Raw genomic sequence first — 144,179 nt, forward strand, 5'->3', positions numbered from 1 at the left:
GAACTCAATGGAAACCACACACACATTCATAAACACATGCAGAGGGGCCCCAGGAGGCCACATTACTTTGTCTCTGGCTGGAATTACATCAGCTTATTGTAGTAACCCTGCTTAGCATACTGAATAAGGGGTCTAGTTAGTTATATAATCATCTTTATAAACGGGAAACTATTTTTTACCAATTTGGTAGATAAGCTCTTTCATAGTATGGGGTCAATATGAGTGAAGTAGAAAATATAAGGATCTTTATGCTTGAAACAGCAAGGAAGAGACTGCATGAGAACTTGTACTGGAAGGTTCTCAAAATACTTGGCAATTCTGTTTGTCCAAGCCACATACAATCTGGGATGGAAATCTCTGACAAAATGAATAGTCCTTCACGCCAAGATAAGTATAATGGAGAGAAGATCAAGCTTCAAGTGTGTAAGTTGTGAGGTAGGCATTTATTTTTTCATCTATGAGATGAGGAGGCTGCGTGTGATTCTACAGGCATGACACCATACAAGACAGATGCTCCTTACTGCCTTACCCAATATCTATACAGCCCTTCTTTCTTGAAACAAATTCCATTTATTTTGGAGGAGGCGAGCAGCACTGTGCCCAGCAGCACTGTGCCAAAAGTAGATCATAATTGGTCTCAGAAAGTCACAATAATCTTGTTCTCAACTTTCCCAGCCTCCCTTGCAGCTGTAGAGGGAGAAATGCTTTTCCTCTACCCTCTTAAGTTATGCACCCAGGGCCTGCAAATCCAACCAACTAAAGACAGATTAACAGGAGAAAAGGCATACAGTTTTTATTGATGTTAATACTTTTATATGTATGGGGCCTTCACAGAAGAGAAGTAAAAAAACTAAACAAGCAGTTAGACTCAGGGACTTACATACCATCTTAACAAAGGGCAATTAATTGTGGAGAAGTGACCAGACAAAGGGAAGGAGGTTTGGGCTTCTTGGGCTAATAAATTATGGAAAGCAGGCTAGGAAATATATGGGGGAAACTAATGGTAGATAAGGAGGTTTGTTTGTGCAGACTCACGTTGGTGCCATCTCCAGTGGTTATGGTTGTTCTCCTCCTCTGTTCCAAGAGAGGGAGATGCTCGCACAAGGGATATTTACGCTGTGTGTAGGTAGATGGGGAGAGGATAGAGCTCTTCCTGTGTCTGCTTTTTCTCAATTGTCTTCAGCTCACAATAATCCTTATACCAAAGTGACATATTTTGGTGTGGCATATTCCAACCCTTTTCACAGCTAAGAGTGGCCATGTGACCCAGCTATGGCCAGTGGAACCCAAAAGTCCAGTTGGATCTAGGTGTTCTGATAAAAGAGGATAGGTGTACCTGAATCGACCCTTCTTCCTCATTCTTCTTGTCTTGGATGCAGATGTGGTGCCAGGAATTACAGCAGCCACCCTGTGACCAATGAAGTATCAAGCAAGAGCCAACATTCTCAGATAGAGGAGTAGAAAGCCATGAAGAGTTTGGGTTCCTAGTCACATTGTTGAGGAGCTAAACCAACACAAGCAATCACCTACTTCTCAACTTCTCCGTGAGACCAAAAGCGTCCACATTCCCTTAAGCCACTGTAGTTGGGGTTTCTGTGACTTGCGGTCAGAAGCATTTCCACGTGACTTCTTTGGCCGCCACACACGTTTGCTGTTCTACCACTCAAGCATCTAGTCTTCAGGCCCCACCCAGTCCCTCTCCCTGCTGCCTATATTAGCACCGCTCTGAACTGCCCAAAACATTCAACTTCCCGCACTCCTGACCCAACTGTGGCAGCCTCCTGCTCTCCCTGACGCCTCTCCCAAATGCTGCCCCCGTGGGTAACTCACTCTTCACGGCCGGATCCATGTCGCTTCACAAAGCAGCCTTCCCTGACTGCCCCAGAAACTCGTGGGTGTGCTGTTCGTGCTGCCATGGTGTGTGTAATTCCTGAGTTCTCGTCTGTCCTCCTGGGAGCATGAAGGGTGGTGTGGATAGGACCCATCTCTGTATCTCCAGGGCCTGGCGCCCAGTAGGGCCTTATACACGTTTATCATATAAACAAGAGTGAGCCATGCCCAGCTGGCCCCCAGAACTGACACTGAGTGGGCCCTTTGGCTCCAGCTCTCCCGGGCCACCCCACTCTCTGGAATGGGCTCCACACAGTGGATCCTGCCTCCCTTGCTCTAGGAAACTCTTCAGGGCCCCTTGGGTCACTTCCAACGGGATCCAGGCTGCTCCCCACCTTGTAGGCCAGCTGCTGGTCTGAGGGGTCACCAGCAGCCCAGGCCTGCTGACCACAGCGGTGGCCCCGACACTGGTGTTGCCGTTTGGGGCTCCTTCCCTTTCACGCTATCTACCATTGACAAGTCCCCTGGGTGAGAGCTGATCCCACCGCCTGCTGGCTTGTGCTCACGTTCTATTTCCCACTGCTCTGAGGACCCTGCCCATCCTCTTGTGTACCTGCTGTCTCAGCCCCAAAGTGAGGTAAAGTGATTAAAAAAAGGGGGATTCTCCTGGAAACACACGTTTTCTGAGTCTGAGACCTGCTTGGGTTTGGGGAAACTCTTTCGTGAGTGTTCAAGCGTCACCAGCATCCGTCACTGGTGCTTACAGATGACATTTCCTGCTGCACGAATGCCGTCCGGCAGGAGTGCTCTGTGAACACTTCAGATCACAGACTCACACGCCAGGTACACTTACGCTCAACCGATTGAAACTCCGCTAAGAAAAAGAACATGTCAGAGAGAAGGTTGTCACATCTGCCTTTTATTTTTGGTGGCTGCTTATTTCTTTAATAGTCAAAATTAATTACGCAGACATGAGACTTCCTTTTTATTTATTTATTTATTTACTTTTTCCCCCCAAAGCCCCAGTAGATAGTTGTGTGTCATAGCTGCACATCCTTCTAGTTGCTGTATGTGGGATGCAGCCTCAGCATGGCCGGAGAAGTGGTACATCGGTGCGCGCCCGGGATCCGAAGCCGGGCTGCCAGCAGTGGAGCGCGCACACTTAACCGCTAAGCCACGGGTCCGGCCCGAGACATCCTTTTTAAATTAAGCCCTGCTTCACAGCCAAGCACAGCGATGCTGATGAAGCTGGATTTCTCTTTCTCTCCAGCACGGCATCAGGTCCCGAAGGCCCTCTCTGCACACCCACCTCCAGCTCTGGCTCATCACGGGCTCACTGAGGACTGTGCAGGGGCTCCTGCAGAGACGTGTGGAGCCCTCCTCCCCAACATGCTGGCACGGACAGTGCTGGGGCTCAGGGACGTGGAGGAAATGACTGTCCTCTCAGGAAGCTCCCATCTGTTGTGGGGACAGGTAAGTAAGAACGTGGTTGTGCAGCGCGATGCAGGCATCCAAACGCATGTGCGAGGAGCAGAGTTGCTGTGAGAGCTGGTATCGGCAGGTGCTGTAAGAAAGCTCCTTCCGTGAGTCAGAACTGCCCTCACCAGGAAGCAGAGTGGATGGTCATTCATTCAGTTTGATTTGCAAATGTCATGATTTCAGGTCCCTCAGAATCCGCTGTGAAGGGTCTACTCCTGGTGGGCAGTGTTGTCGGCAAACAGCTGTACTAGAATTTCTAGCGCCCGTCCCTTCTAGAAACATCCACTTGAACAACTGTCCATGGATGGAAATAACTTAGTGAGAGCTAAGATTCCTGGGGAGGGACCCAGCACCACGGGAAGCACAGAAACAGGAAAGGACGCATCGAGGAGGGTGGAGGATAGATTCACACTGCCCTGTCGAGCCTCCCCAGCAAAGAGAGAGGCCCCCTCCTCATGAAGAAGGACGTAAAGTATGTACCTGATTTCACTGCAGACCCTAGCCCAGCCCAGCCTAGCACCCGGCCCTCTCCTGTGGTCCCAGGTGGTTCTTGGTGGGTTCCAGCTCACCTTGGTGCCAGCCGGCCCCCACAGCTGGCCGGCCCCCACAGCCCAAGGTGTCTCCTACCACACCAGGCACCCAGTGGACTCCAGTGACCCTAGGCTCCTGGCTCACCCTAGCACTGGCCAGCTCCCATGGCCCCAGGTGGCTCCTGTAGCCCCAGGCTCCAGGAGGGCACCATGAACCCAGGCTCCTGTGTTTAAACAAGGTCTGAGCATCCTGAGAAAGACTGAAATTATAGAAACAAGAGGAAGACAAGAAACACCACAGCCGAGGACGGCGCCGCCCCGGGCTTGGGACTGAACATCACAGGAAAGCACTCTCTCCCTGAGCAGAAGGTGCCCGCTGTCCTTGGCGTGGCATCCCCACGGCCAGACTAACCCACGAGTCACCGGAGGCACACCTCGAGTTTCAGGACGTCCTGAACAAAAGGCCGCTGTGCTGACTTGTTTTGCTTCGATCCGCCAGCTTTCTCCCCAGATCCACCCCTGGAGCCCTGTTCCTCAGAGTGTAGGTGACATGAGAATCCCTGGCTTATTAAAAGTGAGACTCCTGCACATCTGTTGGAGCAGAACCCCCAGGCATCCTTGTTCATGGATCAGGAGAATTAATATTGTTAAAATGTTCACACTACTCAAAAGCATCTACAGAGTCAATGCAATCCTTATCAAAATTCCAGTGGCATTTTCCACAGAGATAGAAAAAACAATCCTAAAATTTGTATGGAACCACAAAAGACCCCAAATAGCCAAAGCAATCCTGAGAAAGAACAAGGCTGGAGGCGTCACATTCTCTGATTTCAAACTGTACTACAAAGCTACTATAGTATCTTTGATTTCATAATCAAAAAAGTATGTTATTGGCATAAAAACAGACACACAGATCAATGGAACAGAAAACTCCTAGAAGAAAACATAGGGAAAATCTCCTTGACATCAGTCTTGGCAACAATTTTTTAAATGTGACACCAAAAGCATAAGAAACAAAAGAAAAAAATAAACAAGTAGGACTACATCAAATTAAAAAGCTTCTTCATAGCAAAATAAATGATCAACAAAATGTAAAGGCAACCTACTAATTGGGAGAAAATATTTGTAAATCATATATCCGATAAGCAGTTAATATCTAAAATATTAAAAGAACTCATACAACTCAATAGCAAAACAAAAACAAAAACAAAAAACACCTGATTAAAAAATGGGCAGAGGATCTGAATAGACACTCTCCACAGAAGACATCCAGACGGGCGACAGGCACAGGAAAAGGTGCTCAGCATCACTAACCACCAGGGAAATGCCAATCTAAACCACAGTGAGCTATCACCTCACACCTGCTAGAATGGCTATCATCAAAAAGACAAGCCATAACAAGTGTTGGTGAGGATGTGAAAAAAAGAGGACACTTTTGCACTGTTGGTGGGAATGTAAGTTGGTGCAGCCATTATGAAAAACAGTATGGAGTTTCCTCCAAAAATTAAAAATAGAACTACCAAGTGATCTATTGATTCCACTTCTGAGTATTTATCCAAAGGAAATAAAATCATTATCTAGAAGAGGTGTCTGCACCCCATATTCATTGCAGCATTATTTCCAATAGCCACGATATGCAAACAACCTAAGTGTCCATCGATGGATGAATGGATAAAGAAAATGTGGTATATATACATATATATATGTACACACACAATGGAATATTATTCAGCCATAACCAAGAAAGAAATCTTGCCATTTGCAACAACGTGGATAGATCTTGATGGCAGTGAAATAAGCCAAACAGAGAAAGACAAATATTGTATGTTTTCACTTTTATGTAGAATCTAAAAAAAGTTGAACTCATAGAAACAGAGAGTACAATTGTTGTTGCCAGGGGCTGGGGGTGGCGGAAATGGGCAGATGTTAATCAAAGGGCACAAAGTTCCCGTTATAAGATGAGTAAGTTCTGGAGATCTCATGCACAGCATGGTGACTATAGTTAACAATATGGAGTTGTTTACTGGAAAGTTGCTAAGCGAGTAGATCTTAACTGTTCTCAACACACACAAAAATGGTAATTACGTGAGGGGATGGATGTGTTAACTAACTCTATTGTGGTTATCATTTCGCAGGATATGCATGTGTCAAATCATCGTGTTGTACACCTTAAATGGACATGCTATATCTTAATAAAGCTGGAAGGACCCCCCACCCCTTGGCCAAAAAAAAGATGCACTTCATGGGGTCCTGTAATTGCATCTTCCAGCAGTTGCAGGAAATCTGAGATCTGGGCGGGGTAGGGGGGAAAATGCAGGAGGAGGAAGCGTCTATGGTACTCGTGTGTCCCCACTGTCCCTTCATTGAGATGAAAATGTCACTCTGTCCCCGAGAAGGTCGCTATTAGTGCCTGCCTGCGAATTACGCCGGCGTTCACTGGCACGCAGCACAAGGAGCCGGCCCCATGGGGAGAGCAGACGGCCGACCCCGTCAGTAGGAGGCCAGGGGAGGGCCGGGGTCTGGTGCGCAGGCTGGAGGGCCCCCCGGAAGGGCCTGGTCTCTGAGGCGGCAGGTGACAGAAGGGACGAGGTGATGGAAAGGCCAGAGGAGCAGCCCGTCTGCTGAGGAGGAAGGAGCTGTGGAAACGCTGGGAGGCCGTCAGGCCGCGTCTTCGTCAGCGGGGCGGCTCTGACAAACTGGACCCAACCCGGCAGCTCACAGACAACAGATGTCTGTTCTCACACTCTGGAGGCTGGAGTCCAAGGTCAGGGGCCTGCGTGGCCAGGCTCTTCCGGCTCACAGACTTCTCGTGCTCACGTGGCAGAGAGAGCAAGCTCCCGCGTGTCCTTTCCCTAAGGACACTGATCCCATCTCAGGGGCTCCTCCCTCTCCACCTAATCACCCCACAGACCCGCCTCCGGACACCATCACCAGGGCATCAGGAGTCCAGCACCGGGTCTGGGGGACACAGACATTCGCACCACACAGGCTGTTGCGTCCAAGGACGCTGGCCTGGTTCACAGGTTCACCTCCAGTTGTGGAGAGGTGCCTGCAGAAAGATTCCTTCTATTCTGATTTACTCCCACCACACGGACAGTTTATCTGGACACAAGAAGGCACGCTGAGCGACATGCACTCGGACCAAGCTGTGCATGACTCCACACGCCACCGCACGGTCCCCAAGTCACCCCTGCCCTCCAGTCCCAATAACAGTAACTATAACAATAGTCATGCAACGCTCACCACGTGCCCGCCTGCTGAGGGCGTCAGCTGCATTTGCTCCTCTAATCTGCCCAGCCGCCTTGCCTTGCACGTGGTAAACCTGACCTTCAGTGGCGGGCCCAGGATTCAGGGCCAATGGGTGATGGGGCCTCAATTCAGACAGCTGCGGCTGCAGAGCGCACTCCCAACGCTGCCCCTGGCTCCTCACGGGGCTGGCGGCTCACCCGTCTCCATTTCCTCATGCACTGCCTGCCCTGGCAGAGCTCCTGCCTTACGGGCCCGCCTGGACCGGGCGCTACAGGACGGCTCCGCATGGCTCCGGGCGCTTCCTAAGTGGGGGCCCTGATGCCTCCAGAAACGGGGCCCCACGAGAAGGAGCCTCCACTTCTTGGGTTACTGCCTGGAGGGGTCAACAGTCATGTGGAGCATGCAGCGTTCGTGTGTGCATGCAACGTGTCAGTGTGCCGGTGTGCTGTGTGCGCAGAGGGCAGTGTACGCGTGTACAGTACAGTGTGTGCAATATACTATGTATGTGTGTGCACAGTATGTGCGTGTACAGTGTGTGTGTACAGTACAGGATGTGTTGTGTGTGCAATACATTGTGTATGTACAGTAAAGTGTGTGGGTGTGTATAGGACATTGTGTATGTACAGTACGGCTAGGGATGGCTTTGTAAAACAACCTGTTCTATAAACTATCTCACTTCTAGTCAGTAGACACCCCGAGCCACTAAGGCTGGCACACGAGAGAGAGAAACTCACCTGACCATCTTGACGTGAAGGGTCAACCAGGGCATTGTGGCCATGAAGCCACTTTTCATAAACATCACAGAACAGATAAAACAAGGACTGTGTTTACACTTTGAAAACCCAATGTGTGCAACACACCCCACTCACACAGGTCAGTAGCACATGCGATTCTTAAAAGGTGATTTTTCAAACTAACAAAGCCTGTGCCCAAATAACATGAGGTTTCTCTGAGAATCATTTCTGAATATTAATCATGTTGACTTGACCTTAAAATGCCAGCGCCTGGCACCCAGGGTCGGCTTTGTCTTCAGACCAAATTGTGATGTTGCCAGTATTTTCCAAGTTAGAATAATAAACCGCAGTCTCGCAGATGTTGGGACTGGAGAGGGACCGAAGAGACCCTCTCGGACACAGCCTTCAGTTTACTTGAAAGAAGCTCCAGGCTGGGGGCCACAGTCGGGGGGATGGCTTTGACTCCAGGCTGCAGCCCTGCGCCCGAGCCTTGGTGTCATTGTGCCCAAATCGACGTCCACAACAGGAGGGCAGTCAGGACCGACAGCCCAGCAATGCTCTGAAACGAGGCACAGCAGACGATGGCCTGGCAGTGAGAACAGAACAGCTCCGTGTTCTCTCCCACTGCTTCCCAAACCAAGGTCTCCAGACCCCAGGGGCAAGGATTATTTTTCTTACTGTTATGGGTTGAATTGTGTCCCTTCCAAAAACAACATGCTGGCGTCCTCACCCCAAGTATCTCAGAATGTGACCTCATTTGGAGATGGGGTCTTTACACAAGTAATCAAGTTAAAATGGGGTCATTAGGGTGGGCCCTAGTCCAATGTGATGGAGGGAATTTGACACAGACACACAGAGGGAAGACGGCCGTCCACCAGCTGAGGAGAGACGCTGCACAGGCCCTCCCCAGCCCCAGGAGGAACCGACTCTGCCGACACCTTGATCTCAGACTTCCAGCCTCCGGACTGAGAGGCAGTAAATGTCTGTTGTTTAAGCCCCCGGTTTGCAGTTCCTTGTTACGGCAGCCCCAGCAAACCAACACACTCACTGAACCCCAAGACGCAAAGCTACCGACCTACGAGGAGTGAATCACAGCCAGGACGGCTGAGCACAGCTACTCTGCTCCTACCTTACAGTTCCTGAACACGTGGAGAACCTTCCTCCCACGTGGAGAACACACCGAGGCTGTCCCCAGAGAGGCACCAAGGTTCCTGCCAACACGGCACTGAAGTCAGAACTCAGGACACCCACACACCGCCTGCCCTCCCACCACGCCCGGGAGTATTTCTTCCCCGTCCAAGGCCTGCAATCCGAACAGTCATTAGCTCACCCTCAGCCCCATCCCGTCAAGTATTAAATGGGGAGGGGGGGATATTTGCAATAAGAACTCCTGGTCTAGATGGAGGGGCCGCGATCTGCAGTGACTCAGAGTCCACCAGCTTCCAGGGCTGAGGAGACCCCGCCTCCAAGCGGGGCTCCTGGACCAGCCAGGACCTGCCCCCTGGGAGGGGCCCTCACCCAGCTCTCCTCGGCTGTGCCCTGGTCCACATCCCCCACGACTTCTGAACTGAACACAGGGAAAACGCCCTCCTCCACATTTCTGCAGCTTCCATATCCACTTTCTGCTGGTGCTGAGGGTTGCTGAGGGTGGTAAGCTGGACTCCAAGCATCGAGCTCCCTTCTCGGGGGCGTTCCTTCACACCAGAGCTCTTTATTTTATTTTTTTTTTTTTTGTGAGGAGATCAGCCCTGAGCTAACATCCGCCAATCCTCCTCTTTTTTTGCTGAGGAAGACGGCCCTGGGCTAACATCGGTGCCCATCTTCCTCCACTTTATATGGGACGCCGCCACAGCATGGCTTACCAAGCAGTACTTCGGTGCGCGCCCGGGATCCGAACCAGCGAACCCCGGGCCGCCGCAGCGGAGCGCGCGCACTTAACCGCTTGCGCCACCGGGCCGGCCCCACACCAGAGCTCTTTATTATAAGGGCTTCACAGGCTGGCTCATTTCTCCGCCCCTTGCTCTCAGGCCTCCCGCCTCTTTCTGTCTGTGCAAGAACTTGGCTTCAGCTGAAAGTTTACAGTTTTACTGAACTGGGCATTCTTTCCAGCCCAATCTGCCGGCTCGCCTCGTGCTGCCTGCGGCTGTCAATGCTGGCAGTATTTCAGGATTTATTAGGGAAGCTCACCAGCTCCCGTACCGTTTCTGCATTCCTCAGGGCAGCTAAGTGCTCCAGCAGACAGAGTCCCAAATGCACATTAGCTGAACCGCCCCTGGACGACTATTTGACTCACAGGGTGGTGGAGGAGGGTGTCCTGCTCCTGCAGATCCATCGGCCAGATGACTCAGGGCCCAGGCCTCCTCAGTCTCACCTGCAGACATCCAATTCCAGGGGAGAGGGTAGGAGGCCTGTGTGCAGGGTCTGATGGGCAGCTGGACGGGCAGCAGCCGTTCTGCTCACATTCCACCGGTCAGCGCTTCAGCGCGTGGTCACACAAAGCTGCACAGGAGGCCGGGAACGTGTTCCTGCTCAGGAAGGAGTTTGGTGAGAATCCAGCAGTCTGCACAGAAGCATGCTAGGGGCTGCTCAGCTAGAGCGGTGTAGCCGGGATTCAGGCCTGTATTTGTCTGATATCCAGAGCCCAGGCCCTCGGTCGCTAGGCTCTGCTGGGCAGGGCGAACGGAGAGGGCGCGGGGAGCAGGGGCTCTCCACACGTCTGTGCTGGGTCATCGGGCGGTTATGCCACATGATGGGGGGTTCTGCTCCAACAGATGTGCAGGAGTCTCACTTTTAATAAGCCAGGGATTCTCACGTCACCTACACTCTGAGGAACAGGGCTCCAGGGGTGGATCTGGGGAGAAAGCTGGCGGATCGAAGCAAAACAAGTCAGCACAGCGGCCTTTTCTTCAGGACGTCCTGAAACTTGAGGTGTGCCTCCGGTGACTCGTGGGTTAGTCTGGCCGTGGGGATGCCACGCTGAGGACAGCGGGCACCTTCTGCTCAGGAGAGAGTGCTTTCCTGTGACGTTCAGTCCCAAGCCCGGGGCGGCGCCGTCCTCGGCTGTGGTGTTTCTTGTCTTCCTCTTGTTTCTATAATTTCAGTCTTTCTCAGGATGCTCAGACCTTGTTTAAACACAGTGAACTTGTCTTATGATGGAAATTTCCAAAAATAGCTCTTCGCAAACAGTTAATTATGTTGATTGTGTATAATTTAAATTCTAGTCAAATCTGCGGCTCATTCTGGCTAATTGCTTTCCCTCCTGTAGGAAGCACTGAGAACTTGCTTACACCCAAGGCAATGTCACCTTATCAATATGTCGGCATTAACCCAAGATTTCCGCTGTGACACAGACTTGGTGTCACCACAGAGGAAGGTCACAGTCGCCAAAGGTCGTGCCTTGTGCTCAGCTCACTGCCCACAGGCTCCTCTAGACAGCGGCCCGGATGCGTCCCATGTGGCTTTGTCCTGCCCACACCAGTCCTCGCCGGACGAGACAGTTTGAACCGACAACACTCCTGTCTCTTCCAGGTGTGGTTCCTACCAGGACAGTCCACGCCACCTGCCGGCCGTCCTGCCGTGGACGTCTCATCGTCAGCGGTTCTAAAGGAAGGACTCGGCTCTCTGCCCTCTAGAGGAGCTGACACATCCACAGTGGGGTTCCTGTGGTGGGCTTGCCCCTCACCTTCCTGTGGCCCTGTCTGAGCCCCTGCACAGTGGAGACATCCCCACGGCCTGTCCCTGGTTCTTCTGCGTCTCCCACCCTGACAAAGAGTGAGGGCAGACTGCTCAGTCACACACTTCAGGCTGTTGATGCTGAAGGAAAGCAGAATGTGTCACCCCAGAGTGGTCCTCTTTGACACGAAATTTATTTTGAGCTGAAGGCAATTAAGGAGAAGCAGACGCAGGGAGAGCTCTCTGCACCCGCCTCTTTCTGCCTCGAGGCAGGATACGAGTCCTCTGCTGGAGAGGACGTTGGCCCAGAGCCACACCAGAGGGATCGACATAACCCTCCCTCCACAGGTTTCTGCATATATTCACCTGCCATGGTTTGCCCCCTCGGACACGCAGACCGCATCCCTCGTGCTCTCTCTTCTCCGCACACTTGGTTCTTTGTTAAAACCAGACACAAGCCCCAGCTTCAGTGCCTCTCCCCGCAACTCACCTCTGGGCCCCGCGGTCACACGCACAGCACACCGGGAAGCAACTTCCGCTTGATCCTCTCTTGTTCTCCTGCCTTCTGTTTCAGGGGCCCCAGCGAGAGCCGAGAAGGGTGGAAGGACGGGGTCTTTCCTCCCTGCGTGCAGACAGAAACCCGGGCTTATTTCCATCACGGTGTCTTTGTGGACTCGTCATGTTGCTTACTCTTTCCAGGTTGAGAATTTCCATCTATAACATTGGGACAAGAGAGCATCCTAGAAGAATCGAAACAGATGAATGAAGCGATGACATGGAAAGCACTTTGCACTAAGAACTTCTCGCAGAGCTCTGGGCACCACGAAATGCCCAATGACCCCATCACTGGGGAGGGCGATATCTCAGCAGCTAGGTGTGGTCCAGCAAGTGACGAGGGGCTGGATTCAGAAATAACTTGTTTTTGAATTCCCAACCCTATTGTTTACTGGCCGTCTGACCTTCGTTAAATTTCTTATTTCTTGACCTTGTATTTCCTGACGTTCTCAAGAGGCTTAGAAGACGATGACAACCAGCAGCGATGAGCATTTCCTCCGTGCCTGACCTGACTGCAGGGTGTGCTAAGCACTCGACAGGCAGTGATTCATCTTACACAACAGAGCTGTGACCACCACGCCCACTTCACAGAGGAACAAACAGAGGTCAAACAGCTGCCCTAGACACACAGGTAAGTGGCAGAACAGCGGGGTGACCTGCAGATTCTTAAATAATACGCCACTTAAATGAAAAACCTATATAGGGTGAGTGCTCACAAAATGGCGGAGGATACTTGTTTGTGTGTGTCAGGAAGACCAGACTTGAGCTAATATCCTTTGCCAATCCTCCTCTTTTTGCTGAGGAAGACTGGCCCTGGGCTAACATCCGTGCCCATCTTCCTCTACTTTGTATGGGACACCGCCACAGCATGGCTTAAGTGGTGTGTTGGTGCATGCCCGGGATCCGAACCTGCAAACTCTGGGCCAACGACGTGGAGCTCGTGAAGTTAACCACTACACCACCAGGCGAACTCCTATTTTTTAATACCAAAAATATGAATTCTTGGTATCTTGGCTGGACTTTTCACTTCCCAGTTCCTCTCTGGAGCCGCTGACACAGAAACCCCAGCCTGCCGTCTGCAGGCCCCTCAGCCGCGGGCTCTGCAGCATCCCAGCTGCCCCTGGGCCGCCCTGAGCCCCTCTCCCAGCCCACGTCTCAGCACCAGGCAGATGGCCTGAAGGCCAGGAGCCCACCAGAGGGCAGGCTGGTGTCTGGTCACGACGACCTCTACCTTCCTCCAGTTTACCTCCTTTGAAGTCACCTAGCAAGTATCCTAGGCATGTGGGTGCAGGTTTTTTTTTCTATTTATAATGTTTTCCTGCTTGTGATCCTGAAAAACAACCAAACCCAAGAAACATGAGTTATGAGATTTTTCCATAGAAGAAGAGATTCACTCTCATCTTGTAAGTGTAAACAAAGCAACTCCTTTCTCAGCTCCAAAACACTGCCACTTTCCAGCTTCAGTTCCATTCTGGCGTACGTCTTGGTGACGCAAATAATCCATAACCAATCTATAAATCAGAATTGGGGTGAGTTCATTATGAGCCAAATCTGAGGACCACATAGCCCAGGGCCTTCCCTCCCCAAGGAAGGAAGGGCGCCAAAGAAGTGGGGTGTACAGAATGGTTATATGCCATCAAAGAGCATGTATCACATATGATTGCAATGTCCCTTTTACAATAGTCATGAGATTGGCCTGTCAGATTGCCCTGTTGGCACAGCGATTGATGGACACAGCAGGTAGCAGGTTTCCTGTCTCGATTTGGGTGGTCACAGGGTGAGTGCAGCAATCAAATCCTAACCTAGGGAGAAATGCTTATCCTTAAGGAAATGCCAATTTGGGGGAAGTTGCATCCTTATCTTCAGGGCATTTGTTCTTGTCTTTGGGACATGTTAATTGCTTAAAGAAGATATACAATGCATGTTCAAAGGCCACAGTCCCTTTTGGAAAAACAAGATCAGGCTGAATTAGTTTTACATCAAATACTTCCCTCATATGCTCCAATACATCCTATTTCTTGCCATTTATTTATCAGTCTTAAGTCTTTCGTTTTCATTTTGTCTATAGTGAGGTGTAATGTGACACATGGCAGGCTGCGGAAGGAGGTAACCCACTGGAGCAGCACAGGGAGCGGCCAGCACCCCACCAAGCTCCCGGACACTGTGGGGATGAGCAGCCGTGCACAAGAACACCATGGATGGAGATGACTTGTAGATTACAGTTCTCGAAGCCACATCCTGGCGATTGTTTCCTTGGGAACAGAACTGGATTTTTTTTCACTTTGGGTGCAGCTGAGACTGAAGCTGTTCCAATTTGATTTTGCCAGAAGCCAGTAAAAGCTTAAAACCATTCACATCTTAAAGTACCAGAAGTTATGTTATTTTTCTTAAAAATCCCCAGTTTTGTTTCAACAAAACCTTCAAAACAAGTGCTTCCAGGGTCAGTGAGCTTTTGAGGGAGACGTGAAATTCGACAAAACACTGCAGAATAGTTCAGGTTACTTTTTCCATGGAGCCTGGGCTTTCCCTGACTTTCTGCCCTTAGAGAACCGACTCCACAGTGTCTCCCTGAGCTTCGATCAGCTTCTTATTCCTGGACGTGCTGATGTTTTCTCGTTTTCCCTTGATGAGTGGGGCAGAGGACTGAACATTTTCTCCATCTATAATTTTACATTTAAATGGATACACTGGTGGAAAATGATGGGCAGTTTGTTGGAACCTGACCAAGAGTTGATTTTTCAAATTTCCTTGAATAAATTCTTGTGAAGGAAAAAGTCTTCATCATGGTATAAATCTGTTTGTAATTAATAATGCCGAAAGGAACAATCTTTATGCATTAAAAAAACCAGCTGTTTAGGATGCCCCTTAGTGGCTAAACATAAACAGTGTTGACAGGGTATCATTTTCAAAATTAAAAATTAAAAAAAAAAAGAGATCCCCAAATCCCGGCAGTAATCTTGGAGGAAATTGATGCAAAGCAGCTCCATTTACATACAATTATAACCTGGGGGCTCTGATTAGCTTGGTAAAGGTTAATTTTAGCTGTCCCCTAAGGCACCTTTTAAAAGGCCCCTGTCGTCTGGGGTCTACAAGACCTTTTTTCAAAGATTATTGAAATTGTAGTTTAATAATATTGTCTGATTAGTTGTACAGAGAGAAGGGTGTCCTATCGGCGCCTGTTAATGTGTCGAGAGGCACCTCACTCCTCCTTGCCGTCACTCACATTCTCTCCACGCCCTTCCAGCCGGAGCTGCTGCTTCCCTGCCAGATGCCGCCCACAGACCCGTCTCAATAGGAGCGAATGGTCACAGTCCCCTCACCAGCGTCTTCTGATCCGGAGACTCATTTCACGTGGTGCTCTCCGTCTGGGTGTGGTCTGAGGCGGGGGCACACCATCCTCCCTCCCTCGGGAGCACCGTGAGGACCCCAGAGCGAGGCTGCGTGGCGTCACAGGTGACAGGGTGTTTTTACCTGCTCCCCCTGTTTCGTCCTCGTAGCCCCGGGAAACTTCAGGAGCGAGTCCCCCGATGTTAAAGAGACTGAGGCACAACGTGTGCCCAAACCTGAGCCCCAGGGGGAGTGGAAGGGTCACAATTGATAGCATTTCCCACGTTGTTTTCAAGGACTCTTGTTACAGACTGTAGGGAGGAGGGAAGAGGCACACACTGCCTTCTGTACCTGTGCATTGTAGGTACAAAACTTAACATTAATATTTTATTATTTAATATTAATTAATTATAATAATTAATTAACGACAATATTTATAACGTGGACTGTAAGTATGTAGCCTGTTTGTATTCACGTGATACATGTATTTGATACGTGTGGTTACACAGTACATTAAACATACTCCATCATATGTCACACGTATTAAACATGATCGTCACCACGTGGTTTGCTTCACAGATCGGAGCAGGAGTGCAGGCCCCTGAGTGAGGGGTTCCAGGGCCCAGAAGTTCCCGAGTGTGGGTCCTTCTGCCTCCACGGAGGTGCTGGGAGGGCGGTTCTGGGAGACCCAGCTGGAGCTGGCAGGGTTGCCTGGACGGGACTCCGGGAAGCAGGACCAGGCTGGAGTGCGGGGCTGAGCTCCAGGCCCGGGCGGGAGTGGAAACCCCTGCGCCAGGCAGAAGGGCAAGCCCCCGGGTCACAGCCCACGTTCTGCTGCCGGGGAGGGAGGGAGGGAAGGCAGACCCAGCGAAGGTGCCAGCTACTGGAGAAGAGGCCGCCCACAGCAGAGGCTCCTTGTCCCCACACTGGGACCCGGGCCACCCCGAGCTGTGACAACAATGGACCCGGCTCCTTGGTTCAGGACGTCCCTACAGGGGAGGGATCCCTCTCGCTGACCCCACAGGCCTCCACTCAAAATGCTTCAACCCTAGGAGCATTTTATCACCCATGGCCCCCCTGTCATCTGGTTCCCAAGCCAGGAACCAGCAGAGGCTGACTCGGTGGCAGGACAGCGGCGGGGGATCTGTGGACATTGGAGCTGGTGCAAGCCTTCAGTCCTGGTGTCTTTCTCTGCAGCCCTGACCCTCACCGTGATCAGATTCCAGCTCGGTTTACCCCGCCGCGGCTGCTGCTTCTTTATGATAGGTAACTCGGTGCTTATCCGAGTCGCCGTGTGCAGAGGTGACTGCATTTCTGCCCCGTCCGCACGCTGGGGAGACACGTTGACCTGATTCCGGGCACCTGCCGCTCTCATTTGTAAATTTCCCCGCTGCCTCCAACACGCAGTCACTTCAACACAGAGTCAAAGGGAGAAATGTTTATCATTTAATGAAAGCAGGAGCTGTTATCATTCTCCCTCCAAATGTTTGGCATTAGCTATTCCAAAATGATAGCCACTATCAAAAATTATCATAACTCATTTACTTTTTAGCAGATGCTTAATTAAGACTTTCATGAACTATTACGAGACTTAACCAGGGGAAGTCTGCGTTCCCTCAAATTAATTTTACAGTATTACAAGCTAGAATGACTTCGAGCAAAATCGATATGGCATTTCAAAAGCTGTAATTAAAAGGAGAAAAAATTAGAATTTTTCTGCCTACCTGTAGCAGCCTGATGTATTCAGAGTGATCCTCCACACATTTAAAAAGAATTATCTTATCAGAGTGACAAGGAAAGTGCCGGAAGAATCTTCACATCTCACAAAGACTAAAATTGAGAAATTTGCCTAAATTGACATTTCATGAAATACAGAATCAAATTTAGTTTCGGAGAGGGCTTCTGTCCCAAGGAAAGAAAAGCAGTCTCAGAGGAACTAATGTAGGACCCCAAACAGCCGCGTCTCCCGATGGCACACGTCCAGCGAGTCTGTGAGGCGAGGCTGACTGACGGCCTCGCGTCGGGCGGGGGCAGCGTCATCCTTGTTTCCACTCCTTTGCTAGGGGCTAACTCCATCAGGAAAGAAATTGGGGCCCTGGGCCCCATCCCAACGTCTACACGTTTATCAAGAAGAAACACAATGACGCTGGGTGTCTGGTGGCGCGTGCTGTTAATAATACAGGCAGTAAACTAACTCAGCACAGTGCCTCCCACGCACCGGCCAGGAGCCTTGACTGTGTCGGGTGCCCGGAGGCGACAGGGGTGCAGCACAGGGCCTGGCTTCCACGCCTTGGAGCCTCGGAGAGAACATTCCACATGAAAGACCAGCCCAGAGCAGCACAGCACTCCAGCGTCAGGGAGCAGGTGCCCGAGCCCTCAGCCTCCCTCACAGCTCGTCTCATTTACCCTCACCAGGGCCCTGGCGGGGCTGTTATTTATCAGCCTGGCTTGTAGGTGGGGACACTGAGGGGCAGCCGCCTCCCAGCCCGTCCACATCTGGTGGGATCCAACCCAGGTCTCTGAGCGTCGCCTGAGTTCACGTGTGCTGAGTCCACAGAGGGTGGGGTTATTACGATTCTGAGTCACAGATTTTCCAAGTCGGGGGACCCTACAGGCAGTGAAGCCGTCATATCGTGCCAGTGATTATTACTCACGACGGTGGTACCGGCGATTATCAAGTGGACGCTGGATTCCCTGTCTTCATGAAATCCAGAACTACCTGCTGAGAGGAGAGGCCGACTGAATTCCCTGACGCTGAACTGAGGCCGGGCCGGACGTCCGAATGCAGCGGAGCCACAAAGGGACACGACACGCCATTCACACCCCTACCTGTGGAATAATAATGCAGACACACACACCTTATAGAGGACGAGGAGGAACTCAGCAAATCGCCATGATCTCATGAATCACGCACTTTCTGTCACCAGAAAACACCATGAATTCTACCGGCAGACTGGAATTTGCTCAAAAACAACTTTCCCATTGTTGAAGAAATCTTCAATCCAAGCTTCCTCCTGAAATAACAACATAAACAAGATTTATTGCAATATTTTTAAGGTGAAAAATGCTTTAATCACTCATCAAACACTGAACACTAATAATTTTCTTGAAAAGTTAAAATACCTTAAATAACGCCCCTGAGAAGTAGTGTCTTCCTGACTGTCTCTCGGGACCCGCAGCTCATCTGCCATCAGAAGAAATTCTACAGATTCACAAGTACCCTTCCGTCAGTTTTTAATATTTTATATGGATTTTTAAAAATTTCTACTGGGCTCTGTTATAAATGCTATCTGGGTTTAAAAAATAATCTACGCTGCCAGTCACATGATGATGTGTTCTCCGTTCTCTGTGGGATTTTGTGATGGAGGCAGAAACGCCTCCTTCCTCCCTCTCGAGGGTAAAGGTGTCACCTCCTGCTGTGGCTCCTGGGCCACAGGCCCTGCAGTGACCACGTGGACCACCCCTCAGGGAAGCACAGAGAGAGCTCCCGGTCACTCACCTTAGATGGAAATGACTTTAGGACAGATCCTAGGGACACGGAGGGGAGACAGGAAGGACACAAGCTTAGAAAGGCTCCTGAGATGCCCATGGGGGGAGCCGGGACGCCTCCCTCCAGTCTGTGCAGACTCGGGTTGTGGAGCTGCCTCACCCACTTCTGCTCCATTAGGACATCTCTGGACTTAGCACGCACCGTGCAGTGCTAAGTCCAGAGATGGATGTCTTTGCAGCATGTCCAGAATGGACCAGCCCACAAAACAACCCTCAGGAATAGGCACCGTTCCTAACATTCTCATTTCATGGTGGAAACCAGGGCCCTGAGAGGTTAAGTTTTCCACAGTCTCATGCTCATCAACAGTATGGCCACGGACTTAGATTTAGGTCCCCCAATTCCAGACTTTGACTGAGGTAACTATTGTACAGCTTCCTGAAGAGCTGCTCCCCTCGTCAATAACAATGTAAGGTACCTGTGGGGGTGTCTGGGTTCGATTTCCCCGGGGCACACAAACGATGTCGCCCTGGTCTTTGCCCCCCCCCACCCCAACAACTACAGCTGTAGAACTATCCTGACCATTCCCCACAAAGGTGAGGTGACCTGTGACCAACCAGTGAACACAACTAACCAGGAGCCAGCATTTCAGGGTGAACTAACAACAAGAGGTCACCCACCCAGGGTCCTGTGTTCCTCAGTGAGATGGCCAGTGACCCTTGCCTCTGAGAGCGTTCAGTTCCTCCTCTCCCTCCTTTGTCCTTCCCCACCTCTCCCCTCCCCCCAATCCTCTCCCTACGTCTCCCCTCCCTACGTCTCCCCTCCCTACGTCTCCCCTCCCTACCTCTCCCCTCCCTACGTCTCCCCTCCCTACCTCTCCCCTCCCTACCTCTCCCCTCCCTACGTCTCCCCTCCCTACCTCTCCCCTCCCTACCTCTCCCCTCCATACCTCTCCCCTCCATACGTCTCCCCTCCATACGTCTCCCCTCCATACCTCTCCCCTCCATACGTCTCCCCTCCATACCTCTCCCCTCCCGACCTCGTCCTTCCCCTCCTCTCCCTTCCACACCTCTCCCTTCCCCTCCTCTCCCCTCCTCACCTCTCCCTTCCCTACATCTCCTCTCCCTTCCCCTCCTCTCCCCTCCCCACCTCCACCCTCCCCTCCTCTTCCCTCCCCTCCTCTCCCTTCCCCACCTCTCCCTTCCCCACCTCTCCCTTCCCTCCTCTTCTCTCCCCTCCCCTCCCTTCCCCCCCTTCCCCCCTTTCCCTTCCCCACCTCTCCCTTCCCCACCTCTCTCTTTCCTACCTCTCCCTTCCCCTCTTCTCCCCTCCCTTAGTCTCCCCTCCCCACCTCTCCCTTCTCTTTCATTTTTTCCTTCCTGCCTATTATCCTTTCTCTGTCTCTGAACTGATAATATTGAGAACATAGTTTTGTGTGCTGTTTGCTATTCTGCTTATTGAATGGAAGCTCATTTCTCTATGATTCTTTGGAAAAGGAGGGTGATGGTTAATTTTATGTGTGAACTGGACTGGGCCATGGTGCCCAGATACTTGGTCAAACATTATTCTGGGTATTTCCGTGAGGGTGTTTTTTGGATGATATTAACACTTAAATGGGTGGACTTTGAGTAAAGCAGATTGCCCTCCTGAATGTGGTGGGCCTCATCCAATCAGCTGAGGGTCTGAACAGAACAAAAGACTGTCTTCCTCCGAACAAGAGAGAATTCTCCAGCAGATGGCCTTCAGACCTAAAATGGAACATTGGCTTTCCTGGGTCTCCAACCAGCCCACTCACCCTGCAGCCTTTGGGCTTGCCAGGCCAATTGTGAGAGCCAATTCCTTATAATAAATCCCTTTATAACTATGTATCTCCTATTGGTTCTATTTCTCAGGAGAACCCTAATGCAGACAGTTAAGTTGAATATACCACACTTTTATTTATAAGGTAAAAACCCAACTCAAGTTATGTCTATTATGTGAACCCTCAACATAGGGCATTATATTTTTCCATAGTTTTTCTTCAGGTTAGTGGTCTCAAGCAGAAAAAAAATTTTCCTGCCCCTAAATGTTCCCCAGCAGCACACTAGATGAGCAGGACTCATGAGATGTCACCAGAAATTACCTTTACTTTTACTTACTGTCCTCTGAAGCTTTTCTGTGGGGACGTTCTTCAGGCAATCCATGATTATCTGCTGTCTCTAATATAATAAAACATCTTAGAGTGGCTTTAGGTCAATGGATCCGTGTAGGTCCTCAGAGAGGCAGATGCAAGAAGGGATCAGAAACACGAGGGCCTGACTGGGGGGAGTGTCTGTGAGAGATGAAGAGTGTGTTCATCTGCCAGGGCTGCTGTAACAAGACACCACAGACTGGGGCTTAAACCCCAGAAACGTATCACCTCAGAGTTCTGGCGGCTGGAAGCCCAAGATCACGGTGTCGGCAGGGTTGGTTCCTTCCGAAGCCGTGAGGAGGAATTTGTTCCGTGTCTCCTCTAGCTTGGTGGCTGCTGGCAATCCTCGGTGCTCCTAGGCTGTGGATGCCTCACCCCACTCTGCCTTCATCTTCACACAGCGTCTCCCCATGTGCATGTCTGTGTCCCCTTTTTATAGGAACATCAGTCATTTTTGGTTAGGGACCCGCCCTGCTCCAGTATGACCTTGTCTCATCTTAAGCAATCACGTCTGAATGACCCTTCTTCCGATGTCACCATCTGAGCACTGGGCATTAGGACTCAACATATGGAATTCTGGGGGACACACTTCACCTAACAAGGGGGAGAAGGAGCAGAGAGAGCTTCAGACACACACAGGGCTAACACTCGTGAGACGAGGGCGAGGACTGGCAGGAAGCACGTCGGACGCACTGCAGGTGAGGACGTGCTGTGGACAGGCCGAGGGACCCAAGCACATGGTGCTCTAGAGGAGGCCTGGGCTGGACGAGTCCTCTGACGTGCTCCATCCTCATGGGAGGAACCGCGGCAGCGTGTCCGAAGTGTGAAGCAGCCATGGCCCAAAGGGGCGGCACCGGGGCTGTGGGTCAGCTGTGCTCCTTCAGCGAGCGCTCGTGGAGGAGATCTGAGTGATGCACCGGCAGAAAGGAAGCGGAGAGGGAGCGTGGGCCATCTCAGTGTGAGTGTAAATGTGAAGATGCCGAGAAATAAACAGAGCTATCCACATCCCAGGTGATGGACAAGAAAACGAACCCCCCCAGGAACACAAGGATCACGGACATGAGAAGATTTGCCAGTGAATCAGCCGCACCTTCCATGACCACTAGTGCAGAACTAGCTGCCCACACTCACCGGCCTGCATGGCTCTGGACTTCATGGGTCAGACATCTGGGAACACTGGGCAGTTCTGCTTGGGTCACCCATGTGGTGCCATCTGGAGGCCTGACGAGGTCCAGCTCCTAAGATGGTTCACTCTCGTTGCTGGTGGCCCTGCTGGTTGGCTGGGGGCTCAACCCATGGGCCTACATTGGTCTCTGGAACGTGGTGGCCTCAAACCTCCAACACAGCAGCCGTTTTCCCCCAGATGAGGAACCCAGGAAATCAGTGGACTCACTGACTTGTCTCGGAAGTCACCCAACATCACTTCCACCACGTTTTTTGGTCAAGGAAATCAGTCTTCTCAGATCCAGGGGAGGGGACAGAGACCACGCCTCTCAAAGGGAAGACTGTCAAACAATTTGTGACCATTCTCCTTAAACTACCACACCACACAGCAGATTAAAGGAGAATAATCAAACTGTGTTCTAAATAGATGCAGAAAATTCCCTAATGACATTTAACCTTTACCTATGAAAAAGTCTCAGAAAATAAAGAATAGAAGGAAATTTGCTATTCTGAGAAAGGCCATATATCAAAACCTATAACAGACATCATATTTGAAGGATAAATTTATATAATTCATACTAAGATCAGGAAAAAGACGAGGATGCCTGGTACCATTGCTACTGTTCAATATAACACACGATGTCCCGGCCAAAAGTGTGACATGAAAATAAAATAATAAGATTAAAGATGGAAAGAAAGTGATAAACTGTTATTATCTGCAGTTAATAAGCTCATCTACATGGAACCCTCCATAGGATCAATACACTTTTAGAACTGATAGGAGATTGAGAATGTTGCCAGATCCAAGATCTGCTTACAAAAATCAGTATCATTCATCTACATCATCAATAATCAACTAGAAAGTATGACAGTAAACAAACAAATGTGTTCCAATGCTCTTAGAGTGAAATGATATGGTAACATTGTAAAAGGTAAAATACGTAGTAAATAAGTAAATAATCACTTACAATAGAACACAACATAAGCACTAGACCATCCCTTTACGTTCTGCCCCTTCCACACTCAGCTACAATCTGCACACAGCCACAGAACATGCCTCATCTTCCACAGGTTCACCCAGAATCTCACCTCTCGGGGCTGGGACCTCCTCTGCTTCCTTCACTACGTGTCCTCAGCGCTCAGAACAGTGGAAGGTGCTCAGTTCGTGTGCATTAAAGGAATGAATGTCTACTCAAGGAGGAGTCAGGAATTGACCTAAGAGAGAAGGCACCAGACTTATGAAGAAGCATTTTTAACTCTACTGAAGGACAAATAAGAAGATATGGACAAATGCGGAGAGACATGTTTTGGGATGTGATAATGTCACATCGTATAGACGCCAACCCTGCTCAAAGACATTCTTGGCAATGCAAACAAAAATCTCAGATGGAATTTTAGGTAAACTGAAAAATATCATTTGAAATCTATACGAAAAACAAAAATACATGAATAGCAAAGTCGATTTTAAAATGTAAAGCAAATGGGGACTCCCCACCTTGTAGTGAGACATACGACAAAGCTGTATTAACAAAACCCATGTGGATGGCTGTAGGACCCAACAGATGGAGCAACACAACAAAGTAGGATTCAGAAATGGGCCTGGAGTCCTACGGGAGACTTGATATCTAATGAAGACGACTTACCACAATCAATAGAGACAGGACAGATTTTTTAAAAGTTGAGATTGAGAAACTTCCTCACTATATGGCGAGAAAAATGAGGATAGATCCTCAACTTTGTCATAACCAATGTGGACTTCACCTGGACTAAACATCAAATGTGAAAGGTAGAATTATAAAGCTATAGAAGAAAGTGAAGATCTTTGAGATCTGGTTATGGGAAAGGAATTTTTACTAAAACTCCAAGTGCACAAATCATCAGGCAAAATATCGGTGGATGTTCACTAAAGATACGATTAGCAGACAGCTGGGATTCTGGGGCAAGACTTTTGCCGTGTCTGAAGTAGACAAGGGATTCCTGCAGGTCAACAAGAGAAGGAAACCCTGCAGAAAAAGAGGAGATGACTGAGTGGGCTCGTCCCAGAGGGAAGCCTCAAGGACACAGACGTGCAGATACTTCCAGAAACTCACTAGGGATTGAGAATGCCAAATAAACCAATAACACTTTACACCCATCCGAATGGCAAAAAGAAAAATAGCAAGGTGGGCGTGCTAAGTGGGGCCAGCGTGTGGGAGGCAGACCGTGCTGTGCCACTGTGGCCGGCATTCTGGAGAGCGACTGGCTGTGCCCGGGGAGGTGGAGCAGCCCACTCTGGGGTGTAAATTCACACGTCTCGGAGTGGTGTTCATGAGATGTCCTCACGGCTGTGGGGAGTCAGGGCGAGCCACCACCACCGGAAGAATTTGTGTGGGAGTTGGTGTGCTTCCTTCTGTCTCAGGTCAGACTGGAGGTGGCCCGGATCCGGGGAAGAGGGGCTGGGCCGGCGGGGTCAGCAGAGGCCTCGTCCTCCACTCCTGCTCTTCTGCTGCCTCCTGACTTGGCCTCGTCTGCAGGTTGAAGTTGGTTTCCACGACCAGGTCACGACGGTCCAGCCACTGGGAAGAGGGATAGACCGTGGCCTGGAAGTCACGCCCTTCGGTTCCCCTAAGAATCTCAGGTCAGATGCAGTTACGTGGCCACCCCCAGCAGGAAGTCACAGCTCGAACCCATTCCTGAAAGGAGGAAGGGGGGATGGGTGCTGTGGACCGTTCCTTGTGCACGGGTGTGGTCGCGTGAGATGCGGTCAACGCAGAGACGGTAGATATCAGAGGAGAGACGTCCGAGGGTGGTCAGGCTCCACAATCACATGAACACACAGCAAAAAGTACATGTCAAAACGGGTTGGCAAAAAACAAGATGAACCGAGAACTGTAGCACACTATTCACGCAGACGCACAACACAGCCACACAAAACAGTGCTGCCCAAGGGTGTGCAGAGTCGCGGGCTCGTGGAGAGGACACGGGAGGGGGGGAGCAGCACAGAGTCAGGGACCCTGCGGCGGCCAGGCGTGTCCTGCCTGAGTGGCCGCACAGTTCCTGCAGCTGGGCCCGAGGAGGAAAGAAAATAGTGGGAAGAGGTGGGAGAGACCGGGAACAAGGGTGTCTCATCAACCCCACACACAGCTTGGACGTGGGCGGTGGAGCTCCCCTCCTCCTGCCCCGGGTAAGGCTGACCCGTCGCCGGGGGACGGTCCCCGGTGACTGCCCGCACCACCCTGACCGTGAGCTGGAACCTCGGAATAGCTGCAAATGACACTTTTCAAAAGTTCCATATTTTGAAAACCCTGGAAAGAAGACGGCTCCTCAAAGGATTGAAAAGAGTTGTTTTATATTTTGACGCTGGGAGAAACCTTCACTTCAGAGATGAAGGTGGGAATGAAGGAGGGAGCCTGACGATCGCGAAACAGAGTAATTCACGCAGAAACCGCGGGGCCTCCCTGCGCGTTCCTACAGAGCATCCCCCACCACCATCTCTGCGTGCGTTTCAGCGGCTTAGCTCCGGTGGGCGTGCTCTGGACGGCTGCACGCAGGTGCCAGAATTCAAAGCTCAGCCAGATGATTTCCACCTTTATTCAAACGCTCCTCCTGAGAAGTCCCACGAGCACACCGCTGTGGAAACGCTGGCCTCAGTCACTGCGTAAACAGACAGTGGATCACTGGCCCAGTGAACTTAGACCTGGGGTCTAAAACTAGCCCACGCTTTACCCCTGTCCACCAAGATCCGGGGAGAGCCGAGGATGGCGTGTCTGCTCTCCTGGAGCTCTGGTTAGAGTAACTCAATATTTAGCTAAAATGACGTGTGTTTCACCCTGAAAATGAGACTGGAGTTTACAGTGGCTTGTGAAAAACGAAAAATGCAGTAATTCAAAATGGCTTTTATATTCAGGGTGTGGAAAGCTGCCTTCTCGGCCAGGAATGAGGCCTCCTTTTACGCTGTGCTGCCCTCAAGGCCAAGATCAGAGAATGTACAAAATAGGCCCCTTTCCTTCTGTGGAACGTTCTCCCACCCACCAGGGAAAGGTGAGTCCCATGGCGTTGACCCAGCTCAGAGGGTCAAGACAGCCCCTCTCTGCCCCTGGGAGCCAGCACCAGGTCATATGAGTCCTCCCATAAGAAGACGGATTCCGATTAGCAAGGCTCCCTCCTGGAAGAGGCGTCAGAGAAGACAGACAGCACCGAGGACAATCCACGCTGGGCGGCTCACCTGGGGCGTGTGGACTGGCCAGCTCCGGGCTGCCAAGATAGCAGGCACCATCTATCAAAGTGTGGGAGATGGACAGCAGGGAGCCTGGAATATATAGGTGGCTGACATACCAGACTTAGATCCACTTCAACAAGCTGGAATCCACGCAGAAGACATTCCCAGGGATCTGTGGGAGAGCGTGGGCGCCCGTGTGCGAACGCGGGGACACCAGCGTGGGAGAGCACAGGGCATGGGAGAGCGTGGACACCAGCATGGGAGAGTGCGGGGCGTGGGAGAGCGTGGACACCAGCGTGGGAGAGTGCGGGGCGTGGGAGAGAGTGGACACCAGCGTGGGAGAGCGTGGACACCAGTGTGAGAGAGCGTGGACACCCAGGTGGCAGAGCGCGGGGCGTGGGAGGCAGGGGACACGTGTCCACCACTCGGTTGGGACATCTTGGGCAGCTGACCCTGGGAGGCCGACGCCTGCCCTCAGCAGTCACCAGGCTTGTCCTGCATGCTTTACAGAAGCACGTGGGGACTCAGCTGTGTCGTAGAAGAATCAAGAAGCTCAGGGCACTCAAGGAGATCGACGAGACAGCAGCCTTCACGTGTTCACTCTTTCTGCTGGGAGCACGTGGAGCTGGACTCTGTAAGTCAAGGGTACACTTGTGCGAGCTGGCGTGTGGTCCTATTTCTCACGGCCCCCTTACGAGGTGGGTATCTCTAGTCTGGCTCTGCAACGAGGTGGAGTAAATTCCCGAGTCGGTATTGAATCCAGGCGGGCCTGACTCTGTGGCACGAGCTCTCCCTACACCTTCCCCCTACCTCTTACTGACACCTTCTAATGAGAGGAAGCATGGAGGAAGCGTTTGTTTTCTCCTGCTTTTGGGGACTGCCAGCTGACTCAGGATGTGACTGTCTGGTGACGAAACAAAGCAGCTCCAGGCACTTTCGGCTCTATCTGTCCATTTCAGTCACTGTCCCCTGCAGGACACTGTCACATCCGAACGTGACTCCTGGAGGCTTGGGGAGCAGATACTCGAGCGAGGCCCCTCAGTGACGGCCCTCAGGCGGCTGGCTCCCTGGGGGTTCCTCCTAGGAGCTGGTCCCAGATCCCTGCTCCGGGCCGGCCCAGCACCAACACAACATCTGCCACGCAGCCCAGCCCAGCCCAGCCAAGGATTTCCAGGGGCAGGAGCTGGGCGTCTCCCACCTCCAGACCCCAAATGGAGTTGGCTCCGTGGTCTCAAGATAACGGGGAGGGGAAGACGGGTAGCGCAGAACGTGAACTCAGATTGCTCTGCCACTTACAGGCTGAACCCTCCAGTCCCCAAGCCTCCTCTGGCTGTGCCATCTGTAAAATGGGCGTCACAGAACAACTGACCCTTTACAAGTGCACTGAGAGGATGAAGCGTTTTCTAAGGGCTGGTTATTGCCGTGGACTGAATTGTGTCCCCTCAAATGCACAGGTTGAAGCCTGAACCCCCCAATGCAACTGTGGACATGGGGCTGGGGGAGGTGATAAAGGTTAAATGAGGTCATGAGGGTGGGCCCTGACCCCGTAGGACTGGTGTACTTATAGGAAGAGGAAGACACCCCAGAGCTCTCTCCGTGTGAGGACACAGCCGGGAAGAGGGTCCCCACAAGGCACCTTGATCTCGGACGTCCGGCCTCCAGAACCACGAGAAACATGTCTGTGGTGTTTGTTACGGCAGCCCTAGCCAACTAACACAGTTATGAACCAATGCACCATCCAACAGACCCTCACGGGGGCTACTGTTTCCTTACTGGTGGCAGAACAAAAGTTCACCCTCCGGGGCCACCTGCAAGGTGACTGCCGTCCTCTGTGACATGTGCTGCTGAGAATGGTCTCCACGCTGCACGGCTCTGTGCCGTCTGCAGAGCACGGGGGCAGCTGGGATCTTATTTGATAAAGCAGGGGGAGGCGGCTGAGATTGCAGAAAGAAACTTTAAATATGCTTATTCGTGATGAAAAGATCCCAAATTAAAACACTGGCGTGTATTATCCAAGGAGACCGTGGAATTTCCTTCAGTATGATTTAGAAATAGACCTAGGATCCCTTCTCTAGGGTGGTTTAAAAACAGTTGAAAGATGGAGTGAAATAATTTTAGCCAAATAAAATACCAGTTTATTTGTGCATCTAAAACCTTGGTGTTCTGGTCTTGCCTGGGTTCAGTGGTTTTAAAAAACATTATTGCTCGGGAGCCGTATCTCCCTGCTTTATTCTTTTCAATGTCTGATTCAGTACAAAATTGATATTTCAAGTAAGTTGAATTAGATGCAGCAAATCAATGTGGGTTATTTTTGGCTTAAATTCATGCTTTGATTCAGCTCAGTTGCTAGTCTAGGCGAAGGAAGGAAAAGACTTTATTTTTTATTGAGTACTTTCTGTGTACCAGGAACTGTGCTGGGTTTTATAGGGGTGAGGGTACCCCAAACCTATCTGATGTTATGAATCACATCATTCATAACATGGGTGGGTGTGGGGATGAGGGGAAGAGGGATTCTGAAAAATACTGGTCAATTCTGAAATCTATATTTTAAAAAAAATTATCCCTGTGCTCCTTGGAGAAATGGCTGACCTCAGCTCTGGGGCCCTGAAAGTATTAGATTTTGGAGACCTGGAGGTTTCAGAGAGCAAGCACGTACTCAAAGGTCACTGGGGGCATGTCGAATGGATGCAAGAGCCAGCTTGAAGGGGCCCCGCTGGACACAGAAAAATCCACGAGTCCATAACGGGAAGAGAGAGACACGGGGGGGAGAGAGACACACAGAAAGACAGAGACACACACAGAGACAGAGAGACACACAGAGATGGAGAGACACACAGAGACGTCGAGACACACAGAGACAGAGAGACACAGAGACGGAGAGAGACACAGAGACGGAGAGACACACAGAGACAGACACATAGAGACGTAGAGACACACAGAGACAGGGAGACACACAGAGACAGAGAGACACACAGACACAGAGAGACACACAGAGATGGAGAGACACACAGAGACAGAGCTGAGAGAACACGTCACCTGCCCCGCCCAGAGGTGACCATCATGTCAACTCTTACTCTGCAATTGGGTGCTACAGCTATCCTGCCTTCTTAAAGAAACAGTGGTTCACCCTCAGCTGATGAGGGCAATGCCTTGTTCACAGAAGAACGCCTGGTAACTAACGCGGAAGGGACGGCAGAACTAGAGCATCAACACTCCTGCAGCCCAAGTGAAACAACTGACGCAGGAAGGGTCGTGAATGGACAGGAAAGCAGTGAGGGGACACTCAGGGACAGGGCACGTGCAGGCCCCCAGATGCACACCCACCCAGGAGGCGACGGCCTTGGACCTGACCTCCAGCGACGGGAGAGTCGGGGGCGGAGGAAGAAGTCATATGACCGGGCGAGGAAACCCGCGGCCTCAGGGAGAACGAGGCCACTCCCAGACCACTGACCAGTCACTTCAGAGTCAGCGCCGAGGGGGAGGCGGGAGGAGCCTGAAGAGACGACCACCGAACGCAGAGCGTAGCCCCACTGGTCCTGGTCTGGAGGACTTTCTGGGGACAACACGGAAGTGAACACGGATGGACAGAGCTGGTGTGAGGCAGCGACCATCCTCGGCTTGTTGGGACAGCCCCGTATGTGCCTGCGGTCCCGGGTAACTATCAACACCAGCGTGTTCACCTTCCACGGGCTCACGGTGGGGGGTGGGGGGAGGTAATTTATATGGTCACTCAACTTAGGGAATTACTGTTAATTTTCTCAGGTGTAAACAATGGTATTGAGTTGATGTAGGATAAAGGCTTTATTCCTAGAAGATGCTGGTTCACAGAAGTTGAGCTGCCTACACAGAGCAGGACCACACAGCTCACGGGACACAGAACTGACTTAAAAAAAGTGTGGTAAACAAAGCTAAACCCAACTTAAGTGGAAACTGGGCAGAGGACTCGAGTAGACATCTCTCCAGAGAGGACGTGCGGATGTGGAGTTTGCTCCAGGAGGGGGACCCGCCTGCGGCTGCCCCTCCCTCCTGCCCTCTCTCCTCCAGAGGAAGGAAGCGTGTTCTTGTTTGTTTTCTAACCAGTTAACGCCGAGAAAACAATCTTGGAGCACAAGGACTCCTGTCTTCCCGAGAAGCTGCCCTTAGTGGTTCTGACTTTCACAGAAGATACAATGTCTTCTACCTTAAGTTTCTGTCTTCTGCCTGAAGTCCTCTGGGCTTCTCAAAAAGGCTGACAGAGAACCCTACACTGGCAGATAGCACTGCTTCCAGCAGCCTGACCCCCACAACATGAGAGCCCCTCACCCCAGCGGCCCCACTGCACCTGCTCCCACGGCCTGGTTCTCACTCAAGCCTCCTCCTCTGAGGCCCTTCCCCTGGAGGTGCACGGCCTCCTGCACACAGCTGCACACCTTCAGAAGGAGCCGGAAGACCCCATCTCCTCTTCATCGCGGGGATCAGAATACGCCACCCCTACGTGCACCCCTTTGCCGTGAGGACTGTTCTCAGCTGAAGACAACTGAGGAACAGCAGGTCTGCCCTTCATCTGCCTAAAGCAGGACGTGAACTTCCATCTGTACCAGCATCTCCTTCTCCTGTGCCGGGAAGAGGAGGACGGCTCCAGACTCGCCTCAGCCCAGATCAGGCACAGGAGCACACGACACACCTGCTGAACAACCCCCATCTCCACGGAAACCCCGTTTCCCATATGCCTCCCCCCACAGCCAGCCGCCCTGGAGCCTGCTCCCCCGTCCCCTGTCCTGTCCCTTCCCCACAAACTCGCTGTTCCTTGTTCAGATGCCATACGAGCCCGAGTTCTGACCACCCTGAGCTACTCATCACAGTCTCTCCCGCGTGTGTGCGTGACACACGTGTGGGCAGACTCGTCTGTCTCCTCCTGTTCATCTTTCCTCATGTAACATGCAGGCCCGAGTGCAGGACCTGCGAGGCCAGAGGGAAGCTTCTGTCCTCCTCTACACCCCTCACAGCGCTTCCTAACCCTCGGGGTGTTCCTGTGGGATCTCGGGAAAGTATGAACTTGTGAGGCTGAGTCTCTGTCCTCCGGAGGCTGCAAATCAGAGCTCAGGTCAGACCGGGACCTGCCACTCTGTCGACGGGTGACTGGGTGACCGGAGGCCTCAGCATGCCCGCTGCTGGGTCCCTCCCTCTCACCTCTGACAGGCCCTTCCCAGGCTCCTGCTTACCCTGGGCTAACACAGCCAGGAGTGGGAGAGGCTCCTGGGCACAGCAAGCTGGGAGAGGGGAAGATGTAAGGACAGCGCTCTGAGAGAAGGCAGGAATGAGCGCCCCCTTCTCCACAGCCACGGCTCAGCGCAGACAGCCTGTGGGGGCCTCGCGAACGTCTTGCCAAGAAGTCTCTGAAAGGTCTCCTTTCTTCTCTCTTGTTCTGCTACTGAAATGTGGCTTCCTCGAATCCCATTTTCAATGTTGATTAATAATTTTATGAATAAATGTTGAATTTTTCCTAATTCAAAATGGTATATGCATAGATAAAATCCATCTTACTACTAAAAAACATATTGAAAACATGAGTGAGCATCTGATGGAACTTATTTTAAAAAGCAGACAATTTGCCAACTGGGCCAACTTGAGTACTTTAATTAAACAAATTCCCTTTAGCCACAGTCACAACAGAAGGCTGCTGAGAACTTTACAATCTTGGAAACCAGATGGCCGTCCTCTCACTGTGTCCTCACAGTTGTCTCTGCAGAGCCTGGGTCCACGCTGGACCGAAGCGTCAGCCCAGGTTCTGGGAAGAGCAGTGGTCTCTGGTTGTGTTTTTCATCTTGGTCCAGCATTTTTTAAGAGATGAGGCCTCTGTCGTCTCTAGACAGGAGACTGTGGCTGTGTGATTCACATTCCTAAGTTCCATTTTATCCTCACGCTCAGACGCCCTGAAGCTACAGGCATGTTGTAAGTGAATCAAACATACAAAGGATAATTAGGCCTGCAGAGACTCGTGTGTGTGTGTGTGTGTGTGTGTGTGTGTGTGTGTGTGTGTGTGTGTGTATTAGTAGATCCAGGACTCGCTTGGAATCCTCTGACATTTAAAAAATCTAATATGAATTTCGTTAGTTCTCTTTTGCCCTTCTCTCATATAGACTTCAAATTTTACAAAAGCACAGGTTTTACATTTCCCAGTGAGTGCTCTGGGAAGCCATACACCGCATCAGGTAGCTCACTCTTTTCTTTCTTGTTGTGGTTTGGTTGTGTAGTTGGTTGGTTGGTTGTGTAGTTGGTTGGTTAGTTGTGTGTGGTTGGTTGTGTGATTGGTTATGTGGGTGGTTGGTTGGGTGGTTGGTTGGTTGTGCAGTTGGTCGTGTGGTTGTGTAGTTGGTTGGTTGGTTGTGTGGTTGGTGGGTTGGGTGGGTGGGTGGTTGCATGGTGGTTAGTTGGTTGTTCCTTTGTTTCTTGGACCCCATTTGCTGAACTAATCACGCTGCTCACTTTTTCCCACAGGACCACTCTTGACCTGCGCACGGCCTTTTCTCTTGCTCATTCTCTCTTGTCCTCATCTATTCATCCATTTTTTCTGTGTCTCCCCATCCCACTCCCCTCTCTGCTGTGGGCAGTCATTCTACCTCGTATCTCTTTATTTGACTGCATTCTTGCAAAATTTCTGCTATGTTTTCTGTGCGTCCATTTTTGATTTATGAAAGTGTTTTACGTGAACATGCCATCACCGTGTTTCTTACTTTCTCCTCCAAGCGTGCTGCTTAGTGCTCCATCTGGGAGGCTGTATGTCCATCCAATTTGTTGCTTCTAACACCTACACCTCATCCTGTCACAATCCCCCTTCCGCTCCCTAGGATGGACACTAGGCAGCCTCCCGCTTCCAGCACCACAAATGATGCTGGAGCGAGTATTTGTGTACATGAACTCAAGACCTGTCTGAAGTTCCCTGGGCTACGCACCAGACGCAGACTGCAGAGCCACAGCAGGGCCCGCACTTAACTTGACCAAGTCGTTCTCAAATCCTCTCCAGATTGGCCACGCTGCCACACTTTCTCCAGCAGTGCAGCCCAGCACCCTCACTGACGACGGCACCCTCACCGATGCCGACACGCTCACCGACGCCAGCACCATCCAGTGTTCCAAACTCTCCTGGCTGCTGTCACTTTTTTTCCCAGCGCCTTAACGAGCTCTGTCTGGCTCAGCCTGCGATTTCAGTTGGCACAAAGGACCCCTGAGTAGTTTGCTCCCTGTGCTTCGGAGGCAGGGTCCTCAGGGGGCTGACTGCCCACCCCGGTCTTGTTATCCTTGGCTCCTGATTCCCGTCTCTCACTCTGGGCCACAGCGTCCTAGACCCCCTGCCCCGTCTCCGCTTGACCTATGTTGAATCCCAGGCCTTCAATTATTCATCCATTCTTTCATTCGACAGGTATTTCTGAGTCTTGCTAGGTGCCAAACCCCGGCCGCAGTACTGAGGACAGGATGTAAAGCACCTCAGACAACTGGGTGGGGGGAGGCCTGTAATCTGCAAGTGGACACAGTGGGCAGCCGTCACGCAGACAAGCACACAGCTAGACGTGGCGAGGGCTGTGAAGGACTAGTTCAGGGCTGTCAGCTGGGGACTAGCTGGGAACCCTGGGGCGTGACGAGGACGTGGCCCGAGGGACGAGCGGCAAGCAGAGAACAGGGGAGCGCTCCTGACACCCGCCGTCAGCATGGAGCCCTGCTCTCAGCTGCGCCTGGTCCCCCCAGAGAACCTCTGCTTCGTCTTCTCTGGAGACGCAGCGCCGTCTCTGCTGGGATCAGACGGGCACGGCCACTGCGCTGCACAGCTGGGGAGGGCCTGGGGGTCAGACAGCTCCCTAACTGTCACAGGAGCCTCCGTGTTTCAGCTGTGCCCTTCAACCTTTCTTCTGCAGAACCTGGTGTTGCCACACCTTGAGCTCCTGGGCTGTCAGCCGGGCTGTGTCTCAGTCCATCCTGGCTGCTCTAACAAAATACCACAGGCTGGGTGGCTTACGAACAACAGAAATTTATTTCTCACAGTTCTGGAGGCTGGAAGTCAAGAACAAGGTGCTGATTCAGATTTTGGTGGGAGCTTGTAGACGGCTGCTTTCTTGCTGTGTCCTCACATGATAAGAGAGAGTGAGCGCTGGTCTCTTCCTCTTTTTCTAAGGGCACTAATCCCATCACAGGGGACCCACCCTCACGACCTCATCTCCCTAATTCTTCCCAAAGACCCCACCTCCTAACACCACCTCATTGGGGGTTAGGGCTTCAACATGTGGATTTTGGGGTGGGTGCAAATGTTCAGTCCATAACACGGGCTATTCTGAGTAAACTGTGTTGGTTCTTGTTGTTTTGTACCAACAGACTAGGATTTGGTTTTCCAGATCTGCTCTGCGCTCTCAGCCTCCCCACATTTGATGCCTTTGCTTCTCTCCTATTCTCCTTGTCACTGTGAGTCATGAGTTTATGCCTTTACAGAAATCTCCCCCGTTCTCTGGTGAGGCTTCAGGAAGGAGACAAGCAGCTGTCATCCACTGTCTGCACCGAAATGTCCGAACACTGTTCACATTTTCTTCCGCGACGTCCACGTCTGTTGGCCTTGGTGTTTCCAGAGGGTGGCTGACCGGCCCACATGTCGCACAAGTGCTTCGACACGCATGTCGTTTCTGGTCACAACTGAACCCCAAACCCCAGGTCCCTGACTCCCTCCCATGGGAGGCATGGACTGGGCCTCCTCGGTGTGACCCCAGAGCAAGGAGAACGGGACATCTGGGCTACGACCAGTATCCGACATGAGGGCCCTTGGTGGCTCCTTCCATGACGACGGCTGCCGCCTCCGCCCAGGTTCCCTTCCCGTCCCCTGTGCACGATGCCACTCCACGCAGGACTGGAGGTGAGCGCCCCGGCTCTGAGGAGAGACTCTCTCCATTCTCTGCACGTCGTGGGCAGGTGGGGACATGATTGTAACCTTTGACTGCGTGCGTCTGTTCCGCCACTGCGAGACCCTCCTCCTCTCCTGGAGCCCTCTGTTAGGGTGGCTGGGGCTGGGGCAGGTGTGATGCTATGATGGAATGTTTGGTTTTCGTCCCAGGTTCCCGACACAAGAGCTTCTAAGTCCCTGGAATCTCCCAGTGAGAAGAGTGTCTTTTTTGTGTGCTAACGAGGTGACTCTTGCTGTCTCCAGAGCTCCAGGATGGGGGCTGGTGGCCAGAGGAACCTCATGTGGTTAGAGGGCTGGAACTTTCATCCCCAGGATCCCACCTCTCTCCAGAGAGGGGAGAGGAAGGGGGCTGGGGACCAACTTCCTCACCAATGGCCAATGAGGCAATCAATCATCCTACGTAACGGAACCTCCATGAAATCCCCGAACAACGGGTTGGGGAGCTTCCAGGTTGGTGAATGCAGCCACATGTGGGGTGGGTGTCCCCCCCAACTCCGAGGGGAGGAAGCTCCTGTGCTTGGGACTCTGGGGGCCTCGCTCTGTGCACCCCTTCATCTGGTGCTCCTCCGCATCCGTCATCTGGTGAACGGAAGTGCTTCCGTGGAGTCAGTGAGCTGTCCTAGCAAATCACTGAGCCGAGGGTCCCCCTCACAGACCAGGAGGCAGAGAGGACCGGTAATTTGAATGAGATCACAGTCAGGCAGTGGCCTGGCAGGTGGTGCTCCCTGGTCTCTCTAACGTGACAGCTCTCCACCCAGCGGGCAGCACTGAGCCGGCTCCTCAGGGCTTCTTCACAGACAGAGTTCCCACAGGACTCCCATTCCCGAAAAGGGCATCATTCGAGGGAAATGATCTGATTTTAGGTCTGTGAAGATGAGGCAGTGTTTTATAACAGAAAAAAAAGATGAGTAGTCAAGATGACCTGTCACGTTGTCTCCAAGAAGAGCACGTTGATTGGACAATCAGCGCCGATTCCTCGAGCTGCGTGGCATCCCCAAGTTACTGTGAAGCTACATCAGAGGACCGATGGGGACCTCTCCTCACCGATACTACTCACCAGCCATCACGTCTGAGATGTAGCCCGAGGCACTTTCCTGTCACTCCGCTGACCCTTTATGCTGTGGTGTCTGGGCGAGCAACCACCCATGCCAGGCACAGCTCGGGTGAGCCCCTGGCCCCACCCGGGAGCTCGGGCGAGTGGCTGGGGGATTTACAACACAGCTGGGGACGTGTCTTAACTGACCACAGGCATCTCCTGGGGACCAAGGAGGAAGGACAGAGCTGCCACTCGGCCACTCGGCCTGGGGCTCAGAGGGGGCCGCCCAGTGGAGGGTCAGGGAGAGATGGCCAGATGTCCAGGAGGAAAGGCCTCGGTCTCTACAGCCCTGCAGGGAGAGAGGGAGGACAGAGAAGAATCAGGAGGAGAAGTGGTTCTGGCAACAAAGGGGAGAGAAAGTCTCTGGAAGCTTCTAGGCTGCTGACGGGGGACCAGGGGGTGGGAGCAGGCGGCTGGAGCAGGGAGAGCTCTGAGTGTCCTGGGTGCTGGTCTCTCCTTCTCTCCCTACTGGGGGCCCCAAACGCCCCCGCCTGCTGCGCCCGCCCCACACCTGCTGGCTCTCCCAACGATGGTGGGTACGGTCCAGGACGGCGGGAATCACTCTGGGGAGTGGACAGCACCACGTGCTCCTCATGGGACGGCCGGACTGCGCCGAAGCTTCCCACCTACACGCCGACCAGCCCTGGCCGTGCCCCAACGCCACAGTGTGCCCAGCGCTGACCTCAGTCTGGCCTCGGCAGGGCTGCCCGTCAGTGAGCGGCAGCCGTGACCTGGACTGGACCTGACGTGGGTGTGCACCCTCCGCACGCTGGGCTCCGTGCACCCTCCTCAGGGATGAAGGAAAAGCTGCTCCGGGGCAGCTTGTTTCAGACAATGAGCCCCGAGGCCAACGCATCAAATGAGGGTAATTTCCACGGACGTTCCTGAAGCAAACCCTTCACCTCCCAACTCCTAGTTTTGAACACGTTCTTACAGAAAAGCTGAAATAACAGCACGCACACGCCCTCCACCCACATTCAGCAACGGCTCGCCTGTCCCACCTTTGCTCATCTTTCTGTGTGTGTAGACGTACACACTTCTTCCTGAATCCTGAGAAAAATCGCAGCCACCGGGAAGCTTCATGCTGCAATCTCAGCGTGTGTCCCTGAGAGCAGGGACACCTCCATGCGTCCTCAGGGACATGCTCGCACCCGGGAAGTTACGTGGAGATAGCGCTGGGCCCAACTCACACGGAGTCCACAGTCCAGTCCCCTGCCCATCCAAAACCATCCTTCCTGGGAGCCTTCCTCCTTTGCGTCCTTCTCTGTGACTGACACCAGGAGGACACGATGGCGGCTGCTCCGCTACTGACGACTTTACACCTGATCCTGGTCAAGGGCAGGGCGGCCACACTGCTCACGGCAAAGGCCTCCCTCCCCACTGTCGTCAGTGAGCAATCTGCGGGCCCCACTTCCCCAAAACACCTCAGCCAGGAGTTCGGCATCCATGGAGGGTCCTTGTCTGAATCAGTTATTCCACAGGGAATTGCCATGGACTTTTCTGTTATTCTCTGACATTTATTAGCTCCCATTTTTTCTGTCTTAACTCTCCCTATGAATATCTTTTCTATTTATCCATATATATCAGCTCATTAAAATCTTTGTTACAATTTTCTTGCATTAATCCCCTGAAAATTCCAGACCGGCAGGAGTATTTTTACATTACATACTTAATATTTATAAATTTGAAATCTGTTCTGCACGTGTCTACCGCTTTACCACTTTTCAAGACAAAAGTCACATATAGAAATACAGATGACTCAAAACATCAAGTTCCAGTTATCAAGAAGGTGCTTTACAATACAGAGCTGGCAGACAAGCTCTTCCTCTATAAAGACACAGAATGAGATAAAAAACAAACTCTCTCTGTGGGAGAAAACTCTGCCCCCACAGCTCCCCTCTCTCGCTTCCCTCCCCTCCTTCCAGTAACACCACACACTACGATTCTTTTTTCTATTTAATATGTTATCATCCATTAGTACCACTGTTTTCTTTGACGCTAGAATTATTGCAAATTTGGCCGGTGGGAGACTTCAGGCTGGCTCCTCAGTCATTTTGATGAGCGTTTTTAAATTCTGAGCACTTACTTGCTTCCCGAACAAGATACTCCAGACTCGCCTTGCACTTTTCTGGCTCCACGTCTGGAATCAGCCGTTTCTGCAAGGAGCCCGGTAATCTTAGACCAGAAGGGTCTGAAGCCTCGGTTCTCACACTTCTGGTCCCAGGATCCCCTCACACTCTGAGAAATCATCAAGAAGCACAGAGCTGTGTCAGTGTGTACGTGCCTATTAGTACTTCCCAGGCTAGAAATTAAAATGGAAACTTAAAAATATGTCTTCATTCATTTAAAAAGAACAAACCACTTACACGTTAACATAAATAATGCATTTTAGTGTAAAATACGTATAATTTTCAAAAACAAACTCCTTAGCAAATTTATTTCAGAATGGGAGGAGAGAGTATGTTAGTATCTTTCCAGATCATTATGGGTGTGTTTACACAACAGCAAAGCTCAGCACATATAGTTTCTTAAAGGTTGGCTGCAACGTGGAATATGAACCACATCAGTAACAGCGAAGGACACGGGTTTTCCAAAATTCAAGTTTTCAAGTGAAAATTTGAATTTTATCACCAGCAACAGTCAGTATGCATTACACAGGCATAGTCCATTACGTACAATGTACGTACTACATGTACATAAAACGCATGTGTGTATATGCGTGTGTATATCTGTGTGGGTGTGTGTATATATTTTATTCTAATTGTTGGAGACGTACATTCAGGATGAACCCCTGGAGGTGGGTTCGAGAAGCGGACTGCCAGGGCAGAGTAAACGGCCGAGTGGGTCCCCAAGTCCTGAGTTACCGCCCGGGTGCTGCACCGCGTCCTGTCCGGCCGTGGGAACATCCCCGTTCCCTCATCAGCAAGGCTGCCAGCTGTCAAGCTTCTGAAGTCCTTCCCAGTCTGATCTGCGAGGAAGGTTCTAGCAAACTTCCGTTCTGTGCATGTTTCCCTCCCCGGGTCAGACAGTCGAGAATCTCACGGTTATGTTTTTCTGAGTTCTGCTTTTCATCTGCATTGAAGACACTAGTGTGAACCTCCACTGAAAAACTGCCCACTTGGGTTAAAAACAGGATTAAACATTTGAAAACAATGACAAGCCCCTCGCAGAGCGTCTGTGCCCCTCGCCCACACTGGCAGTTCTGTGAGCAACAGAGCTGGTTTACAGAACGTGCCGGAGCCCCTCCATCCAGACGTCTCCATCGTCCCCGATGTGCAGACGCTGCACCAAGTTCCATCTTCAGATGGACGTATTTTGGTGCACAGTCAAGTGTTTTCTGTGTTTATCTTCATACCTCACATGTGTCTCCTTCTCAACATTCACTGAGTTTTTCTCTCTCCATTGATGAAAACGTCACAAACAAATAAAACTGTAAACATGTTTAAGTCCTATGGAAAGCATTTCTGCACTTTGATTAATTTGTCCCACCCGACAGTCCTCAAAGGAAGGACAATGTGAGAACCAGGCCGTGCTCGGCCACGCTCAGCCACGGCACGCGGCCACGCCCTCAAGCGTCTCATGTCTCAGGAGCGCCAAGCACACAGTGCGAGCCTCACGGATGCAGCCCAACTTGCTGGGTAGAGACTATGAGTGTGTACAGGACGTGTGTGCCCGTGAGGACTCACGCCCGAGGGTCAGGAGAACCTCCGCTGTCCCCTGCAGTTATGACCACAGGGAGGGGGGAAGCAAAGGCTCGGGGCCGGTCATGGAGGCTCCACTCTCGGGAAGTCACCATGCGCACCTTGCACTGTCAGCATGAGCCAGGGCCCTGGTGCAGGGGCTGCTGCATCACGGCACCCCTCCAGGCCGCCTCTTCTTGTGCCTCCCGTGGCGTCACGGCGACTGAGCTGGGAGCAACCAGAGGGAACTCTGCCTGCTAGTCTCTCTTTCCTCCCAAGAGCACAGCCGTGCCTCATTTGAGGGGGTGTCCTTTTCAAAGTCTGCTGCCAGCAGCTCCCCACTGGTCCTGAGGGGAGCCCACATCTGGGGTGGGTGGCGGGGACTGTGGCCTGCTCCCCTCCCCGAAGTGCTCCCCTACCCCCACTCCTGATCCCCGGTGCCCTCTGCCTGCTTCTGTCGTCACAAGCACCTTCTGTGCCTTCTCCTCTGCTCCTCTTCTGGGATTCTCTGCCCAAGAGCTCTGTGCCTAAGACCCCAGCGTCTACCCTCAGCTTAGACGGCGACAGGGCTCCCAGGCCGCACCCCGTCCTGGACGAGCAGGAAAGGTCCTCGCCCACACCTCCGGGACATCCGTTCTCTCACTGCCGCCACTCCCCAGTCTGCCTCCTCCCAGGGCGCCAGCTCTGCGGGATTCATGGAACGTTAGCCCCACCTCGCAGTCTCCACCTTGCAGTCTCCGCATCACAGGCAGACTGACTCCTCACCCACCTCCTCTCACAGGGGTCGCTCACCGATGGCTCTGGGGGGTCCCGGCCTCGCCCAGGCCACGTGCCAGGGACCCTTCCTCCTCATTTATGCCCCAGGGAACCGGGTGAGGGGGTGACCCTCATCCTATAAGAGGGGGCAGGGCTCTCTTACTTCAGAGACTAGAAATGTGGTTGTCAATGGGGGAAACCGAGGCTGACCTCATCCTGACCTCTCGGGAGGTGAGTAGCTGTGGTCGGTTGTGCCCCTAGGACGTCGGGTGTGGGTTCCCTGGGCGTCACAGCCAAGCCCCAGAAGGATGGGGACTCCAGGTGAGGGGCTGAGCTGAGAAGAGGCCCCTGATTTGCTGAGGGAGACTTGCCCCCTCGGCCTCCTGGAGTGTGGGCACCACCAGCCCCAGACTCCCTCCATCCTCAGCCCTGAGCCCCAGCACTCTCCTGTCTCTTCCTCTGCTAACTGTCCCTCCTCCTGCTAAGGCCTGAACTGTGCCCCAACACTCGCATGCTGGAGCCCTCACCCCGTGGGGACTGGATGTGGAGACGCGACTCTAGGGAGGTGATCACGGCTAATTGAGGTCTCAGGGCTGGTGTACCTGAAGGGGGAGACCGCACGAGGGACAGCCACGTGAGGACATGGGGAGCCAGGAAGAGGCCCTCACAGACACAGCCCTGCCGGGACCTCATCCCAGGCCTCTGGCCTCCAGGACCGTGAGGACTTGGTGTCTGTGTTCCAGCCGCATCTGTGTACCTGACGTGGCTGTGAGCTGTGGACGCCAGTTTCTTTGTGGGCTCATCCTTCCTCCGCCTCTCCTGACTGCTGGCCTTCCCACGGTGCTCTGCTCGTCTCCGCGCACCCCCATCCTGATGGGCCACCTCACGGGGGCTGCACGTCTCGGAAGCAGAGACTGCACTTGCTCTTCTTCACCACGTGCCGTCGCGTCTTCTGCTCGCACTGAAGAAAGTTCAGTAGAATAATCAGAATACGGGCCAAATCTTACTAATGAGCAAGCAGGAAATTCTCATTTTTGTCAGTTTGTCAAAGCATCCTCTAGCCAATAACAAGGCTATTAAAGTCAGCTTTTTTGTGATTAGAGCTGAAGTGGGGTGTTTATTCTAAAGCAGACTTCCAGGGTGGTCCTAGGATTCACACACAAAGTCTCCAGGCCAGTGGACGACCTGGAGAGGCAACATTTACAGACTTTCCTTCCCCAGACGTCTTCGGTGGTTTCTCACGGCGTTCTCTGGTGGCCTCGCTGTGCTGACTGACTCAGACGGGCCGAGCGGCTCTGGGTCTGCCCCGCAGAAGTGCGCTTCGCCCCCGAGTCCCCAGGCTCCTTCACCCGCCAAGTCACCCTCCCACAGGACCAGTGACTTCCACCCTCACACGTGCTGCCTGAGAACAGACTTTCTCTTAAGCCGCAGCACAATCGTCCACCCTCACCCTGCACAAGGTGCCGGGTCTGCGAGCAGCCCCGTGAGGCTGAGAGACATCTCGGAGGGCGGGCACCAGGCAGCTCACCTCACGTGAGGTTTGTGGGGCTCCCCGTGGGACAGGCGACGTCATCTGTCGTGTGGAACCGGGCACACCACTGACCCACTGACCCACATCTCCCCGTGTTTCCCCGCCCCGTCCACTGGTCGGCTGGGACTCAGCACGAGTGTTGATGCCGCTGGTGATGTAATTTCTGGAAAGGTGGACAGTTCGTGTCACAAAAGGGAGTACTGTGATGCCCCACACACAACAGACGGTGGTGTTCCTGAAATACGCAGAGAACACTGCAGTTGTGTGAGCACTACCTTGTGTTCAGATGTGAACAGAGTTGGTTCTGAGCTCAGACCGTTGTAAACGGGTTTCTCACCTGCTGAACGTTCGGTGGAGTATCTGAGGGTGGAGAGGCATCTGGGGAAAGAGCTGTCCGCACGAGGCCAGACGGCTGGCATCCTCGCCCCTCCTCTAACCCAGTCGCCGTGACAGCCACAGGCCCCAGCTTACAGGGCTCCCCTGGGGGTGGTTCCACCCCCACCCCTCGGAGAACTACTGCAAGGATCCTCTAGGAACTAATGTTTCTTGTGAAGAAAGATTTTTACAAAGTTCAGAACCTCCATTAACATCATTTCAGCTTCTTTTCCTTGAACAAGTAACTTTTTGCTTGTTGAAATCAAGTAAAATGAACCGTAATGCCCTTTAGTTTTAATAAACATCTTTGCTTGATTCTTTAGTTATAAAATTCTTCCCAACTATCGGCGTGGCTGTCACCTACTCAGGCTCCTGATGCTTGAAATGCCTGTGATTCCAGCAAAAATTAATGATCTTTTTTTCTCAGTGGTGGGATCTGGGGGGTAACACTTTACTTTCTTATTTGTACTTTTCCTATTGCTTTGATTTTTAATAGGATGAAAACAATATTTCTTAAAAACAATAAACAAGATACTCTGAGCCTCTGGGGAGCCCGGCCTGGGGAACCCGTGCAGCTGAGGGGTCTGGAGCTCCCCACAGCCTGGCCATCGGGTGCTGGGCACTGGCCCCCAGCTGCCGTTCACACCGTGGTCCTACAGGCCCGAGGGGACTGGGGCTCCCCGGTGGTCTCAGCGTTGGCTTCCCTGGTCTGTCTCCCTGGCGCGCGCTCTCTCTCTCCCTGCCATCTGGCCTCTCCCGGGCGCTAGGCCCCGTCCTGGTCTCCCTGGCACTCTCTCTCTCTGCGGCTCGTCTTCTGTTCTGCCTCACCCGGGATTCGCTCTCTCCCTGGCAGCGCTCTCAGTGGAAGGTCCTTCAGAATCCATCCGTGCCACGGCCTCTATCACCTTTCTCTGAAAAACCTCTGTGGCCGTGACAGACCCCTCAGGCCCCAGCTGTGCCACCAAGTACAACACAGCCAGTTTTGTTGGGGACAATTTATTGATGCTCCTTCACTCACTTCCGACCTGCAGGTCGACTGTTCCACTCTGGTTAGTCCACTTGGGGTTCGGCCACCACTCGCCCACGCGTGGCAATGACACAGCAGGCGGGCCCCAGACCGTGAACTGGGCTGTCCGCTCCTTGAGGGGAGGCCACACTTTGTCCTCGCCAGTGCCCCACATGGTCTGGAGCCCCTTTCTGAATCACAAATGATAAACACATCAATTACATGGGGCCACACTTACGGGATGATCAGATTCCATGGTGCTGCCAGTACCCACACAGGCCCCTTAAGGACTCACAATACCCTAAGAACTCCCTGGGCTGCACTTATCAAACTTACAATAATCACACAGACGCTGACGTCTGTCTGCCTCTCCCGCCAGCTGTGAGCCTGTCTTTGATCCCGTTTGTATCTTCAGCGTCCAGCCCAGGGCACCCAGAAAACAGCTCTTGAGTGGGGACCTGAGGTCTCAGTCCTCCTGTGGAAGGTCAGGATGGCACTGGCCTTACCCAAGCCACTGAAGAACATGACAGTGTCTGACGCGAGCATGTCCTATGGCGGAGGTGCCATTTGGACACGTGCAGTGTGCCTCCTCTGCCCTGGGGCTCGTGGTGTCATCGCCAGGTGGGTGACAGGGTCTGAGTTTACACCACAGACACTGGCTGTTTCCAGAAGCAGGACAAAACCATCGGCAAGTTGGTGAGGCTGAGTTTGACGTTTGCCCGTGAGGAGGGATGGTAGCGGGGTTGGCATCAGGGATGTGGACGCTAACATTCCATCACTTGTGGGCGACAGTGACCGTGGTTAAGATCCAGGCAACGCTTCTCCATCCGCAAATCGGGTACGGTGACAACTGTTAACACCAGGACCGATTCTTGTGAGAACAGGAAGATCCCACGTGTAAGGAGCTCATCCCACGCCCAGCACAGCAGGAGCCGGTGCTCCCGCGTCCTCCTCATCTCCATCAGGGACACGACTGAGAACCAGGTGAGGGTCTACGTTGCGGCGAGAGCCTCGAGAGATGAGAAGCTGGGTTCCATTGCAGCGTCTGTGAGGACACGCAGACTGGGCTGCCCTGTGACCCACAGACATGCTGACGGGACGCTGTTCTGTGACAATCACCTGGGACGCTGGCTCCTGGCAGTTGCCATCAGCTACTGTCTGCGCTCATGCTGGAACGTTCTAATCCCCTAAGAAAACATTTGTTACTATAGGACAGGCACATCTCCAGCAAGGTTGGTGGTGGTTAAATCTGAAGAGGAGACATTCCTGGGGATAATCTCTAGCAAGAGGGCCCCGCGCTTCCCCGGCCTCACGAGATGTCCGGAAAGCAGACGTGGGACAGAAACGTGACTCTGGGTTCACGGAAAGGCCCCACGTTCACAGGGGCTTCCACTTCGCCGTCTTCCCAGTGCTATTTCAGAATCCCCACTCAAGGGCACAGGAGGGGTGTGTCATAGGGATGGAAGCTTCCAGCAGGCTCCCTCAGGGAAGGGAGGGTAGCATGTCTGAGCCCCACATGGCTGCGCAGGGAGAAGCCGCCCGTCCAGCGACAACTAGACTCTCAGCGTGACCAGCAGAAACCTGAGTCCAGAGACCGTCTGCACCCAGAGAATAATAAAAATAACAGCAGTGAACTGACTGCGCACTGAACACGTGCAGGCGCCAAATTATGTATCCAAATACCAAAACATGTAAAGAACTCTTATAATTCAACAACAAAAACCAAATAACCCAATTCACCAACAGGCAAAGACTCCAACAGGCATTTCTCCAGGGAAGAGAACGACGGATAAGCACATGAAAAGATGCTCGACATCACTCATCATTAAGGAAATAGACACCCAAACCACCACGAGATACCACCGCACACCCATCAGGATGCCTGTTATCAAGAAAGAGGAAAGGAACCAGTGCTGGCAAGGATGTGGGAGCCGGCACCCTCAGCCCTGCGGTGGGGACGGAAGATGGGGCGGCCGCTGTGGACAACACTCTGCAGTCCCTCAGAGTTAAACACAGACTTACCACTTGACCCAGCAAAACTCTGCCCCAGGAGAAGTGAAAACAAACGTCCACACGTTTGTTGCTGAATTTTGTACGTGATGTTCACAGCAGCATCATTCCCAACAGGAAACCTGCCCATCGACAGAGGAATGGATAAAAGTGTGGTGGATATGTGAGACGGGACATCACTCAGCCTTACGAGGAATGACGGTGGTGATGGGTGCACAACACTGTGAGTGTACTTGATGCCACTGAATGGTCCACTCAGAAATGGTGAAGGTGGTGAATGTTGCGCTGCACGTACTTACCACAGTAAGAAAGTATCTCCGCAGACAGAGCCCGTGCCCTCCCACAACCGACGGTGCTTCAACCTGAGCAGCACTGGAGACCGGTGACTGCCCCCACCACAAGACAGAAGAGCAAACAGCAACAACGGTGCCCGATGTCATCCTCAAGGGGGAGAAGAGGGGAGAGGAAGGAAATGACAACTCCCACTAGAATCCAACTACCTAAGCCAGAACTCTAACATCCACACAGCTTTCTTTAAACAGAGACTTTCAGATACAAAGTGACTTAAAACTTTATAAAAACATATAACAGCTTCAAACTATACAGTTTATGCAGTTTAACAGAATGTCCATTTTCAATTTTTACAAGAATTAGAAAAACAGATCATCATGTAGTAAATTCTCATTTAAAGTCTCAGATGACATCTTTCCATTATGTGTAAATACACAAATAAATAAAATGGCAGAAAGGGCCTCAAAGTCATTGGGGATTGGATTACAGAGAAAATGCAGAGAAGAAGTCCATCTTCTTTGTATATAGCAATCAAGTCTCAGCCCATTTCATATTTGTCTTTTATATTTTTGTGCTAAATGTTAGCTCCTCTTAAACAGATGTACTGATTCTATTCACTGTTTTTCTCAGGAAGGATATGTGTGATCCAGTAATTAAAGAAAGCTGAGACGACGTTGGCATGGTCTGCAAAAACAGAACAAAACAAACAAACAAAAAAAACCAAAACAAGAAAAATTATGAATTATTTTGTAGATAGTAGCCTTTGAGCCCAAAGTAAACCCTGAAACAGTCTAAAAATATGCAACTTTTGTATAAAAATGATGCTGATGGTGAAATACCACACTGTGACTCATACATTATATGACAAATATGGCAAAAAAAGATGGATAAATTCTGAACATTTGTATTTTACTTGGGTACGAGCCCCACAGGTTCACAAGTTCTATTAAACCTGAACTTCCTAATGTCACAATGCAGTATCACACGGTCAGCATCCGAGCTGAAGGAAACCACACACGAACTGAAGCGGACTGGGAACAGGGTGACTCCACGGTGGACGACGCTGCAGGAGGTCAGAAGCAGGATTCTAAGTGAGATGAGGCTGCGCACGCACAGCACCGAGCTCCAGGAAAGCCAACCACCTCGTGGCTGTGCGTCTCTGACCCGCCCTTCTACTGTGTCAGGGCAGAACTCCAGCCGGGAGTCAAGACTCTCCTCAAGGGTCAGGCTTCACGACCTGCAAGGACGCTCGTCACGTGCTGCCACCAGACCTGCGTTCACACAGGACTTCTGCTCCAAGGTCATTAACCCTGAGAGCGCCCCCCCGCCCCGTCTGCTCAGATCCTGCTCCCCGGAGCTGCCCTCCGGCTGCTGACCCTGCTTCTCTCCCGAGCCGGGCGGGACGAGGGCCTGGGGACCGCCCATCCCACACAGAAGCCCATGGCTAAGGCCCCCGAGCTCCCTCCTCTGCTGGGGCCGCGGCCTGCCCTGCGTAGCCTCGTTCCCTCGAGGGAGGACGACAGAGCCTCGCTCACAGGCAGCGAGCGAAAGGGCACCAGCTCCCACAGCACCTTCACGGTACGTGCAGCGAGAGAAACGCCAAGAAACAGCGGCTCTCCCTCACGGTCACCTACGCAGGTGCATGCATGATGGCACGTGACATGTGGGGGCGGGGGCAGTTCTCTGACCACCAGCCTCGTCCCAACACTGTCAAAACGCACACATGCCTGAGACAGGTTTTCTACATCCCAGGCAAACGAGTCGTCCACGAATCAGAAGACATAATCGCCGAGCCAGCAGAGAGAAGGGGGCGACAACGGGGAGAGAACACGGCGCCCACCTCAATGCACTGCTTCCGCGCTCGTCCACAGATGAGGAGGGGCAGCCCTGCTCAAACCTCGGGAGCTGGTTTCAGGAGAAAGAAACCATTTCAAAAGGCTACACCATGATACCCGCATTAGACACACCCGACATTGAAAACAAAGCTTCACCACTTACGAAATTCTATCTTACAGAACACCTGGACACCAGGAAAACTACTTCACACGTGAGTTCTGTCTCCACCAGCTGCTCACGGCCAACGTGCTTCAGACAGAGCTGGTCCAGTGATTTTCATAGAAGAAACTGAGAAGCATTTCTGCTCAACCCCACTCGCGCCCCAAACTCTGATGCACATCAGAGCGATGCAGGAGAAAAGTCTTCAGAGTGAGGAACACAACAGAAATTCAAAAACTTTCAAATGACTTACTTTCATCTCTCATAAAAACGTCATATTAGTTTAACTCAATAAAATTGGCTTTTTGCAACTTGAGATGAAACTGTATTGTGGAAATCTAAATCCTGAATGCAGCAGCCTGACAACCAACAAAAGTGAGGGGAATATGGGACAGTGCAGGGAAACGGCAGCTCCAGAGCGGGCTCCTGGCCCGTGACCCGGCCCCCCTCAGCAGGAGGAGCTCTGCCCGGCTGCTCACAGCCTCCCCACCTCACCAGTTCGTCCTCCTCTACGGGCTGCTCCCAGCAGCGGCCAAACCCGCTGCTGTTTCTCCCGTTTTAAAAGCAGAGGCTCTTGACCCCACTTCCCCCACAGGGCTCCTTCCTGCCTCCCTCACCGCCGCTCCTGACGACGTGGTCTCGGCGCCCGACCTCCTCTCCCACTCTCTCCAGACCCCGCTCTGACACGGCCTCTGCCCCTGCCCCCGACTCTGCTCTGTGAAGGTGACCGGCCAGTGACCGCCCCAATTCTCGGTCCCTACACCTGGACGTCCAGCAAGCACCTCGAATTCACCCTGTGCAGCACCAAGCTCGGGATGGGTCCCCGACCTGCTCCTCCGACAGTCCTCCCTGCTCCCCGAGGGGCTGCCTGCCCAGGCCGAGACGTGTCTTGTCTCTCCTGTCCCTCCTCTGGTCGGCAGTCAGCTGACGCTGTTGATTCCACCTCCACGGCCTGCCCACCTGACCTCACCTGGGGCAGCGACCTCTCTCCAGGTCGCTGCCCTCCGCCCCCGCCCCCTCACTCCAGTCTGAACTTGACAGCGGAAAGAGCTGGCTGGGAGCAGGCAACCCTGTCGACAGAGCGCTCCGGGAACCCCATTCCTCTCAGAGTTTGAGAGCCCACAGTCACCATGCCCCCAGGCCTGGCGCCTCTTCCACTCCAGCCTCTGCCCCACGCCCCTCACTCGCTCCGGCCACACGTCCCTCACTATCCTCAACACTGGCCATGCCCCGTCTGAGAGCCCCTGCACTAGTCTGCAAGGGGACCCCCTTCTCTGCTTCATTTTCTTCTCTGCAGGCTTCTCTCTAGGAAACACATGCCTTACTTATTTTTCTTGCTCACTTTCTGTCCCCCCAGAACGTAAGCACCAAAGGGCAGGGTTTTCCCCTGCTCTCTTCACAGGAAATCCCCCCAGCTGAGAACAGGGCCTGGCACGGGTGGATGAGACATGATCTCCTGACAAATAAGCTAATTAACACACGGGTGGGACAGCCCCTCCCGGTCCCCAGGCAAAGACCTCCTCACCTTAAGAAGCACAGTGCTCACTATTCCTGCCTACACCTGCCGATCACACCAGGGCCGGACTGTAACTGCCTTACTGTTACTTAGCTGGAGTTGACGTCTGGCTTTCTGACTCTTCAGCTACACCACAGGTTTCCAGGATGGAGACCACGCATTACACTGATTTTGAGGTTCCCTCAAAGTAACCTGCAGCATCGCTTCCATCCACTCATTCACCTGAAAACCTGCCAGGGGCCCGTCCTGGGTCGGGCACGGAGCTCTGCGCAGTGGTATGCAGGTAAAGGGCTTCTCCAAAAAAGCCCTGATTCCCGACACCAGTGTCTGCGGGTTTCTCTGGCCTAAATATTACCCCTCAGCCCATTTCAAGCTACCAAGGTGAAGTCACCACCCACGGCGCTGGGAGACACGAGCACAGGGGCTCCAGCACGCCCCAGTGTGCACGGATGGTACCCAGTAAAGGCTGAGTGAGTCAACAAAGAAAGATCACCTGATAACTCAGCCCTCTCTCCAACTGTAGGGGTTCAGTAAGGCACACTGAGATATCTGGACTACAGAACGTTTACCTTCCACCAACCCAGCAGAGGAGAGGGAACAAGGAAGAAGAAATGAATTCTTTCTTTTCTTTCTATTTAGTAACGCAAGTTTAGCCCTAAGAGCTGGTAGCTCACCAGTCTGGAAAATTAGATGCGCGTGCACTTCTGCCTTTATTACATGAAAGATTTTAATAGCAAGCAGAGACAAGCCGCACATTCCTCGGTGGGACTCTGTTCTTTGAGCCGTATGCGCATCCTTACGTTTTCTGATTCCTGACTGTTCGGGGGAGAGTGCAGGTTTTCAGAGCAAACCCAGACAGGGGTGTCTCAGGCAGCACAGAGAATAAACGTACATACCGGGCGGCATCATGCAATGTTCTGGGAACAGCTCCAGGGCACTCTTCAGTCTTTCAGTATCTTGTGAAAGTAACAGCGTTTTCATGTGATCCAGAATGAACACATCTGAGGGAGACAGGCTGTGAGTCTCAAGATGTTTAAATAGCTCCTCTGTGGTTTCCATAAAGACAGCTGGGTCTGAATCCTTGGAGAAACCTAAACAAAGCCAGGGGCATTAGAAACACACCTTTATTCTCATTCTCATAAGCTGAAGACGAGCTCTCATCTCTTAAGGAAAGCCTCAAACATACGTTTCTACTTAGAACGAGATGTTTGGGACATGAAAGCCACCAGGAGAGACACTCAGAGAACTCTGACAAGCAGACGACAGCGGGAACCTGGCATCTGTGCACATGCACCTGACCCGGTGAAACAGCGTCCCAACAGGACACGTGGCTGAGCCGGGAACGGCAGTGGGACAGACAGGAGGCGGGACCCCGCTCTCAAAGCGCGGCCAGCGTCAGCCAACAGCAGGAGCACGGCTGCCACGTCTCGCACGTCTGGAAACCACGAGAACGAGGCCCTGGCTTCCACGCATCTCTCGTCTCTGTCACTGGTCTGCATGTCTGCGTCTTCCACGCTCCCTCCTTTCCTCCTTCAGCCTGGACTCCCCCTTGGCCTGCCTCCACTTACTCTTTCTCTTTTATGCTGAATCTAATCTGCCGTTGACACTCATCTTTGCATTCTTAATTTGAGTTATTATATTTCTCAGGTCTAGGATTTCCATTTGGTTATCTTAATAGATTCAAATTATCTGGTGAAATTCTCCAATTTTTCATCTTTTCTCTCCATTTTCTCCCTATTTTTTTGAACATCTTAATATCAGCTATTTTGAATTTCTCGTCTGATAACATCAGTATCTCCCACACTGTGGTGTGTCTCTACCGCTCTTTTTCCTCCTGGTTTTGGTCATATGGTCCTGTCTCTTGGCAAGCCTGGTAAGTTTTACTGAATGAATGTGAAAATTTGTAGTGGTCTTGGCTAATGATATGTTCCTCCAGAGAGGGTGTCCCCATGCCCCTGCGCAGCAGGTAGAGGGTGGTCAGTGCGATCCGTTCAGGGACTGAGCTGACCTCAGGTGGGCTGCGTGTCCGGCAAGGGATCATCTGTGCCTGGCCCGCCCTTGCTCCGAGCACGTAGCCCTCTGTGCTGTGCTCGAGGGCTGGGTCAACCCTTGTCCGCTCAGCACTTCAGTACGCAGTCTACCAGAAAGCCCACCATGCATGCAGAAGCGCTCTGCATGCTTTCTTACCTTGCACCCCACAGCGGAGGATGGGGCAAAGGTTTTCAGGGGAAGAGTGTCTGGTTCTATTCTCTGGCTCTCCTTTCTCACTAGGATTGGCCGGCCCCTGGGCTCCCCACTTCTCTCTCTCTAGACCTGAGAGACTGCCAGCTCTGCTGGTTTGTCTGCCTCTCAGTGCTCAGCTGGGCCCTCTCCCTGGACCTCACCCAACAGCCCACACCCAGAATCGGCAGACAGCCTGAAGGAGAAGGTGGCTCGTCTCCTCATGGGTCTCTCCTCTTCTGGGATCTGTCCTCTTAGGAGCTTTTCCTCAGTTGCTCTTAGATTGCTTCAACAGATACATAATATATATATATTTTTAATCTGGTTTTCTAGTGTCTTGGCAAGAGGGGTTCTCTGCCACAGCTCCTCCGTCACACACAGGAGGGATAACCCGCTGAGACCTTTCTGAGCCCACCCTGCTCTGCAGTGCATGAGCTGTGTCTTCCTGTCAGTGTCATCCAGGTATCTGGGAAGTGTGTTTTCAATTTGTTAATACGAAGTGCTGATGGACACACTAAGAGGAAAAGGTTAAAGTCACCTGTGACCGTCTTCTGGGCTAAAACTCATTAATAATGGTATTTTCACATCACTGTTTAAATCAGTTCCTTACCCCCCAAATTATTATAGAGCCAATATTTTTCGATCTTGTTCCTAAGAACACTGTCAAATGTCTTGCTGGAATGTGGATATACTAAACCAGAACTTTTCCCTGACTCTACCAGGAACGTCATCACAGTGGGAAAACAGCTTATTCTGAGTGCCTGGCTCCTGGGGAAACCATGTGGGCTCTGAGGCAGCACCTACTTCCTCCTGACCCTCAGGTTGGCTGTCAGAAAAGCTCAACACACGTGCGAGGAAGTGTCATCCGTGAGAAGAAATCTGCTTCTATTTTTCATCTCCTATATCAACATACATAGTTGCTCAAAGATGCTTTCTGAAAGTCTTCAATCAGCAAGTTGTGTGCAGGAAAGTAAAACAAAGTATGTTCTACAGGAGATAGCTGCGCTTCTCTGACTTCTCTACCAGCTGATGAGACGAACATGAGCTCACCACAGCCTCCAATCTGCATTATCTTTTCTCTAGAAATACAGCTGAGAATACCAACATATTCCAAAGCTGGATTTTAGAGGCATAGGGACGATGAGACCAACCACGCCTGGAGTCACAACTCTACTGTGGCTGTGTGGTTTCTCCTGGTCTGCCGTGAGCAAAGGCCTCTAGATCTTTGGTGGGGAGAATTTAAATATTCTGATTTTTGCCTCAAAACTAATGATCTATTTTGAATATTGAATATTTTAATATGTCTTATATTTTAAACATCTAAATATTTTATTATATTTGCTAAGTGAATGCCATTATTCAAAAGAAAAACAGGAAAAACATACCATCATAAAAATAAATTTCTTCTGTTGATTTCAAAAAGTTTAGGATACTATCTGCCTTTTCATTGGTACTTTTAACGTCTTCCTCCTCAGCACATGTGACACCTTCCTCCTTGGTGCCTTTACCATCTTCCCCCTTGGCATCTGTAGCACCTTCCTCACTGGCGTCTCTAACATCTTCCTCGTTGGCCTCCGTAGCGCCTTCCTCACTGGCGGCTGGCACTTCCTCCCCACTGGATTCTCTCACGTCTTCTTGCTCGCTGTTGCTCTCCTCAGGCTGGTACATGAAGTTGACACCAGAGGCTTTTGTTAGTAAGCCAGCTGCTTTCTTCCTCCTAATTTGCTGTTTCTTTTTCAGTTTCCTTTTTTTATTTTTGCTGATTGTGGGGCCATCTGTGTGCCATGGCTGCGATTTTTCTTGTAAAAGACTCTCTTGTTTCTCTAATTCTGCTTGTTCTACATGAACATTATTAAGAATTTTAAATTTTTTCTTTGATTTATGCTTTCTAATTCTTCTTCTCTTTGGTTGATCATGAGGATCCTGATCTATAAGAAAAATTCAAATACAACAATTTTCTATATAATAGAACCATAACAAACAAATAGGCTCTTATAATTAGTAGAAAGGGAATTTAAAATATTTACTTCAGTGATTCTCAACCTTATCTCAACTAATTATACTATCAAGGGCCCTGGGACTTAGCACAATAAATTAACAGCCTACTTGTTCTTCAAAAAAGTCACACACAGACATATACACATTCACTGTTGTGATAGTCATGATATATGGTGTATTTGTAAAGATATAAGAGTTGTTGCAATGTTATTGGCAGTAAAATTTCATTCCTACGGCCTTGGGGAAAAAAACATGAATTCTTATATTCTTTAAAATTTTACTTTAGTATCTTCTAAGAGCTATGTGTGTGAGAATAAAAAATAAATCCGATGACTTGCCCAAATGAATCAGCAATAGGTCACACCTGGAAATGAAGACCGAGTCTGGGTTCTCGGTCAGCAGAGGCTGGAATACAAATGAAAGAGGCCACTGGTGTGTTGAGAAACAGTTAACAACCGGCTCTCTGAGTAGGAAAGCCTGAGTTGTCACTACCCACACGACAAAGGTCTCAACGAGTGAGCGGCATCAGGAAGGGTCGACAGAAGAGGTGGGTATGGACATGAGAGAAAGTACCACCTGTAGAAATCCCGCACTACACCCGAAGTATGTCTGCACACAGGCTGTGTCTACACCACACCCTTCTGTGTCACTGCCGACACACGACCCTCCAGGCTCTGCTTGAACAGACCCAGGACGGCAACACTTGCCCTTGAACCATGCAGTGGTTTCATTAACAATTCTCACTTTTAGGAAGCTCTTTTCAGATGTTTCTGAGCCGCATACCACCTATCACAGATTATCATGAGAAATTAAATAATGTGTATGAAACTTGTGAAACACCGTATAAAGGCAAGACATTATTACGCTAAATAAAAATCTTTCTCCAAAATTTCTACTTGAGGGCTTTCATTCTGCCCTCTGTATTAGACAGACAGTGTCTGGTTCGCCCTCCACGTTGCAGTTCTTCAAGGTAGCTTTCGTCTTTCACCTGTTTTCTCGACAATGCTGCCAGCGCAGAGCCGCAGGCAGCCACGCGATCACGAGCACGAGAAGTGGAGCCTGCCAGCAAGGGCGCTCTCGGAGCTGGTCAATAAAGGCTCTTTCCTCCCTGTGCTGGACACGCGAGTGTCGACGCAGCCTGGAGTTGGCACCACATCCCGCTCCCCTTGAAAGTGCACAGGTGCGGAACAAGCACTAAAGCTCGTCTCCGCATCCAACACCCACCGCCCCCAGCCCACCAGCTCTGTGTCATCGTCCAGTCAGACACTGCGTTCTGGAAATGGTGACATTTCACTACTAAGTTTTGAATAAGAATTCTCATTTTTTCTCGACAACCACATCCACGAAACCTTCTTCTACTCTGAACTTGGTGTGAAGCCAAAATTACTCCTCATAAAATCATGACATAAGATTACTGTCTAGTTCATCTCCCTCCTCAGTCCCAGTAGATCACTGAATACAGTATTTTCTGTCTCATCTGCAAGTGTCCATCAGGTTGAGAGCCCGGCTAAGTACAGCCGACAGATCGAAGCTGACACACGTATCTCTGAATAGCCCACCCTTGAGCTGCTCTTGTAAAATATTCATGTTTGAAAAATGACCACCAGTTATGGATTTTTTTTTATTTCCAAGGTTCAGTTAAAAAAAATTAAATTTCTCCTACTGTTGTCTATTCAAAAAATACATGCTTGCCTTTGCTTGCCTTTATTAATCCATAAGGTGTTTTATCATCTCAGAGTAAACCCACCAGGAACCAACACGCAGACCCCTGGGGGTACAGCCTGGCCCTCCACTGAGAGCTTCCCTCATTTACTCTTCAGGTCTTTGCCAATACGTTCCTTCTTTGCAGGCCCTTGCAGCCTGGCTAACTGCCCATTTCACACTCTGGCGTAGTTCTCTGTGTAAGTGGTCAGACTACAGTATAGACTGCTGCCCTGCTGAGAATGACTACACTCTTGATCTGTTATTTTAAAAGATTATAAAACAGTGATTTACGAAGTGGCAGGTGGCAAAAAAGGCCATAAAACGTTAAGTATATCACACATTTTCATGTAAATATGTGCATGTACTTTTAAGACACCAGGAGTCCAGACCCAGGTTTGGGCTGTGGTCATTGCTGGATGGTGAGTAAAGGCTGGTATTTTTTTACTGTACTTTTCTGATTTCCAACTTTAGAGCATGGAGAGGTACTGCTTTCATAGCGAGAAAAACTTATCATTTCAAACTTGATGAAATCATGACATCTCAAAACATATGGGATCCCACTAAATTCTACTTAATGAGAAAGTTATAATCTTAAATATAATCAGGAAAGAAGAAAGGCTACAATCAGTGACGTAAGGTAGAAAAACAGCAGCAAACTAGTCCCAGTGAAAGTAGAAGGAAAGAAATAACAAACAAGAGCAGAAAATAAAGAAAGCGAAAACAACACGCGAGAGAGATGAACCAGCACTGAAACTCGGAAGGAAGAAAACGGACGGACAGCGCGTGACCGGACGGGAGGAGAAGAGGAGAGAACGCTGAGTGTCAACGCACATCCTGCAGGCGATTAAAGCTAATAAAAGGACACTGTGAACAACTCCATGCAAATAAACTAGACCATCTCGTGAAACGAGAATTCTGAGAGGAGCACGCCTTACCAAAGCGACACGCGAGGACACAGAACATCTTACCAGTCCCATCTCCATTTAAAAACTGGAACCTTTACTTAAAAATAGTCCCACACAAGAACCTCAGGCCTTGGTGGATTCCCCTGTGACTTCTATTAAACGCCCAAGGACAAAATAACAGCCAACCTACATACGCATTTCCAGAGAACTGAAGGACAGGGGCCAGTGACCGCTCACTCCGTGAGGGCCACATGACCTTCATCCCAGCTCCTGACCAGGACACCACAGGACGGGAAGGTGCGGCCCAGCCCTCTCATAAACATCAGCTCAAGAGTTCCACACAAAAAATTAATAAACGGACTCCAGCGATACAAAGTATTTAGTCAATCTTAATACCAATACATGATAAAAACTTGAAGCAAACTAGAAGGGAAAGGAAAATTCTGAATCTAATACAGCGTACCTCCCAAACCCCATGTGGACACCACAGCTAACGGTGGAATACTGAGGTCAGAAAAGAGACAGGTGCCTGTTGTCATCAGCTGTGGTCACCTCTCTCCTGGGGACACCAGAAGTGCAAGGTAAGAAAGAGAGAGAGAGGGTATAAGAAAGGGAAGGAAGAGATAAAACTGTCATTAACCACAGATGGCACTACTGTAAACACAGAAAATCCACGAGATCCTGTAGGTGAACTGTCTGTCCACAGGCGAGCATGTAAATAGTGGAATACTATGCAGCAATAAAGAGGAAGTGCACCAACACACATGATAACATGAATTGCAAAATAATGATGAGAGTGAAAGAATCCAGACTGTGCCCCCCAAGAGTACAACCCACGTGATTCCACTCACACAGAGTTCTAGAACATGAGAGCTAACCCGGAGCAGCAGACAGCAAGGAGTGCTGTCCTAACGGAGCAGCTCCAAGGCAGGGCTGTGGGGCAACCGTGCAGAGAGACCCGGGGCACTGAGGATGGGCCTGATCGGGGTGCAGGAGCAGGCTGCTGAGGGGAGCTCCGGCCATCTCCAGTTTCAGTTTGCATGCACGGGGTTATTCCCACTCCTGCATCTTAAAGTTACTGGGTAGCAGAGGTTTCTAACGCTTCTGGAAAATGACGTGCTGTACAAAACACCTTACATATGAGCTCAGGAGGGAACACAACACACTCTAACCCTGCCTTGTTTAAAACATACGCAGCAGGGCCAGCCCGGTGGCGTAGTGGTTAAGTTCCCACGCTCCACTTCAGCAGCCTGGGGTTTGCGGGTTTGGATCTTGGGTGTGGACCCACATCACTCCTTGATGGCCATGGTGTGCCAGCGACCCACATACAAAATAGAGGAAGACTGGCACAGATGTTAGCTCAGGGACAATTTTCCTCAGCAAAAAAAAAAAAAAAACACACACCTACAATGGCAGTGAGAGCTCCACTGTCAGTCACACATTTGCAACTGAGAAAAAAAGATGTTTATAAGTAACTTTCACACGAGATGAAGGAAGAAAGTTTCCTGGGGGATTGGAGTTAAAAGAAGAAAAACCTCTTGGACCGGACGTAGGGCAATCATAACTTAGGGGAAGGAAATTTAAAGATAATGTGAAGTCGTGTTTCCGACTTGATTTACAGTGACCTTTCTCAGGTGAGTGCTACCAGGAGCCACAGAACTCGTCTATTTCACAACCACTGAACTTTCATTTACTCAGACATACCCGTTTCTTTACATGATGTTTTTCATTACGTTGCCCCGTTTCTTGCCAAACCAGAAACATTTCTTAAACAAGAGCTGTATTTCCAGCTCGCTGGAAAGACACACAGGACGTAAGACACAGTCACACACCTAACAGTCTCCAGCACAGCCTCATAAGAGGGGGCTGGTCCTTGCTGGGCTGACCACGAGAATGTCCTCAGACTTAGGAAAGAACAGATTACCACAGGGAATGACCTGCCAATAAGAAAGAAGGCTGCAGCACGGCTAAATTCTGAACCATCTGCGACAGCACTTTCTCCAGGCAACAGTACCAACTGCAGAGATCCCAACAGCCACTCGTTTGGGATTTAAATTTCTGATGCAAATACCCATGAATAAAGTATGTCTATGTGGGAAAAGAAACCGATTAACCACGAAAGTATTGATTTGGTTCTTTCTTCTGATTTCCTAATCAGACGAGAATTTTAAAATTTTTTACTCTCGACCTTTTTAAAACTTCTCATAACCTTGTACATCCTAAATACTTCTTGACGACCTCTGAGTGGGCTATTTCCTCAGTAGCCTGAGGAGGAAATGGAGCTCACTGCTGAGCTCCATTGCATGGGAAGCTCCGCCCCTGCATGGGAAGGCAGTTGTCTGCACCGGGGCTGCAACCACCGTTCCAGAGCCCACCTCGGATGTGCAGGCCACGGCCGCAGGGGCGCAGGAGGAGGGGCCGTGGCTGGGGCACAGCTCCCGGGGATGGCATGGGGTGCAGCCGATGGAAGGAATTCCCGCTGTTGATGACAGCCGGCATCTGTGTGATGTGTCAGAGCCACCAGTGTGACTGGGGACTGAATTTTAGATTCTGCCTCAGTTAACTAAAATCGACATGTGACAGCCACATGCGGCCAGTCTAGAGGGCAGGGGCTACGACACGTCCACCCTGGTCACCCCAACGTCTAACAGGCCGGGGAAAGACGGAGGGTTCGATGGATGTTCGCCGCATCAGTTAAGGGACATATTTGCTCACACACTCACATCTGTTTCCTGTTTGGAAAGCACGAAAGAAACCAATTAAAGCTCAAAAGTCACCAGGTGAACTCTCAGTCCTACCCAGCCAACCAAGCCCACACTGGACTCGTGGAAATCAGCGTGAGACAGAGGGAGACCTTGGCGGTGACCTGGTGATGGCAGGTCGCAGGATTCCTTGACTGCACATAAAGGGAAATTACAATCAATCTCATTTATTTTCACCTGAGCCCTTGAAGGCAGAATCATAAAGTACTTTGTTTCTTTTTTAAAAAGTGACGGATTAAGACTTCTGCCCGTCGTGTCTCAGAAGCGCTGCTGAAAGGATGTGGCCTTGTGCTGGGACCAGGGCTGTCCTGAGCCGAGCCTCTGGCTGCAGCCTGTTTCATTACCCAGAGCTGGGAGCCCCACCTGCCTGGTTTCTTCACGTCTCTTTACAGTAAACACACTGCTTCCGAACATAGTGCTCAGATTACAGAACTAACCTGGCGTCCTGTGAGAATCGCAGAGAGCTCCCGGCACATGACGACCGGGTCCAAACCCCGGCACCAGAGACCGGACCCACCTCCGCGCAGCTCCTGCCCCCACAAGGCCACGGCCCGGGGATGCCCCTGCCTGCTTCGAGTTCCTGTGTGAAAAAGCGCAGGGCTGCCCAAAGAATGTGCTTCACTCTCCCTTACCTCGCCCGTCACCTCTGTGCAAATGGGGTGGCGCTCAGCTCTTCCCCTCCGTCTGCAGGGACGGAACGAAACCTGTCTCACCACTGTTAACTGAGTCCGGCGTGCTTGCTCTGCCACCTATAAAAACGCAGTCACTTCACGAGATTTCACAGACCAAACAGAAGCACGCATGAAAAGACAGGCAGCAGACACGCCCCGGACGACGGCCACGTGCAGGGCCTCCAAGGGGACGCAACCAGTGACCGCGCAGGCCTCCCCGAGACGCAGTCAGACGCCAGCTAAACTGGGAAGGAAGTCCTCCCTGACCTCACGGTGCAGCTTGCAGGCCCAGCACTCACCACAAGGTCGTCATCGCTCCTGTCCCCACGGCGCACTGCGACCAACTTCTCCGCAGCGCACCCCGCAGACTCCCGAGTGGCCTCCAGGTGCGACTGCTGAGGACGTGGCAGAGACGGGACGGCTCCCTCCCTGTGGAGCTCGGGACCTAAGCACCATCTGCACCAAAGGGGTCACCACACAACACTTCCCACCCAGAGAGGGGCCACCCCACCCAGAGAACAAGACCCATCGCTGAGACTTGGTATCAACACGGGCCACACGCAGCTCGCAGCAAAGGGCACGGAAGGCCAGCAGGCCCTGCCGGGGCGCTTGGCTCTCAGGGAGGCCGGGCTAGGGTGAAGGTCAGGGGACTGCCGTGCCCTTGAGGCTGCCCCTCCCCACTGACAGGACCCTGTCGTCAGCTCCCACAGATATAACCCACACCTTCCAACTTTCTGTTTTAAGCTTTCCTTTCACATGGCTTTTGCTGCAGCTGCTGGGTTTTTTGTTTGTTTATATGTTACAGGTAGAACTCAAAAACTCACTGAATGCCCAACTAGAATACAGAGATTTCTTGTTATTTATGACATTACAAAAGAAAAAGCTAATAGAGAATCTTTACACACCTCACAGGAGTCTCAGACTTTGATGCAATGGTTTTCAAGGTTGATGCTCTTCTCAATTTAAATATCGAGATAATACTTTTAGAATTTTTTTTTGAAGTTCCACTTAAAACTGCACAATTTTCAAACTACAGGACTCACACATGCAGCCACAGATGCTACATGTGTCGCCCGTTACGAGAACATCTCAGGAAACACTCAGCTCCCAGCGTGAGAGAGGCAGACTGATAAACGCGTGCACAGTGTTCTTCAGTGTGACCTCAGGCTGCGGTCGCACCGTTCCATTCCTAGGCTACAAACTGCACTTCTCTGCCTGCGATGACACAGCGATGACAGAAAAAAGCCTTTTGCATGAGACTGAATGGCAGCACATGTGACGGAATATACATGTCTGTTTATGAAACGGGAGGAGAGGACAAAACAAAGCAGGGCAGAAGATCTCATTTCATAAATTATATCACTAGTTTCAATTTCCATTTTTAAAGAAATATTTGCCTTCTTGACATTATGCTATGGACTTCTTGACGGGTAAATGCTGACCCTAGAGCCATACGGAGGAGTATCCTGGCACCAGTGTCCACATCCCAGCACAGGCACATGTTCATTCACAGACACTGGGGTGCAAGGACCGGTGGGACAGCAGGGAGATGGACTTCGCCTGGTGGACGTTGCACCGAGGGCCAGGACCCCGTGAGGAGGGAACAGAGGGCATGGAGTCCTCAGGGTGGCTGACTCCATGGGAGGGAGTGTGGGGACCCCGAGAAGCGGGCACTGAGAGCTCCCTGCCATCCTCTGAATCCAGGTTTCATCAGAAAACTGCACACAGAGCCAGAACATAAAGGCACCAGAAAGGAAAGGGGATAAACGTGGGCACACAAACAACGGGCAAGGGGTCGGCACAGAGAGAACCATGGCGGGGGTGGGGGGTGGGGACGTGACCCCGGATCAACAGATCCCGACTCTACTCCACAGTTGGGTCAAAGAGCTCATTTGTAATCAGCTGCTAGTGCATTTACACATTTATTTCTGTGCACGTATTAGTGCAAGACACAGAGTTAGTACAACACTATCCTCCTCATCAACAGTATTCACATGAATGAATGTATGAAAACCATACAAGCTGTCATCTACGAATTATCTAATGAAAAACTGTTAAGTAAAAAAATTATAAAAAGAGACATAGGCTTATCCACAATGCCTATCCGATAAAATCATCTTAGAAATTGCTAAAAATTGCTAAAATGAGATGATCGCCACAGAGTGACCTGGTGCTGTGCTGTCTTCCCCAGAGCGTGGGAAGAAGGGCAGGGCGTCTAGCCCCCCTCTTCTAAGGAGATGGTTCCACGAGTTCTGGACCACCTTACGAGTAGGCAGCGCACTTGCGCCCACTCGTTACCCTCAGGAGGGGCCTGAGGAGGGAAGCAACAAGGCCGGAGCTCTGTGTGCAGGGAGCGCGGTCCGGCAACGCTCCGCAGAGGCGGTGAGAGTGGAGGGCTGAGAGGGCAGCGCCAGTCAGATGGCGGGGGGCGGGGTGCCTGCGAGCACATAAGGGGGATCTGTGGAGGGCACTGAAGACAAGGAGGTCAGGCACACGCATGCCTAAGACCACCTGCGACCGCTGGGTCCCAGAGGATGACACCGCTGTCACGATGTGCCTCGCCACCTCCCGGGTTCCTGGCCCTGGCCAATGGGTCCCTGGCCCAAGGGAGCCATGGGGTCGAGTAGAGGAAATAGCAAACCACAGACAGCCCCATCCCCCTGACCATGTGGTGACCAAGGACAGGCCTTGAAGGACTCAGGTGGCCTCCTAAGAGGAAGACAGTGGCATAAACAGAGAAATGGCAATTGTCAACAAAGAGAGAGATGGTTGGCAAGAGCAGGAAGGAGGCAGCCTGTGCGACCAGAACGAGGTCATCCCACAGTCGCCACAATGACAGGCAGGCCTTTCAGCCCCGGCCCACCTCCCGCACAGCCCTGTCACATGACCGATCCGTGAGGGAGCTGGTGTGGTCTTGTGTGCGAGCACCACTCCAGGACAGGGCGCGGTGCAGGGAGGGTCTGCGCTCATCTCCCCATCTCCCCCTGGGGTCCAGGATGCTTCTGCAGATGGGCCCTGCTGACTGGGGGTCCCATGTGGGTGTGCTCTTCAACATCTCTTCATTATTTATTTGCATTAAAATAGATATCTAAGGCAAAAGGGAAACGAAATTCCCACCTAATCTCCTTGTGTGTGCACACGAATGTACCTCATGTAAGTTAAGGGGTTAAATCATTAGGCGACAAGGGTGTAAATGTTTCATGTGAGGCAGAAGTCTTTGGTAGATTATCAGCATTTAAAAACGTTTAGCGGTCTTTGGGGAAACTGCTTGGAATTTTGGGGTGAGATGTGAACTTATTATTCCCCAATTAAATTAATGGACTATACTATCATGCTACTTAAAACTTTCTATCCAAGCCCTTACAAGTATGGATTAGACTTGGAAACAGCTACACCTCTCCTTCCTGAGAGACTGTGGATGGGTTTTTAAATTCTCACTCTCTCCCTCGCACCTTCTGCCAACAGGCTACATCCACCTGCGATGCCACCAGAGTGCCTCTCTTTCTCCCTGGAAGAACCCTTGAGGGTGGGGGCAGTCTTGTTCCTTTTACCTCCTCTAAACTCTCTGGAGCAGGCACTTCGGGGGCTGAATATACCGAGGGCCTCAGGGAGTGAGCATCACAAGAAGTCCTCTGCCCTCACCTGAGAGCATCACGAGGAGAAGTCCTCTGCCATCACCTGAGAGCATCAACGAGAAGAAGGTGCTCTGCCCTCACCTGAGAGCATCACGAGGAGAAGGCGCTCTGCCCTCACCTGAGAGCATCACGAGGAGAAGGCCCTCTGCCCTCACCTGAGAGCATCACGAGGAGAAGGCCCTCTGCCCTCACCTGAGAGCATCACGAGGAGAAGGCCCTCTGCTCTCACCTGAGAGCATCACGAGGAGAAGGCCCTCTGCCCTCACCTGTGAGCATCCCGAGAAGGCCCTCTGCCCTCACCTGTGAGCATCTCGAGAAGGCCCTCTGCCCTCACCTGTGAGCATCCCGAGAAGGCCCTCTGCCCTCACCTGTGAGCATCTCGAGAAGGTGCTCTGCCCTCACCTGAGAGCATCACGAGGAGAAGGCCCTCTGCCCTCACCTGTGAGCATCCCGAGGAGAAGGCCCTCTGCCCTCACCTGTGAGCATCTCGAGGAGAAGGCCCTCTGCCCTCACCTGAGAGCATCACGAGGAGAAGGCCCTCTGCTCTCACTTGAGAGCATCACGAGGAGAAGGCCCTCTGCTCTCACCTGAGAGCATCACGAGGAGAAGGCCCTCTGCCCTCACCTGTGAGCATCCGGAGAAGGCCCTCTGCCCTCACCTGTGAGCATCTCGAGAAGGTGCTCTGCCCTCACCTGAGAGCATCACGAGGAGAAGGCCCTCTGCCCTCACCTGTGAGCATCTCGAGGAGAAGGCCCTCTGCTCTCACCTGAGAGCATCACGAGGAGAAGGCCCTCTGCCCTCACCTGTGAGCATCACGAGGAGAAGGCCCTCTGCCCTCACCTGAGAGCATCTCGAGGAGAAGGCCCTCTGCTCTCACCTGAGAGCATCACGAGGAGAAGGCCCTCTGCCCTCACCTGTGAGCATCCCGAGAAGGCCCTCTGCCCTCACCTGTGAGCATCTCGAGAAGGTGCTCTGCCCTCACCTGAGAGCATCACGAGGAGAAGGCCCTCTGCCCTCACCTGTGAGCATCCCGAGGAGAAGACCCTCTGCTCTCACCTGAGAGCATCACGAGGAGAAGGCCCTCTGCCATTACCTGCTGCCACTCTCTTTACACACCGAATGTGACCACAGAGAGCTGCTCGGCGTCTTGCTCATGGAGCCTTTCAGAGGAGCGGACCCACCGGACCCTTCTGTAAGGCTTCATGTTAGATAACAGTATCTGTCCTTATGGTTTAGGCTGCTGTGAAGCAGGTTTCTGGTACCTGTAGCCAATGTGTTCTGATATTCATCCCGGCTCTCCAGCTCGGCATCACCTACACCAGCAGTCCTCACGCAGGCTCGGCCCCCCTGCAGGCCCACTACGGTCTCCCTGTTTCTCTGCCTCGTCAGTCCTATCCTCACCCTCCTCCTCAGCATAGCACGTGGAGCGATCCCTCCACATTACGATGACACCATCTCTCTCCCTTTTCAACATTTAAACTGTTCCCCTTCAGTGAACAGTAACTTTGCAGCTGGGCTTTGAAGGATGGAGGGATGAAGATGTATAAGGAAGGAGGCAGAGGAAAAGGAAGGAGGCGAAGAAGTTTGACAATCAGTGATCAAGAGATAAATCTCAGGTTTTTTTGAGGAATAACTGACAAATAAAAATCACATAATTTAAAGTGTACAATGTGAGGATTTGATACACTTATATTGTGAAATGATCACCACAATCAAGTTAACTGGCACATTTGTCTCCTTGTCACCACGTGTGCGCACGCACGAGTGACGAGAACACGTGAGGTCTACTCGTGTGAGTAGTGACTTTGACACACAACACGGTCCTGTTACCTGTGGCCGCCACGCTGCGCAGCAGGTCCCCCGAGTTCTCCTCACACGGCATTAAGCCTCCACTTTCTCGCTCAAGCCGCTTTTCAGCTCCATCTCTTCCCAGCCCCGCTAGGTTCTGACGTCTGGACTCCCCCTCTCCCAGTCAGGCCCGCTCCCCATTGACTGTTAAGATCCATCACAGGCATTGCCCCTCTGCCTTCCTGAACAGCTCTCTCTCCTCTCCTGCCACCTGGACACATGCAGGCGTCCTTCCCCCTACCTCCAGGCTCCCACCTGGGTTGATAATCCTCTGTCCCCCACTCATTACAGAGACTGTGTGTTATTCCTCTTGTACTTCTGCTGCCCCCTGAGTGCTGGCACGTGGTGATCAGGTGACCAGATAATTTACTGTCCAAACTGGACATCAAAGTCAGTGTCAGTGTTGACCACTTTGAGAAGGAAAGACAGGAAAGAGGCCGCTATTGTAACGATGCTGGAATCAGAGGCATAAATCTGAGATGCACGGCGACCCCACATCATGCACCAACGATGGTTCTAACACCAGCCCCAGATGGGATCACTCTGGGTCTCAGACTCACCTGATGTGGAAACAATGCCCGCCTTCCTCACTCACAGTTTGAGGTGCCAGTTGGGTTCTACACAGTGTACTTGGTCATTAACTAAGTTCACTCCTGGAGCCCAGAGCGGTGCCGGGCTCACACAGGGGTGCCGTGAGTTCACTGAATTGAGCTGAATTAACTAGCCACTCTGCTCTGCTAACCCAAAGTCTGCTCCACTCTTCCCTGCCTCATAACCTGGCCTGTCCACAAGAAAAGGGTCGAGCTACCAGCCTTTGAAAGATCACAGGCCCCAACTCTCCCTTGGCCCACCCCACCCATTCACGCTACACACTCGTGACCCTCTCACTGCCTCCCAAAGTTCCCAGGGGGTTCAGGCAGTCAGCAAAGAGAAGTCATTAACATGGCAGCTTTGCAGATGTCACTGCTCCGACCCGGGTGTCCTGAGTGTCACTGAGCCCAGGGGCTCTGCCTGGTGGCCTCAGACACTCGGACGGGAGTAAAGAACACGAACAGACCGACAGCTTGGCTCAGCCCGGATGTCAAGGAGAAAAGACTAGGATTAGTGTTAGTGAATTAGTGCGTCAACTCTGAAATCTTTTGTTTGTTATTCTTTCCTATCCTTTAAAGGTCCCTGCCCCTCAAAACAAGGTTCTTTGACAGTGTAAAGTACCTTAAGTGCCAATTTTCTGAACTTCTCTGATCCTGTCAGTTTGTCCCAGACCTTCCGTTTCACAGCAGAAGCTGAGATGCAGCTCCTCAAAGTGACCTTCTCCAGATCCCGCTGCTCCAGACTCCGGAACACCCAAATCTTCACCGGCCCTCACAAAGCCCACAGTCTCCCCTTCTTCACACCTTCAAGCACAATAACAGCTACAGGAAAATTTATATTGTGGAACCAGAGGTTTGACTATTTATAATCCGAGAAGCACACTAATTTTGAAAAGCTGCCATCCCCAAAACATACCTTTCAGACATGCTAATTTTAAAAATAATCACAATTTGTCAAAATTCTCTCAGCTACTATTTGGCACCTACATTCTGATGAACTGCTGTAGAAGAAATAGCTGGATACCAAAAATAGCCATAGTCTCCAGATTATTCCAATTCCTGCAGCTGTACCATGTTACATTAAAATAAGCTAAGTATTTTAAAGGAAATATGAGTTTTATTCTAGATTCCAGGTAAGGCTGCAAATGCATATGATAATTACCCTTCAGCTACTGATGTCCACTAGGTGCTAAATAAAAAATAGTAAGCATATATTTAATGTTGATCTAAACCATATTTGTGAAAGTCAATTGTTAAAATATAACGATATGAGATGCTTCAAATTACTTTCATAGTCTATTGTCTACCTAAAACCGAGACAATATTTCGTAATACCACGTACTGATGATACACATGTAGCAAGGTGAAAACCGGGGCCTCCTAGGCAGGGACCAATAGAGGCCTGTGGAGGGAAGTGTGTGGAGGGATGGGGCCCGGGCCAAGGTCCCAGGAAGACCAGCAGGAACCCAGCCAGGGGCGCAGGGACGGGCGGGGATGGGTGTGGCCAGGAAGGAAGCCACGCCGCCTGCACTGCCAGAAGAGCCCACACAGGGGAGAGGGATTCTTTGGTTTGGTTTGGGCTTTGAGGCTAAAACCCAGACCAGGTGGACAGGTGCAGGGCGCGGGGTCTCGAGCTGGAGTGCCCAGTGCAGGGCAGGCGCACTTCAGCAGCCACGCCCAACCGCGTTTTGAGCAAAGGGGGTTTAGAGCTCCCTGTAACTTTAAAAAATGGATTCTCTCCCTTTTTAAAAACTGGTTCTGAATACACAGAGCAGTAATTTCCAGAGAGAGCAGGAGGAGAGGTGACTCTGACAGCTGGAAACACGGCGGAGGTTCCTCCCGTCACTTGGCTTCAGTGCCAGGATATAAATTAGCTTTTAATTCCAAATAACATCAAAAGAATACCCGGAGCCTGAATGTTCTAAAAAGGGGGGTTGGGTTAAAACACAACAATCATGATTTTAAGTCAGCCTGGCAGCAGGCAGGTGGATTTGCTCTGAGAAGCAAAGACGTTCTTACCTGTGGCTGCGGTAAATGTCTCCTTTACGAATGTATCACAAATATGTGGTCAGCGTACATTATCTAATAATCCTCAACAAGATTAGTTCCTGCATTCTCTTCTGGAAGGTTGTGATACTAAAACAGTCTCCAAATTTTCTAGGTTGGTTTTGAATTACACGTATTCAGAAGATGTTTTCATTTTTCAGGTTTATTGTCTGGGTCTTGAAAACCGAGAAACGGGCATTTATTAGGAGAGTAATTAGGCAGTGCCTCACGCATAAAAACACTCTGATACATGTTTTCCAAAAAAATTCACATTTATGTTCATTAATTTTCTAGGATAACTTTCAATAAAGTGACCAACAAAATGGTGAAAATTTTATAAGTAATAAAATAAATGGTTTAAAATAGGGCAGTAAAATGCTAAATCTCTTAAATAAAACATTAAAACCATGAAGCAAGTCATTAAAGTTAAAATTAGATCAACGGGAATTTTTTTAAAGAATGGGAAAGTTAGGAGAGTAATTAAAACACTGTAAATGAGGAAAAGACATATTGAAATTATTAGTAAATATAAAGCTATAAATGGTTTAAATAGAGCAAATATATCCTCCAAAGACAAAAGGAAAATGGAGAAGCTGCACGCAGAGCGGGGCGGGGTGTGCGGGTGGAGCGGGTGAAGTCCTGGCTGGTCATTTTCCGTTCGCCATTCCCAAGCGGGAGGAGGTGGTGGACGGCCAGGCGCCTGCCCTCAGCTCCGGTGAAGATGCTGACCGAGGAGCCAGGTGAGGCGCTTGCTCAGGGACACGGGGTCAGCAGGTCCAGGCCAAGAGCGAGGCCTACACTGGAGGTGTGCGAGGGCACAGGGTGAAGAGGAAGGCAGCATAAACACGTGGACACCCGAGGCCTGAGTGGTCACTCGTCCAGCCGTGGAGCCGTCTCTACGACCCACCCCCGACCTGCACGAAGGCACTCTTGCACCTTGCTATACTTGCAGACGGGAGACTCAACACTGGTGGCTTGTTAACGCACCGCCAAAGATGGCTCAGAGACTCCACTCTCACTGCAGGAGAATCCAAGACTCTTCTTGTTGGCACCCATTCTTCTCCTAGGACACGATGGGCTGTCACAGTGGCTTTCAGAAGGCCTCATCAGTGATTAGGCACAAAGCGTACGAATGTGCTCCCAGGATTCAATGTCAGACTGCCGCACGGAGCCCGTCGGGTCTTGTTCATGGTCCTGACAGAACTAATTACTTACGCTGAAGAAGTACTCATTACTCAAAGCCCTTTGAGGCCACATATTTGTTCCTTGAGTCTCCAGTCACACCTCTCGCTTTTCTTACAGAGGAGTGATATCAGTTACTGCAGGCAGACTCAACTACCCTGAATTTCTGTTAGCTGACTACCTTCTTACATCTACCACGGTGGCCAGGCGCTCAGAGATTATTTCCCAAAGAAAATGTTTTCATATTCTATTTTTACAAAAAGAATAGAACGTAGCTGTTGGGCTGGTTACATGCAGAATTCCTAGTAATGTAAAATAATTTATAAAACTATGAAGAAATTATAAATCTGACCCTTTACAACATGTTTCACCCTGAACACATCAGACCTTTTTATGATTCTTCTTCATCTCTGTATTTACATTCCAAATTCACAGGTTTCTTATGCTACTTCATTATTTTAGGGTACAGCAGAGCTTATGAAAATCCTTAATTCCATATAACAAAGCCAAATCATTCCTCATGTTTATGAGCCCGCTTTTTCTTACTATTAAGTGCCAGGTCAGATTTCTAGTCCTTTATCAGACGTCCTGGAGGCTAGCTTCCCCACCCCGGTGTTCCCACAGCATCTGGTCCACATCACTAACAGCACTTAGGACTGAAGGAGAAAAGCTGGTGTTGGCTTTACTCCACTTACTAACCTATAGGCTCCACATGAGCAAGGGTCGCGATACAGTCACTTTTGTTTCTCCAAACTAGATTCTCAGTAAATAGCTCGCATTTCAGGTCCAGCCAGCTGCAGAAATGCAGAGACAGTGCAATCAGAGGACAGAACTCCTCGTGCTCTAGGAGTCAAAAGCGAAGCTGCTTACTCATCTCCACAAACATGAACCAACTGTCTTCTGAAGCCCCAAGCACAGCTACATGTGGTCCATCTACATCTACTGATCAGCAGTCACTCTTGGTACTCACACAACCAAAAAGGCACTCGCTTATTTAGGGCTTCTCTCCCAGGCAGACTCATACGGGTGAATTTCGGCAGGAAATCTGGTCTCCCTGACTTCTTCCTACCAGGGAGTTCCTTGGGCTACCCATGAGTTAATCTAAGTCGTGCCCACAGCCAATGGCTTCTAGAACCAACACAAAACAGAGTCCAGATGACTGAGGACCTGGGCAGCCCTTCAAGCTGCCAAGCGGAAGGTGGGAGCCCCCTGGTGGAAGCGGAGCGTAAGGTCGCCTTCACATGGTCAGCCCACCCGAAGCGCGGATCTGTCACCTGGGGGGCTCACACCGGGCCAGCTGCTACTTCACAGTGACTGGCTGGTTTTACAGTCTCTTGTGAGGCTCAGATTACGCTGAGATCAAGAACTGGACTGAACGTGAGAATGCAATAGGATCTACATTTCCAATTCACAGGATTCGTAGACTCCTTCCTTATTTTAGAGTACAGCAGAGGCTATGAAAATCCTTCATTCCACACTACCATTTTTGTAGTGTCTATAGTTGATTGCAGGAACCATACAAAACTGTCCCACGTCTCAAAGTATTTTCATTCCCTATTTGACAGATAACTTATAAGAAGGTGTAGACAGCCCTTGAGAAGAATTTGTACAAATTCTATGTGAAACCGTGCGTAACCAGGAAGCAACTCTGAATCCATGTAAACATGAGAGAACAGGTAGGTGAGGAAGAATGAACACACAGGGCCTGCTGCTTCACAACGTGACTCTCCACAGTAAGCCGACCGTGGTGGTCAAAGGAAATGACCACAGCCTCAGGGCAGACAGCACACTCTTGGAGAACAGGGTGTGTCTGCACTGTCCACCCCCCAGAGCACAGCAGAAAGCCTGTGGAACAGCGTTTTGCACGGGGAGATATCCACCAATCAACGAGCATTTCCAGGTGCCCACGACACGCCAGGCAATGGAGACACGATGGAGAGAGACCGACAACGGGACTTGCGGTCTGGCCGTCGCACACGTCTGTGAAATGAAAGGGGGGCCCCCGGGTCTGCTTCGCCTCCTGTTGCACTTTCCGCCTCCACTCTGCACTCTCCTTTCCGTTTCCTCCCACTCACTGCTCTCTCACTTCTTCCTCGTTCTCACTCAGGCTGGTCTCCCGGGAACACACGACTGGCTGAAGGACTTGCCTCTGAGTATCGAGATTATACCATTAATCAACACTAATCATACACCCTCCTTGGTCTGTTCTCCGTGCGCCTTCAGTCTCCACGTCGTTGATTAGCTGTCTGACCGATGAAGGGATCAAAGATGCTGCTTCAGAATTAAAACTATTTTAATTAATCTTCTTTACCCATTATTATTCTACAGGACAATTAGTTCAAGGAAATCTAAATTCACTGAGTCTTAAAACAAGAGGAGAATCTGGGAGACCATCTGGTTCAAACTCCTCATCACACAGATTAGAAAAATGCGACCCCAATGGCTCAGGAGCCTGGCAGCTTATACAAATGGGACAGGAACAGAACCCCAGATCTCCGGACCCCAGCACGTTCTTCCTCCCAGTTCACTGCCGTCTCCCACTGTTAGCCGCCACGCCATGAGCCTTTTTGCCTAATGACTCTTTATTTAACCAAATTATTAAAAGTTATGTGCACAGACAGGCATGATGATCACAGGATCTAGTGAGACTACGTACGTGGAAGGCTCTGAAACTACGAGTGTTGTATAAATATTCTTTTTGGACTTGGACTCATGGCTTTTTGAGTCGAAAACTAGCTTAAAGCTCACTTGGTTAGAGGATTTTAAACAGAGATCGCTGCAGGCTCTCAGGCTTCCAGCTGAATTCTCACTCTTTTGTCAAGACAACTGTTTTCTTCTCTGGAATCGTTTAGTATCTTCTGATGCTCGTATTCTGACATTTCATGGGAATACCTCTGGGTGTGGGTCTTTTTTCATTATTACTGTAAGTCTGCATTAGTCTTTCTTTCTAAACCTGTGTCTCTCTTCAAATTTAGACAATTTGCATGTTCTGTCTTCTTTTTTTTAATTAGATCCCCAGAACTTATTCATCTTATAACTGAAAGTTTCTACCCTTTTACCAACATCTCCCTATTTCCCCCATCTCCCAGCCCCTAACAACCACTTTTATACTCTGTTTCTATGAGTTTGAATTTTTTTTTTGGTGAGGAAGATCTGCCCTGAGCTAACATCTGTTGCCAATCCTCCTCTTTTTGCTAAGGAAGATTGTCCCTGGGCTAACATCCCTGCCCATCTTCCTCTGTGGGATGCCTGCCACAGCATGGCTTGAAGAGCAGTGTGTAGGTCTGCTACCGGGATCTGAACTTGTGAACCCCAGGCCACCGAAGCGGAGTGCGTGAACTTAACCACTACACCACCGGGCTGGCCCTCATGAGTTTGATGTGTTTTTTTTTTTTTTAGAGTCCACATATAAGTGATATCATGCAGTATTTGTCTTTCTCTGTATGACTGATCTCACTTAGCATAATGCCCTCCAAGTCCATCCATGTTGTCACAAATGGCAGGATTTCATTCTTTCTCATGGCTGAATAATATTCCATTGAATATATACACCACATCTTCTTTATCCATTCATCCATTGACAGGCCCTTACGTTGTTTCCATATCTTGCCTATTGTGAATAACTCTTCAATACACGTGGGATGCAGGCATCTCTTTGATATCCTGATTTCATTTCCTTTGGATAAATACCCAGAAGTGGGACTGCTGGATCATGTGCTAGTTCTATTTTTAATTTTTTGAGGAACCTCCATACTGTTTTCCATAGTGGCTGCACTAATCGACATTCCCACAAACAGTGCACAAGGGTTCCCTTTTCTCCACATCCTCGCCAGCACTTCTTATTTCTTGTCTTTTTGATGATAGCCATTCTAACAGGTGTGAGGTGATATAGGATTGTGGTTTTGATTTGCATTTCCGTGATGATTAGTGATGCTGAGCACCTCTTCCTGTACCTGTTGGCCACCTGAATGTCTTCTTTGGAAAAATGTCTAATCAGATCCTCTGCCCATTATTAAATCAGATTTTTTTTTGCTATTGTTTGAGTTCTTTATATATTTTGAATATTAACCCCTTAGCAGATATATGATTTGCAAATATCTTCTCTCTTTCGGTAGGCTGCCTTTTCATTTTGTTGATGGTTTCCTTGTTGTGCAGAAGCTTTTTAGTTTGATTTAGTTCCACTTGTTTATTTTTGCTTTTATTGCCTTTCTTTTGGTGTCAAATCCAAAAAATCATTGTCAAGACTAATGTCAAGGAGTCTACCACTTAGGTTTTCTTCTAGAAATTTTATGGTTCCAGGTATTACATTCACGTCTTTAATCCATTTTGAGTTAGTTTTTGTGTATGTATACGATAGTGGTCCAGTTTCATTCTTTTGCCTGTGGCTGTTCAGTTTCCCCAACACCATTTATTGAAGAGACTGTTCTTTCTCCATTGTATATTCCTGTCTGCTTTGTCATAAATTAATTGAACATATATGTGTGGGTTTATTTCTGGGCTCTATTCTGTTCTATTGATCTATTTGTTTTCATGCCAATACCATGCTGTTTTGATTACTACAGCTTTGTAATGTAGTTTGAAATCAGGGAGCACGCTGCCTCCAGTTTTGTTCTTCTTTTTCAAGATTGCGTTGGCTATTTGGGGTCTTTTGTGGTTCCACACAAATTTCAGGATTGTTCTATTTCTGTGAAAAATGCCATTGGAATTTTGATCGAGATTGCACTGAATCTGTAGATTGCTTTAGGTAGTATGGACCTTTTAATAACGCTAATTCTTCCAACCCATGAGCACAGAATATCTTTCCATTTGTTTGTGTCTTCAATTTCTTTTATCAATGTCTTACAGTTTTCATGTACAGATCTTTTACCTCCTTGGTTAAATTTATTTCTAGGTACTTTATTCTTTTTAATGCTATTGTAAATAAGACTGTTTTCTTAATTTCTCCTCTTGACAGTTCGTTGTCAGTGTATAGAAATGCAACTGACTGTTGTACAGTCATGTATCGCGTAACGATGTTTCAGTCAATGATGCATATACGATGGTGGTCCCATAAGATGAGTACCATAGAGCCTGGGTATGTAGTAGGCTATACCATCTAGGTTTGTGTACATGCACTCCATGATGTTCACACAATGACAAAATTGCCTAAAAACATATTTCTCAGAACGTACCCTTGTTATTAAGCAAAGTGCAAGTGTATATTGATTTTGTATCTTGCAACTTTACTGAATTTGTTTATTAGTTCTAATAGTTGTTTTTGGTGGGGTCTTTAGGGTTTTCTATATATAATATCATGTCATCTGCAAATAGTGATAGTTTTACCTCTTCCTTTCCAACTTAAATGCCCTTTATTTCTTTTTCTTGACTAATTGCTCTGGCCAGGATTTCTGGTAGTATGTTGAATAAAAGCAGCGAGAGTGGGCATCCTTGTCTTAAATAATTTCCTTTCTTTTCTCAGTGTCTCCTAATGAAATGTCTATTAGTTGAATAAATATTAATCAACATCTAATAAGAGTATTCATAGTCCATTCTATCATTATAATGCATTCACTAAAAGCTAAAGTGGTGCAAAGGTTTACCAAGATCTAAATATTTCTCTAATCCAAGTTTCTTATGAGTATGCGCCAACAATGGTTTGGAAATTAAGTAACTATATTTCAAGAAAATAAACGGCAATCAGAACCAATGTGGGTTTTTTTTCCTTTTTCTTAAAGGCAGGCTAAAGAGCTGTGCAGATTCCACTGGTACCTTATTTCAGAATTAATATTCTGACATCCTCCACCCACATAGTCCTTAATTAGACGTTCACCTAAAGTTATGGTAGCTGACTTCAGTGAAATGGGGAGGAATGAGGGTGTCAGGTATGCATGGCAGTAAGATGCCAAAGTCACAAAAACGTAAGCACACAACACGGTCCCAGCCTCACAGAAGCAATCGAGGCCTTTCTGGGCGGCTGAGCATGCGCGGCATCTCCTCCCCGTCTGGCCTCTTACAGCGCCCCGTCAGCAGGCGCAGGCCGCCAATGCAGGCGGTCTAAGTGAGATGCCAGGTGCACAGAGAGAACGGCAGTTCAGGGTGATCCCACCTCCACTGCCCCCACAGACACCCTCACTTAACTGCGCGAGAGGAGAGGCTTCCACATAATTAGGCGTTTTAAGTCACATTTCAGAAAATCAGCAGGACAAGAATGAAAACTGCTAACTCTGACCCGGCTCTGTCACACCCTCCAGCAGGTGTGACCTGGATGGAATGTGGCCCCTGGTCCGAATTTGGCTGAGCGCCCACCTCTCCCTTGACTCCGGCTGCATTTGGTGAAAATCTCAGCTTATTAGTCGACAGCGCTGGAATGCCCAGCCACGCAATGCAGTGGTCACTCTGGAAGGCTCAGGAAGCCCCGGATCAGCCCAGACAGCGCTAGTAAGATCTGAAAACTACCTGCCTTAGCACTAAGGCCAGATCTGTCAAAACACACTGAAAGGATGGATTTTAACTCCCAGTGAATCCACATCAGAACTGTGCATTTTGCTCATGCTTCCAAAAGCCACGAAGATAATAACTATTTCAACCGGTGCTTGCTATTAGAATAATAATCATAACAGCTTTCCATAAAAATGACTTGATTTTAATGACTTTGTAGCTTGATCTGAACACAAAAACCATGTCAATACAGTCAAAACCACTTGTGATTATGAACTGAGAGAGACGACTGACACTTGCCTTATAGGCTGTTTTTACAAATAATTACTCAACCCGGCTCACCAAATATTGACTGAAGACTTAACTCCAGCAGGCACCCGTGCCTTGGAGAATAAAAAGCTGGCACCGCTTGTGTTTGTACAAGCGTTGCAACACACCCAATTTGACAGGCATGGGGAACATGAGCTCCTAGGCCAGGATTATTGCCCCATGGGATAGACGAGGAGACTGAGCCCAGGGAAGACAGGCCACATGCCACTCAACGCGGGGCTGCAAACCCAGCGCCCCTTATCCTCTGCTGCCTGGTAGGTCGGAACCCCGTCTTCCGAGAGTTGGGGGCGAGGAGGGAAGAACAGGAGAGTGATACAAACAGCCACGGCACAGGAGGGAGGCTGCTTCTGTGTCTGCGGTGAGGCTGGCAGAGGAGGCCGGGACACGACCTGGGAAAGCTAAGACTCCAGTGGACCGGGAAACGTGCGAGACCGCAGAGAGGACTTGAAACCAGACAGGAGAGTTAGCCTTCACGGGGAGAATCTGAAAAAGGTAAGACACCTCAGAACAAAGTCCTCACAGGGCACTGCTCCCCGAGACCCTGGAGGAAGAGCATCTAACGACAGGCAGCAGGAACGTGGGAGGACGCCCCGGGCGCGACCTCGCAGGCACTTCTCAGTCATTGTAATGACAGATGGAAAAACGAACTCCAGGTTGTTGGTGCTCGGCAAACAATTATTATAGCTGTTATAACTAAAACTATAATAACTAGAACAATATATAATACACATGTTATCATAACCTGAAAAAGCAGGCACCATCAACACAGAGATAAATTCTAGAGGAGCCATAAAGTAGTTATGGGTTTATGCAATCACTAAATGACTTAGGTGTTGAGTATATTCTCTTGTTGTAAAGACAATCCATGAACCAGGAAGGCAGAGGGGTGTAATGCAGGGCAGGGGGGAGCACGAGGGGGTCTGTGCACACCTCATGCTGTCGAGGGGTCAGACCAAGTTTCTCATCAGAGTCTTACAAGTCGCATAAAGAAATGGGGAAAGGCCTACACGCAGCTTTAACAATTCTGCGTGAGCGTTGTTACCCAGGGCGACCCCTCAGTAGCTGTGAGGGCGGTGGCTGTGGTCAGATCGCCCTCAGGAGACTGTGCTGCGTCGCAGGGCATGCAGCTGTGGACCACTCCTGGGACAGGGACAGAGGGAGGAAGCGAGGCTGTGGCAGGGAGCTCTGGCTGCGACTCCTCCCTGTGGCGCCCAGCACACAGCCTGGCAGGGCTGAGGGAGCAAGGGGAAGGTGTTGAAGGAGGCAGGCGCATCTTCACAGGGGCTCCGGGAGGAAGGTCAACGCTGGGAGGAGATTACAACCACACCAACCAGTCAAGAGAAGAAAGAGCACGCCTGCGAGACTCTGCCCAAGCGCTCCTTATTCTAGAGATGTGGGAACCACCTGTGGTCACGTGCACAAGGGAAAGAAGAGCGCTCTTGGCATGGTCTCTCCACGGCAGTGTCTGTGCTTGTCACTGATGTTATAAACACGGAGACTACACAATTCCAGATTTTCAGCTCTCATCAAACTTTAGTGTCTACAAAAAGCTCATAAAATAAGTGGGTGCCATCATGAAATACACAGAGGCCAATCCTGGAAAAGGTCAGAGAGAAATGTAAACAGTTATATGAGATGCTAATAAGTGAAGAATTTACAGATTGGTAAACCTGGGCATCACTCAGGATGATGGAGCCCTTCTAAAAACAGACACTAGAACTGGTGACAGCCTGGACTTCTGAGCCACAGGCAGGCAGCCCTCCCTCTGCGTGGCACCGTATCAGCTGGCTCGTGTGCCTCTGGGATGGGCTCCTCAGCTCCCCAGGTTCTGGCTGTGGGACCACGTGGCCAGGGGGAAGGGTGTGCAGATAAGTGCAGGTGTTCTCAGGTTGTCCCCCTAACTGGACGTGATGCTGCCGTCTCCCGACAGCCTGCGCAGAAAGCATGGGAAGGTCCTGCCCGGTGAAGAACTGCCACAGCCACACACCAAGGGTGCAGCAGTAAGAAAGGCTGCCCTACGGCCCAGGGTTCGCTGGTTCGGATCCCGGGCACGCACTGACGCACCTCTTGGCAGGCCATGCTGTGGTGGTGTCCCCTATAAAGTGGAGAAAGACGGGCATGGATGTTAGCCCAGGGCCGGTCTTCCTCAGCAAAAAGAGGAGGATTGGCAGATGTTAGCACAGAGCTGATCTTCCCCACAAAAAAAAAAAAAAAAAAAAGGCTGCCCCAGGAGGATAAGCGAGGAGGACAGCCGAGAAAAAGACCAAGTGTAGATGGGAACCTGGTCATTATAAAGGTGTTTTTTAAAATCATTAAGGAAATTAACAGATAATTCAAGAAAAGGTATAGGATTTAAAAGGGTAATTCTATTTTTTAAAAAGGTGGATCTATATCTTGTTCTAACAAAATATGTTTCAGATGGGTCCCATATTTCATGTAAGAAATATAAAAATAGGGGCCAGCCCGGTGGCGCAAGTGGTTAAGTGCATGCGCTCTGCTGCAGTGGCCTGGGGCTCGCCGGTTCAGATCCCGGGTGCGCACCAACGCACTGCTTGTTGAGCCATGCTGTGGCAGGCATCCCACATATAAAGTAGAGGAAGATGGGCACGGATGTTAGCTCAGAGCTGATCTTCCTCACACACACACACACACACACACACACACACACACAGAAATATAAAAATAAGGAGCCAAAAAAGGATGCTTTCATCTGTTTGTTATCAGTTGTTCTGCCTTGTTCTCTGATATTGCCGTTTCTGTCCCGCCCACTCTACAGGGTGATGGTCTTCCCTTACTGATTTGTAACAGCTTGGCATATCTTAAGGAAATTAACTTCTACCCACCATGGAAGGTGCAAATACCATTTCCTATTCTGTTCCTTTGTTTTTCAACCTTGTTTATAGTGCCCTTTGCCATAAACAAAGTTTAAATTTCTCCAGAATCAAATCTGTCAGTGAAGCTCCTTGGCGTAGAAAAAATTTCCCTAATGCACAATATTCTCACATAAAAATGAAAGAGAAGTGGGGGCCAGCCCGGCGGCGCAAGCGGTTAAGCGCATGCACTCCGCTGCGGCGGCCTGGGGTTCGCCGGTTCGGATCCCGGGTGCGCACCGACACACCGCTTGTTAAGACATGCTGTGGCAGCATCCCACATAAAGTGGAGGAAGATGGGCATGGATGTTAGCTCAGGGCCAGTCTTCCTCAGCAAAAAAGAGGAGGATTGGCAGATGTTAGCTCAGGACCGATCTTCCTCACACACACACACTAAAAAAGAAAGAGATGTGTTGTCCAAAGAATTGGCTAAAATTTAAAAGATTGAAAACATCAGGGCTATGGAAGAAAGTGAATTTTCTGAGACTGCCTTCAGGAATATAAATTGGAACAGCTTTCTGAAAGATAGTTTGTTAATATGCCTTAAAATTTAGAAACATATATATTCTAATGCTTAATATTCTGACTTCCCAGAATCTACATTCAGGAGGTATCAGACTACTGCACATACGTATGATCAAGTTTATGTACAAGGTACCTATGGAAGCACTAGGGAAACTTCTGGATGTCCTTCAACTGGGGGGAGGGGGTCGTTATAAACAAGCTGCTTTCATAAAACAGATTTCAGCTATTTAAAAAAAATGATATATCTATAAGCACTGAAAAGGAAAAACCTCCATAATATATTAAGAGCAAAAAGTAGGTTATAACACAGTATACACAATACAGTAATTTCCACAAAGTCTGCACGTGTGCGTGTCACACGCACAGGGGAGCAGTCTGTAAAGACGTTACTAGGGAGCCTCTGGCTCGTGCCCTAAAAAGGGGGATGCTTCACATCCTCTGCACCTTCTACGATGCTTGACTTGTCCGTAGTAAGTATTTCTGTGGGCAAGAAAAACAGCAAGTTCCCAAGATTGGCGTGCACAGAGCAAAGGGCCTCTTCCCTTCAGACTGGCCTGTTTTCGGTTTATAGGAACTGAGGTTCCGGTTCTGTGTCAAGTGTGCAGACGTGAGCTTTCTCAGGGGAAGTCCCAGGACTGACTCTGTCGTCAGGGCAGGAGGAATGGTGCTCCTGTCATCATGAGAAAGGATCCTTCCAGAGCTGCTGAGGTCACAGTGAGGAACGGTGGACGAGGATGCACACTGGCGCCCTGGTGCTCCGGCGGTATGACTCACTCTGCCGCATTTCAGACTCCAGAGCTCGCTAGCGAGAGAAGGAAGGATGCGGGAAGTCGGAAGGAGAACGGAAGAGGAGGCTGACAAGCATATTTACTTTAATGAAGGAAAGAGGAGGAGATCATGGTGCAGAAAGTGGTCGTGAAAGGCGTGTTGAAACTAACAAATGCACGTTGACCTGTCCCACCTCAAGAGCACCTGTATTTGCAATGATGCAGATGCAACACCGGGCTCTCCAGCTGCTTACAGGCTCTCTGCTCGAGCTAAAATGGAATTATGGGACCACAGCTACAATTCTGTTTCTAAGGAGACAGAGGGGGTTATTAAGGCTTGTTGCTATCTATTGAAAAGCTGAATTCTTGGTTCATCTACTCAAAGGCGTTTAACAAATGTGGGGCAAAAGGAAACGTGAAAATGGTAATTGAGCCATAAGACATACAAATGTAAAAGACAAATTTTGTTATAAAATTAATATATCTTGAGGCTGACTGAACACAGACGACTCTTATTGGAAGGGATGAGAACCCAATGAAGGTCCCCAGAGCTTAAAATCAGGATTTGCGGGAGAACACTAGAAATCTACCAAAGAAATGCAGAGAGGGATTGTGATTACAGTTTAAAAGATATCAGTTGTGGGAATGACACAGAACAGCTTCACACCAAAAGAAAACCAGTTTTTATAAAATACAGAACTCTTAAAAGTGGAAATGCAGTATTAAATTCAGTTTTCAACGTTGACCTTCCTTACTTGACTCACAGTGACAGTGTAAGTACGAAAATACGAACTCCGTTAACCTGGGGTGGCATCCCAGGAGGTGGTGCGTGGGCGTGAACACGCCCACGACCCCGGGGTGCCTTCAGTTCTGATGAGCTCATGGGTGGTGCCTGCGGCCAGCAGCAGCTCGTATGGGGGCCCTCTGCACAGCGGTCAGCTCTGCACAAGCTCTGAGCCCCTTCTTCTCATCAACTCAGCTGTCCAGAGTGACATAAGGCCTGTGCTGACCGAGGTTCTGTGACACGGGAGGGGAAGAATCAGCCGTTAGAACTCCACGCAGATGCATGAGGAAGGGGTTCAGATCCTGCTGTGAGACCCTAGTCGACCACTTGCCACAACTGAACTCAGTGAATTCTTCATACCTGGAACACATCGGACTGTTCTCGGAGCAATAGTTTAGATTTGTTTGGTCCAGAGAGTTCACAGAAGACTTTCAACAGCCTCTACGCTAACTGTTAGAATGTTCTTTCTTCTGGCTCTCGCTCAGATCAGGACCTGAGCAGAGGAGGCGCAGAGAACGGGCAGTTGATGCACTCCTGAGACGAGGGCTGCTGGACCAGCTGTGTTCGCCTCCACGTGGGGAGAGCCTCAAGGTCAAAACCAAGACCACCCCAAAGGGGAGAGGCCCCCAACAATCATGGTCTTCTCTCTGTCCTACCTCGGCTGCTGGTGTCGCGTTTCACCCACTGGAGAGTCAGAAACACTGGCGGGTGGAGGTTCCCTTCCCTTCCACCCACAAAACCCACCAAATCTGACAACCACACCCTGGACACATCTCCACCATGTGCTTTCTTCCCTCTGTCATGTCCTGCAGCCCCTCCTGCGCAGCGCCCTCTCACCTTCACTGTCCCCAGAGTTACCAGGTCCAAGCCCCAAAAGGTGTCCACCCCTCAGACTCACAGTAGGCCGGCTCTGCACGGCTTCTCCTCCCAAGTCCTTCCCACGCTGGTCTGAAACCACTCCCCACCTGCTCACCGACCCCAGCAGTCTGCTCAGCCTCCTCTCAGACAGCGAGCTCGTCGCCCTGGAACAACGAACAACAGGCGTCCCTGCGCTTCCGTGTCTCTCGAGCCTCACTCAGCAGCCCTGCTGCCCTCCTCTGCACGCTGACCGACTCATCTGGGGAGCGGATGGAATGGCACACGCTGCACGGCTGTCCTCCGAATGCCCCTCCTCTGCTCCCGAGGCAATGTTGCCTGTTTTTAGGCAACTTACCAGACTCTGTTATGACTGCTTACCCGTGAACCTCCCCAACTGCAAGGAGCTCCCACAAGTCAAGGGCCTGCCCTGCCATCTCCTACTCTAGGGCCTGAGCACAGAGCCCAGTACACACATTTAACAGGCATTTATCACAGTGAACTAGGGGTTGAACCCTGTTTACTCTGTTCACTTCCAAAAAGGGGATGGTGTCGCTTAAAAACATCAATGTTTTAAGGACTCAATCTAAAAAGAAAGACTTAAGCAATTGGGTGGTGAGGAAAGGTAAGTATCAGAAAATGGAGGCCAAGGAAAAACTGCAATTGGATAAAAACAATGAAAAGCTGAGATCTGAGCTGCCTGGCAGCCAAAGCAAAAAGCATATAAATGAGTAATATATCTTTTATCCAGCAAGAGGAAGCATACCAGCTCACAAGAACCAAAACATCTTTCTAGCAGTGAACTCTAAAAGGAATTCTTCACCTAGATTTTTATATAAACATGAGTGAATGCACAGTGAATGAAGAACAAGGTTTTAAATGATAGTTTTACAAAAACAAGCAAAAAAGAAAACACACTCTCCATGCCTTTAATTAGCCTACGTTAAAAATGACTACTCAAAATGAAATTCCAAGATGATTTTTATAGAGATGTGGTAACACAAACTAGGTACACAGCTTTCTTATGATCTGACACGGCATAAAGTAAGCATCTACAAAACCGAATGGGCTGAATGACTGGTGCTTTCCTCCAACCAGACCTAATACTGGGTACCCTCCCCACGTCCCTCTTCACCACGGGAGGGAGGCTGACAGGAGCCCGACAGCACGCCACCACACAAGCTGCTGACCAGCGCACACCATGCAGAGCCCAGAGAGAAGAGGCCTGCGGGGCCACGGTCCATGTTTCCTTCTACCCGTGAACGCCCCGCCCGCCCCTTCTCTGCTGCTGGGGGACAAGCTCTCCGTGTTGGCAGGAGGGTGCGCCATTTTCTCATTAACAGTTCCGTGTCTGCTAGGTATTTCCACTAGTGTCACCTGAACCCCCAGGATCCTGTGATGCCATTCGTTCTGCAGACGGCTGAGATCTGGAACATTCTGAGGGCAACATCACTTGCTATCCCAGCCACCCCAGAGGGATTCTGATGTCACTGTAACAGATGACGTAACTCCACTCGGGGCAGCATTCCTGTAGACGTGCCACGGTAGTGAGCAGGGGAGTGTTCCTGCCAGAGAAACGAGCTACCACGCTGAATATGGCTGTTCAGCATTCTCCTCCGAACAGCTGTCAAGAGCAGCAGCTCCCTTTGGGCATGAGAGACAGTGGGCTGTTCTGTCAGTGATGGGCCAAAGGTTTACAGCTTCTTGAGAACAACACGCAGCACCATGTGCTCAAGGAGAGAAACGCCTGGCTGTCTACAGCAGCAGGAGCACACGCAGTCGGCCCTCCGTATCCACGGTCCCGTGTCGCAGAATCAACCAACCTCGGATCCAAAGGCCGACAAATGGGTGCGTCCGTACCGAACAGACTTTTTTCTTGTCACCATTCCCTAAACAATACAGTCTCACAGCTATTCACATGCCCTTCATTGTATCAGGTATTATAAGTGATCTAGAGATGACTGAAAGTAGATGGGAGGATGGGCACAGGTTATACGCAAACACGAGGCCATGGCATATAAAGCACTCAGGCATCTGCGGATTCTGGCATCTGCAGGGGGCCTGGAAACAATCCCCTGTGGAGAGCGAGGGACCACTGTATTTCTTTCCATCTAAAGCTACCAAGGTGTGTAAATGAATCAAACGTGGGTGGGGAGGTCCTAGAACAAAGCGTGGAATTGAGGTTAATGCTACCTACTTCCTGTCCTACACTCCCTCCTACCCCTTCCTGACACATTTTACAAGAACTCAACATCTGACCATCCAGAGGTTACTTAAGGGCGGGACAAAGGCAGCACAGAGAGTGAGTACACGACCGACATTTAGGTCCATCTGTCCTGATTTCTGAGCACATTCTCGTCTCCGAAGCAAATACATCTGGCCTGCAACAACCTGGGACAGTTCATCAGCCCTGACTGTGGGCCGACCAGGCCCGTGCAGGGGCCAGGACAAGGGACAACGTGCTGACACACGAGGACAGCTGACAGCACAGCCTGTGTGGGCTCCCCGCCGGCTTCCTGGAGGTGAGAGTGGTGCCGCTCCAGGGCCGGGGCAGCCGTGAGGCGGCTCTGGGACCTATACACAGTCCTCAGGGAGCGGCGGTTTATAAGAGAGACACCTGTCTGATTGTCCACACACCCTTCCGTCTCCTGTGAGGACAGCGCTCATTCCTCACTCCTGTGAGGGCTTGGTCCCTCTGGACCAGGCTGGGAAGTGGTCTCTGGTCACAGGACAAACTGGTTTCCCAGCTGGGACTCCCGGGCAGATCTGCCCCGCTGCATCATCAGCAGAACCAACTGTATACAACCACACGTGCAGGAGAGCTAACTGTACACGTCAGCACGAGAGTGAGGCCGACACACTGTTTATTAAATATGCTACATGCGTGATGGAGTATGTTCACCAAAGTAACTCATCTCATAAGAACACAGCTAAAATTTCTATGTACATAACCCATTTGTCTAATAATTATATTCCAAAGACTTTCAGCAGGGCTTGAAAAGACAGATGCATTATTCCTGAGCTATCCCATTTGTGGTTTTATGTTTCTGATCCTTTAAATAGGAAGTCAGAAAGATCAATGTACTAGAAAACCACATTTTCTTGATAGTCAAATTAATTAAGGCTTATAAAATAGAGTTTATTAGTTTATATTTGTTAAAAATCATCTGGGGGGCCAGCCTGGTGGCATAACGGTTAAGTTTGCATGCTCCACTTCGGCAGCCCGGGGTTTGTGGGTTTTGATCCTAGGCGTGGACCTACACTGCTCATCAAGCCATGCTGTGGCAGCGTCCCACGTACAAAACAGTGGCAGATGGGCATGGATGTTAGCTCAGGGACAGTCTTCCTCAAGCAAACAGAGGAAGATTGCAACAGATGTTAGCCCAGGGCCAATCTTCCTCACCAAGAAAAAAAAAATCATCTGGGAAAAATTTTTAGTTGAAAATTCCAAATTCCTCTTAAGGAAGTTTTGAAATGATGAATTAAAGGCAGAAAAAAACACTATTTCACTCGTCAAGGTAGAAATTTAAAGTTGACCACCAGCACTTCCACCACAGCATCGGACCACTTTATTTCCTTCATTCATAAGATGTTCAACAAAAAAGGCAAATATAATAATGCAATTTTTCCACAAAAGAGATACAAAATAAGTAATTTCCATGATTACAAAATTGATATACACTCTTAGAAATTTTGAAAAAATCAGAAAATCAAGAAAAAGTTCTACTAAACCAAGACAAGTACTGTGAACATTTTGATGTATTTAACACCAACTTCTCCCAATGCATTAACAAAGATGGCTATGATCACATTCCAACTTTAAATTTCCCATCCTAAGCACCTGCTCCTGTCAGTACAAGTTCTTTACAACCATCTTCAATGACTGCAAAACACGTAACAGCCCTGTGTGGTCATACACAACACGCTCGCCCACGCCCCTCTCCCCAGGAAGCAGATAAAGCTGATTTACGGGACTGGAAGGCTCCACGTGAAGGCGTCACCTCCCTCCCACCCCAGAGGACCGCCTTACCTCCCGTGCCGTCGCTGCTGGCGGAGTTCTCGGCATCTGTGCAGCTGTGTGGCTCTGGCAGAGCGGGAACATACCCCTCTGGAGGCAGACTCACGGTGTAGAGCCGTCTTTCAGGCTGGGTCTGGGTGTCGCCACCTGTGAGAAAAATGGGAGCAACAGGCCTGGTAAATGTCACATAATGTGACAGATACTTACTTCCCAAGCATTCTTGCTCTACCAAATTCACTGAAGACATGAACTCAAACAGCTCAACAAAACCTAGCCACTGCTACAAATATGGATTTTAATAAGCCGAGCATTTTGCCAGAAGAGCAAGTCCCCTATAGGTCCAGCCAGGAAAAGTCTATGATTATTTAAATTCACATTAAGTTACTTATAATGTAAACTTTTGGGTTTTCATAATATGATATAAAAACACAATTAATTCATGAATAGGAAGCAGAAAACAAAACTACTCCACATAACATCCTCCTCATCATCACAGCGTGAATCTCTTAACATTCTGGTGCATAGTCTTCTAGAACGTGCTCTCCATATCTGCTAACAACCTGATACATAGTGTGGTGTATACAGACGCGTGCACACACACACGTCTTAATGGGATCATGCTACACATGTTTTATTATTATACATTTGTATATTATACGTATAATATCATTCAAAAGTGAGTATGACATAAAGTAACGTATTAAGATATATTTAAATCCATATACTCTTTTAATGGCTACGTAATATTCCACGTTTATTGGCAAATTTTAATTTAACCACTGTCTTAAATTTTGCACTGGAGGTTGAGTCTACATTTTCAGTATCAGGAACAGGGGCCATGACCATCCTTGTTGTACGTAACCTCGCACACTTGACCACTGAGTTCCCTCAGATAAACTCCTGGACGTGGAGTCACTGGCCTTTCAGACACGCCATCTGGAAGCCAGCCCGTCAGGGGGCTGCCTTCTCCCACGCTCTTTTCAACCCTGGGCAGTATCAACCTTTTTAATCTTCATATTTTCATTCAAAATATGGCAAAGTAACCTTCTTGTATGTGACAAACAAGTGTATATCCCAATTAGTCTTTCACAGAAAAATGAATATTTAATTTTAAAAACAACAAGGATTGCATGAAATTACTGTGACATATTTCAATGTGAAAACGTGACACGTTTCCTAATTGTTCTGACAGCAATGTAGCACTCTCCTGACGCTACGATGTGCGAGTTCCGGTTCTGCGGTTCACTGGATCCGCCCGCTGATTAGTCGCCACAGGGCTGACTGCTGGGCTCCAGGCAGTGTGCAGACCCTTCCCGCAGACCTTCCCTATCAGGCAACACCAACATCCGCCCATTTCTCACAGGATACTTTTGGAAGCTTTTAATCAGCTCAATCTTTCTTAATAAGATAGTTAAACAGAACTTAGAAATGTCATTGTTCACTTAATTATTAGGATGAATATGGGAGGTATCATGGAAATGAAGCACGAGATGACTCACGCAATGAAAAATAATGACGCACCTAAGAAAAAGAACTGAAATGTAACATGCTCAGGAGAGCTCTCAGCTGGGAGACCACAGGCTGACTTCCCAGGCTGCGCCTCTGGCCTGTGGAGGACAGCGCTGCCACAAAGGGCGTCAAGCAGGGTCTCAGAAGGCCCCTGGGCCTCAGTCTGCTCATCTGTAAACTAGGGTGACAGCCTCCCGTTCTAGTTTTCCTCAATTCTTCTGGGTAAAATGGTTTGTTGTGCTGACATTTACCGTTTCACAGCCAGATGTTGTGCTCACTGCTCAGGTGGTAAGCATGGAGGACCACCCGGCCTTTCCTGCGCAGCCAGCAGCCAGGGGACACTGCACACCCTCGTCTCCTCCCCGGCCCAGAGCCGGCACCTGTGAGTCCCTGCAGCTAGATGGGGCGGAGCTCCCCGGACAGCTCATCTCCAGGGTGAGGACACGGTCCTTGGAGCCTAACTCAATCCTTCAACATCTCTTGGACCCAGACCCCTGACTCTACTCTTTTCCCTGTGCCCCTCAGACCCAGCCTGAGGTTCCTCACTACGCCGACCTGGCTGAGAGCACGCCCGCCTTCTCCCCCGGTTATGCAGGCTGGAACACCCTGACAGCACCATCACTGAGCGCTCCACATCCTGGGCTGCTGGGGCCGCTGAACGACTATGGAGAAGCACGGGGCCCTGCTGTCCCAAGCCTCAGATGCAGGACTGCCTCCCACCCATCCTCCCAGCTGTCCTCCCACCCATCCTTCCACCTGGTCCTAGTGCTGCCTGAAAATCACCCCATTGCCCCACCGTTGCTCTCCCGGCAATTATTTTACAGCTCCTCCTCCCTTCCCTCAGCAGACACTGCCCTCCATCCAAGGCCAAACACCAGCCACTTACACCCATCCCCTCCAGCCCGCCCAGAGCCAGCACTCCAGCAAGACTTTCCTCCCTCCCTCCCACATTACCAGTTTTTCCTCTCTACTCCGTCCACCCCATGAGGGCCCCTTCCCTCACCTCCTCTAACTCCTCCACTCTCACTCTCTTTTCAACCCCCACCCTCCATGAGTCTCTCTTGTCAGGGTCACAGTGGCTTCCAAGTTTTGCTAAACACACAAAAATTATTACTTCTTTGTCAGTCAACAGTTAATTACATTACCAAGTTTTATTTATTTATTTATTTATTTATTTATTTATTTATTTATTTATTTTTTTGTGAGGAGATCAGCCCTGTGCTAACATCCGCCAATCCTCCTCTTTTTTTGCTGAGGAAGACGGCCCTGGGCTAACATCCGTGCCCATCTTCCTCCACTTTATATGGGACACACCGCCACAGCATGGCTTGCCAAGCAGTGCGTCGGTGCGCGCCCGGGATCCGAACCAGCGAACCCCGGGCCGCCGCAGCGGAGCGCGCGCACTTAACCGCTTGCGCCACCGGGCCGGCCCGCCAAGTTTTATTTTTTAAGTGAATTTCTGACCTCACCGCTGTATCCAATACCCATGCTTCCTGTCTGGGCTCATTTTTGTTTTTGCTAACACATGTTCTTTCTTGCTCTCTCAGTGAGGGGCTGTGGGTGGTGAAATCCCTCATGCTTTGTGGGTGTGAGCGTGTCTTTATTTGGCCTCTTTCAGAGGATACCACTTACTTACTTCCCTACCAGGGGCCACAGTTACCCAGCTCCAGGGCACAAAGGTACGCCCACCACCTCCCGCCACCTGGCTCCCCTCCCAGGAGGCAGCCAATGTCATCATTTCACATGTCTAGTCTAACTAATACACATATATCACTCCTTTTTCTCCTTTTTTCTTCTTTTAATGAATCCATTAGCAAGCTCTCCACACAGCCTCTGGCTTCTTCACTTGATGATAATTGGGGGGCTCACTCCAGGGGTACCCAAGGGTGCCCTTCACACCTTCTGACGACTGCATATAATCCCACCACACCCTATTGATTAAATATTTATTTATCTTATTGATGAAAACTTAGTCTTCCCCCAGCCTCTCGATATTCTGAATGATGCTCTCAGGAACAACCTTGAATACGCTGACCCGCACCTGTAACCTGCCCACGGGGAGCCTCCCAGAGGCCGGGGGTATGCACCTGCACCTTGGATGGACGGCGTCAAACTCCCTTTCAGAGGACTCAGGAAGCTATACTTCAAACAGCCACACCTGAGCGTGTGCCTGCCACTCCCAACAGTGCGTTAACAAACTTCAGATCTATGACAATCTGAAACGTGAACAAGATCCCAACGGACTCTTCATTTGTACTTCTCTTGTTAAACAGATTGAACATCTTTTTTTCTTTTAATGCTGAAAGAGCCACTTGTGTATCTTTCTGTGAAATGCCTGTTACTATCCTTTGCCCCTTTCTCTTTTGAGCAATTGGTCATTTTCTTGTTGGCACATGAGCTCTTTATATATGAAAGAAATGGATCCTTTGTCAGTACTAAGAGTTGCAATTTTTTCTAGTTTATTATTTGCCTTATGACTTTGCTAGTGGTACTTTTTTTTTGCCATGTAGAATTGTATATCTTATAAGGTGAAATCATCAATCTTTTGTGCCTCTGGTTGTGTATGAAACTCTATAGGGGAAATGTTCTCCACGATTCTTCTAGTACCATTATGGTTTCAATTTTTTAGATTTAAATCCTCGCTCCTTTGTGTAATTCACACCCCGCTCATTTACCCCTTCACTCCTGAACGGCAGCTTGACTGTGTATGCAAACCCAGATCAGGGCTGGCCAACAGAACTTGCTGTCGTGATGGAAAGGTTCCATATCTGTGCATCCAATATGCTGGCCACTGGCCTCAAGAGCTACTGAGTGCTTAACATACGGCTAGTGTGGCTGGAGAAGTGAGTTCCTAATTTTAGTTAACTATGCTTTGAATTTAAATAGCTGTGTATGGATACTGAGCGCTGGAAGATGCCACCAGGGTCGGCTGTCCTCGAGCCTAGCTAGCCTGAGGGTTGTCCTCTGCAGGCAGCAAGTCTCCTCTGTAACTGCTCATCCTTGTGTTTAAGTGGGTTTGCTTTTCTTATCCTGCTGACCACTCAGAGCACATGTTCATCTAAGAACTCTTTCTTCTAGAGAATTCTTAACAAGTTCTTAAGTTGTCTCAAAGGAGAGATCTCAAGAGGAGAGATCTTAAAATAAGTCTCCTCGACACACGCGCGTGCACACACACGACAGCTCCCTGCCAGGTGATGTGTGTTATCCAGCTTGGTTGTGGGATCTTTCCACGACGTGTACACAGGTCAAGATGACATGTTGTCTACCTCAAGTCGACACCCTTTTTACATGTCAGAGATACCGCAATCAGGCTGCTAAAAACAATCTCCAGCCCCCCGTGATGTCACACACACTCCTTGGTGTTCTGCTGCCACCTTCAATCCATGACCTTTCCTGACGGAGCCTGGTCCAGTAGTCCAGGCTGAGTCAGCCACTCTTCATTTCCACAGGATCTTTTCATTTCCAGGATTCAGGTGGTTCTTTTCACGGCCATCTACTCCTTGTTTCATTTCTGTCTGTTCCAAAATTCTTTTTTTTTTTCTTAACAGAAATCACGCTATTATTGATCTCTTGTATTTAAAATGTACGTAAAACATGCCATTGCTTGGAAAAGAGAAACAGCCTCTAGTCAGTTGCTCAACCCGGACACCCGGAATCTTCCGTGCCTTAACTTTCTCCTCTACCTGCAACCCACACGTAAGGACAGCGTCCCTCTTGACTCCTAAGTGTGTCCTCAAGAACTTACTTGTCTCTACTGCCACGGATCTGGTCTACCCCACGGACCAGCTGTCATGGGGGCTCCTGCCACACCTCTCTGACCTCGCTCCACACCTCACTCCATTCCAGAGCAGCCAACCCTGTTCAAAACAAAAAAGCCCTGAGGCCTCCTGGAAGCACCAGGGGTGAGCTCCAAACTCCCTGCCTGGGCGCAGTATGGCCGCTCGCTCACGCTCTCCCCCGCCCCCCCCCCCCCCCCCCCCCCGTGCTCCAGGCCACCAGACACGCCCGCTCCAGTGCCTGCTCAGCTCTCCCCCCGTGCTCCGTGTCCACCAGACACGCCCGCTTCCTCGACTGCTCAGCTCTCCCCCTGTGCTCCACGTCTACCAGACACTCACACTCCCTGGACTGTAAGATGTCCGGCAGGCCACTGCCTCTGTCTACAAGGCTCTTCTCTGGGACCTTCTCATCCTTTGGTTCCAGCTTCCTTCCAAGACTTTTTCCTCAGTGACGGCTCCATCTGAATAGGGCCTCTGTGACCCCCGTTATTCTGACTCGGCCTCGTTGCCTTCTTAGTGGATGCTATGGACCAAACTGTGCCCCCCAGATCTGGAAGCTGAAGCCCTAACCCCAGGTGCTGTATTTGGAGATGGGGCCTGGGAGGTGGTGATGAAGGTCAAAGGAGGTCATGGGGTAGGCTCTGATCCCATAGGGCTGGTGTCCTCATAAGAAGAGGAAGAGACCAGAGCTCTCTGCAGGTGCACAAGGAAAGGGCTCGTGAGGACGCAGGGAGACGCGGCGTACACGAGCCAAGGAGAGAAGCCTCACCAGGAACCAAATCCTTAGCACCTGGATCTTGGACCTCCCGCCTCCAGGAATAAATGTCTGTTGTCAAAGCTGCCCAGTCCGTGGTGTTTGTTCTGGCAGCTCAAGCTAAGACGTCTGCCCTCCCACCATGTGCTGGGCACTGTTAATTTTACTTTTTCATACTCTGCAGTTATTTATTCACGTTTTATTGTGTCCCAAAGGAGAATGTGAATCAACGGTGGCAGGAAGTTTCCGTTTCGATGTTCTATAATCAGCAACAGCCGTCATCCAGTGTGCCTTCTGAATAAACCAGTGGCTGACTGGTGCTCCCAGTGCAGCTTCTGTCACACTGGGGTGGGTCAGAGACCCATGGACTCTGATGACTCCATAGGGCTGGTTCAACTGCTTGAAACACGTCACGACCTGAGCACCGCGGGGAAGACAGGACTGCACGGTGGGGCGAGACTCCGTGAAGCTCCAGAACCCCATCTGGGCTCTGGCCTCAGCTCATCCAGCCCTGAGACCCAAGCCTCAGCCTCCCCTTCCGATGATAAGACCTCACCTTAGAGGGCTGTTTGAAGCCTTGGTGCCCTGACACCTGCCAGCACTCTGGCAGCCCCGCCCATGTGTGCGCTCAGTGGGTATCAGTAACGATGGAGAGGCAGCGTCCGAGTTGAATAGAACTCTGAGGGATTCTCAGGGCTAAACTGCTAGAAGTGGGGTCAGACGGTCATATGACCCCAGCATGTGCCTCATTGTCCACTTGGTTCAGCCCCTTCCTCAGACCCTGGGGGGCTCAGCGGCGGGTGACTGAACTCACTGCCTCCCCGTGTCAGCACCGGGGACGCTGCGATGGTCACAACGACAACAGCCCTGTCTTCTAAAAGGAGAGAGGAGAGCAAACAGGTGTGACGCCTCCAGCACACACAGAGTCACGAGGAAATGACTGAGGCGATGTGACAGGAGCTGACAGGAGGGACCAGCCTCGTACACGGGAAGAGAGACTCACTCTCCTAAAGGGGTCGGAGCATCCCAGATCCCTTTGGAGAGTAAATGCAATTCTGACTGATGTGCCTCGAGCGTGAGCAGTGTGCTCGCGGGCACAGATGCAGAGGAAAAGGATGAAAACACAGGTGGGGACACAAGCTCCCGTGTTCCAGGCGCCCTCCTGCCCCGTCCTCATCCCACGGCTCATCGTTGATGGAGACTCACTGATCTAACCCACGCAAGGAGCTACAGTGTTCTCTCAAATGGACGCACCACACTATCTCTACTTCCTCACGAGGAAGCGGCTTTGAAGCCAATTTTAACAAAACCAATTTTGGGTTACCAATCCAGGATCTTAAAAAAGAACAATAACCACAATCAGCCTTTAAAATGTTAAAGTAAATGTAGTCATTGATTAAGGAAGAGAGAAAAGTTTCCCAAGGTTCCATCACTAAGATAACCACCATTAAAAATTGGTTTAATTAGATTTTTCCTTTCTGAATGTAGCGCTGTTCATTCAACGAACTTCAACTGTTAGGTGTTTAGATTTCTGACTGTCAGCTCCCATAGCAGGAGCCTGATGTCACTATGTCCTCCTGCCTCTCGGAGAATGAAAGATGCTTGGCTCAGGCTCCCAATTACACTCCCTGCGACGGTCTAGAGACCACCCATGACTGTGCGAACCCTGAGGCGACACTCGCTCATCATCTGCTCTGCCCTCAGGCCCGTGACCGCGCACCTGCTTCTCTCTGTCCCCGGTGCATCCAGACGCAAAGCTCAGCCCCTCCCTCTCCTACAAATCGTCCACTCACCGCGAGCACCTCAAGAGTTTTTGAAGGACTTTATTTTTTTAGAGCAGTTTTAGATTCACTGCAAAATTGAGGGGAAGGTACAGAGATTTCCCATATGCCACCCCCCCATACACACATGCGTAACCTCCCCCACTATCAACATCCCCGCCAGACGGTGCATTTGTCACAACCGATAAGCCTACATTGACACGTCATTATCACTCAAAGTCCATAGCTTATCTTAGGGTTCATTCTCGGTGTTGTACTTTCCGTGGGTTTGGACAAACGTATAATGACACATATCCACCATTACAATATCACACGGAGTAGTTTCAGGGTCCTAAAATCCCCTGTGCTCCACCTGTTCATCCCTCCCCACAACTCTCAGCAACCACTGATCTATTTACTGTCTCCATAGTTTTGCCTTTTCCAGAATGTCACATAGTTGGAATCACACAGTGTGTGGCCTTTTCAGATTGGATTCTTTCACTTAGTCATATGCGTGTAAGGTTCCTCCAGGTCTTCATGGCTTGACAGCTCATTTCCTGTTAGCACTGAATAACCTTCCATTGTCTGGATGGACCACAGTTTATTTATCCATCCACCTACTGAAAGGCATCTTGGTTACTCCCAAGTTTTGGCAATTTTGAATAAAGCTGCGGAAACATGTGTGTGCAGGTTTCTGTGTGGACAGCAGCGGGTCACTCTGATGGAGCTGGAGGGTGAAGGAGGGTCAAACCATTTTCTGCACCCTCTCTCCCATCTTGGCTTCCCCGGCCCCTCCTCCTTATCGCAAACAGAGTTGTTCTCTCCCTTACGGAAGTCCTGGGCCACCAACACCGGTGCCCTCAGAAACTCAGACAGACTTCCATCCTGTAAGGAAAACAGCAGTCAAGAGAATGGACTTTTCTTTGAGAAGGGGTCAGAGCGTGGACGTGCTGGTGGGGGGTGCTCACGGTCTGACAGGAAGACGGTGACATGCTGTGCACCTCCCATTTACTTCGACGGGGGACGGGGGCAGGCATCTGCTGTGGAGACGCAAGGGGTGAGACGCCCACCAGACACCAAGCAGAGGCGACAGTGCTCTATGAGCCACACCAGGTAAAAACCCGTGTGGAGACGGGACCAGTTGGAGAACTCAGCTTGGGAGCCACCGCTACCTACATACATGGACACAGAAGCCGTGGGACCAGGTTCAACTACCTGGGACGTGGGTGTGGATAAGAGAGTCTGGGGCACCCCAACATTCAGGGGGTGTGGCTATGAGTGAATTTAACATGCGGAGGGGATTATTACATCAAAGGATACAGAAGTTTCATATTTTACTACAGGCTATAAAACCACCCTCCAGAAAGCCTGTACTAAGTCACATCTCCACCAGCAACTTACGGCACTTACCTCCCTCTATTCTTAATGACAAGACAGCAGCGTACTTTCAAAAGGCCCTTTGTCGCCCTGGTAGACAAAGAGCAGCGCCTTACACCCGTCTTTACCTGCGCATCTAACTCCTGGGGAGGGTCTCGGGGTCGTCCGCACGGGCAGCAGCAGGTTCAAGCACAGCCGCTCCACGCAGGCCTACAGGCCAGCCCAGAAACTGCCCGCACGTTCGCGCCCAATCACAATGCAGCTACAGTGAACGTAACGGGAAACAGTCCCGGCGAATCGTTCTCAGGAAAAAACAGAAAGTATTTCCTTCCCGCCTGGGGTAATGAGCAAATGCTCCCAGAGGCCGGGCTGGACTGCAGAGTGGACACCACGCACCAGACCCCTGTTCGGAGACGCTTCTTCTCGGTATTGTGATCTTTCAAGAAATCGGATCTACATAAAAATGCGTCCAACAAATCATACTCGTTTCTCTTGCAGAGGTAAAAATCTCTGAGGAAATGTCCAAGAACACTGCCCGAAGGCGTGAGGGGTGCCCCTGGCCCTCTGCCACAGAGGCTGTGCTGCTGTCCTCCGTGGGGCAGCCTCGCCTTCTCAGAGGCCTGCACTCGTTCTCAGAGCTGCTCCCAGCAGAGGAGGCCTGCACTCGTTCTCCTCTTTCACCTACGTAAACGCCCCACAGCGCCCCACATCTCAGGGTGTGCGTGCACACACACACACCCTACACCCCCACGACCAGTTCCCATTACCCAGCTTCCAAACTGAAATCCCATCACGGTGATTTTACGTACAACGAGGAGTTTCCCTGCTTCGTGGCGGTGGAATAACATCTGCCAAACAGGATGGGCGTGTGAGCTGCTCTTATCTAAATGGTGAACACTTAACTATTTGCTGTGTCCAGAATGCTATCCTCTCCCAGACACCGTCCACCTTTAGTCCCTACTCTGTCCACTGGCTTGGCTACATTACTCCGACGCATAGCAGGAGAGCAGAGTTAGCTTTCAAAGGCGCTTGCCTTTTCATGACAATATTTCCTAAAAAGCACAAATATTCGAACACTGAACATGTCTGCTTTTAAAGACAAAACATAATTTATTCTTGCCGCTCCACTGAGCATTACGAGAAAGCAAGAGGCAGACCACCCTTCCCGTGGCTGTGGCCCACACTTTCCACGCGTGGACACTTTAGTCATCACAGTCTTGGTGACATACTCCTACGTTAGGAGCTTCCATTCTGGCGATGTGGCAGGTGGGATAACCCGAGCACCTTGCCCAAAAAGCATCAAGAAGTGCCAGGTTCTGTACAGCGAACATCCTTTAACTGCACAGCCGAGCTCTGGGGACAACGAGGGTGACCCCAACGAGGGAGCCACCAGTGACGGAGGAAAGAGATCCTGAGAGCAAGCACAGGGGCTAACAATGCCACATGCCACATCAGAAGATGTGAACTCTCCCCAAAGTAAGATGTAAGTATGATAAAAATGCAACAAATTTTCAAGACTTTATTGTGCACAAACTGACAATCTGATTTTAAAATACATATGGAAAAGCAAGGGGCCGAGAAGAGCAGAGAAAACTCTGAGGAAGAAGAAGCCGAAAGGATCTGCCCTGAGAGATATGAACACACGTCATAAGTCAGAATAACTAAGAGTGTGGTACTGGGAGAGAGGCCAGTGGGTCAGACAGCAGAGCTCAGACACAGCCTTGCTTCCACGGGGACAGCCCCGTACCCAGGAGAGGACACACTCTTCAACAACCGGGGCTGAGAACACGGGGAGAAACGAAATTAGATCATTACCTCACCCCACAGACAATGATCTGAAAGGGAAAAAATACCTGAACAGGACAGGCACGCCTTTTAGAAGAAAATACAAAATATCTCTTATTAGGGTAGCAAAGATTTCTTAAACCAGCACAAATAGCACAAACCATAAACTAAAAGATCGAGAAGTCACATTATATTAAAATTAACTTCTAAACGACAGAAAACATCATTGTTTTTAAAAATGAGAAGACAATCCATAGAGAAGGTATTTGCAACAGATACGTTGGCCAAAAACTGGGATGTGGAACACAAAAAGAACTCCTAAAACCTATAAACAACTCAAGAGAAAAATGGGCAAAACAGAGTCAGTAAACCCACGAAACGCTGTGCAGCGTCATTAACACTCAGTAACGCGTATTAAAGTGAGACGCAGACTCCTCACGCCTGTCAGCAGTCAAGTACTCTCTGTCACGAGGACCCGGAGAAGCGAGAACGTGTACATCACTGGAGTGAGCACAGAATCTGCTCGGGATCACTACTTACAGATAAGTTGGCGACGTAAAGAGAACTGAAACACGAGTCCTCAGAGAAGCAGCACTTCCCTGGGGCACAGACTGGAGGAGCTCTGTTTACAGACCACGCCCGTGTCTTTAAGAACAAACGAAGTATCAACACTCTTAGAACCAAAAATAGTAAAAGGGTTTCTGTAAAGTGAACAAGTATCAATAAGCTGGTTAAATAATTAATTACCATGCAACGTTTTCTCAATCTCACCTCCAAGGACTGGCTGGTAAAGGCACCCTTCCTCATTCTGGCTGCCTTCCTCTAACCCTAAAAAGACACGGGCACATCTACAGCTCTGATGATTACCAAACTCTCTCCTCCATGAGCATCACGGCTTCAAGGGAATTCTCACAATGACCTTTACAGAAGCTTCGCACGATCTTTGTCTGTTTGATTGTGATTTTATTGTTTTGCTTTTAGCCAAGATTTCTTTCTTCAGCTGCAAATAAATTATGAGGTTTTTCCTTGAAAATTTCTAAGGCGTATTGCTTCAAAAGAATATGTTGCTCTTTCAAGATAAAAACACGCTCAACAAACTAGGACTAGAAGGAAACTTCAACATGACAAAGGGCACATATGAAAAACCCACAGCTAACGTATTTCCATATTTAAGACCACTGCCTAACCCAAGGTCAAAGATTTACTTGCATTTCTATACATTAGCAATGAACATTCCAAAAAGAAAGTAATTCCATTTACAATAGTATCTAAAAGAATAAAATACTTTGGAATAAACTTTCCTAAGTGTAAAATTTATAGTGAAAACTACAAAACACTGTTGAAAGAAATTAAGGATGACTTAAATGGAATGATATCCTAAATTCATGGAATGGACAGCTTAATATCGTTAAGATGACAATAATCCCCAGTGTTCTGCAAACCCAATGAAATCTGTAGCAAAATTACAACTACTTTTTTTTGCAGAAATGGACAAGCAGATCCTAAAATTTATTTGAAATTGCAGGGGATCCCAAATAGCTAAAACAATCTTGAAAAAGAACAAAGTTGGAAGACTCTTACCTCCTGATTTCAAAACTCACTATAAAGCTACAGTAGTTGAAACAATGTGGTGCTGGTGAAAAGGCAGACGCAGAGATCAACGGATCAGAACTGAGAGTCCAGAAACAAACCCATATATCAACAGCCAATTGGTTTTTGACAAGGGTGCCAAGTCCACTCAATGGGAAAAGGACAGTCTCTTCAACAAATGGTGCTGGGACGACTGGATATCCACAGGCAACAGAATGAATTTGGACCCTACCTCACACCATATACAAACATTAAATCAAGATGGCTCAATGACCTAAATGTAAGAGCATAAGCTATAAAACTCACAGAAGAAAAACTAGGTGTAAAATTTGTGACCTTGGATTTGGCAATAGTTTCTTAAATATGACCCCCAAAACATAGGCAACTACAGAAAAAAACTGATATAATGGACTTAATCAAAATTAAAATCTTTTGTGCTTCAAAGGACACCATGAAGGAAGTGAAAACACAACCCATGGTATGGGAGAAAATATTTGCAATTATGGATCTGATTGGGGTCTAGTATCCAGATTCTAACTCACTCTTACAACTCAACAATAGAAAGACAAACAATCCAATTTAAAAATGGGCAAAGAACTTAAATAGACATTTCTCTAAAGAAGATACACAAACATGCTAAGATGAACATCAAGAGTCATCAGGGAAATGCAGTTCAGAACTACAATGAGATACCATTTCACACCCACTAGGATGGCTATAACCAAGAAAACAGAAAATAACGGTGTTGGTGAGCATGTGGAGAAACTGGAAGCCTCGTGCACTGCTGGTGGGAAGGAAAAATGGTGCAGGAGCTGTGGAAAACAGTTTGGCAATTCCTCAGAATGTTAAACACAGAATTACCATATGATCCAGCAACTCTACTCCTAGGTATACACCCAAGAGAAGTGTGAATACATGTCCACACAAACACTTGTACACAGATGTTCACAGCAGCATTATGGATAACCGCCAAAAAGTAGAAACAACTCAAATGTCCATCAACTGAAGAATGGATAAACAAAATGAAGTCTATCCATACAATGGAATATTATTCAGCCATAAAAAGGAATGAAGTACTGATACATGTTATAACACAGATGAACCTCGAAAACACGATGCTAAGTGAGAGAAGCCAGACACAAAAGGTCACACAGAGTGTGATTACACTTACACGAAATGTGCAGAATACACAAATCTATACAGACAGAAAGTAGGGAGGGACGAATGGAGAGTGACTGCTAACGGATTTGGGGTTCCTTTTTGGGGCGATAAGAATGTTCTAGAATTAGTAGTTGTGACTGCACAACACGGTGAATATACTAAAAATCACTAAATTGTACACTTTGAAATGATCAAAATGTCAAGTTTAGGTTAAGTAAATTTTATGTAAATCTGTTGCTGCATGTTGTATGGAGTTTTCAGATAAAGGCATGTGTGAGCCTCACCTGCATCTGTGAAACAATAAAACTCCCAGAAACACCCCCTCCTCTGTTTGTTGCCTAAAGCCAGGTGAAACGGCACGTGGTCTGCTCATCACGTTCTGTTTCCCCGCTGCCCTCTCGGAGAGGCAGAGGACCTCCCGAAAGGAGAGGAAAGTGCCGAGAGCGGGTGCAGAGACACAAGGAACCAGGACTCCTGACGCCCTCCAGGGTCTGTGTGACTGCCCCTGTAACCCTACACCGATACTAAAAACTCCCTTTTAATTTAAGCCAGGGCCAAGCGGTTTTAGTTGCTCAGAACCAAAGACTCTAAACTGTCCGTGGCAAACTGAGATGTACCTACTGTTACAACTCAGACATCGGGCATCACAGAATAGAGTCTGGAACCCGATAAATCACACACATGGGGTCAAACCACTGAGAAAGCGTGAGTGTGTGTGTGTGTGTGTATGTGTGTGTGGCCGCGTCTCCTGCTCTGACTCTCACGAGGAGGCCTCCTAGCTCCTGACCCTGCGTCCTCACGCTGTCTTCTCCGGGACGTGCCCTTAGTGGGGCCGGTCCCCCGCCACCAGGCTGGCTCTGACACCCCCAACTGGAGACTGACATCCAAGCTGTTCCATGCTCCAACTGATCAACAGAAACCATAACCGTCTGCCCAACAGAACCGGGCTCCGATTATGGCTCAGGCTTGTAGACGGGCACTCGGGCTCCTCCCAGACTCGGGGCAGACCGGATGAAAACTGTCTCAATACCCAATAAGATCCCTCATTCACTCGGATCAGGCGTCTACTCAGTAAAACAAGCTTCTGAACCTTTCAAACTAGTGGTTTTATGTGATAATCACATTGTGAAACCCACTTTACGTCAGTATTTTGAGTTGTAATTAGTTTTCATATGGAATAGCAGTACCTTACAAATGCCTGCTGAAATGAAGTGACTGAATCCAGAAGCTTCTGTGGAAAGATGTCACCCAGACGATCAGGAACAACCTTAAAGAAACCTAGTGATTTCTAAGAATTGAAATGGACTCAGCCATTTAAAATTAATAATCTTCCAACACTAACTTGCAGCAATCATCTTGACATTTTAAGCTTTTCATTTGCCATTACTACACATGGATATAACTTGTCTTAGTAAAATGTGAATCCTAATTTAAAGAATAGTCTCATAATCATATTCAGGAAGAGTAGTGCGGTCTTAGAGTGTGTATTTTTAAACTGTGAGTTTAAAAGTGGAAAGTCAATCACTTTCGGCAAGAAAGCATACATGAGACAGAGGAACTGTCCATCACCATGTGAAAGAACCCGTAATTAGTTATTTATCTGCTTGGAGGAAACTGGCCTGGAATCTGTAGACATTAATTTTGACTGAGAAATGATCATCCATGCATAAAGCTTTAATTGTCCCACCCTATTTCACCTTCCATTAGCAATATTATTGGTGAAAAATCACTGTTAAAACTGTCAAGTTAGAAGAGGGAAGAAAATGCAAATAAACACTAAAAACAAAAATTTCTAAAAAGATGAATGTTGGTTCAGGAAATTCAGAGAGAAAAGCAGGAACTCCTTGGGATGGCCTGCTTGTCACGTGGGAGAGCACGTCTCCTCCACAGCATCTGCCTTTCTTAACCTTGCTGTGCTGATCAAAACACAAGTACACTCTAACAGGTGGAACGGTGCTGTCTTAGCTCGGGCGGCCGTAACAGAAGACCACAGACAGGGTGGCTGAAAACCAGAGACATCTCTCAGGTCTGGAGGCTGGGCGTCCGGATCGAGGTGTGCGCAGGGCTGGTTCTCCTGAGGCCTCTCTCCTCAGTGCGCAGACACTACCTGCTTCCTGTGTCCCCACATGGTTGTCCTCTATGTGCATCTGTGTCCTCGCCTCCTCTTCTCATAAGGAACCAGTCCTATTGGATCAGGGCCACCCTAGTGACCTCGCTATACCTTAATTACTTCTTAAAAAGCCTCATCTCCAAATCCAGTCCCATTCTGAGGTCCTGGGGGTTAGGACTTTAACGTATGAATTCTGGGGGACACAATTCAGCCCATAATAGGTATACTCTTTGAAAAGTAGAAATACATTTACCAGCAGTTATTTATTCCTTAGCGTTAGTCCACGTGGTCTTAATTTTACCCTACTGCTTTGCTGGGCTGTGCCAGAACAGCGGCAGCTAACTTAGGGTAAGGAGCATCTGCATGTGGCAGTCTCGGTGGGACATGGTGGTCTCGGTGGGACGCCACACTTGGAGCTCACGCCCTCCTGACCACTGACTGATGGCACACGAGAAGGATACAGAAGGGATCACACACATGAGGTTTGCCCCAGAGGAAGGCAGGCAGCGTAACCCGTGTCTGGAGGAAATTTTTTCCTTCTCACTTGTCTGGTATCCTCTGGCACCAGAATGGTGCCCGCGGGCATCCAGTACCTTGTAGGTCAGACAAGTTTTGCCTGGAAATTTCCTTGCCTGGGAATCTCATCACCACGAGTAACATTCTTCCCCGTGGTAAAATGTGCTCCAAGTCAACGGACACGTGGCCCGTGGGGTGGTAAGCAGCTCTGCCGGTTATCGGGCCCACCCTCTGAGACCCAGTCAAGGCAGCGTCATGAGATGCATGAACAGAGGGACTAAACCGAATCCCATCTCTCAAGGTTGCTCAGCTGGACCAGCAGCAGAGAGACCAGTGCTTGAGAACAGATTCTAACTGAACAAAGGCCCGTGAGAGACCACCACCAGAGAGAAACAGAAATGACCCCAAGAACAGGTGCTCGGACCCCTGTGCATTTCTGCATCTACCGGGAACTAAGAGGCTCCACCCACTGGTGCCCCCAAACTCGAATGGCCTCTCCGCGTCACCCAGTCGTGTCTCCCACATGGCGGCCCCTCACCGGGTTGCCACCACTGTGCTGCTGGGGACCCAGAGCTACTGAAGCTTCCACTGCAGACCATCCCTCGACTTCAGGATCGTGGGCAGACGTCTGCTGAAGACAAAGGACAAGGGAGACTGAAACGCAGGAGGAACACCAGGAGGCCGACCCGGGTGGACACAGCCAAACAGGGTCAGTGACGGGGACATAGCGACAGAGGGAGAGACCGTGTTCTTGTCAGGTGAAAAACAAAGTGGCTGAGCCAGCAGTCCAGTCTCTACGACAGGAAACAGTGAATAAATGGACCAAAGACAAACAGCAGAACTCTGACCTAGTCTTCCGGCTTCTTCCCTCCTCAGGTTAAGCACAGTTTTGACGCTCCAGAACGTGTGTAGATGACCCTGCCCGCCCCCAGGAGACCCGGCAGAACTCAACCACCCACGTGGGCTCCAGCACAAACACAGGTGGTTGTGAAGAAACTCCCTGGAATCCCTCCTTACCTGTGAAAGGGGGAACGCCCTGGCCTTTCACCTGCTCATGAGCCACGTTCTCGGCTGGTTTCTCCGAGGCTGCAGGCACTGGCGCCCTCTTCTCTTGCCCATGAGGAACTTCAGGAAAAAGTCTCTTCAGCACTTTTTCAACAAACACTGCAAAGACAAAAAATTGACAAAAGAAAACAGGAGAAGGAATTACTGAAGGTAGTTTTATTTAAATCACACACGACTTTTATATAAACACATATCCTGACATTCCCACCTGAGAGCAAAGTGACAGTCCCCCAGAGGACCCCCAGCACTGTCTGTCACAGGACCCCCAGCACTGTCTGTCACAGGAACCCCCCAGCACTGTCCCTCACAGGACCCCCAGCACAGTCCATCAGAAGACCCCTCCCCAGAGCACCAGCAGTCTGGGAGGCCCAGCCGTGTGCTCAGGGGAGGGGAGCCCCCTGGGAAGAGGAGGCAGGCCTGTCGTGGTGAATGTGGACTTGCGTGTTGGTGTCGGGCTGGCTGGCTTTCCCTTCTTCCCTTAATGTTCTTATCTCTGGTTGAATTCTATGTAAAGAGCACACTGTGAACCAGCTTCAGAATTGGGGGTTTGAGGCCCTGGGTACCTAGGGCGACCCTAGCTGGGCTCGGTCCACGTGGAGGTCACACGGAAGGCCTCGAGGCCGGGTGTGCGGCGGGGCAGACAGAGCAGCAGAGCAGGGTGATGGCACACCTAACAACCGTAATCTGGGAGGCAGCTCTGGTGTTCTAGATTGTTCCAACAAGCACGTGGAGACTTTCACTGTTTATTTTAGTTTACATTCTCTTTTAACTGGAGGAAGGAAGCTGTCATAACAAATAAATATTTCCACCCTTACTTAAGTGTGAGTACTGAACAGGCACGAATCTCCACACAGCATCCCAGAAAAGGTGAGGGGAAGGTTAACAACATGAATTTGTTTTAACCTCGTTAAACTTGGACACAAATCCACAAGTGGAGAGCTGCTCTGGAGTGACCAGAAGTTCTGTGGCGGCCACCAGAACGCGGGGAAAGGGGTCCAGGGCTTCCAGCCACGAGGTGGGTGGCGCGAATGTGGGCACACCTGGAGCCTGCTGTTGTCTGTCACATCAAATGTGCACAGGGAGCAGTGGCTACAGGTGACAGAGGGACGGCTCCTCGGCCCTACACGGGAGCCGATCCCTAAAACATGGGCCCTCGTAATATCATCCTGTTCTTAGATGGTACAGCATTAGAAATATTCCCCTCCAACCGCTTCTAGTTGTAAAAAACACAATTTGGGTTTAAAATAACTAAAGGGCTCCCTCGATCCTGCTGGCCTCCTCAGGTCATCTATAAACCCAGCGGCTGCTCGGCCGGGGCACAGGGGGAGCACCGTGTCATCACGGATGCAGGGGCGGCTCAGGAGTGTCCGCAGTCCAGGGCTGCCAAGGAGTAAGACGGCGCCTTTCAGGGGAGGGAGGCCTCGGGCTGAAGAGAAAATGTACACGGAAATGACATTATCATTTACGACCACAGGTCCAGTCAATGAAAGGGTTCCCACCCACGTTTACTTTGTGAATATTCTACAAAATCTCCATTAGCACAGGAGCCTGCACAAAGTGTGCTTCCAGCACAGTCTACGGAGGCCAGATGCTCCCAGAGCTGCTGCAGAATGGGGCCACGGGGACGCGCCTCGGAGCGCCAGCCCACCTGCTTGTGGGCAGAGAAGGCTGCTGTGTGGAACTTTTAACAAGTGTTCGGTGGTGCTCAAAGATACACTCAAACGGAAGGTTCTAAAGTCTCAAGCAAAAATTAAATTGAGGTGTGTACTTCCGTTAAATGGCAGAGAGGAAAATGCTCTGTTCCAGAAGACTGGAGTGGCAAGTTCTAGGGGAAACAAAAGGCAGATAAGATAGACTTTATCTACAAACTAACAACAAACCAGAATTGTTATGAACTGGATCAAATTTTAAGATAACGTTGTAACCAGCGACCCCACTTTACAGATGCACAAAGGGAAGCCTGGGGCCTGGGCCTGCCCGGGTGACACAGCTGACACCGGTGACATCTAGTCGAGACTGTCTGTAAGCCACAGCCTCCTGCGCACATGTGTGTTTCAAGAAAGACAACACAGCAAAGGAACACAAGATACTGGACGGGGCCACGCCACGCTCAGAACCCCATGGCTGAGTGGCAGCACAGACCGGAAGGACCTGCCACAAACACAGAACCACCCCAGGGACAGACCAGCAGGATCAGCCCCCCAGGAAGGCCCCGTCACCGGAAACACCGACGCAAATCAATCACCTGCCGACAAGGTCTACAGAGGCCGGTCCTCGAAGAACCTGGAAGAAAACGTGGTGAGGCCTAGAGCACACGGCGGTCAACTTCGCCTCCCAGCCTCCCAGCAGATTCCAGTGCCGGCAGCAGGTGACAACCTGGCAAAGACCCAAGATCTGAGCGTTCTGACTGAAGTCAACGTACCGCCCCAAAGAAAAACTGCATTTACAGCCCAATTAACAGTGGTTTTCCACCCGAACTATCAAATTTAATGCTGCAGATGAAAATATTGGATACAAATGTGACACTGTCACGTCTGGCCACTTCCATAACAAAGATCCTAAAATGGAAATCAGTCAGAAACACTCTACAATCAGGTAGCATACACTCACAAATAAACCCACAGCTCATAGGTATTTCTTTGTGAAGTATCATTAGTGCAAAACAGGCAGACTGGAAACAACCACCACTGCCTTCTGATGCTGGTCATTCCTCAGAAGAGATGGACTGTTTCTCAGTCGTGTCGCTCACAGGACCTGAAACTCAAGTCACCCTGGCAGGACATCCAGCAAAGTCCCCCGACCCCAGGGGCCTAGGGCTCCCCGCTCACTGATTTCTGGGTCTTTCCTGCCGCAGGCGAGGATGTCTGCCACAGTGTACAGTCCAGACCTGACAGGGGCTCACAAGGAGGTTTCGATACTCCAAAATGCTCTTTCTGGCCGACCTGAACTCTCCTAGGTGGACAAGCCCAACCACAGCTCACAGCTGGTCCCAAAGGCAAAGGGCTCTCAAGAGGGGCCTCGGGAAGACACCACTGCGGCCCAGGCTGTCAGGAACCTCTATTTGGGACCAGAGCCCCCCCGTGAGGGAAGGCTGGAAGAACTGGGGTTCAGAGCATCACCCCAACAAACACCCCACCCTGGGTGGCCCGAGCCCAGGACAGGGCCCCTCTCTCCATGCCTCCTGACCGCACCACCCTTTGTGGGCTGCCAGCACAAGAGAGTCCCTTACTGCCTTTGAAAACGAAGTCTAGCACGAGACACCAGGCTTGCTGCTTCCTGCGTCAGCTGCTTTACTAGCAAAGCGAAGTTTCGTGACGCTGGGACCAAGGAGGTTCTCCTGGAGCACAGTGCTGCAGACCTGCAGGCTCTCAGTGCTCCAGCTGCTCCCCTCTCCCAAGGCGGGGGGATCCTAACGCTTCTCAGGATCCCTCTGAGTCGGATCAAACTGGGTTAACCACGTTCTGCCACTTGCAGGCAGGACACCTCGTCTACGTGAGGTCATCTTCCGCCCCAGGAAGTGCCAGGTGTGCTCGGGCACCTCACCTCCCCACACCTTCACCATCCGCTACAAGGGTGAAGTCTCCTCCAGCCTGCTTGAGCTCTAGACCCCAGCGTCCAGTAGCAGACACACCCGCCCCATGCCCCCAGCAGCTGGTGGTATAACACTGCAAAACTGAACTCACTGCTCCTACCTGACACCTGTGCTCCTCTGGCCCTCTCCCTGGTCAGGGGCATGGCGGGCTCCACGCCAGCCTCTGCACGGCCCCCCATGCTCCGACGCTCCACGCTGGCTTGCCTTCAGATGGGTCTGACACACCCTCACCCTTTTGTGAGCACACGGCCCGTTTCCGGCACCACCCAGCTTGTGTTTCCTCCGCCCCAGCCCCGGAATCAGGCGTTCTCCAAGGAGCCTGGCGAGCCTGGCGTTCAGAAGCAGGGTCTGGGCAGCTGGGTGCTCGCTGCTACTGCAGTTCTCCTTCTGAACACAAATCTAGTCACTTCAGGCCTCTGCTTAAAAATCTCCAACCACTGGAGGGGAGGCCTGCCTTGGCCATCCTGAAGACAGGTGAGGCATTTAGTAGTAGACGGAGGGAGCAGGGACGAACCAACGCCTTGAGCCCCAGACATGCCAAGAGGGAGAAAAAGGATGCACGCCCACATGCCCACATCCACTCAGGATACACACGGCTGCAAAACTGAGATGCTGGAAGATGCTTCCTTTTCGGGAGGAGGGAGCTGAGCTACCAGGAACAGCAGTTCCACATTTAAGAATGCAGGAGAATGGGTTATGCATTCAAAATTCAAAAACATGTAATATAAATACAATTTAAATATAAAAGTTTCATACTTTAGGTTTAAGTCTCAAGTTATTATTTGGAGGATGGACATGGGGAGAACAGTGTAGATTCAGATGTGCTAACTCATAAAGGTCTAGAGTATAGTTTACATTTTATCAAATGGGAAAGACAATTTTCCTACTTTTTAAATTTAAAATTGAGCACAGGAGTCCAAAAAACTAAACAGAAAGGAAACCCAAAACATCCTAAGCTAGACTGGGGTAAGCACCTTGTAAACCTAAGTGGCGGGCATGACTTCCACCCTACACATGCATGTTAAAACCTCATTAAAAGACACGTCCTGTTGCAAGACCACACGCTTCTCCAGGAACCTCGCGTCCAGCCACATCCCAGGGGTGCGCACCTGCTCGACAGATGTGATGGGTTCAAGAAGTTCATCCCACCCAGACGTTATTATGGGAACACGGGCACTGGACACTCAACTCCTCTCTGAGAGGAGCACAGGAATGACCTGGAGATTACATTTTGGCAAATGCTGGTTTTGTGTCACATTATCCCTGACCCATGAGTTCCTTATGAAGTGCGCTGTCACAGGCACAAGAACAGATGGCCTCAAAGAGATGTCACAACGGCATCTCAGTTATCGAGTGGGAGTTTTGTCTTCAATTAGAATTTTAACTAATAAATCTTAACCCAATCCAAATATCAAGGAATCTCAGAATAAAATGATTTTGCTGATAAATATACATGTCTAATACTTTCAGCTGCCACAATTTAAGGCATAGTCGTCTTAAAAGTAATATTTTAACTTTTTAAAATCAGTTTTAAAAGAGCAATGTGTAACAAGCAAAATTAAAATATCAATAATTACTTTCTACCAACTAATATTGCTGGAAGGTTCACTGGTAAATGTCACCTCTCCCAGCACTGGAGGCCACACAGGGAGGGAGACTATGCCACCTGGACTCAGCAGGTGAACAAGCTTCTTGTGAAACTGCAAACGAGCCCTGGGTGCCCCCCCCACGAGCCGGACCATCCACAGGTCCTCAGAACCTCTGGGCTTCTAAGGGACGAGTGGCCGTGATGCACTGGTGCGGTTACGTGGAGCCTCCCATCACTGAAGGTGTTCATAGTTCATTTGAACGGAAATAACCAACTATCTTAGACCCAAAAAACCATGATATATAGCCACTTAAACTCTCGCTGCCACTTCGAGCCTCCAGAGTTATGAACGAGATGAGTACCCTACAGACTGCTGGCCGGTTTCCTATGCTGTGGACTTAGAATATGCTATAAACAGAGTCTGTCTTCTAACTGGCTAGATCTACCTAGTGACTCATGTTAAGAGCAGAACATAAAGGAGAGTTACATTTTTCAGGATACTGGGACACAGCGAAACATCGTTTTTAAAAAGCACTTGTCATTTGTGGTTTGCTAAAATGCTCCTTTTGACCTAGTGTGTGTGTGTATGTGTGTATCTACTTCAAACGTAGGCCTAAAAACCAATTTAGAGGTTAAAAGTCTCTTTTCTGCTTAATTTCCAGTGGCTCAAAACCAAGCAAAACAACACGGAGGCGGGCGCTCTGCCCTGGGAGGCAGCCCGGTGTTACCCCAGGCTTGCAACAGCTCCCCCACCACGGGAACTGGTGAAAGTGCGCCGTGGCACAGACACTGCCGAGGCCCCCGTGTCCTCGCCTGCACGACCCTCGTCCGGCAGCAAGAGCAAGTCTTAACCTGAAACTCTGGTGTCCGTCAAAAAGTAATCACCAGAAAGCGAAGAAGCAGGAAATGGATGTTTCACACCAATCAGAAAAACTAAGATGCAAGAAAACAATGCAACCACACACAGACGTGGACGTGGACGGCATCAGAGCGGAGATGTGAGGCACACCAAGGAGGAAACGCCTTCTGAAACTGACACATGCAGCACCAAACAGGGAGGGTAGGTCTCCTTCTCACGGGGGAATCCAGGATGTTGATGTAATTTTCAGAGAAGACAGCCTAGACTTGCTATTTCAATTTAAAGACACAAGTCAAATAAAATAAAAATTTTCAGGAAATTTTTTTTTTAATGATTTTATTTATTTATTTATTTTTTCCCCAAAGCCCCAGTAGATAGTTGTACGTCATAGCTGCACATCCTTCTAGTTGCTGTATGTGGGATGCGGCGTCAGCATGGCCGGAAAATTGGTGCATCGGTGCGCGCCCGGGATCCGAACCCGGGCCGCCAGCAGCGGAGCGCACGCACTTAACCGCTAAGCCATGGCGCCGGCCCAGGAAAGTGTTCTTTGGAAATTAGACACCTAGGAAAAACTGTAAATATATATACCTCAAAAGGAAATAGTTTGCTTGCTGGTGGTAAATCTATTCAATTCCAAACTCTTCCTCAATGCAGTTACTTGACTTAAAATCTAACAGTCGGGTATCAAAAAGGAAGAGTTTGTTCCATTTTTAACAAAGGTGTTAATGGCAGCATTTCAAGGAATTATTTCTCTGTTTGCTATGGTGTTAGGGCAGAAGCCCAGGAACTGTGAGGTGTCAAACCAGCTCCTGGAGGGAAGTGGGTAAACCCGTGGACGAGAAACAGCTGCACCTCCAGCACGCTTCCTAGCTGGGGAATCTCCTGATCAGGGAAGGTGGGGTGCATTCCATTTGAAAAGGCTCTTACAGGAAAAAGAATGGAAATCTGAACGTTTTCTTCTATAGTGTTCCATTCTGACAAGTGACATTTGTTCCCCTCATTGTCTGTGTACACAATATACTTAACTTAAAATTGGGGCAAAACTAGCCTTTCTTTTTACTATGGTAGATACATGCTGTGCATCCAGAGAGCTTCCTGGTAACAGATGAGGTTAGAAATGCCATTCATTCTGTGTGATTCTCTAGCCAAATATTTCACAACTGTTACAACCCCTACAAACCAGTGTCGCTTGGCAAAGCACGACTCTCACAGGACAAGACACGGGTAGAGACGTTTGGGGACGCCAGGAATGAAATTAGTTCAAAAACCACTTCAACGGTGGACGTCAATGGGAAGCAGTCAAGGTGACAGGCCCACAGGCCCACAGGTATTACACGAAAATGAGAGAGACCACAAACACTACAAGCAGCTTTAAAATGCGGCTTCTGGACATTGCACTTGGAGAGAAAAGCACAGACAGTGGAACAAAGAGGTTTATGACGTCCCTTTTCAGAGTTTCCAATTAGCAGACGTATGGATGGAGAGGTGGTATCATCTAGAAGTTGACACAAGCATTGGCAGGCTTTTCGAAATCACATCTAAACAAAAAACTGCTACTGAAAATAAGACCAGAAGTGGATATTAACAGAAACTTCCAGCGTGGCCAATTTGATGATGTTCCCTCCTCACCTCGGCCTTGGAACTGGAGAAAATCTTCCACAACGTCCCATCAAACACACACGCATCAGCAAATCACAGTTCTAAGGAAAACTGAGAATCCTCGTCTCAGTATCACCGGCTCAGGTGGTGCCCTTTTCCATCCTGATGTCCATGTGTCTTGTTTCAACAGACACCTAAATTTACATTTTCTTAGGGTTATAGTATTTCCTGGAATCTGATATTTTGAATTTTCTCTTTTCATGTTCAAATGCCTGCTGATTATCTGCCAGCCTATCCATAACTTTCTCAGAAATGATACTCAATTTTTTTCATCTTACTCCTATAATGAGTTATTTATCCTTTCCCTATAATCCAGGAATAAAGGAATAAATTGATAATAGCACCACATCACTCCCTAAGAAAGAAAAGTGCAGTATAGTATGCTAATTCAGTGAATGATAGTTTCTTAACGAGTCTCATAATAGAACTAGAAATGGAAAAATAATTAGCTAAGATTTAAGCAAGAGTTAGCAAGCTTTCTGAAATATTAATTAAAAGGAAAATAGTACTCAAAATAAGAGCAGAAATGGTACTCAAATGGGACATAATTAGAATCTTACACCATGACCTTATCTCATGTGGTATCCCTATCTAAGCAGTGGATATACACTAAATATTCATTTTCTCCCCAACTTTTTTTTTTTTGCTGAGAAAGATTAGCCCTGTGCTAACAACTGTGCCCATCTTCCTCTATTTTGTACATGGGACACCGCCACAGCGTGGCTTGATGAGTGGTGTGTAGGTCTGCGTCTGGGATCCGAACCCACGAACCCCAGGCTGCCAGAGCGGAGTGTGTGAACTTAACCAGTACGCCACTGGGCCGGCCCTGCAAAATTTTAACACTAAAAAAACAAAAAACAATATTCTAAACTTTGCACCAAATCTTTCCTTATAGAGTTTTTAGCAGTACTTCCTGTGTTATTAACCATTCAGAAACACTTTAAGTGCGTGTGAGGCTGTAATCGCTTTCATTAGGGACTGGTAAATACACGCTAACCCAGGAGACAGCAAGGACAAAGGGACGCTGCTCCCCGCCCTCCAGGACGGGGCCTCGGCAACCGCTACGCTCTCCGAGGTGCTTTCTCCCCGAGCATGCTGAGGACGGCACCGGGACAGGGCTGCCTGGGCTGGGAGCATGCTCAGAAGGCAGTGCAGAAGAGTGCTTTATCATACATGGGGATAGAGGATAAACTCTAGTTTTCACTGCACTATTTTCATTTTTTCCAGTTTCATTCACATTGGCTTTTTTGTCAGATCTTGAACTCCACCCACAGAACACGGGACTTGGCTGACAGAGAGGGTCCTGTGGTCACCTGCGTGCTCAGGAGGCACCAGGAGGCAGACCCTCGGGACCTCGGCCACTTCCACTTCCGCAGGCTCTGGCACGCCCGCCACACCCAGAGCAGGAGGAGGCCACAGCGCTCCCCAATGCTACCCCACGGGCGTCCTTGACCCACCTCGCTTCCTACTGTGTCTTCAAGGCAGGGTCTTGTTGTCTCGTCCAGGTCTGGCCTTTCTCTAGTCTCTAAGCTGGGCACGCGCTGGCCTCCTCTTGAACAAGGTACCCCCCCGCCGCCAGTCACCTGTGCCGCTCTGTGCTCACGGCCAGGTGCGCGCCTGGCCGCCTCCACATGGATAGAGGATATAAAGTAGGAGTAAAACAGGCAGATTTTCCAAAAGCGGACGAGTTACCTCGATACTGTGCTCCCGCTAACAGTGTCGGGAAAGGCACAGGGAGGCACCTCGAGGGAGGCAGCAGGCACGCAGGAGCCTGTGTGGCTCCAGGGGGCTGCCCCGGGTGTGCGAGGGGAACAGGCACGAGTGGCACGGCTCCGCCCTCAGGAGCCCCCGGCCCACGGGGAGCTGCCCACCGGGCAGCACCGCCCAACGTGCCCCAAGAGCCTTCCCGGTTGGAGACACTGTCATCCGCTGCAGGCTTCCTTGACCACCGGCTCCTCCGGGCGCCAACCAGGGTCCCACCAGATTCAGCATGTGATCCTATGTTGGCCAGTCACCCACCTCCCCAAGCAGAAAGAACCTGAACCACCTGAAGCACCACTTACGTAGGGGACCGTCAGGTGACACTTCAGTCAGCTGGAACTGCTCACTGTCAGAGCCGTCTGGTACTCACAGAGGCTCGCCAAGCGAGGCCCGGGAGACAGCCTCCAGTGCTGTTCATGCATTTTCCAGCACAAAATAGAGTGCATTTGAAAAAAATTTACTTCTTACTCAAGTAGTGTTGCTTCAAAGACAAAACACGCTCCCCACTCATCCTGGAGAGTCTTGCTACAGACGGCATCAGGACCACGTTCCCCAGCAGAGCACTCTGCTCCCGGGGAAACATCGGAGCCGCTGCTTCACACTGGCCACCAGCCTACCCACTTCGCGCTTTCTGGGTCTGGGCCAGAGCTGGGTATCTTCTTTCTAACGCAAAGGCCACTGCTCCCGGGACGCTCCTTCAGCAGCAGCCACCGTGAACTGCCTTGACCTGTCCCAGGGCTGAGGCGCCGCGGGGGAGGGCAGCCCCAGCGGGAGAGAGAGATGTAACACACACTCCGCAGACGCCGTACGAACGAACAAGTGCAGACCCGAGTCCTGCAGACGGGCTACTCCATTCGAGGCGTGCCTCGCTCATCTCCCTTCCAACAATGCGCAGAGGGCCCCAGAGCCTCCGCCCACCGCTGGGGACTCTGCTCTTGAAGAGCAGCGAGACCGCCAGTCCGCCCAAGCTGCTGTCGTCTCCTCCACTCGCCACACGCTGCCCTAAGGGTAACACGCACCACGAGCCACACGAGACAGGTCACTGAACACAGGGAGCACTCGGGTTTCACGCTTCAACAAATGACAAGTGCTTGGGATTTTTCCGACTCAGAGCCCCCTACGAGCCCCTGGGAGCTCAGGTGTCGTCCCAGCACAAACACTGCCCAGGGGACCTTGCTGAGAAGGGACACGTAAACCAGTATCTTGTTCCCACCTCCACCGGGTACTTGCAGGACTTATCCATCCTTCCTACCACAACGTTCCGAAGCAACCACACTTTCCTGACAATTGGTCACATGTCCAATGGGAAAAGGAGGCCTGTCTCAGGGAACAAGTTTCCTGACTGATGAAAACAGTGAAAAGGTTCATTCGTCCTAATTCAGTGAGCTGAGAAAGGTGTCGAAAGCGGCCTAGGTGCCTTACAGATGATGCGTAGGGAAGAGCACTGAATGTCAGGCGTGGAAGGGTCACAGACACCAGAGGAATACAGAAGGGCATGAAGGGAAAGGGCGGGTGTGCTGTGAAACAGGAGAAACCCAGTCAAAACGCAGAGAAGCACAGGGCAGCCTGGCTGCCAGCATGAAGACCCTGCGAGAGCCCCCTCCTCAGGCCTGTCCCCAAGAAGCCAGCATTGACCTGCAGAGCCTGTGGACCCCACTCCCGAGGGGGCCCTCACGAAAACACGGTGATGTCCACGCTGGAGCCCAACCTCCGACTGTTCAGAAACCAAGTCACGGTAACCTACAAGACGACCCCTTTTTAAAGCTGATTAGGTGACAGGCCTGACTTCCGGATCGGAGCGGCGGGGAAGCACCAGCATTTTCTAAAAACGGAGCCACCGAGTTGAGAACTATACTTACTTTTCTCCTATTCTGCCTTGGTGAGAAATTAGTTTCTTTTTCTTATTTTAAGCAAATGCTATTAACCATAGTTGTCACCGGGCTTTTCATTTCAAAAAGGAAAAAAATAATCACCGCCCCAACTAACTCAGATAACATGAGAAATGATCTAAAACCTTCACTTTTACCCAAAACCATAAAACTCCTAGAAGAAAACATAGGCGATGAGCTTCTTGATGTCAGCCTTGGCAATGATTTTTTGGATCTGACACCAAAAGCAAAGGCAACAAAAGCAAAAACAGACAAGTGGGATGACACCAAACTAAAAAGTTTTGCACAGCAAAGGAAACATTAACAAAATGAAAAGGGAACCTACTGAATGGGGGAAATTATTTGTAAACCATGTACCTGATAAGGAGTTAATATCCAAAAGATATAAAGAATCTCACACAACTCAATAACAAGAAAAAACAATCTGATTAAAAAAATAGACAGAGGATCTGAATAGACACTCTCCTAAGAAGACATCCAGACGGCCGACAGGCACAGGAAAAGGTGCTCAGCATCACTAATCATCACGGAAATGCCAATCTAAACCACAGTGAGATATCACCTCACACCTGCTAGAATGGCTATCATCAAAAAGACAAGCGATAACAAGTGTTGGCGAAGATGTGGCGAAAGGGAACCCTTGTGCACCGTTGGTGGGAATGTAAATTGGTGCAGCCACTATGGAAAATGGCATGGAGGTTCCTCAAAGAATCAAAAACAGAACTACCATATGATCCAGCAATCCCACTTCTGGATATTTATCTGAAGAAAAGAAAAACACCAACTTAAAAAGATGTCTGCACCCCCATGTTCACTGCAGCGTTATTCACAATAGCTATATGGAAACAACCCAAGTGTCCGTCAACGGTTGAACGGATGAAGAAGATGTGGTGTACATACACAATGGAATATTATTCAGCCATGAGAAAGAAAATCTCACCGTTTGCAACATGGATGGACCTCGAGGGCATTATGCTCAGTGAGATAAGTCAGACAGAGAAAGACAAATACTCATGAACTCACCTATACGTGGAATCTAAAAAAACAAAACAAAAACTAAGCTTGTAGATACAGGGAACAGATTGGTGGTTGCCAGAGGCAGGGCACGGATGGTGGGCAAAATGGGTGCGGGTGGTCAAAAGTACAACCTTCCAGTTACAAGATCACTGAGCCCTGGCGGCATGCCGTCCACCCACCTGTCTGTCACACGCTGCGCTAGCGGTGCCACGCACCACATTAACACTGCTGTATGGTGGACCTCAACGGTGTCAGCGAGTAAATCCCACACGTTTTCAACACGAGGAAAAAACGTCTTATAACTATATGAGGTGATGGATGTTAACTAGAGTTACCGGGGTGACCATGTCGCAGTATAAATGTATGTCACTGTGCTGTACACCTTACACTTATACGTTACATATCAATTATATCTCAATGAAACCGGGAAAAAACAAAACCTTCCCTTTTTCACTTTAACGTTGACGATTATGGGGCAATGAGAAGATACAGTTTGTTGGGCTTTATAAGGAGAAAGGAGTTCCCTGTATCTTCTGAGTTCAATCCTGAGGCGCCGCCAGGTTAACCAACTAAGCACATTCCACCCTGCCTTTGGTCCTGGTTAAAAATACCACCGCCACATAAGCACCAGTGTGCTATCTCCACCTCACCGACGAAGAGAGCGAGGCTCAGCGAGGCTCCGGTTCTGCGAGGGCGGGGAACCAGGTGCGGGCGCAGGTGCCCGCGCGGGCCCGCCTCCGCCGGCCGCGCGCCGCAGACCCCACTCTCGCACGGAGGCGCTCGGGCCCGTGCCGCCCGCCCGGGCTCGGCCCGCGGCCCCCGGACAAGCGCGCTGGGGGTCCGCCCTGCGGCGCCCCGCGGGACCACCCTGCAGGCTGGGGCCGGGGGCGCGGCTGGGAGGGGTCTGGGCGGCGTCCCCGCAAGCGACCCCCGCCCCCAGCCGTCCCCAGGCTTCCCCCGGCCCCCGCCCCAGTCTACCGTGTCCCCTACAACCCCTCGCCCTCCACGGCCCCCGTCCCCCCGCCACCCCCGCCCACCGCCCACCGCCCACCGCCCACCTACCCCGCCTCCGCGGCGCCGCCATGCCGCTCCCGCGACCCCCGCGACCCCGCGGGGCCGAGCTGCGCGACGGCGCTTCCGGATTCCGCCCCTGTACACCCGCCCACAACAGCAGGCGTGCCCAATCCGGAGCCATGGTCTCTGCCTCTGGCTGCCAATCAGCTGCACCCCGGCCGCGGATTGGCTCTTACGGGCCTGTGGGTGCTGGGGTTCTGAGCATGCTCAGAGTGAAGTGACTGAATCCCGGGGAGCTTGGACCCCTGGCCTGCGGAGGGGGTCCTAGGGAGGGGTCGACGGGGTGCGGTCAGCGAGAGGGGAGTCAGCGGGGAGGGGGTGGTCAGCAGGGGGCAGCTTGTGTCCCTGAGTGACCGCCTACGGTGCCACCTTGGGTGCTGGCGCGCACATCCCACGTGGAGGGCCGGGGGATGGCCAGGGAGGGGGGCAGTGGGAAGGTCTGCTGAGTGTCCACCCCGCACCGGGCGTGCTAAGGTCCGCAGAGCTGGGACAAGGGACAAGGGGCCTGGGAGGAAGAGAGCTTGGAGACAGCCCTAAGCCACCGCGGCCCCTGTCCCCGACCGCGTCCACACTGCTGCCTCCTCCCCCGTTACAGCTGGGCAGGTGCTCTCTAGCAGGCGGACTTCACTGTACCCCCTCCAGCCCCATTCCACCCCCTCTGGACCTTGACTTACTGGTAACCCTCTTCCTTGAATTCATTTCCTGGAAAACATCCTTCCTGAGAGTCTGTGTGTCAGGCACTGTTCTAGGTCCTGGGATACCTCCAGGGGTGGTCTGACAAGAGGAGACAGAAAAGTCTGAAGTGACACAGACAGCCTGTCACACTGAGATGAGTACTTGAGAGAAAAATAGATCGGAAAAGAGGGTGTCAAAGGTGGGAGATGGGGGTTGGGAAGGTAATCTGAGCAAGGCTTGAAACAGAGGGCAAAGAGGGTCAGAGCAGAGGGACAGCAAGTGTCCCCAAGGCCTCGGGTGACTGTGTCGGGAGCAGCACCAAGGCCAGTGTCACTGCACCTCAACGAGCAAGGGGAGGAGTAGACGCCCTCACATGGAAGGGAGGCCTCAGTGTTGGGGCCAGACCATGCAGGGCAGTGTAGCAACTCGACTTTTCCAATGAGCAAGATGGAAAATCACGGGCAGTTTTGAGCAGAGGAGTGAAATTATCTGACGTCCATCTTTTTTTTTTTTTTTTTTGTGAAGAAGATCAGCCCTGAGCCAACATCCGTGCCAATCCTCCTCCTTTTTGCCGAGGAAGACCGGCTCTGAGCCAACATCTATTGCCAATCTTCCTTTTTTTTTCCCCAAAGCCCCAGTAGATAGTTGTATGTCATAGTTTCACATCCTTCTAGTTGCTGTATGTGGGACGCAGCCTCAGCATGGCCAGAGAAACGGTGCGTCGGTGTGCGTCTGGATCCGAACCCGGGCAGCCAGCAGCGGAGCGCGTGCACCCAACTGCCAAGCCATGGGGCCGGCCCTGACGTCCATCTTAAAGTCGCTTGAGCTACTGGGCTGAGGGCAGATTTTGGAGAAGGAAGCATAGAGACCAGTTTGAGTCATTGCAATAAGAAAGACCCGGATGGCTAGCATCAGGGGGGTAGCATCCGAGGTTGTGGGAGGAGGTAGTCAGATTTTGGATGTATTTGAAAAGAAAGCAGAAGAGATTTTCTGATTGATCAAGTGTGGGCTGTGACAGAAGAGAAGTGTGGAATGACTCCCTGTTTGTGGTCTGGAAGCTGGAAGGCTGGAGTTGCACTGAGGAGATGAGAAGCTCTAGGAGGATTATCATTGGGTGGTAGCCTGCAGTGTTAGACATGTTAAGTTTGAGATGCTCATTACACATGCAAATGTAAGCATCAGTTAAGCAGTTGAATATGATTTTAGATCAGGGGAAAGGCCCAGGATGGAGATATATAGCTGGGTTTGTCTGCAGATAGGTGGCATTTAAAGCTATAAGAGGGAGTGAGTACACAGAGCAGTGGTCCAGGGACTGAACTCTGAGGTGCTCTAAAACTTTTGGAAAGTGGGGAGATGAGGAGGTCCCAGCCCTGGCACATGAGAGAGAGTGGGCAGGGAGGAAAGGGGAGGACAGTGAGCTGTCCTGAAGCCAAGTCAAAGACGTCACCATTTGTTTCAAAAGATGTTGATGGGTTAAGATGAGGATGGGCCACAGACAATTGGATTTCTCAAGTGCAGGTTATTAGTGACCTTGATCACAGTAATTTTGTTGAAGGGGTAGAGGGAAAAGCTTCATGGGAATTCAATAGCGAGAACTGCAGGAGAGAAATTGAAGATATTGAACGTAGACCACTCTCTACTGGGACTGGAGAAATAGGGCAGTAGCTGGAGGGTTTTTAAAGACAGAACATACACACATATAATCAAAAGAGGTTTTTTTTAAAAAAAACAGAACACAAAGCACACACACAAAAAATTTGTGTGCTGAAAGACCTGATCAAGTTGAGATTGAAAAACAAGTAGTGGAACAGAAATGACATGATTAAAAAATGGGCCAAAGACCTTAACTGACATCTCACCAAAGAAGCTATTGAGGTGGCAAATAAGCATAAGAGAAGATGCTTCACATCATATGTCATCAGAGAAATGCAAATTAAAATAACAGTGAGATAGTACTACATACCTATAAGAATATCCAAAATCCAGAACACTGACGCCACCAAATGCTGGTGAGGATGTGGAGCGACAGGAACTCACTCATTGCAGGTGGGAATGCAAAATGGTGCAGCCACTTTGGAAGACAGTTTAACAATTTCTTACCAAACTAAACATCCTCTTACCATACAGTCTAGCAATTGCACTCCTTGGTGTTTACCCAAGGGAACTGAAAACTTAGGTCCACACAAAAACCTGCACGTGGATGTTTATAGAAACTTTATTCATAATTGCCAAAACCTGGAAGCAACCAAGATGCTCTTCAGAAGGCGAATAGATAAATAAACTGGTACATCCAGACAATGGAATATTATTCAGTGGTAAAAAGAAATGAGTTATTGAGCCATGAAAAGACATGGAGAAACTTAAATGTATATAACTAAGTGAAAGAAGCCAATCTGAAAAGTCTACATACTGTATGATTCCAACCATATGACATTCTGGAAAAGACAAAACTATGGGAACAGTAAAAAGATGAGTGGTTAGGGATTAAGGGGAAGGGAGGGATGAATAGATGGACCACAGAGGATTTTTTAAGGCAGTGAAAATATTCTGTATGATTCTATAATGGTGGATACATGTCATTATTCATTTGTCCAAACCCTTAGAATGTACAACACCCAGAGTGAGCCCTAATGTAAACTGTGGACTTTGGGTGATGATGACGTGTCAGTGTAGGTTCATCACTTGTGACAAATGCACCATCTGGTGGGATGTTGATAATGGGGGAGGCTGTACATGTGTCGGGGCAGAAAGTATAAGGGAAATCTCTGCACCTTCACCTCAATTTTGCTGTGAATCTAAAACTGCTCTAAAAACTAAAGTCTATTTAAAAAATGAATAGTGCTGGAGAGAGAGGGAATTCAGCTGGAAAAATGTCCTTGATTAGGCTGCATCTTGAACTTGTTCTCTACTTCAACATTCCCACCAGCGTTCAAGCCTACTTTAGACTTTCTGACCTTACAACAAAATCTTCCCAGAAACCACATATTTTCCTCCAGCCCTGTTTCTTTAAATATTTCACACCCAAACTCCTTGAAAGAGTTGATGACAAAGTCAGCATCTACTTTGTCATCTTCAGTGGACTCTGTTGCCCAGCGTGTCCACCCCTCCACTGTAACTGCTTCTGCTCAAGTCACAAGGACCTCCATGTCTCCAGTTCCAGTGCACACTCGTCGGTATTCATGTACCACTAGTGGTCCCAGAAGCATCATTGACCCAGTTGCAGAGCCAGACTTGGTATTCACTGTGCAATCCTCCCTTTCTCTTCCTCCGTAACCCATCCAGAAAAATCATGCCAAGTGTATGCTATCTGCAGTATTTCTTACTTTCACTGCCTAGTTCACATCTTCATTGTCTCTCACTAGGATTTTTCCAGGCATTTTTAAATTGATCTCCTCAACTCCACTCCTGTTTCCTCACTCCCACCCACCTCCATCTCTTCTCATAGCAGCAAAATGATCTCTTAAAAATCTCATTGCCATTCAAAAATCAATGAATGTAGTCCCTCATATTTACAAGCTAAAGAAGAAAAACCACATGATCATATCAATAGATGCAGAAAAAGCATTTGATGAAACACAAAGTTCACGATTAAAAACTCTCACCAAACTAGGAAGAGAGGGAAATTTCTTCAACTTGATAAAGAACATCTACAAAGACACTACACAGTTGACATCATGTTAACCCTATAGTTAATGGTGAGAAACTAGATCTTCCCCCATCATCAGGAACAAGGCAAGGATGACCCCTCTCACCACTCCTTTTCAACGTCACACTGGAAGTCCTAGCTAATGCAATAAGACAAGAAAAGGAAATAAAAGGCATACAGATTGGGAATGGAGAAATAAAACTGTCTTTGTCCACAAATGACAGTTGTCACAATGTAGAAAATCTTATTTCCCTGCTCAGAACCCTACATCAAGTTTCATTGTCTATAGGATACAATTCAAAGTCCTTAAAATGTCCCTTCAAGACCCCTGACTCGCTCTGCAGACACTCTCCTTTGCTCACTCTGTTCCGGTTACTCTGACCATTCAAAGCATCACATCCTTCCATCTCCCTGGGTCTTCAGCCTGCTCTTCCTTCTGCCTGAATCTCATTCCCCCTCCAGGGCTCTGGCAGAAGCCGACATCTGACTTCGTTCTGGTTCTGCTGCGCAATCTCCTTGCACTCACCTGTTGGCACTCCAAACCCTGCTCGTTGGCCTCAGGGCTTTCTCTGAAGCTATGGGAGTTGCTCAGCCCGAGGAACCTGGGGGTGGGTTGGGAAAGCAACCATCAACTTTGGAGGATGTAAGTCAGACAGAAAAATGTGCAGACTTCCAACCCTGAGGCAGGCAATTCTGAGGTGTATTCCACACGGTTCCTTCAGAGATCCACAGCCAGACTGAGCCTCTGGTTGTCCACTGGGGTAACCAGCTTGATAAAGCATCCTATTAATTTTCCCTCCCTTCCCGTCTACTCTTCTTCCTACTTCCTCTCTGTGGTTTCCTGGACCAATCTCCCAAATCAACTACCTGCCCCCAAATCCACATCCCAAATCCACTGCTTGTAGGGGAACCTAGAGGAAGATAAAGATTCAACTTAATTATGACTTCCTCAAAGAGTTCTTCCCCCATAACACAAGCTATATTAGTTGTCCTTTTAATACTCTCTGGTAACATTGTATATCTTTCCTTCAGAGAAACAGTTATAATTTGTAATTATGTTACTGCGTTATTTTGAAAAGTGGCTCCCTGTCTAGACCGAAGCCTCCATGGGCCAGTGGCTGTTTCTCTGTTTGATTTGCTCGCATACTGACAGCGCGTGATAGGCACAGAGCATGTTTTTGTTATTTTTGTTGTAGCTGTTCATGACTGAATAAATACATGAACCTTAAAAAGATGAAATAATGGGGATGAATGTGGAGAGGAGGAAAGTAAATTTTATAATTAAAAAATTGATCTAGAATCTAGATTTTTGGTTGTGGTTTGGCATGCACACTTCCGTTTTTGACAGTGGGGACAGGTCGGAAGATGCTAGAAACACTATGGAGAAATGCGATTGTGGGCAGGTTTCTTGGATTCTTGTTGTATCCGCTCCCCTCAGCATTCAGAACTTTGCCATGAAAATAAAATGCAATTGATTAATATGAGTGATCAATTATATGAAGAAATCTTGTGGAGACAGTGTTTTTGTTTAAAGATCTTGGAATTTCTAGTAAAGACTGGTTTGTCCCATTCCAAATATTTTTGATCACTTGATTCTGTTCCTATTCTAATCCCTATCCATTTTTCTGTAAACTTTCATCTTTGTGGTTTTACTTTTTCTAGCAGCTTTCACATCTTTTATCCCATGTACACTTCACAACAACCCAGTTAGAGACTTGGAGAAGTCCATTATTGCAGGTGCATTAAAAATGAGTTTCCCAACTGGCCCCAGGTCAGGCAACTGCACAGGGACGGCGGGGAGAAGACCGGTCAGCCTGGTTACCAGTGGAGCGCATTTCACTCTGGGCCACAGTGACTTTCTTCCCCAGCGGCAATCCCATCTTGGAAGGGCATTCCCACGAGTTTAATTACAGTCTATCAAAATACGGCCAAGGTCGCTAAAATTTCCAGATCGCTGCAGGTTGTCAACATAACTTCTACCGAATTAATTCTTCCCATCCCTTGGCTCGTGCCGTCTACATGCTGCTGACAGCAGACACAGGCAGGCGGCCAGACCCCACTGACGGCGCTCACCACCTCTGATTCAGGTTTACTCAGAAAGAGGACGCTGTTCCTGTCCGTAGGCCTGGGGACGCACGGCGGCCCCTTCCTCCCGAGAAGACACCACGGCACGCGTCCTCTCCAGGGAAGGGCGCGCGAGGAGAGCGGAGGCTCGGTTCTAGGGCCCCACAGCAGCCGGGTGGACAGCATCGCCACACTTTCGCCGTGGATCCCTCTCCAGCACGGAGAACAGGCACCTCTGCCCGCGTCCGCTCTGCCGCGCGAGCGCTGGGAATCGAGACGACTCCGCCGGGCGCACGAGCCTCTCGCACCACGCGCCCGTGCGTCCCCAGTCCCTCTCCGAGCGGCCGCACCTTCCCAGGTGTTGGGTGCGTGTGGGATTCGCTGGCCAACTTTCCAGCGCTCGGAGCACCTGCTGGCTCGCGGCGCGGGGGCCGCGGACCTGCGGGGGCGTGCTCGGGCGCCTGGTGTCCCTCGCTGTCCCCGCGTGACCCGCCGCTCCCCGCGCCACAGGTGGCGGGCCGGGCGGTGCGCTCCGCGGGCCGTGCGCTCCGGGCGGGACCGGGAGCAGGGGCGGGCCGGGGTCGCAGGGGTCGCCGTGCCCAGGCCTGCCCCCCAACGCCCCCGCGCGCACGGCCCTTCTCCCGATGCCGCGCCGGCCGCCCCCCAGTGCGCCGGTGCCTCCCCGGGCGCCCAGTGCGCAGGCGCCGCCGCCAGGACCGACCGTGCGCGGCTCGAGCGGTCGGAGCCGCGGCGGCGAACCGAGAGCGGACGGACGGGCCGACGGACAGACGGACGGGCCGACCCGCGAGACTCCGCCCGGCCTGAGGGGCCGGCCCGCCATGCCCCGCTGCCCCCGCTGAACCCGCAACCCGAGGATGTCCGCGCTGTGGAAGGTGCGAGCCGCGGGCCCGGAGCGCGGGGACGGGGACCGGGACGATGGGGGCGCGGAGCCGTCGGGGTGCGAGGACCCCGCGCGGGCGGGGGGCGGAGGAGGGCGGGCGCCCCTCAGCAGCGGGTCCCGCGCCGAGCCCTCCCTCGGGCTGCGCGTGTCGCTGGCCGCGGGCGGGGGTCCCCGGACCCGGGATCCGGGGGGGAGGGCGCGGAGCGGTCGCCGCGGAGCCGGGACGGTGTGCGCGCGGCGGGCCCGGGGAGACCGGGGGGCGCGGGCCGAGGGGGCTGCACGCCCGGCTCCCGCGGGGCAGCCGCGAGGGGTGGGGGCGGCCGGCAGCGCCCCGCGCCTCCCCCCGGGCGCAGGTGGGGCGCCGAGCGGACCGGGTGGATGGCGGTGCCGGAGCCGGGGCTCCGCGCGCGGGGGCCAGAGGGGCCGGGGGTGCGCGGGAGGTGGCGGCCGCCCGCTCCGAGTGGGGGCGCGAGCTCGGGGGCTTTGGGGCGGTTGCTAAGCGCGGCGCTCCCGGCGCAGGACCGTAACCAAGCCTCCCCCGGCCGCGCTGCTGCTCTCGGCTTGCTCGCTGACAATCGCGGGAGAAAGAACGAGGAGGTAATTAGTGCAGCCTCGCGGGGGACCGGGGGCGGCGGGGGCCGGGGGGCTGGGGGAGGGAGTTGGAGGGTGAGGAGGGGGCGACGAGGCAGAGCGCCCCAGAGGTGGGAAGAGGTGGCAGGTGCAGAGTGGGGGAGCGTGCCGGCTGGCTGGCGATTCGCGTCGGAAACTCAGAAGCAGCCTCCCTCCTCCGGCTCGTCCACACTTCTCAGCTAACGTGGGTCCAGCGCCTGTGTGTCGCTTCTCCCGAATGCATGGCGATTCGGGCCGGGGCTTGAATTCGGGATTTGGGACTCATCAGCCAGCTGTCTTGTATTGATTCCGAATAGGGCGATCGGCAGCCGGGGCTTCCTCTGTGCGTTGATTCCGCCAGCACCCAGCACGGGCCGTGGGTGGTGTTAGCTCGAGATACACAGCGAGCCGCTCTGTCCTCGGACTGGAGGCAGGAGAGGGCCACCGGGGGCACTTCAGACAGGGACTCTCCTGGAGCCTCTCCTGGGGCCTGGGCTGTGCCCACCGTGACCAGCTCCCGTGTGTGGACGTGGACAGAGCATTTGATTGGAACTCTCGGACCTGTCCCTATGACTTAGAGAAGGCTCTTATTTGCAGATGGTGAATTAATCGTATTAGTTATTAGGACATCATCCGGCGTCTCAGCATAGCCTTGGTGAGTCCGTGCACCACATCCTAAAGGGCCCTCTCTCAGTCTCCAGGCTGACATCACAGAACCCCCTCCCCCACTCCTTGGAAGGAACAGCATTTAGATCTGAGCTGAATGTGCACTACACCACCATTTTCCTTTTACTTCGTATTCTCTGCGAAAGGTAATAGGTAACCAAGGCAAAAAATGGTGAAATGATGAAAAATGGTAATTTCTGGCAGGTCAAGTTGTTACTCTGGTGTTTAAAAAAATGTCATTAATCAGGATTTTCCAGTAGCCAAATTGTCTTGAGCAGGCGGCTGGGTGACTCACAGGTTTGGCTCTCATAGTAATTGTAGAGTGTGTACCATTGCCTTTTAGATGGTGCAACTCTTCGTTGCTTGGGAGAGAACAAATTGGGATATTTTATTCCCCACGTCTGGCAACATGACTAGCGGGCTGTGGGGATGCTCTCTGCTCGCGCATCTGGGGTGTAGGAGTTCTGGACCCACTGGACAGATGGGTAAGCCTGTCCTACAGCCACTGTCTCTCCCACCATCACTTCAGAGATTCTGTCCCCCATCAGGGGTTCCGCCACTGGGGTTTATTCTCAGTGGCGACCTGTCCGGGAGCCACTCTGCCCCTTCACCAGTGCTCCTCGTCATTCCCTCTGTTCCGGGTTAAGAAGGCAGAGAGCTCAGCCTGACTGACTCCCGTGATTCCGTGATGGACCCTGTCCAATCTGCACAGTACATTTCAGGTTAAAGGGAATTCTTAGTGAGCAGAACGAGTGCTCCGTCAGGTAGTCCAAAGTGATGAAGTAATTAACATTAAAGCTTTCTCACCACAAAGATATTTTCTCAGAGAAGCTTTCTAAGTCAACTTTTCATACTGTTAATCATTTCTTCCCTTTCCTTCCAAAGAGCTTTGCACTTACGGTATAGTTATCCAAAGTGATACTGCTTGAGACAGATAAACATGTATTTATTGACGAATGTTTTTGTTAGGGGTAAGATATTTTAACAATATTTTTGTATGCTTTAGGTTACTTGTGATGTGGATGAATTAATAACAGTATTTTTCTATTTTTATAGAGTTTGCGTTACTTTGCATTATTTCTCCCCAATAACATAAATATGCCCTCCTATGGCAATCTGTTGCTTCTCCTATTTTTGTGTACTTCATTTTTGAAATCGGTAGAAATTCCAAATTAAATATTAAAAGCAAAAAAGGTGCTTTGCAGAATGTGTCGAATTGGATTCCAGATGCTCGGAACCTGACTGATTCTGAAATTAAAGAGTTCTAATATTTTTTAAATTGTTAGAGGATTTGTTATGTCTGTTTTTAACAGAGTATCTTCTATAATGTGCCTACACGAGGAAATTGAAGAAATGCTGAAATTCTTTTATAACTATATTTGAGAAAAAACTTCATGATTTCTGTTACCCGAGGAGCTGAATGATGTACACTCCGATTGTAAATTGTAAAGGGAAATTAATGAAATGTGTTATTTATCGACCCTTGGAATGAATATGCCATGGTCATTCACTGGATACAATAAAAGTAACTATGATTCATCATTTTGGACAGATGGGAGTCATATTTAGAGCATTGCCAGCATGTTGTTATAAGAGAATTATAGACTACTGTGCAGGAAGTTAGCAGGCAAGACATTTTATGCAGTTAAAAATCATTCCTAATCAACCATAGTTTTATGTACAAGTTATTTTTATCACATAACCATATTCCTAGCTGATCGCCAACTTTTAAGATGTGTTTTGTTTTCTAGGTACTTGTGTGTGCAAAGAGTGAGCATGGTTAGTTTCATGTTTATTCACAAGACACTCATTTTTGGGGAGCTAAGCGTATGGGCTTTGGATCCACAGAGTGGGATTAAGGGTGTGCAGATACCAGTTTAAATCTTGCGTCTGCTATTGGAAGAACATTCACCTTTACCATCACCCTTTCCTTCCAGGGCTTAACAGCAGTGACAAATAACAGATTTGAGTCAGTTTTAATCTCCTTGGCAAAGGAATTGGCTTCGTATGTAAAACCACTGTCTTTCTTTTTCATGCCATGATTCTGTGTACTGGCTTCACCCACTTAAGAAAAAGCTTCTCTCCGTCTGCAGCTCATGGGGCCCCTTGCATTGTGCCTGTTTCAGCCCGTGAGGGTGACTGCCCGTTTCTTTGGCTGTTCTGACATTTCCCATAAAGAGCGTCAGTTGCAGTTACTCTTAAGAGAACTCCCAATCTGTTGCCCATAGGTTTTCTGTGCCGGGTGTCAATTCTGTTGATCTTGAGCTCTGGCTTTCTTGGTGGACCCTCAGGGAGTTGAACTTACTAGACCAGTTGTAGCAGGCACACTTCCAGAATAACTGTATGATTTCTTTGGAGAGTCATCCTTGCCCACTTTCAGGGTTTGGCTGTGGGGGACCCATGCTGTGTTTAGAGGTGGGCTCCTGGTTGGCTGAAGGAAGTCATAGACACCCACCTCTCTCTCAGGAGTGAGTGCATCAGTGAAGAACATGACATTTCATTTGAGCCAAGAATTGTGTATGCCTTTGAGGAGAGGAGAGCTTTAGGAAGTAAGGCTAAATAGATCCAGGGCCTGGATGGTGGTGGTCAGCCTGCAGCCTGGAGGGGATGGCCTGTGTGGAAAGGAAGCCAACACAGGAGAGGCCTGTCTGTGGAGGAGGGCAGGGCCCGGCCGTGCATGAGATGGCTTGGTCCAGTGATGTCACTGAGGCTCTGAATCACGTTGTGCCTGAAACCGTCGTTACCCCTTCATTTTCAGTTATGTAAACCAAGACCTTCCCTCCTTTGAAGTGGCTTTTCTGTCCCTGACAACCAAATGAGATGTGAGGGTTTTTAGTTTCTCTAAAAATTTCCTCATTGTGGGGCAAGATTTGTCCATTTTCAGGTGATATTTTAGTCAGTATAACCTTTTTCTGTGTGTCCACAGAAAAAAAAGAAAAACCAAAATTCTTGCTAAAAGGAATAAATGTTGGCAACCAGCCCATTGGTAAAATTGGTAAAAAGTAACTTTTTAAATCTCTTTGGTCATTGTCTTTAAAATGATGTGCTATACTCTGCACAAAAGAAAAAAATATTGAAATGACCCCCTTGGGCCCATAGGGTATATATTTTGAGACAGGCAGTGTACAGTTATCCTCTTGTGCTTAATGAAAATGTGTACTACTATGTTTGCGTGGCGCTGACCAGTGGCGTCTTGTATTGGCAGCATAAGTAGTGGTCAAGAGTGCAGGTTCTGGGGTCGGACTGCGGAGCAGCCGAGCAGCTTTGGCAGTGTGTTCGACCTCACTAAGTTTCAGCCCCTCATCACTAAAAGAGGGACAGACACAATGTTCACTTGTTAGGGTTGTCATGAGAGTTAAGTGAACTGATGATGGCAGAACATCTAGAGCCGGGGACGTAGTCAACGCTCAGTAAGGGTTGACCGTTTTGTCACAAGGAGATAGAACTGGGGCCCAGTTCGAGCCATCCCACATTGGAAATAATCAGGCCACTCTCTGGATTCTCATTAAAAGCTTATGTTTTTGTTATTTCTGGTCTTCTTTTATTTTTTTTATTTATTTTTTTTTTGTGAGGAGATCAGCCCTGTGCCAACATCCGCCAATCCTCCTCTTCTTTTGCTGAGGAAGACTGGCCCTCGGCTAACATCTGTGCCCATCTTCCTCCACTTTATATGGGACGCCGCCACAGCATGGCTTGCCAAGCAGTGCGTCGGTGCGCGCCCGGGATCCGAACCAGCGAACCCCGGGCCGCCGCAGCGGAGCGCGCGCACCCAACCGCTTGTGCCACTGGGCCGGCCCCTTTTCTTTTTTTTTTTTTAAAGATATGTCCTTGTCTCTTTGTTTTGTTTGTAGAGAAGGATTTGCCTTGAGCTAACATCTGTTGCCAGTCTTCCTCTTTTTTGTTTTCTTCTCCCCAAAGCCCCAGTGCATGGCTGTATCCTAGTTGTAAGTTCTTCTATTGCTTCTTTGTGAGCTGCTGCCGCAGCATGGCTGTTGACAGACGGGTGGTGTGTTTCTGCGACTAGGACGCAAACTTGGGCCGCGGAAGCAGTGAGAGCACCAAACTTTAACCGTTAGGCCATCAGGGCTGGCCCTGGTCTTCTTTTAGTAATATATGTTTTGCCACTTCTTTCCAAAAAGTTTTGACCTGACTTAACCACAAAAGGACAAGGGCAGAAACATTAGTAAAATAGAAATAGATAATTTGAGCAAACAAACATGATCACCATGAAGGTTAACGTAATTCTTGGGGCTTCAAATCTGACTGAGTTTCCTGGAAGCCAAGTCAACAAAAACCAGAAAACATGAGCCTGCCCTTGATCGCCTCATCGGGGTGGACATTGCATCCTCATCTTTCAGTGAAGAAAATATTTCCCTAGTGCTAACTCATAAAAGATGCTCTCACAGAAGGCTTTATATAAAGGGGCTGGGGTTATGTAGTATATGGCTGTTGTACAAATACAGAGGTGTTTTCATGATTGTGTCTTGTAATAGACTTTGAAAGAAACCAAAAGCAAAACATATATACCCAACCTCAAGAGGGTGTAATTATCTTTTCCCAGTATTTACACGTTGTCTCCATGATCAGATGGTGAACTCTGGGTTCAGGAGCCAGATCTTTATGTCTTTGCATCGCCTCCCAATCTGTTACAGTTTAGTGTTTATATGTGAATTCACATCATATATCCTGTGGACAACTCAGATTTCTTAGGTCTTCTGTATCGTCATATTTCCCAAAATGCTTTCACGTAAATGCCCAATAAACCTGTCTTAGCCAAAGACAAGTGACCGTGTTGTCCTGAATGTGACACTGTGTGAGGAGTCATTGCAGCTGCTGCCTCTTCCTCTCTTCTGTCTCCCCCCGCCCCCGACTTGGGGAGCAGCACTCAGTCTCCCAGTAAGAGCTTAGAAGCTGTCTCAGTAATTCTTCCCGACCCCATCAGATTGGGCCGGTGACTTTCTCTTGCACCTACTATTATGGTAACACCTCACAGGGAATTGTTATTAACCCTTTACTTGTCTCCCCTTTGGGATGACAGCTCTTGAGGAGGGCTGCCTGGTCTTACTCATCCTTGGATCCTGGCACAGGAGGTCCTGTCCATCTCCCTGTTCCAGGGAATGAACGAGCACAGGAACAGCACACTCCTCCGCCTGGCATTCAAGATTTCCCAGCTCTGACCTTATGTTCTCTTCCCTCATCCCCATCGCCCCTTGCATGGTGTTGAAGATTCTCCTCTCAGATCCCATCTCTGCGTTGTCCGTTTCCTGACTCAGCCAGGCAGCAGCAGTATTCCATGCCTTTGCTCACACTGAACCATTTCTTCTTTTCTACATTTTCCTCGTATTTATCCTTTCAGACCTCGTTGAACTGTAACTTCCTCTGTGGCATGTTTCCCAGTCCTTCGGTGCCAGAATTAAGTCACGCTGTGGTCCTTGTACCCCTCTTGGGGAGCGTTCCTAACGCATCCTCCTGCAGGTGTCAGGTGCTGTCCTTGGTGCTGAGGAGAAGCAGTAAAGGGACAGATTGCGCAGAGTCCCAATTTCTACCACAGTGACTTAGATCGTATTACTCAATAATATTGAGTGACGAAGTAAACCCACAACCAGTTAGCTCCTTCATGCACTATAGGAAAGTCTCCTCATTTACATGTTTTACCCATCGTCTCTCTAAGTTGAGTGTGGTTGAGATATGAGACCCTACAAGCACATCAGTGGGTTTGTATACCTTTTTTATTTGCCTGTAATATGAAACTTTTGGGTCTTTAAAAATAATTCCCGGGGCCGGCCCGGTGGCGCAAGCGGTTAAGTGCGCGCGCTCCGCTGCGGCGGCCCGGGGTTCGCTGGTTCGGATCCCGGGCGCGCACCGAAGTACTGCTTGGTAAGCCATGCTGTGGCGGCGTCCCATATAAAGTGGAGGAAGATGGGCACTGATGTTAGCCCAGGGCCGTCTTCCTCAGCAAAAAAAGAGGAGGATTGGCGGATGTTAGCTCAGGGCTGATCTCCTCACAAAAAAAAAAAAAAAAAAAAAAAAAAAAAAAAAAAAAATAATTCCCACTTTTCTGACATTCTTTGTAATATTTTTCCAGTTTCTTAACAAATTTCTAAATATCTGTTTTCTGACTCTATTGAAAACAATATAGAATCTATACTATGATAATTTAGAAAATTTCTTAAACAGTTGAATGTTGTATTTTCAAACTGTCGTTTTGGCCATTTTAGTATATAACATACCTGGGTCCACAACACAATGTTCTAGATTATTACTGTAATTAGAGTCAAAGTTTCATTTTTGTTGTGAAAGATGGGTTACATACTCTTTAAAGCAACCAAACAGTATTTCTTAGTCTTCAATTTGTCCACTTGCTTGTTTCTTTAATGATATCTTATTAAGAGTCACAGCACTCAATTTAAAAAAAAAAAACCTTCTTTTACATATAACTAGTCCCAGCAATTTCACTTCTGGGAACGTATCCTAAGGAAATGATCATGAATTTTCAAGAAATCAGCTAAACAGATGTTCACTTCAGCTTTGTTTCGTAGTAAAGCATTGGAAAGTAGCAATAATGGGAGACTGGATAAATTCATTACGATATAGCCACATTATGAAAAAATACATACCCACTAAAAAGATGAAAGTTAAATATTTAATACTACAAAACGTGTTCACATTAAGTGAAGAAAGCAGATTACAAAACGGTGTGCACGGGATGGTCCCATTTCCCTAAACCCATTCTGTCTGGAGCACAGAGAAAAGACTGGAAGGATGTACAGTGGCCAGAGAGGGAGGGACTGTGGTTGACCCCATCACGTCTGCACCTTGCTCAGAGTAAAGGCCAGCTTCCTACAGCGTCTACACCACCCTACACCACGAGACCTTGGCTGTCTGAGTGCATCTCTCCCCTCGATGCTCTCTCCAGTCACGCCCCTCCCTCTGTGCTGTTCCTTGAGCTGCCCAATGGGATGTCCTACTGTCAGGGCCTTTGCACCCCTGGCTGTTGCCCCTGCCTGCATGTGCCCCCTTGGGTCACTTCCTCCCTTCATTGGAGCCTCCCACATGGCACTTCCTCAGTGGTCAACCCCATCTCTGCCACACTCTCTAGCTCCCTAGCTCCCTTCTAATGTCCTAAATGCTTTACTTATTTCCTGATGTCCCCCCCCACCTGCCAACAATAACTAGCATGTACTGAGCACTTACTGTGTACCAGGCACTCTGCTGAGTGTGTTACACACGGCAGCTTGTCCTGCCCCAGAGAGCCCCATGGGGTCGGCACACTTGTCGTCCACATGTTGCAAATGAGGAGACTGAGGTAACGTTGAAGGTCCCTGTGTGGTCTGGCCGCAGCCCCCATGCCTCTCCCTGGCATATGGCTCCACGAGGGTGGAGAGTTTGTGCATTTGGTCACTGCTGTGTCCTAAGCTCCTAAAATACTGCTGGGCCGCAGGGGCTACATCAGTGTTGGATGAGGGGGGAATATGGGTTGGGGACTAACAGGGCTTACCTGTGAACGCTGGGATGGACAGCCACTCTGGTGTTTTTTCTGTTTGCATCAGAATGCATTTGGCCTCAGGTCATAGGAAGTCCCCACAAAGTGACTTAAAAGGGAGTATCTCTGAGCTCACAGAGTAAAGGCTGGCAGGCAGAATGTCTCAGGGATCCTGGCTTTTGTCACCCTTCTGCTCTGTGGTCCTCACCGTGTCAGCTTGTCCCCCTAGTATGCAGATGGCCGTCACCGTTCAAGGTCGTCACTCACAGGGGTGACAACAGCAGGCGGAGGAGGAGGACTTGTTCCTCTGTTGGGGTCTGCTAGCTGCCGTCACAGAGACTCTCTGAGCATTTGTGATGTAACGTGATAGAAGTTGGTTTCTAGCTCCTGTGAAGTCAGATTCTTGGCCAGCAGGTGGCTTTCCTGGAAGTGGTCGTCCGTAACCAGGCTCTTCCGTCTTGTGGCTCCACCACTGTTGGCGAGGTCTCCAGGGTCACCGTGCTCATCCTCATCTAACCAGGGCAGGGCTGGGAGGGCCCCGTGGGAGAGCTCCTGGGCTTGGCCTGGAAGTGCATGCACCACCTGTGCTGTTCCTTGGCCTCTGTCACATGACCGGCTCACCTGCAAGGGTGGCAGGGATGCAGCCCCCTGCAGGCCCAGGAGGAGGAGGAAATGGTGTGTGACCAGCTGCCTGTTTCTCGTGTCGTTTTCGGAGTGAAGAGGCCCTACCTGGAGGTTCTCCGGAGACTTTGCCTCCCATCCCATCAGGTCTAAACCAGTTCCTGGCAGGAACAATGGGACCATCACTGGGGTTAGATTAATCTTCACCCACCCGGGCTGAGCTGTGCCTGTGGACCCGTGAGGCCGTGCAGAGGAGGGTGAGGCCTGGGGGAAGCTGGTTTCCATTAGAAATCAAGAAGGCGGGTGGCTGCTTTGTTATCCACCAACAGGGTCTGTTACACTGCTGTTCTACATTTATAAAGTGCCTAGGCATACAGCACTTTCGTAATTTAGGAATGCCCTAAAGGACTTCTTTATGCATCCATCCAGTAAAGGACTGCAAAGATATTGTAAAGTGCAGAGGGAATGGAAACATCCTCTGATAACCCATTAAACCTGCTGTGGCTCATCCAACAGGGATCACTCACATAAGTCCGTGACACCAGGGGATTCCCTGGCTGTGCCGGTTCTGTTCTTTAGTCACAAGTCCCGGCTGATGTAAGCCAGGCAGAATCCACTGGAAGGACCAGGACCATCCCGCAGACCTGAAGGGAGAGCTGGAGAAGCTTCAGGAAGATGGAGCCTGGCAGTTCCACAGCTGCCTGTGGGAGCCTCTCCAGGGCATCGCGGTGGAGACGATCGGCTCCAACCACTCTCTGTCACTGCCTGGGTTTGCTCAGAATTGAGCTTCCGTGGAGCTGGCCTAGCTCTGGCCACCTGCTGCGTTTTAGCCGGAGGAGTGCAGGGCACCTGGGCTGGGGGATGGCAGTGGGCCACGTGGCCCAGCAGCTGGACGAACATATCCAGCCTGACCCTGTGACCCGACAAGAAAGCCCATCCCTGGCCCTTTTCCCAGTAAAGCTTTGGAGTCCAGACTGTCGAGAAGGTGAGAGAGAAAATATCTGTGTCATCTTACAACAGATCTTAGTGTTTTTCAAAGAAGATGCTTACATATCTACACCGGGTAGAGCCGGGGTCCGCAGTGGTATAAATTTAACAGCGCCGCTAGAGACAACTCGAGTTATTAATTATGAGCAGCGCACAGTACCTTTCTTGGCTCTGCCTGTGAGCCTTTGTTCCTTTCCTTTAAATTTTTCTCTGTTGTGGGTTTAGGACGTTCTTTGGAAAGTATTCAGTGTTTGCCCAGTGAACAAGAATAGGCAAAACCCGGAGGTCGGTGTTTTATTGTCAAACTGGGTAACACATTTCCTTGGTGACCAGATCTTTTCTTGCTGCTACCTTTTGTTATATTTCTTCCACTTCTGGAAACTTCTCTCCTGTGATCTGTTTGTCCTCTCCCATCGCTGGTTGGGCTACTTTCATACATTTTCTTTTCTTTTTTTTTCTGGTCATCAAATCTGCTCAATATTTAGAGATTATAGAGAAGCACAAATTAATGACTTGGAAGTCACCAATAATTCCAGGACCTAGAAATAATTATAGTTTGTGTCTTGGTGCACTTCTTTCCTGGCTTGTTCTTTAAACCAGAATTGGGACCTATCCTGTTCTTTTCACTTTATATCCTTTTCTGAGAATTTGTCCATGGTTTCCAAATACGCTTTGGCAGTGTGACTTCAACTGAAGTGTAGAACCCAGGATGCAGTATTATTCAGTCAGCCTCCTGTTGCTCAGTGTTTAAGTTGCTCACAAAAATTTTTGGCCATTATTCTGTGATTAACATCTTTTTCAATATTTTCTGATAATTTAGATAATTTTTCTCTAGTAAATTCCTGGAAGCAGGCTTATTGGATTAATGGATGTATTTAGTTTATTAGGGTTGCTCTAACGAATTACCACAAACTTGGTGGCTTAAAACAATAGAAATGTGTCCTCTCACGGTTCTGGAGCCTAGAAGGCATCTCAGAGCTGCGCTCCCTCCAGAGGGCCCAGGGGAGGGTCCTTCCTGCCTCTTCCAGCTTCTGGTCCTGACACGGTGTCCCTTGGCTGGGGCCACATCCCTCCCATCTCTGCCTCCGTCTTCACACGGCTGCTCCTCTGTGTCTGTGTTGCTCCTCTCCTGTCTGTCTCGAATCTCTCTCTTATAAGGACATCTGTCGTTGGATCCAGGACCCAGCCAGATAACTCAGGATTTTTTTCTCATCTTGAGATTCTTAACTTAATCACATTTGCAAAGACTTCTTTTCCAAATAAGGCCACATTTGCAGATTCTAGGGATTTGATGCGGCCATCCCCTGGGGGCCATTTTTGGCTTACCACTATGGCATGAACATTCTTTAGAACCTTGAAACTGCCGCCAGACTGCTTTTTGGACCAGAATATCCCCGCAGCACTGACCAGAGTGTGAGTTTCCCTGCACCCTTGCTAAATGCTAGAGGGAGAAAGGGCAAGTGTGAGCTGATCGTGGCCCAGGAGGGGGCTTCATAAGAGTCAGAGCATCAAACGAGACCAGATAAGAACCAGCAAAGGGAAGGATCAGTAGATCTGATGGGAACATCTGGAACTTTCTGTGCCCACATGAATAAAGCAAAAGGCATGCAGAGTGAGCTTGGGGCACACTTGTTCCTATCCTTAAAAATGGGTGAGTATCCTTTATCTATAGAGATTTTTCCTGAGTGCATAAAATGGATGCAGAAATAAATAGGAAATTAATAAAGAAGTCAGTACTGTGGACATGAAGCATTTGAAAATGATTAGAATCACTAATGAACGGTGACACAAAGGCAAATTAACACATCACTTTTTTAAACCTATCAAATGGGTTATTATTTTAAAAAGAACTAATGAGCGCACATTTTCAGTGTCTGATTTTCAGGCATCTGGTGCGTGAGTCCACGTGTTGCGTGCCCTCAGTCTCCTGCAGTTACCCCCGCGATGCGTCTCCATCTGCCCGGTGCGTGTACCTCCCAGGCTCCTGGCCCCTGCGCCCCACAGTTCATCAGAGGGCGCCGTGTTCCAACTTCATCACGAAGTGTAGATTTCCTGTTTCAGAGGTTTAATGGGATAGCACTTTTAAAACAGAATTCAAGTTGGCTAAATTTAGTGTCTGAAAAATGTCCAGTCTGAGAATAGATCTATTCCGAAATGTCTGTCCCGGCCGGAGCTAGTTCCGTCTGAGAAGGTGAGCTGGCCAAATTGTGGTGGGCTGGCCCTCGTTCCTCCTCGTGCTTCTGTCAGCAAACAGGTGTCCTCGGTCGTGTTGACCGCACGGCAGCCTCCGCTGAGAGGATCGGTTTTGATCGTATTCTTGCCGCCTCTGACCTGCGTGATGCTTCCGGCACATTCCGATAACCGTTCAGGAGCATCACCTCCTCCTCCCTCATCCTCTGACTTGGCCACCTCGCGATTCTCCCAATTAGTTCTTACTCTTTTCTCTTTTGCAGACGTTAAAAAAAATAACTCATAGGATTTATAAAAGTAAAGCTTTTCCTGGGTTTCCTGTCCTTTCTGAATCCTTATAGTGAGTTTTAAATTTCTGCTGCATCTGACGTTTTTTCAAGCTTATTGTTATTTTTTTCTTAGAGAAAGAGCATTAGTGTTAGCTTAGGGGAGGGTCTTCCTCTTGATCTCTGTGACTTGGCGCTTGGTTAACCCACTTGTTGGCGCCTCTCCTGCCGTTGGAGGGGGGAGCGGGGCCACCCCGTTCTCTGCTGGAACACTGGTGTCGTGGCCCCATTGCCTTATTCTTTCGTCACACTCATGCTTTGAGGTCGCGTGATCAGAGCATGCTCTCCTGTTGCCCTGTTGTATGGCCGTCTGGAAGAGGGATACTCGGAGAGCTCCCAGAGAGCTCGCTGCAGTTGGGGACCATGAGCTGAGTGCCCCGTGCTGCACATTCACTCACTGCTCCTTCCAGGAATGAGCTTGTCTGTGTTGGTTCGGGGCTGCTGGTCAGGAAGGCAGCCGAGACGCGGTCCCTGCCCCCCAGAGGTTCCAAGCACGGACGTGACAGTGGATGCACGACAGACAGAAGGGAGAGCGGGATCCCTGAGCCCTGGAGGCCTCGGGTGAGCGGGCCTGGTGTTGGGATCCTCCAGATGCTTGGGGCGGGGTCCAGGAATACGAGGATGAGGCAGCTCGGGTGGCTCAGAGGAGCGCCTCCTGCCCATCTTCCTGGCTTTGTGCTCCGGGCCTGTTGATCGGCACTGAACTCAGCGGATGGCACCAAGAAGAAGGAGTTCTGCATGCTCTTCTGAAATTTGTAGATGGGGCGGCGCGTGGTGGCCAGGAAGCAGAGGCCTACCCCGGAGCCTCGCAGTGGACCCTGCAGGTCGGGCAGACGCTGAGAGTTTTACTGCTGCCCCCCCACAACGCCTGTGGGTGAGGGTGCCAGCGCCCGGCCCCACAGCAAGCAGTCCGTCCTCCCACTGTTGCCGCGCCCGCAGGAGGCCGCCTCGTGGGCTCCGGGACCAGCTTCCTCTCAAATATTTTGTTCCTTTGTCCCTTTAGGTAGACTCCTGCTTATCCTGTTTCTCGATGATTATTTTTAGAAATGTGGCAGAAACTATGGTCACTCCATTATTATTGTTTTCTTCTAAACCCCATCTTAAAAGATCACACGGATTCCAGCTAAGAGAGTCTTTAACTTGACTTTTTTAGGTCAAGTCTTATCTCTCCCCTGCAAACATGAAACAGAGGCCTTGAAAAGTTAGGAAGCCTTAGCGGTGTGGGACAGGGACCCACAAACTCAGGCCTGGGGGTGGTGGTGTGGCTGACACCTGTTATGCCAGGGGGACAGCAGCCTTGCTGCTCTGCGTCTCAGAGCGTGAGCTTCAGAAATGCATCTTCAGGGGAACGTCGACATTAGGGCAAGTTCGGAAGTGCGTTTTTTTACTGTTGTTTCTGGGCTGACATGGCCACGATTTATTTACACTTAAGCCCAGTCTGTAAGGAAATGGGGGCATTCAGTCTCCAGGAAGAATAAAGGTATTTAAGTCATAAGTGTGCTAGGTAAACATTCCTTCTAGGGAGGAAGAAGGGAAGGAGTTTCTGTAAGGTGGGAGGTGTGGCTGCAGGTTGTTAGAAATCGTGAACAGACCTAAGGAGTGAGAGGTTCCGCGTGAGGCCGAGGGGCAGGGGAGAGCTGCCGGGGGCGTGAGAAGGAGTCACAGGAGGAGGAGAAGGGAGAACGAACCGTCAGGAGGGCGGCTGTCTCACCAGCCCAGAAGCTCCTTAGAGCCCCTCTTTATTCATCTGTCCGGATGTTAAGAATTTATCAATGCGGCAGATGGAGCTTTATGTATTTCTTAAACTTGCTTGTACGTCCTTCTCTAAGGTGATCCAAGGTAATAAAATGAGATAAATAATCATCATTTTCCTTGAGGTATTTAAAAAAAATATGTACAGAGAAAGCAGAGTGTGTTTTACAATCTGCCACAGATTAGGGATGGCGGCCCCATCTGTGTGATTGCGATGAGCTGGAATATCAAGGCCCCGACGTTCTGAGTCGTGGGAACGCTGTGACGGACACTCTGTTCCCTGGTTGAAGGGATGGGAGCGCCTGCCTGCATTGCCTCCCGCTCCTTCTGGGCAGAACTCAGGGTCGGTGGAGGAGCCGGCTTAGGTCTCCTGCTGGCGTGGGTGGTCCTGGGCGAGGGCCCGAGAGGCGTCCAGAGCAGGTGGATTTGTCCCGTGGGGCTTTCTGAGCCAGCTCTGCAGCCTCCGAGAGAGTGTCCGGGCGCCACCTCCCACCTTTCCTGGGCCCCCTGGCCAGACGCTGATGGGGTGTCTGCCTTCGTTCCTCTCCAGCTGCCAGCTCCACCCATAGAACTCTCGTGGATTCCGCTGAGCTGCAACTCCGTTGGACTTGGCACTAAGTTTCCCTGCACATTAAACAAGGACAAATCTCTTGTTAAATGTCGGGAACGGCACGTTCAGTAGGTGCAGATCCGTGAACTAAAGGGACTTTTAAGGTGTGGATTTCTGCGTGTTTTCTCTCTCTCCTTCTGGAAGGTGGAGTGAATGTGGTCAGACACAAGGGCTCAGTACTGATGTCCCCATCCCCTGAGAAAAAAAGGAATAATCAGGAATTAGATGTCTGTGGCCACAGAGTGGGGATGAAGAAGGGAGTGTGCTATTCACCAGGATGTATCTTTAATCCATCTGGTAGACCATCCTCCCAATTTGTAATAATCTGGGTAACTTTGGCTGGGTTTCTAGATTCTTGCTAATCAGATGGTCCCTCGGCAGATGCTTTTTGGGGCGTGTCTGGTGGATACAATAGAGGACATTAACTGAGTATTTATTACTGAGGAATAATTCATTCATTTGGTGTGTTTATTTGTAAACTCCTAATGGGACAGGCCCTGTGCTTGGCACTTCATATATTTTAGTAAACAAGAAAGACGTTGCTGGAATAAGAGTCTGTGGAGGGGGATAAATATGAAATAAACATATGACAATTAAATTACTGAGGGTGTTTTTATAGTCATCATAGTTCAGCTGTGAGGACCGCTGTGGGGGAGAAGCGTTGGTTGTCTGGCTGACGGCGGGGGCAGCCTGGAGCATGGGGGCCGAGGGGGCGTTTCAGACGAGCTCTGGAGAGTAAGTAGGAACTAGGAGCAGTGCTGGGTGAGGGGACGGAGCATCTTCCAGGCCCAAGGAGAGGCTGCAGGGTGCCTTCGGATGACTCAGGGCTCTGCCAGCGGGTTGGTGCGGTGCTGGGCAGTGTCGAGGGCCTGCCTAGGGTGTTCTCCAGTCTGATTTTAGTTAGTGTAGATGCAATTCTATATGTTTAAGAGAATCCTAAGATCTTAAATCTTAATTTGCCAAGCCAGGCCTTGCTGTTTGGGCGTGAAGTTTGGGATTTACTTTATTCCTTCATTCTGAATTCGCGTCCGGCCCACCGGGAGACCTTACCTGCAGTCTCTCGGATCTCCTGGAACAGAAGTCTGTGGAGTTGGGAAGTTCTCAAGGTGGAGTGTTGCCTGGTCAGGCCCCACAATTTACAGGAAACTAAGGACTGGGCCCGAGTTCCCTGTCCTGGGGGAGCGCTCCTTCCCCTCCTCTGGGCTCTGCACCCCAACCACACCCTCCCCACGCGGTGCTTGAATTAGTAGAACATTCTTTTAGCAGGTCTCCCCGCCTCCGGTCTCTCTCGGCTTGGAACCATCCTACACACAGCTGCTGGGATAATCTTTCTAAAGCCATTTTTATCATGCCACTTCTCGGCATGCTGTTTTCTGTTGCCTTTTGTCAAATCCAGATTTCTCCTCTCTGGCTCTCAAAGCTTTCTGCAGAATGTCCTCTTTCCTGGGGTACCCATCGTGGGCCTTTAGGGGACGTCTGCCCCAAAGTGCTGCTCGTGTGAAATCTCTGCTCAGGTTTTACTGTCAGCTGCCACTGGGCCTTTGCACGTGCGATATCACCCACCTGGAATAGTCTTTATCAACCTGTTTCTTATGTTCCTTTTCTTCCTTGATCTGTGTCCATTTCTCTTTCCTTTCTAACTTAGAAACCCTTTTCTTCTTGGAACTTACTCTATAAATGCTTCCCTCCCCCCAACTCTGGCCATCCCTTTACTTTATGGCTTCCTTTAGCAATTGGTTACTCAGCTCACAACATTCACAAGATGTCTTAAATAAGATATTTTAATCCAGCAAACCAGTCATCATATAATGGTTAGCTGAGTTTATGAAAATATGCTAGGAAATACTTCACTATGAGCTTTCTTTAAAAAAATGGTTTCCATTGTGTATTGGCAATGATGCAGTTACATGAGGTTTGGTTCATTTCACACCAGGTGTTAAGGGATGTTGAGTTACTCTGTGTTTTCCTGGCTGGTAGGGTTTTCTGGCAGACTCCTGAGAACGAGGCCGGGCCTGGTTTGGACCCTTGGGCATTCTCCTCCATTGGCAAGTGGTGCTGACTCGCTGGGCTGAGTGCCCCGGGCTGGACTGGAGCTCCGAATCATACACCACCATATCCAAGATCAGAAGTCTGTGATTTAGAGACTGTGTGTCTTTGATTTTCCCATTTTTGATTCATGTTTTTAGCAGAATCCAGACTGTGTTGAGGTTGGTTGGAAGCTGTATGCAATATCCTGGGCCCTCTGCGTCAAATTCACCGTGTGAGCAAGGCCGGGTCTGTTTTCTTTGTATTTAAAAAGTCATCCAAGCATGTGCCCCGGTGTTCTCCAGGGCGGCTTCACTCAGCTTTCTTATTGTCACGTTGGTGGGGTGACCGCCTGGCACCATGTGGGCGTGTGACAACAAGAGCAGGGCCCTGCCACTTGCTGCTGAGTGCACTGACTGTGACATTTAATCTCCCCGAGCCTCAGTCGCCTTGTCTGTGAAATGGGATGACGGAGATCTCCTCACCTGCCACACGAGGTTGTGAAGATCAGAACAAAACGAGACCACTGAGGCCTCGAGGACTGGGCGCTGGGCTGAGGTTCAGGCCGATAGCGGTGGAGCCAGGACTAGCATTTGGGCTCCTCTGTTTGGCTGTCTTCTCCACTGAAATCTGTTCTGTTCCTCTGCACGTAGCTCCTCTGTGAGTTTCGTTTACACCCACGTAGTGGAAGTGCTTTTTACCATAGAAAGATCTATATCTATAAGGTAATATTGCATACCCCATATTTATGGCAAAGTAACTTTTAATCACTTTCCAGTTGTTATTAGATTAGATCCAGCAATCTCTATGACAGGCAGGGTCTTTTATCTTTATTGATTAAGAAAACTAGCTGTGAGTATTTTTGTTAAATTAGAAATATCCAAACAGCTTGTCATCTGACACATCTGAAGCATGACTGTGCAGGTTTTCCTGGGAACTTTAGAAAAATATGTACTTCCGTGATTCTCTTAAGTTTCTGATCTCTATCGCTTTGCCTTAAAATAAGTCTCCCGGTGCTGGCTATGTGTCCAGCAAGACGTCATCGTCCACATTCAGGGAGGCGGTGAGCGGATCAGGGACGGCTCAGCTCTTCTACGTCCATCTCCTGGCATCCGTTGGGTTCCTGACCTGTTGTTGTGGGTCTTTTCCCGGGCATCCTCAGCCCCATCTTATCACAGGTCTGCTCCTCCCAGCCAGCTGTGTCATGCACAGATGGTCCACGCTCTCCCCAGGCCACGGGGAAGTCCCCCTGGGCGTCTTCCGAGTTCTGAAAGTCGCTCGGCTTCTCTACCTGATGGTCACATTGACTTGGGTTTTCTGCGTAGAGGTTATTTTACTAACATACATCCGTCATTTACTTTGCTGATAGCCGACTTGAGTATATGTACTAACCCCCAGTTCCTTCTAATATTGCCCTTCCCCTGAACAGCCATGGTCACGTGCAGGTCAGCTTCATCTGGGCTGTGATGGATGGCGTTGGATTAGGTAATTTCTACAGTTAGTCTCAGTTATACACATCAGTTTCTCTTCTTTTGTATTTCTTTGGGTTTAATTGTTCAGCAGGATTGTATCTAGTTTTCTTATACCGTGATTGATTGTTTTCAAACCGCATGAAAAGACAGTAAAAGGTCTAGCTGCCATTTCCTGAGCAAGGACACCAGGCGTGGAGCTAGATGCTGTGTAGACGGCATCTCACTGAGCGAGGACACCAGGGGTAGAGCTGGGTGCCATGTAGACGGCGTCTCGCTGAGCGAGGACAGCAGACATGGAGCTGGGTGCCATGTAGACGGCGTCTCGCTGAGCGAGGACACCACTGAGAAAAGTTCTACTATGGACAAAGCCTTAGCCAGACCAACAGAAAAAAAGAGAGAGAGAACTCAAATAAAATTGGAAATGAAAGAGGAGACATTACAGTGGATGCCTAGAAGTAAGAGGACTGTTAGGGGCTATTAGGAACAATTGTATGCCAACAAATTGGACAACCTAGAAGAAAAGGATAAATTCCTGGAAACATACAACCTACCAAGACTGACCTGAGAAGAAATAGAAAGCCTGATCAGAACAATAACAAGTAAGGGGATTGAATCAGTGATCAGAAACCTCCGACACAGAAAGCTCTGGACCAGATGGCTTCACGGCTGTGTTCTACCAACTATTCAGAGGAGAATTAATACCAGTTCTTCTTAAACTCTCCAAAGAATAGAAGTCGAGGGAATACTTTCAAACTCATTTCATGAGACCAGCATCATCCTGATAGCAAAGCCAGACAAGACCCCACAAGAGAAGAAAACCATATCGATGTCTGTTATCAACCTGGTTTAGCAATGAGGGGACCAAAGGCCAGAGCTGTACCTGCCTGACGGTTCAAAGCTGGTTCAGGGGTCCACCCTGCTCTGGGTCCACCCTGCTCTGAGGCCTTCACGATGACGAGGCATGATGCTTAACGGACTGTCGCCTGGATTGGAGGCCTTCTTAGTGTTTCCTCCACAAAAACTCCGTGCAACATTTGTACTTTTCTGTATAAAGTTTGAAACAATAATAAGACATTTCTTTAGGTGGAGTAAAAGCCTAACTCTTGTTTCCTTATTCTTGCTTCTCAGGTTTGTTGTGTATAAAAACTTAAAAACTATTCAACTTTAATTTATATCTTTACATATATTTTAAATTAAAGTAACATTTGCACATAGTTTTAAAAAGAACAGAAGGAGTTAGAAAAGTAATAGCGTCTTGCTCCACCTCTCCCCATCCCAAGGCCCAGGAGAATCACTTGGAAATCACTTTTTTAAGCTCACTCTTTTTTAGAGCAGTTTTATGTTCACAGCAAAAACAAGAGGGAGGTACGGAGACTTCTCGTATGTCACCCGCCCCCCGCGCATGCACAGCCTCCCCCACTATCAAGGTTGACATTGGATACAATTGATGAACCGACGTTGACTGTCATCCTCATCCAGAGTCCGCAGTTTACATTAGAGTTCACTCTTGGTGTTGTGCGTTCTGTGGGTCTGGACAAATGTGTAATAACACGTATGTGCCGGTAGGTATCACATAGAGCAGTTCACTGTGTAACTCACTCAACTGTTTCTT

The 144,179-nt window shown here is 49.9% G+C and overlaps 1 protein-coding gene across 5 annotated transcripts; it reads right to left on the reverse strand.

The window, feature by feature from the left end:
* Positions 1-20,855: 20,855 nt before the first annotated feature.
* On the reverse strand, positions 20,856-116,597 carry ERICH1 (glutamate rich 1). Of its 5 annotated transcripts, XR_009215995.1 has the most exons (7): positions 116,529-116,597; positions 103,054-103,200; positions 85,711-85,845; positions 53,177-53,719; positions 50,468-50,662; positions 38,498-38,649; positions 20,856-23,412 (listed from the first exon to the last, which is right to left on the reverse strand). XR_009215995.1 is itself a non-coding variant. In XM_058524880.1 (6 exons), the coding sequence occupies exons 1-6, from the start codon at positions 116,548-116,550 to the stop codon at positions 23,390-23,392; spliced, it is 1,065 nt and encodes a 354-aa protein (XP_058380863.1). In that variant the 5' UTR covers positions 116,551-116,597; the 3' UTR covers positions 23,051-23,389. The 5 variants fall into 5 exon arrangements, 4 of the variants coding, with proteins under 4 accessions (XP_058380863.1, XP_058380862.1, XP_058380861.1 ...); XM_058524880.1 differs by lacking the exon at positions 38,498-38,649 and having other exon boundaries at positions 23,051-23,412; XM_058524879.1 differs by lacking the exon at positions 20,856-23,412 and having other exon boundaries at positions 38,348-38,649.
* Between the last annotated feature and the right edge of the window lie 27,582 nt (positions 116,598-144,179).

The sequence above is a fragment of the Diceros bicornis genome, chromosome 29 (genome assembly GCF_020826845.1).
Source record: "Diceros bicornis minor isolate mBicDic1 chromosome 29, mDicBic1.mat.cur, whole genome shotgun sequence".
Taxonomy (NCBI): Eukaryota; Metazoa; Chordata; class Mammalia; order Perissodactyla; family Rhinocerotidae; genus Diceros; species Diceros bicornis.

Excerpts from the sequence above, each read along its gene's own strand:
- ERICH1 (XM_058524878.1), bottom strand. The coding sequence starts at position 116,550 with ATGGCGGCGCCGCGGAGGCGGG. Across the intron at positions 53,720-85,710 it reads CAGCAGCGACGGCACGGGAG|ATCAGGATCCTCATGATCAA; the intron begins GTAAGGCGGTCC and ends TTTTTCTTATAG. Across the intron at positions 46,745-50,467 it reads ACATTGCATGATGCCGCCCG|ACCATGCCAACGTCGTCTCA; the intron begins GTATGTACGTTT and ends CTGTTTTTGCAG.